This window comes from Nymphaea colorata, chromosome 6, assembly GCF_008831285.2.
Source record: "Nymphaea colorata isolate Beijing-Zhang1983 chromosome 6, ASM883128v2, whole genome shotgun sequence".
Lineage (NCBI taxonomy): Eukaryota > Viridiplantae > Streptophyta > Magnoliopsida > Nymphaeales > Nymphaeaceae > Nymphaea > Nymphaea colorata.
The window spans coordinates 4,733,234-4,857,450 of NC_045143.1; the positions used below are offsets into that span (position 1 = coordinate 4,733,234).

Below are 124,217 nucleotides of genomic sequence, written 5' to 3' on the forward strand. Positions count from 1 at the left end.
ATGTCGATACAACATAAGACTCCATAATCAATGGAAAGGAAACGAGAGAGCGTTCGAGGCTTTTTTTTTTTTTTAACGATAAGCTGCTACTATCCCGTTCACCTGAAATTGATTCACTTCTTTATCTTTATTCAACATATTCCACCAAGACAAATTAATCACTATATTATTTCTTTGCTACCAACTCGATGTGAAAGTTTTAGAATACGTGTCGACACTTTAGAGGGGATATTGATCACAACTTTAGCGCTACTGCTCGACTTAATTACCCACGGTTTTAGTTTGTGTGCACCGACAAGCGATAGAGGTTGGTGAAACGGTAAAAAATCACTAAGGCCCACGGTTTTTGTCCAAGTATTATGGGTAAAAAAGTAGTGCTTTATTAACTTAACTATGGGTTTACCCACGGTTTTATTAGCCAGGGAAGACAACCCAGATACCCGGCTTCTTTCTTGCTGCCATTGTTGGAGCAGCTTTGCTGGGGAGACTACTATTGCAGGAAGAAAGCAACCTTCCTTAGTCAATATTGATGGTTGGCTACTAATCCTTTCCAATATCACATGCAATGGTATTGTAAGGACAGATGAAGTAATATGAAAGCGAAATCGGCCACTGTCAACACTAGTACGTCTCCAGAATCTCGCAACAATTCACTCGTATGTTTATATAAGTTTTTAAACAATGCCAACTATTCTGTTGCTAACGCAGTCAATGGTGTCAACTAACTTTTAAGTCATTAGGTAAAAGGAAATATATCATCAGTATGCCTGCAGTTTTTAAAAAATATATGATCAAGCAAGAATAAAAGTTCTTCATTTTTTTGGGGGGGGTTGGAACATGTGTTTACCATTCACACTAACGTGTATAAGGCAATCAAAGTTTGATTAACAAAATTAGCATTAAAAATAAGTGTTCGCCAGGTGCTTTATCAGCATATCAGAATATATATGCAATGAAATGATGAACATTTTGAAATATAAGTAAGATAATTTAACATTGATTTGAGTGCAAATAGTTGTTGCACATGCAGTGATATTACATGTATCTTATAGTGACAAAATGATTCGATCAGACTAATATTTCAATCACGTAGCTGGTGCGGCCAAATTAACCAAGCATGGAAAAGGAAAACAGGAAACAAGGGGCGGACCCCTAGATTTCCTTTGGCCTCTCAGGCTTTTTCCTGCAACTTCGCCATTATAAATGTTTCCCTCCCCTTCTCGCGATCACATCATTGTCCATCCCTTCCTTGCTTCTAGCCGCAACATACAAGCTAGCTAGTTCCTGCCAACTCTCTCTCTCTCTGTCTCTCTCTCTCTCTCTTTCTCCTACATAATGGGTAGTAGTGATTCTTCATCATCTAAACCAGTAAACAGCAACGCAGTTTCTTCTCCATTGGAGATGAATCAAGATTCGGGGCAGTACTTGAACCAAAAGCTAGTCGACGCGAAGCGCTATGGTCATGGTACATTGCCCAATATTCTGGTTTACTTAATTTCAGTTGGACTTTTGGTCGATCGCTAGTTTCCTTAGATAATCAAATTAAGCTGTGCGCTCACTTCAAGATAAAAATGTCGTAAGGATGCAACCAACCTCAAAAACGTTACAGTAGAACAAAAGGAAAAAGAATCAGACAATCATATGCAAGAATATCTTTAATTATTGACAGGAATTCCGTTATAATTAGCCTGCTGACATATCCCTTCTTTTTTTGCTAACTAGTATAATGGTGTGATGCAGAGGGAGTGGTTGCAGGAGCTAAAGCAGCTCTCGTCGGAACGATTGCCAGTGCTGTTCCTACTGTAAGAAGATCTCTCTCTCTCTCTCTCTCTCTCTCTCTCTCTCTCTCTCTCTCAATCAATGAAACAGAACAGTGTAAGAGAGCTACGGATTAAGATTTTGGCACAGCTTCTTCTATCAGGGTATAGGTCTGAGATTTCTCGTTTCCCTCTGCAGTTTGTGAGCGTCAGAGTGTTCCCTTGGGCGAGATACAACCTCAACCCAGCAGCACAGGCCCTCATCGTATCTACAGGTAATTAGTTAATCAAGCTTAAGCTGTTGTTTTGCAGAGTATGTTCTACCTTGACGTATAACTCCTTCGAAATTTACATATCTACATATGTATAAGCTCATATATAAACGACTAAATTGGTAAATAGAAAGTGATCAGACTGACAAGTTTGCTAATCCAAAGAAAAACAAAATGAACAACCGGTATCCCTCAAATATAGATCACGATTTTTCCTTTCTTCAGTAGTTTTCAATTTGGTTGCAGTGGCAGGGGCGGCATACTTCATAGTAGCAGACAAGACAGTGCTGGCTTCGGCAAGGAAGAACTCCGTTAAGCGTGTCCAAGAATGAGTGTCTCACCATCATATATAAATGTTGTCTATCTATATGTACACTAGTGAGGGATACCTTTTTCAGATTCCAATCTAGTAAGTAAATCAGAATTAGAAGTTTCTGTGCTTCAGCTCATCTTTTGACGAAGTTCGGGCCCATGCTAAACGGAAAAGATTAATAAGTTCCTAGTGTATCAGTGATACGGCCAAAGTGGCTAAAGTCTTAAGAAGTATTCGCCCTGCGGATACCAATTTATTGTAATTCATTTCATTATAAGAAATTGCATGCATGTATTGAGTACAACTAACATTGACTGCTTGTGACTAGATTAATCTCATACATAGAGAATGCCGCGGATAGATCTAAGCTCTATTACTATTTTGTCTTTTGGTTCATAGCCTGAAAGGCGCTAAATTGAAGCATTTCACGTCCAGTGCACACACTTGTATCCCCGACCTACTTCTATGAGTACGTATCATGCACAAGAAACCTGTTCACAATGCAAAGGTATATACACATAACCAGGATCAGTTTCAAGTTGATGAACTCATAGAACTGAGCGGTTTGAGGAAGACTTGGAACCATGAGAGAACGAGCGCTCGAATCAATTTCAGGTTTGGTTTCTTTCAAATGGCAACGATAATACACTCTAAGGACAGAGTGGTTTGAGCCAGTGTTGTAAAATCGATTTTTGAACCAAATCCACGGGCATTGATTCAGTGAACTGGCCAATTCACAGATTCAGCTGAATCAGTTGTGAATGGCAAAAAGATTTTGAAAAATCATTTTCAGAAAGATACGAATGGAAAAAATCTACATAAATAATAAAGATACAAAGTAAAATATTTCAAGAAATAGTTAAACATGTCAATATTTCAAGAAATAGTTAAACATTGACATATGGCACTGTTGAATCGGCCCACCATGTATTGTGTATAAGGAGTAAGGTAGTCCGCTACTCGGTTCGGGGGATGTTGCCATGCTGCAGCATTGACATATCTGGAACTCGATCTTACCTCACAGTTTGGAAAACAAACGGAGGCTTGATCCTTTACATGACCTCGGGGACAAAGGGAAGGGGAAAGGGGCTTCAGTCTTCGGGTATGTCTTCACATGATTTCAAAAAGTGAGGCGCATCCCAGCGGGCTCAGGTTAGTGCAATTATTGCAATTTTACGGCTTACCCGTGGTTCCTGATCTAAACCAGAGTCCATGGTATCCAAGTAAGCTGTGCAACCATATCTATGACACTCAAATGTATGTTTTTTGCCATGGATGAAAGACAGGAAAAGAATTAACTGTTCAGCCAATTAAAGATTAAGCTCAATCGAATTAGAGACAAGAAGAAGCTAGAAGCCATTCATATACGACTCTGTTTGTCTTTGTAAAATCTATAGAGTACGATTGTTCTGTTCCCTTCTTAGACGTTGCTTGGCTTGACTTATGGGCGCTCTGGAAGCTGAAAGTTGGCTTTTTGGTTAAATATCTTCCACATTTGAGCGAGAATCTAACCCATCCTTACATTCCTACAGCTACAGTCATTCACTAGCACAAATGTGTCATCAATATCTATTCAATACTTTTATCTTCCTTTTCTCCATTTTTTCCCATCTTCTCTTTTCAATTACGTTTTTTTCGTAACATACTCCTTGGTTCCTCAATAAAAAATGGCTATTGAACCCCTTTTCAATTTCCTTGACACATGATCTGGAGCAAATCGCAGAGTGAGGTTCCGAACTGCTGACCTAGCTAGTCGTTGGCTTCTGCCTGCTCTCATGATAGTTTCAATTGGATATTAGGCAGTGATAGCCTTTCTAGACGTGTTAATCGCTATAAAACTCTAGCTGTCTGCGACCGATGTATCCTTCTCCGAGAGTTACCAATCTAGATAGTCTTCTTTTACATCAGCAATCTTGATTTTTCCGCTGTGAAATAATTGAACTTGGTTAGAAGAAGAAAAGATCTAGGCTGATTAACTTTGGGAAGTTATCACATCAAGCAGGCCTATACGCCGTCAAACACAAAAGAGCTCCGTGAAACCGTCTCGACAGCTTCTCTCGAAGAATGCTTCCTTCTGCATCTTTACCTTCAGTTTTATTTGCCTCCGGAAGAAACACTTTTTCTTTGTTTCTTACCCAGAAGTAGGCTGAGTGATCAAGCATAGCAAATAAAACATATGCTAAACTACCAGCAGGCTCCACGCATCAGTACCCGGATCACAGAATGTACATATTCCAGTTCACAAACATGAATTCAATCACCAATAATCATTGCATGAACACGATCCATCCTTGAAGTGGTGAAAGCGGTTCCGGTCTCTAGCAATGATCTCCCTATTGAAAATCTTAGATATTAGCTTAGTAGCAGAGTGGCAATTGCCACAAACTCTAAGGTTCTTGACTATCCTGATGGTGGCTTCTGGCTTTGTACTTATGAACCCAAAAGCAATTGCCAGCCTTTCACTGTGATAGCGCAACATGTCTGCTTTCCCTTCTTCATCCATGTCAAACACCACCTCCGATGTATCAGGCACATGACCTGCCATTTCCAAATGCCTGTCAATCTCATCAACCATATCATATATTTCGTCACATCTTGGATGCCTCTTGTCATATACAAGAAACTCATGAACCACACTGTCCACTTCTATCAGGCTGCAACCTGGTGTTTTCTTCATCCCCCTGTCTTTCAACTTGGTTCTGATTCGAGCTACATCATCCCACCAACCTGCGCGAGCATATGTGTTTGATAAGAGCATATACACACCTGGGTTATCTGGTTCCAACTCAAGAAGGTGCCGTGCAGCATCTTCTGCCAAACCTAGATTGCCATGAACACAACAAGAACCAAGTAATGATCCCCAGAGAGCTCCATCAGCCTTCACAGTCATGTTTTCTATAAGAGCCTTTGCATCATCAAATAGTGCAGCTCGACCGAGTAAATCAATCATGCACCCATAGTGTTGGATCTTTGGAGAAATTCCAAAACGATTACTCATCGAATTAAAATATCTCCAACCTTCATCTACCATGCCCGTATGACTGCATGCTGCTAAAATACCAATAAAGGTGATGTCATCCGGCTTGATCCCTTCATCCAACATCCTGGTAAATAACTCCTGTGCTTCACTAGCACGACCATGCATTGCCAGACCAGAGATCATGGCGTTCCAAGAAGCTAAGCTTCTTCTGGAGCCCAATTTATGAAAAATCTGAGCTGCAATTTCAACATTACCACATTTCGTGTACATGTCAATCAAGCTAGTAAAAAGAGATACGTTATCACAGTTCGACAAATTCTTATCAATGTAAGCATGAATCCATCTACCAAGATCAAGTGCACCCAAGTAGGCACAAGACGGAAGAATGCTTAAAAGAGTAACATCATTAGGCTGCACGTTTGATCTCTGCATCTCCCTGAAAAGTTCCAGAGCCTCCTTGTAACGCCCATTATGATTATAACCACCGATCATGATATTCCATGAAATACGGTCCCTGTGAGACAATTCATCAAACAGCTTTCGACCAGTCTCCAAATCACCACATTTTAAGTACATATCGATCAACGCATTGATCAGCCGAAGATTGGGTTCCAGCCCATGTTGATCAATCCATGAATGAACCCATCTGCCCAAATCCATGGACGATGAATTGGCACAAGCAGAAAGGACGCTGACCATGGTGCTTTCGTTTGGCTCCACTTCAGCATCGATCATATCGCTAAACAAAGCCAAAGCTTCATCAAACCGGCCGCCCTGGGCATAGCCGGCAATCATCGCATTCCAGGACACTACATCCCTCAGCGTGCTCTCGTCAAACAATCGGCGGGCATCATCCAAACGACCCGCACCTGCATAACCCCTTATCAAGGCCGTCCGAGAAACAGGCTCTCTCTCAGACCCTTTAACAAACACTTGGCTTGCATCATCGAGAAGCCCGCTTTGAGCATACATATTGACCAAGGTAGACCGAACGAACAGGTCGTCGACGAGACCCAACTTGAGAATGTGGGCGTGGAGTTGTTGCCCTTCGTGACTCGCACGAATTCGCGAACACGATTTCAAAAGGAAAGGAAATGTGAAGGAATTAGGAGGGACACCAGCGACGAGCATTGAGATGTAAAGGGCGAAGGCGTCGCTTGGTGAAGGGGAAAGGCAGAGGGATCGGATAACGGTGTTGAACATAAATACGTCCGGCTGGTGGAGGGACCGGAGGAGGAGGAGGGCGGCGTAGGCAGGGTCGCCGGTAGGAGAGAGGGAACAGAAACGGAGGAGCTTGGCAGCGGTGGGTTGGTCGTGGTGAAGGCCCAGTTTGATGGCGTGAGCATGCACTTGCTTGAACTGGTTGATGGTTGAGCATCTCTGCAGGAGAAGTGGAAGGGAAGGGGATGGCGACGGCGACGGAGAAGAAACACTCTGCCTGAAAAGTGGAGTCTGATGAAGCAACTGAGGACTCGAGTAATTTGACATTTTAGCTGTCCTTTCTATCTGTGCGCACCGGCCGGACGATGCGTTTCTTATCCTATCAGAATCTGAAATCGCAGAACTGACAATTTTTTTCTCTCAAATGTTAGAACACAAATCTTCCGAATTCGATCAGTATGTCTGATTGCTACCTTGATAAAAATCAGTTTGAGCCTTCCAATCATTAGCCTTTTGCTCTTATCATCTTATTGATAGCTTCAAGCCTTCAACAACATCAAATGCGATCCATATTACCGAATGACTCGATCACAAAGCAACCTGAACTCAGGTGACCACAAAACATTCTCTAGGTGGCATGAAAACTTGTGAACTCCTTCAAATATTTTACCGGTGGAACTTGAATTCATCTTTGAAATATATCAATGTCGTCGGGCTCGGCAGCTTGTGAGCCCACACACATCGTGAAGGCCAAAAAAAAAAAGCATTCTTTGTTCTCTATATATTTTCAAATATTTGCTGATTAACTTTTAAATAAATAATAAGAAATAGTGCACGGATGCTTAGGTAGCACTGAGCATCTGCAGGTTGTAACAAGTAATTAAATTTAAAAAATAATTTAAATATTTAAAATTGAATGTAAAGTAAAAACTTGTAAATATATAAACTTGTCTAACCTTGTATAGGTCAAACAAAATAAGTCTCATGCCCTTCAGGTTCAGGTTAATGTACATTAGCTCTTAGTCTTAGCACTGCCGATTAGTTCTCTCCCCATCTCTTTATTTTGTTTGACCAGCACTTAATATTTTGTCTATTAGTCATACTGACAGGCAGGTGAAAGTCCGGATCAGTGATCCGTGAGCATTACTTTCCTACCTACCAAATGATGGATATGCATCAATCTAGCTTCTTTATTTTGTTTGTTGGTCGGCCGGTGAAAATCGGACGGTCAATTCAATTACCGTGGGCACTACTTATCTAATCATAAAAATCACTTTAGTGAATGGATGTACTACTTCTTACCCAAATCTTGAAATAACCTTAAACTCTGGAAACTAAACTATATATATATATATTGTTATAACAAACTAAAACAATGGTTCAAAATGTACAGATTATGAAGTAAAAAATTAATGAGCAAATATATATATATATATATATATATATATATATATATATATATATATGCAAGTTTTTTAAAATGGTTGGTAATGGTACCCATACCTACACCTACCTAGTTCGTACCCATTGTCCCTTTTGTTTTAATTATTCACATTCAGTCGGCGCGCTCTCTCTCTCCCAATCAATGGAAAAGTTGAACGCGAGTTTTCATTTAAAATCTGACTCAAGTTTTGATATCAAGCTCTTTGAACGCTTCTCACCGCAATTGATGCAAAAAGTCTACCAGGAGCTGTTCATCGCCTTATGAGTTCACAGTATAATTGGGTCGTCGTGAGACAAATAAATAAACCGGGCAAAAGAATAATAATAATAACTTCTTATGTTCAATTAAGGTCCGCATGAACTGCTATGTCACAAATGAATTTCACCCCAATAACGTACTTGCTATTTTGTGACCGATTCTAAAGTAGTAAGAGACTGCACGATCAAGTCAAGTGCTGTTTTTTAATTAAACTATGACATAAATTAATTTGACTATTGTAAGTTAATGCCGCTAGCTACATGCTCGGAGCCAAGTTTTTAATTTATACCGCTGTTGATTAAATTCCATGGTAAAATGTCGGATATTACATCATCATGTTCCTGTCATAAGCCAGGCGATATATAGTCAAATCTTTTATACGTAAAAAAAAGAGTTACAATAAGTTGCCTAATATACGAGCCAATACATGCTTTCAACCGGAAATTGATTCATCTGGGTTTTACCTCACTAGTTGCGCCCGAAAACAAAGATAGACAACTAATACAGGGTACCTTCCTGAGGTACTTTGGATGGATGAGAGGAAGGGTGGAGGCTTTGGGTTTTAGCTTTGAGCCGAATGATAGGATAAAATACTCTTTTTACGCACTCAAAAGAACACAAACGTGTCACAAGATTTTGGTAGACAAATTGTTACAATTCTCAAATATCTGACATTCAACACATAAATAGACACGAAATTGAAACACATATAAAGAAAAAACCAAAAAAACAGGCAATTTAACTCGGATTTGATGAGGTATCAAAAGTGAGTGTTCCAACTGACAAACAATCCCTGAGAGTATATGTCTCTCATATCCAAGGATACAAAACCACCCTCAGCTTTTAAGTTTTTTTGCCTCTTGACATGGATAGTTGATTTCTTTTACGTATTTTAAATGCGGGATCTACAAAGGGTAGATTTATTGGATCTGAGATCAAAGGCTATCAAACATAACCAGAGTCCCGCGGCCATGCATACAAAGAAGAAGCAGGCATTAGCATGAGACTAAGTACTTATCTCCTCACTTCCCTGGTCAAGAACGCTTCGTACAAGTCGGTGAGGCCATACTTTGGATGTCAGCCACATCTCTAAGGCTATTCACTTTGATCATCAGCTTCTCTTCATCTCCTCATATCTTGATCCACATGATACTAGTGGCCGTCATATTCGACATGCTCTTTAATAATCTCCATTGTCGGAGGTCACTTCTTTCAGATGACAACTTGCTCATGAAAAAACTAAAGGGAAAAGGAATTTGAAAAATGCACGCATTAATCAGATGAAATGTGTATGTGAATTGAGATTGTGATAGAACGAGTGGAAAAATCATCTTTCTCGACCGCATGACATGAACTAAAGCTTTAAATGTCGCAATCCAGATGAAACCATTACGCCCTTAAGTGATGTCAACTAGTTAATGGAGTGAACCAACCTTTATGTATTAGATGAAAGAGATGTCGACTAGTGAGATGTCTTCAACAAAAAAGAAAGAATTGACTTGTCTTATCTTATCTATATATATATATATATATATATATATATATATATATATACTTGGATGGTATGAAGAGAAGCAATTAATACATACAAAAATATTGCAGGATAATTACTTCTTGTCAAGGCATTCATTTCACGCATGTCATATTTTACTTGTTGTATAAGCATGAACTTGGTGTGAATGAACATCTAACAATATATCCTGGTAATTATCGGGAAGTTTTACGGTGTGTAAAACTCAAAAACCAAGATTTTACAATCAAAGATTTTTGCATGGGAAAATTAATGTACCCATCTTCAAAGAAGAAAGATACTTCCAATATTTGTACCTGTTAGCCTCAGAGAGAAAGGCTGCAGCTCTGGCTTTCTTTTATAGCCAAGCAGAGGAGCTGTTCCAACCTAGGGTTGTAAGCGGGAGCAACCTTGAGTGAGAGTTTTATAGTTTCTCTCTCTTGATCCACACCAAATTCCAACATGAACTTGGTTGTATTTAGCTTAGCTTATCTTTTTTTATGCGATCCCCGTAGGGTACATATCCTCCATGCTGGCAATTCTAGCTTTTAATGAAAAGCCCGCTTTAAAGTTTCAATACGAATGGCCTGTTTGGCAAGAGTTACATGTTATTACTGTTCCATGGATCTATCTCCAAAAGAATTGGAACAGATTCATATAACTTTCTATCAGAGTGTTTTATAAATCTGCCTTAATATTTGAAACAAGTTCATAAAAAGTAATATTTTGCCGTTGCCAAACAGGCTCTAAGAGGTTGTTTGGCACCAATAACAACAAATCATTACCATCTAGTAAATTCATCCCAAAAATTGTACTAGATTGATGGAACTCTATAAAATAGTATTTCCTGAATCTGCCTCAATTTTTATCGGAGATTTGTTGAGTACAATAACAATATGTTATTAGTACCAAACGGCCCCTAAGATATACAGGTTAAGATCCTCTCTCTGAATCAAACAGTTGACTTAACCCTAATTATGGATGGATTTAATGAATCCACTTGTGATGGTAGTGGAACTCAACCTAGGGTTTTAAAGTAGTGAACAAATGCCATTAAACACTCCTTGGGCTTTCCCTTTCAACATCAAGGAAAATCAGAGGGAGTAACACCGCATGGATGTTACGTCACTATTGTGCTGCAACAGACAGCCTACCCTTAGGCCGCAAGCACAGTAAATCATGTTTCTCTGTCTCTACTGAGCTCCTAGATCTGCTTTTCAATGCCAATTTACCAACAAACATACTTCATATCAAACTATTTTAATAAAACTATTTCGAATTTGTCAACATTCAACTCATAAAGTAAGTTTTATTGTCTGGGTAACTCTCTGCTGTAAGAAAACACCAAGTTTGCGCAGTTATTCAAGAACTATTGCAATCTATTTAATACTAATTATTGTAGTGAGATCTTTTCAGATTATGTATTTGACATAAAGTGGAGAATGTCCATGAAGGAGAATATTGTGTTCTTGAAAGACATGAACACCCTGTTCTTGTTGGAGCAAGTTTATTGCATGTGACTGTGGATGTTATTTCTACATCTAACAAGCAAACCCTAGATATAACCACACAGTGTTTTCTGAAAACAGTAGTATGTTATTTTTGAAGCATGTATTTCAAGAACATAGGTTCCAATTATACAATGTTCTCCTCATTAAGCGCCCTTAAACAGATTTAAGTTGAATCAGCAGGCCTGTGGATTTGGAGTTGTTTTCCCAATTCAGCTAAATCAACTATATTGACAAAAAAAAAAGTTAAATTATTTATAAATACAAAAAATAAAGCATTTCTGCTGGTTTCTGACAACATTGCTCTAAATGTCAAGAACAAGTAATCTCTTATAATAAAATAGAACATATATAGTACGCTGTGCGTCGTTTTAGGTTGAACAAACAAGCTACTTGTTATTCATACAATTCCTGCTGGGGCCTATTTTGCCTAACACATGCACATATCCAGTTGTTGTCCATATTCGCCATAAGTGCATATTATCTATCTAAATAAAGCAAGAGATATGTGGTTCGAGAACTACAGATTCAAAAATATTTTTTACTTAACAAATTCAAAAAAAAAGAGGTAGTATTTTGATTAAAAAGGCAGACTATCAACTAGTATTTAACTTAAATTGGACAAATTAAGCGAGACTACGACTCATAGGCAGTGGTGGAAATTGCTAGCTAAGGGGCACTGTTACTTTAAATTTCAAATTTTAAGGGGCATTTACATATAAAAACTGAAAATTAACGAAGTATTTATACATAAATAAAACAAATTTTATGAGTTGGTTGACTCTTCCGGCGGCTAGTTTTTGTTTCAAATCTCAAAAGCAACTCTGTAATAGGATGGCGGCAAGTCTCTTACATTTTTATTTTAAAATAATTAGAGAATTTTCTATGTATTTTTTTTTTAAATACGTATCTATTGATGATGGATTAAGTGGTATAGTAGCGTTGGCATCATGGCCACTTCAGTTAATTTTCCAGATTTACTATTCTAAAGTTTACTGGCCGTCCTACCCTTTGAAAACTCTACAAATACCAACTAAATTAATCCATCGACACCGAAAAGAAAAGCCATAGTCAGGGCTAGAAAAGACCTTATGTGCAAAATGCCCAAAATACAATGTTGACACTACAAATTTCTTGTCTGCCACACGCTGACGCAGTCGTTTTTGTCCGTTGATCTCAGAGGCCCTTGCATGAGACAAAAGTCCCAAAGTATACATTAAAACAAAAGTAGTTTCAACTCTGCCATTGGTTTCTGTCCTCACAACAGTGGAACACCTGTTCTAGTTAAATATTCCAAGTTGCACATTCAAAACTACAAAAAACAAAAATAAAAAATTTTAAGTTACAAAAACCAAATTAAATAGTCGAAATTATTTAAGTTAAAAATTTTATTGATATTGAAGTAAATACACTTAACCAAAACAAAATTAAATGAAAATGGCAAATAACAATAGGAAAATGATCGTTTTCCCTTGCAAAGTGAGCATTGGCCACTTTAACTTGTCGAGAATAAAACGCAAGTCATAAAACGAAAGTGGCAAACAGAAATAATTCAACTCATCCAGGGCATACTTGAGAGATGAAAAAGTAAGAGCATATCATTGATTATTTTAAGGCCCCACACTACTCAAAAGGCGAGACGAAGTTTGCACCGCTCCCCTATAAATGCGATCCATATGACGGAGAGAGAAGCCATGGCCGGCGGTCAAACGGAGCGAGAGAGTTGGTAAGACGACTACGTCTCTCGGAAGAAGGCGTGTGGGATTTGGAGAAGAGATCGGCGGAGAGATTGTGAAATTCCGAGCCCTTCTTGGTAGGCGCGCCCCTGCATCCGGAGAGAAATGGCTAACGCGGCGGCGCTGCAGAGATCAGCGGTCTCCTTCCGGAGGCAGGGCTCCTCCGGCCTCGTCTGGGACGATCGCTTCCTCTCGGGAGAGCTCGCGCAGCCCAGAAAGTCCGACGCCGTCGGCCTCGACGGCATAGAAATCAAGGAGCCGCGCTCACGAGCGCAACAACCGCAACCAGAAGAAGAGGGCGCCTCGGCGGCGAAGAAGGAGCGGAGGAACAAGTGCACGGACAACTTGTGTCCGGCGACCAAACCGTTCCCCGTCACCAAGCGGCGAACCTCGCGGCCGCCGCGTCCGTCGGCGACGACCTGCGGCCTCTGTGGCATCTTGTGCGGCCATCCTCCCCCTTCTTCTTCCACTAAGGTGAGGAAGCGCTAGCGCCTAGCGGCCTTCTTCTTCGACCCTCTCCTCGTTGGTTTTGCTCCGTCTCTAGACTTTTGCTTCTCTCCTGTTGTGGTTGTAGTCCTGCATCAAGTTTGGGCTCCGTTTCAGCAGTTCTCCTTTGTTTTCCCTTGTAAATTGTTAGGAGTATACAAGTGTTTCTTGAATAATCGATGTATGGTGTGAGTAAATCTTAGATCAATGATATTATGGCACGGAAATTGTCATCTTCTTTTGAAAAATAAGTTTCAATTCTCGACGAACGACGCTGCCGCCATGGATGGCATGGGTAGATGTTTACAGAGGCAGGAATTCAATATCTGAGGTACGTGCTGGTTGACAGCGCGTCGGTGAAACTCGTCTGAAACAATCAAGTTTCATTTCGATGATTCATGATTCATCCCTGTTTTGAAGGCGGAAACTTTTCGCTCATGTAGGAGAATTCAGAATTGGGTGTTTTCATGAAGAAATCTCGCCGTGTTCGATCGCAGAAATAAATTATTTCCAAGCATGGATATGAGATTACATATTCTTTCGTCTTCTTTGATCGAAACGATCTTTTGCTAAGTCAGAAGGGCAGCAAAATACATAGCTCGAAGGTAAAAGATGATAACAACTAGGCAAACATATAAGGATGTGCATTCCGCTTTTATTAATCATTGATTGACGAAAACTTAATTGAAAAATGTTCTTTCTTCTTCTCGTCCTTTTCTTTCTCTATGTCAATATTTTTTTCTATCATTTATGTTCATTTTTCAGTTAAAAAAGAAAAAATCATGCCAACAAAAACTCCACGCATCTAGTCAACCATTTCGCATTAAGGCTTTCTTGTGGAACATATTAAAATTCAAATATGTGTTCTTAGCATCTTCAAGTAAAGTCGAGCCTAACCCTGGCTTTTCTATCATATACAATTAGCCCATAAATAGTTGTGTAGTTGGCTGTGCTGGTAGACTGGTAAAAAAAGTCATGCTCATGAATTAGTAAGGTGGGGTTGTATTGCTGCCCCTACTAGGGCCGGAGCCAATGTAGCGCTCGCAGTGGCTCTGGCCTCCACCTCAAAAAATTAAAATTTACATATAAAATTTTAAAAAATTTCACCTGTCCTATATAAAAATTTAAAAAAATGATATTTCACTCCATGTCAAAATTTAGAAACTTTAATTCGGCCTCTTCCTAAAAAATTTCTGTCTTCGCCCCTTATCCCCACCCCACTCCAATGCACTTATACACCCTGTGAAGTATGTTGTTCTGCCTTTTTCCGGGCAGTAGCATTGCCTCCCCTCTACAAATGCATGTTATAATTTATAAAAGAAATTATTTGTGTTTTGAAAAATATAATAAAAAGTTTAAAAATTATATTTCTACAACTTAAAAAAAAAATCTAGCGTTGCCTCCCCTCTACAAATGCATGTTATAATTTATAAAAAAAAAATTACTTGATCGTTCTAAGTGTTTTGAAAAATATAATAAAAAGTTTAAAAATTATATTTCTGCAACTTAAAAAAAAATCATAACTCCCCTCCTGCAACCAATGAAAAAAAAAATTAATCCACATCACCGTATTCTCAACATATAGACCCAAATTTGTGATAAGGCTGGCCTTGATTAACATTTTATCAGTTTCATAATATGTACACATGTGCATGGTACGTACCAAATTCAATAATATGATATTGGTAAGACCAAGCTTTGTAAGGAACGGGCTAAACGATTATTGAGGCACGTCATGGTCTCGTTATGTGAAAAATGAAAAAAAAAAAATTATAATATATTATTTTATATGAAAATGTTTGAATTATTCAATGGAGCCTCCTTGAAGTTTGAAGGCGATTACGGAATGCGGCCAACGTACAGCGAAGGGAGGTCGCCAACTTGTTACATGTATTTGTCCAAAGCCGCGTGGATGGGTAAGGAAGCTTTGAAAGTAAGGGAATTTTCAAAAACACACTCAAAAAGCCAATTATAACAAAGAACGCATTTAATTTTATTTATTGTTAAGATGACACTTGACTTTTACACTATTAACAAGAAAACAGTTTTTTTTTTTTTTTTGTTAATTAACCCTAAGGGGTGTTTGATGTCCTCATATTTGGGATCCTCCATAAATTCAAGATCAAACCCTCCCCTTTCAGATCTTAAATCTGACATTTTCTTAGTAAATAAGGTAAAATAATGATTTTAAGTGTAGATCATAAGCCAGATCTAAGATCTTTAGTTTGATGAGTCATAAATTTTATCATGAATCTTTTGCCACGTTAGAAAAAAGCATGACATCATAGATTTCAAGTCTAAAGTAATCAAACACCTACTAAGTTTGAAATAACCTCCTCAATAAACACAGAACTTGATTTGATCAGTTTAGATTAGTATCTTTAATTACATTACATTTGTTAATATCTAAAATAGTGATGTAAATGTTTTCTAATGCGAAAAACTAAAGGAAAAATAAAATTGTGTGGACAGAGTGAGACATACTCTATCTAATTAACAAGGGAAAAACTCAGGCGTCGCTTTAAAAATATGAAAAAAGATAGGCGTGCTTTTTATTATCGACAACGCTTTACATGGATCTGGAAAATTTCTCTATAAAATAGTGAGGAAGGTTTGGCGTGGTTGAGAAGAATGTGATGCTGATGTTTTGTAGCCTTCCACCGAAAAAAATGAATGAAACCATTCTTTTAAGTGGGGACACGAAAAGCAAATGTGTTTCTTGGATGGATGAAAAATGAAAGATATGCAAAGATCTTGTGATTCAATTCTTTTTGGATAAGTTAGAACGACGTTCATATTTTAGAAATGGTGTAGTTCTTGGCGTTTTTGCCTTGAAGTTGTCATTTATTTGCCTTTGCCCTTTTAGACGCAGCAAGCAAGACGGCTCCAACTAAATCTAGGTCATCTTTAGCTTTTCTTTTTCTTTTTTCTTCTTTCTTTAGTCATGTTAGGATGTTCCCATAATCTTAATGACTGATCTTAGAAGAAGAAATTGATCAACCAAATTCAGGAGTCTTCGTGCAACCATACTAGAAAATATGTATGCCTTAAACCGAACCCCGCCGGTCGGCAGGGGGGAGGGAGGGGGGGGTCGCCTGGGCCATGGCCCGGGTGAACGCTGGAAAAAAAATAAAATTTATATTGAAAAAATAATTTTTTTTTTAGTTTGGCCTTACTTGTCGCTCCTCTTAGCCCAGACCCATACAGAGTTTGGCCTGCCTCTAAAAAAATTCCTGGCTCTACCCCTACCGGTCGGTATCGGCTTGTACTGGTCTTATTCAGTGTTAGGACCCCAACTGCACAGTTATGAAGAACTGGAAAGTCTCGAAAATATAGGGATGTACATGGGTTGAATCCGTGACGAAACCAGAAAAATTTAATCTGAATGGTACCATTTTAAATTTTCTCAATCTTAAAGGGTGCACCAATATGTATAAATAAACATGATACTATTTGCAAAGTTTCCTGACTTAGGTGTGGTTTCCTCCCGTCATAGAAATAAATAGGACATCGTCCCCAAGCCACAGATGGTCTTCTTTCATTTACAACTATGTATGAGACCAGTAAATCTGGGCATCAGGCCGGCCCGACACCTGAAACCCAGGCTCGGACCCTCATATTAAATTAAAAAATATATATTTTTTTAATATAAAAATATATATATAATCATAATAAAATATTATAATCATGTATAAAAATCAATAAAATATACATTAAAATTTTTTATCAGATCAAACGGGACTTAGTCAGGCCAATCGTGAAGTGCGTTTTTTTTCAGGCATGAGCCTGAGCTCGAGGCCGGCCAAATACCCGACCGGACACCGAGCCTTAGAGGCCAGGATTGGCCAAATTGACCTTCTTACGCAAACAAAACATTTGTCATTTTTTCTGATTTTGTAATACATAAAACAAATAAAAGTAGCCGATACGGAAAGAGACGTGCCATTCTGTATCGGAAAAGGCCTTAATTTTCAAACATTGTTGGCCAATACAATTAGCTGCTTCTGTTCAAATTTGAAAGGAGCGCTTTTTTCTAGGTCCGTGTTTCGCATTCAAATGGGGAGTAGACAGGAAAGGAAAAATCAACCATCAAATGAAGGATTGAAGATGGAATTCCGGCATTCATATTGGCATTTATTTTTTGTGTCCTACAAACTCAGACCAAAGAAGACTTACATTCTCCCATCATCCCCATGTAATACACTGACAAAGGAAGGAATGAACGATTACATTGCCTTCTGTTTACATCTATGCACTATTTTTACTTGTTGAAAACACCAACCACTTAATCTACTCTAATTTTCACTCACAAACTACAGAACAGTCTTAATTGGAGGACATTGTTATCCAGTTAATATGTGTTCCCATGTTCTACTATAGGTGCATTTTTTGTGGTTTTAAGGGACAAAAGTTTTTCAGGTTTCACTTATGCTCGGACAGGGGGATGGAGGCAGGGGTGGAGCTAGGATTTTTTCTAGGGTCGGGCCAATACGATTTGCGGATCGGGCCAAAGGTCGGGCTAAGATGAGCGACGAAGAGCGACCGGTCGGGCCAAACTAAAAAAAAATTGATTTTTTCAATGTAAAAAAAAAATTCCCTGGGCCCATCCGGACCATGGCCAGGGCGCCCCCCCCCCCTCCCTCCGCCCCTGGATGGAGGAGTCGTCTTGCATTTAACTTGCAGGGGTATTTTAGTGGTCTTAATCGATAGGAACATTACGAATTAATTTGTTAAGATTAAGTGGTTTTCAAGATTGTTACAGGTTACTTTCCAGCCGCTCGGCTGAAGACCAAAGCCCCCATTCAATCCTTTATTATCTTTGGGGTCGTTTGATTAATTGGAAATATGGAGTTGAAAATAAGTTTCCAGAAACTTATTTTAGGAATGAAAGAAATGAAAACAAAATCCAGATTTTCAAAAACCTTTTTGTGTTTGCTCGACTTGGATTTATGTTACAGGAAATAAATTTCTTAATTTGATGAAAAAAGAGAACTCTTGGATTAAGGAATGCTTTGATAGTCCAACATTTACTTTTTTTTCATCCTAAAAATTTTTTTCCATCCTTTCGGGTGAAAAAAAGTTTCTGGAAGAAATTTGTGAAAACAAACCCAACGGTTGTTTTTTTCATCCGGCAATAAAAATTTTCATATATATGAATTTTATTTTCAGTGCTACAGAAAATATCCTACCCATCAAATGCCACTTCTACCGCTTCAGTAGCTGCCCTTTTACAGCAGAATGAGTTCACGTCCCAAAGATTTAAAACGAAACTAGCCACCTACCAATCACTTCACTGTTACAAAGCAGATTAAAACTTAAAAATTAAACAACCGCCATGAGTAGATTTCTCAATAATATAGTAACCGCGAGCAAGGAATGAAGATCAGTCTCTCCATAGGTCGGTCGGAGAGTCTCCTTTCCACAAAATATCCAGCTATGGTTGTAGAGAGAGAATCTAAGGCATCAAAGTGCACGGCTGATAAAGAGATTAAGCAATCCGGCACTAGTGGCTGGATTCCGTTCATCTCCTGGGCGAGAGGTTCCTATTGATCCTGATGCATTTGGCCTCGTCCTGCCCACATGATCGAGGCATCTTGGTTGGAGATGAGTTGGGTAGGGTCAGACAGATTCTTAACAAGTTATGCCAGTGGTTTGTGACCCTGCTTGGATATCGATTCTTTTGTCCTTCTTCAGATTCAGACCTTCATCTTCTTTAATTTGTAAATGTCATGACCGATCGCCTGTTCAAGGTAAACGGAGCTTGAAGAAACAAAAAATAATAATAGAAGGAGAGAAAATTTTTCCACGGTTGGTTACAGTCAATCAGTTATTTATCGACTTGTTGAGAGACATGCGGCTCAGCTGCAACCAATTTCATTTCACGTTCACCTGTTCATGGCAAGAAGAAGAGTATGATGAAACAAAAAAAAAAAAAAACTAAAAAACAAGGACAATTTTTCACCTTGTTTGTTGTCATACATCTAATTTTTCTTCACTAGAAGAGTAGTTGGTCACAATCAATCGGCTCTACGTTTTGGTTGAAATGTTTCTTTATTTTTACATTAATACCTTTAAATATTTACTTTGTTATATATATAAGTGCTCCTTGGATATTGAAATCTGTGAGTGAGTACCCACAAAAAAAATGGTTTGGCCAATCTCTCTCTCTCTTTCTCTCAGGCACACACACTCACACACACACCAAATGATAGGTAGTGCAACTGGTCGCGTTGGGTGGCATGGTGTAACCACGTCATCAGATTGGATGTGAAGGATGCTATCATGATGGTACTGATGAATATTGAACTTGAGATTGGTGGTACCATTTATAAAGCCAAGTAGACCCTACTCTCTCTCTCTCTCTCTCTCTCTTCAATAGCTAATGTTTTGAAGTAATGGCTGTGAGTTGATCGACAATCATTGATTTGATACAAATTAATAAACAATTGCCGTCCCGGCGATATGGAAGCAGGTTTGATCTAGCAAGAAGCCAAAATGAGTTGTTATGTTAGAGAACGCTGCGGTTTGTTATTTTTTATGGTCATGATTCCTATGATTCTCTTGAAATTCAGTCTCCCTGATGCAAGATAGAGCAACAGATGTATGACTTGAGGATGGTTAAGATTCTGGTTTCATATCGAGTGCGTTCAGAAAATAAAAAGTTATGTACACAAAGCGAGAAACCACAGTAGCATGAATTAAGCACAAGAATGAGGAGTGCACATCTTAAACTCCCTCCAATTTTGACAACTATTGCAATTTATCAATTCAATGAACATTAGGATCTCTCTGGGGGCTTTAAGTGCAAAATTTCATATAAGTGGAAAAGTGGGCCATCTATGGAGGTAAAAGTTAGCTATACAATCTACAATCAAATGCCAATGGGAAAAGTTTCACTTCTGAAATGAAAACAAGCGAGCAATTTTGACTCAGTTCCTTTCCAAGTTTAGCAATAACGCCTTCCATGTCAAAATCGTTCCACCAGACACCATTATTATTCAAATTAAGAATCTAACTCCTAAATCAACTGTGTAACTTATATGCATTAAATCTACGTTTTATATAACTGATAGTGGCTGCCCAACTCTAGATGTCTACCAAACAAGGAAAGAAAATAAAAAATCCCCACGCCAATTTTCATTTAAGGAGCCCTGCTATGGCAAAGGTTGGGTGCGTGTGACTGCAGAAAAGTAATGGCACTTTAAAAGGTCTAGTGTTGAAGTTTTTTCTCCAAATTTTGGCAATGTGACTCCATGCTTCGGAACTTGTAAATACTCGCTGGGATCTGTTTGTTCAAATGAACTGATGAGATTTTCAGCAACTTTAGACTGTCGAAACTTCACTCCTTATAAAATCATTGTGCATGCAATGCACCCTTCCACAAGTAGATTGATAGATTTATTATAAATCTGACATCCATATGATTAGGATTCTGAGACCCTGAAATTGATCTTTAAGATGCGACTGGAAACTTTTGTCCAGTTAGATTGCAGAAAAATATGCTTGCCTTGCAAGAGACCTATTGATATCGACAAAGACCTGGGCCTACAGATGGCTAAAGGCCAGGAGACGGTATACAAGGTTTCAGTTTTCATAGGCCACAGACACAAGCACGCGCGCGCACACACACACACACAGATTTGTGACGAAGTACTTCAATTTTATAGGATATTAAAGAGAAAAGATCAGCATTTGAATATCCTTGTTGAGATAGTGGTTTAGCATCGTCCTGCTTCAATAGAAGAGCATCAAATTAGAAGTTTAAAACCGCCATTTACCGTCGACACCATTATCCCAGAACGAAAGAAAGCAGAGGTCATGCAAACAATATCCACCATCATAGGACTTGATTATTCATATTTTACACAACGAACAAAAAGAACACCCCTCAAAATGTGATCCGCTGTAGAAATGTTACCTAATCCTAAATTCCGCATTTTCACCTTCTGCAGCGTATACCTTAGTAATGGTATGAAATAAGCAGATAGCAGCAATACCACTGGCCAACACATACTGCTCTCTCCCTACCAGTACAACATTTAACAGAGAAAGGAAAAGGTTTATGCTGATACTTAAGACATACTTGACAACACGCCCCTCCAATGCTGATCACACAAAGGGAAATACTTTTGGCTTCATTTCTCATTTCCCTTGCTCTTACAATAAGGAGTGAGTGATGGGAATGATGGTACTGATTGCAGAATGAATTTACGGCTACTACGAATGCCAGGTGAAGAGGTAGATCTTGCCAAGTCACTCAAGCAAACACGAGGAGATGAAACCCGTTTCTGGTTAGGAGAACCAGCCTTGGCCACCACGATGGGCGAACGTGTTTTGTTTAGTATATCAGGTGTCTCAACATCCATAAGGCCATGCATCCCAGCATCAGGGTCCAGCTCAAGCACCACTTTTTTATTGCCCATTTGATGCACTGGAGTAATGGGCGAGTCCTGCCAACCAGCTGAACGGGAAGAAATGAGTGCACTTTTATATTGAGATTCAGTACCTGGATTTGGATGGCGATCAGTAGAGCCAATAACAGTAACAGTTGACTGAGGGCATGACAATGGTGTCAAGGAGCACAGTTCTGCAAGCTGGTCCCATCCAGGAGAAACTTCATCTATTTTATTAGATTTCAAGCCTCTAGGTCTCCGTTTACAAGCAGCAGTATCTGCATCGCCATGTACCTCTTCAGAAAACATGCACCTGTCAGTGCTAGTGCTTCCAGGTGTTGCCGAGGGCCTGTGTGAGTCTGAGTGATGGTTCGAAAGTTCTGACTCTGGTGAACGGGGGTTTCTTGCTGAGAGCTGAAGCTCAGAAACTGTCTTTTCGTGGCTAACATGGGCATAATCACAAGATATGAAAACAAAAAAGGTCAGTTCATCAACCAGAATGCTGTGCTAGTTTGCCACTGAATGAAAACAGCCAAGTACCTTGAGCATTGCAACGACGGTGTAACAGGTGATGGGTTATTAGGATGGCGTCTCTCTGCATGCAAGACATTCTTATCAGTTTTGACAGCAGCTAAATCATCTTCAGCTTGGTCCTTCCATCTAACATCTTCAGCTGCTTTATAGTCCAGTTGAAGACATCCTGCAAGAAATCAATTGCATCACTGAAAATGAGAAACTAAATTACAATCCAGCAGCGAAGACTCATTTCAGTTGTTTTATAGAATGACAAAAGGATATTTGAAACAAATGCCGAAAATGAGGTCAATTGCTCAGATAACAAAGAAAACCAATTGGTAACCGTAAGTGATGTGGCCAAAGCCAATAACAGCATGTAACTGAAAGGAACATGTGGTCCATTAACTCATGACCAATAGAGGCCTTTACATCTCAAGGGGACTCTTCCAGTAACACGTCCATAAAAAATTGACAAATTTGTTACGGGTATCGCTTGCTCCCATGTACACTAAAGATAATGTTGAGGCAACCACCTTACCTTCTTTTTGTCCGTACATGTTTTTGCATCCTTCACACCTGCAGCTATCGGAACATCCCACACCAGCCTTGGAGATGGAGCAAACAAGGATGTTTCAATTCATAAAACAGAACTGTGCATATAATAGATGGTGAAAGTAACAGAAAAGAAAAACACTTGTGAGATCAAGACCTGGTAGCATTCGCAGTATTTCTTCAAACACCTTGACCTCTTGCAGTTACATCCCCGTTTATGTCTGGCTGATGGAGGTGTTTCCTTAACTTCTCCCTGTGGAAATTACAAGCTTCCTAATTTTCCTCCCAACATAAAGAATTACAGAGAAAGAAGGAGAAGGATCACTTACACCACTGCCATTTCCAGTAGTCTCAACAACCCAATGGACAACTCTTGGAGCAAATGCAAGAGGATTACGAGATTCTATTTGCTGCCGTGCACTAATAACCATATCCTTGCATTCAGGTTTATTCAAACACTCTTTGCATGTACACGAATCAATACAATATACTCCAGCAGCAAAACAATCACAATAGCTGAAACATTGATCATGAATATTAACCGCAGTCAAGAGAACTACATTTATTCAGGAAAAATAAAATAGTCATCATAGACTTACAGTTTCAAGCATTTTGACTTTTTGCATTTGCAACGTTTACAACCTTCTTTTTCTGCAGCATTTGCAGACTTCTTCCTGATAGCATAAATAAGATTCAAAGTTTCAAACAAATGTAAAATACAGAGGAAAATAGAAATCATTAAGGGAGAAATTATGCCTTTTCTTTTTAGAGCTCAGTTGGTCAATATCCTCCTGATAGATGCATGCATCGTCCAAGGCAATAATTTCCCGTTCAACTGGAGTTAAATCACCACCAAAGGCCTCAGAATTCATGCCCATATTCAGCGACAGGGAGTTGAAGGTAGGATCAGCACTCCCAAATTCAGGTTCCTCTTGATTCATATCTGCACCTGAAGCGATGCTCTGGGAAACAGGAGAACCATAATTTGACTTCTCAACTAAGTCCGAGTCCTGGAAGTGGCATTTCAGACCATCTGATGGATGCCGGCTGACTACAGAAGATATATCGTTTTCCTGTATAGGTGTGTGACCATTTCTACAAGGGATCTGGCAAGGAGAATGCTTTACGGCTGTACTTCCAATGCTATTTAGGTGTAAACCAATTCCAGACGGCTTTGGACATGCCATGGTAGAGCTTCCATTCTTCTGGGTGGAAGTGTCAATTATCCCAGAAAGGGACTGACCATACATAGAAGATGAGAGCTTGGAAGATGTATGATGTGAGGCACTGACAAGTTCATTAGGTGTAAAAGTTTTACACTTGTCACCACCCAATAAGGTCGCACAAGAAACAAGACCAGTTGCTTGCGCATCTTCCACTGCGTCAGCGTCAGCACTTAAAGAGGAGCATGAGGTGTAGCCGCTTTTCATGTTCTGTGAGCAAGCTTCTGCGGCCTCAAAATCAAGACACCGCCTAGATATGCCACACTGATTCTGCACACACCATACAAATTATTAGTTGCTCATTCCACTGTAACAACACAACCTACCAATACAAAATGTTGAAACTAGACAACTCAAGGTTCCAACTAATATCCAGTAAAGGTAAGAAATAACAAAAAAAAACAAACAAATTAATAGAAACATGTAGCAAGTTGCCAAAGTTGGAAAGATTAACAGCATTTATCTTTATCAATAAGAGGAGAATTTCAACATCTTATTTCCAATTGAGGCAAGGCTTAAGGTTAAGCCAAAAAATGGGTTCAGCCAAGTTGAATCAACAGTTATATGCATGTCACGCTTTTGTTGTTCCATTAAATAAATAGACGTAAGATAGGCACATATGAATTGTGTTAAAAAAAAAAAAAAAAAAAAGCAACTGATGACTGCCAAAACAGAGAACATCACCACATTGGCAAACACACTATGACCAACTTGCTTTACGTAATGTCAAAACCAAAAATTGAATAAGTGGCAAAGATCCACTCAGAATCTGATAACTAACACAAATCATGGAGACAGATACTGAGAATCTATTTTGAGATGAATTTGAAATCATCCTCAAGGCTCCATAAAATGAAAGTACAACCAAAAACCAACAAGTAAGAGGACAGTTTATTAGTAATAAGCTGGAAATCAAGGGATAGTATTCTTGAAACTTAGCCTTCAACTTAAGAGTTTCTAGGTATAATTGATTTTCTGTGAAAACAACACAAAAACGAAAAAGATATGGTAACAGCATGCCTCAGTTTATTTTGTAGAACTTATACCAGGACATGTAACCATAATGCTACAGTTAAAAATAGAAGTGAAATTATGATAAATCAAAATTAATATGTAAATGAATATTATGCCCACCTTGCCCATAAAAGCCACCCAATCCATGGTTGGGCCATTTTCTAAACTTCCCAATTTTCCATTAGGATTATCATTCTCAACAGACATTAAAGATTGTGGCACTAGCTGAGGAGTACAATCCCAACCATTTGGCTGCTCTCCATTGGCATTGTGGTTATGGCAGGCATTAGTCAAAGTAAAAGATTGTGACTTGTCAAGGGCAGCTGCATTTTCCTTGCCATCAGATGCACCACAAGAAAAAGCATTAGCCCCTTCATGATCCTGGTTTTCTGACTGCTGGCTTTCAGAGGGATGTGATTGAAGAGAGAGATTAGGATCAAAAAGAGCATCACTGTCCTGAACAAGTACATCAGTCCACTTCTCGTCCACCACATTTTCATTTTCTTCTTCCAGTCCACCAATCTCCTTTGTGCCAGTATCTTCTGCGGTTGCAACTTGAAGCAATACTTGTTCTCCTGCACTATCAGAATGAATATATGTGACATCATCTGACACCTTCAGCATGGTTTCCCTTAATCTCCTCACCTTTTTTATACTGACCGCATCATCATCATTGCTTAAAGAGGCACAGACACAGCTAGACTGTTGAATTTGTGATTGCTCAGTGGCTTGTTTGCAACATGTATCAGGTGAATCATCACTCTTACTACCATCGTCTACAGAATGAGCAAGAAAGTCACCAATACATGCAGATGGGCTACCAGTATCAAACTGCAATGAGTCCTGATCACTCAATTTCTTTTGGAAACATGGTATCATCTCAAATTGTTGAGCTAGTGAACCAACTTTGATCCGTCCAACACCATCAGAACATGATGGAATTGCAGCACCTTCCCTTTCATGTTTAGAAGAAAAACTTTCAGGACCAGATGATTCAGAACACATCGTCCTGAAAATTGGAAAAGAAAATTTACGTGACCAAGGAATGCTGCAATAATAAAAGTTAAATGACACAAACAAGTTTAAGTGTAGCAATCAACAGAAAGATATAATTAACAGATACCTTCTCAAAATTGTTTCTCTCTTCAAAACATCACGGGGTGATGTGAAAATAGTGGCTGGTGGTGGCAAATTGAACTCACCAAATGCTTGCACAACATGAGCAGATTTGATAGGCTTGATAGGTGAAAGATTGCTAAGGTAATTGAAAACAGGAGAATCCTACAAAAATGCGACAACCAACATCAACATTGTTACCAGACAGAGAAAAAAAGAGGAAGAGAACAAAAATAATGCACACTCATAATGAATAATTCGGTGAAAAGACTCTTCCCTTTTTCTTCCAAATCCAGCATTCTTCTTAAAGTAAACCCAAAGAAAGCACTTGATTTAATACACTGGGATTTCTTAGAACTATGATCATCCACATGCTTTGGACCATCAGGGACCATTGGATCACCAACACCTCCATGTGGACAAGTTGTTATTCGAGTTATTTCAAGAACCAGGACTCTTTTCACCCTTCCACTTAAACATGGAAACTGAAAGAGACAAATTTGTTAAACAATTCTGAAATTTTGAATTTCATTCTTTCTTTTCATGACTTACTGCATGGACATGCTGATAAAATACTACTTGATAATGGTTTCCTCAACTTTGACAAAGCTTTTAGTTGACAAATATGTGGAAATTACCATCCTATAAATCATATGCTAGCTGGCTTAAGGTAACAAGTTATTGATATTTTAGCCCTTACTGTGTATGCAAGAAATTCAAGACATTGCCAAGAAGTTTTTGGCTGTTAGGTGGAATCTCTTAGACTGTTACTCTTACAATATTTTGGCATACTTCGGCTCAAGAAAGAGAGAAGGCCATTAGCTGAAGACCTACAAAAGTACCCACTTGGTGCCAATCATGGAAAACTAGATGCTACGACAACCATTTTCTGGGTGGCTGAATATCATATATTAGCAAGCACTAACTCATAGTTCATATTTCTTATTTATATTTGAGAATCCCAATTAGCAGTAAAAAAGCTAATCAATATAATGATAAAACTTTCTTATGGAAGAGATTGAACAAAAGATAATTTAGTCTATCTACTAGGAACACAGTATTTTGCCCTTCTACAAGGGTAGAACCAGGGAGGAACGATGCCACTCAGAGAATTTCAAAGAAGAAAATGCTGTGCAATTTTTTGGAAAGAAAAAATAAGAAAGTTTCCCACCCTTCAAAATTTTTCCACAATATTATCCACTATATGTCCCCTCCCCACAACCCCCAAACTTTCTTCCCCATGTCAATTTCCTGGGTTGGTGGACTCCATGCTTAAGAAGTTGAATGTACAAAAAGCATCCTTAAGAAGATGGTGGCCAGTGCGAAATATAATAAACAGGATAGGAAAAACATTAATCAAACGTCAATAGAGGCTGCAAGGAGTCGGAGCCTCCTTCAAATGGCCCTTCGAGAATTAACAAATAGAAGAATTCATCAGGCTTATGATGAGAAATCTTTTAGGCAATCTATTGGCTGTGAGGAGATGCTAGGTCTCGGACAGACTGGTGATGGACAAGGGAAAAGTTCAACCTTTGATAAGTACTAGTCTGTTACCAGAATCACAATTATTGACAAGTTCACTCTCTCACGACGGACAAGCATTGTTTAGTGATTTGCAGCCATTTATGGACACCTACTACTTAGGCAGCGGCCCATTTCAGTGGTGCACTTGCTCTATCATTTTGTAAACAAAAGAAAAAGCCGAGCATCTCGGAACAAACACTAAATAGTGGAAAAACATACGTCGCTATAAGCTACTCTATAAGTACCAAACCAAATTTCCTCTCCTACGCGGACTGAGTTTAATATATTTTCAATACAAAGTGAAAAATAAAAGGCAGGTGAGGAAAAGATATAGAAGCATGGTTCATATTCAACGACCTGAACGTAGCGTTGTTCCACGGATGAGTTTCAATTAACAGTTAAACATCAAGACTTTATTATAAAAATTGGATAAGTGTTAGAACGCCTTTTTGCATTACAAAAACAAAAAAGGAAATTGGAAAATAAAAAGAAATTGGCAAAATATCAAGCGGAGTAACTAAAAATATTAGAAGTATTGAAGATCGGCGAAAGATAAGACTGGGTCATCCTGGAAAAGGCAAAGGTTCATGCATGAACCACAAGATCTAAGAAACTAGAGGAAGACACGATGGGTCATCCAATATGTTTTCAGTAAGCTAATCAAGAAACGTTAGAGTAGATGCACTGAAGGGATTGTCTTGATCCGCCAAAAGGGTGAAGGCAAGATGGAGGGCAAAGTGGGAGACTGTATTCTGAAGCAATAAGCCAGAACATATTTCCAAGAATGCGAACACAACAAAAACCCCTCAGAAACAATTACTCCCGATGATCACCGCAGATCATCCATAATATTTCAAGCACACCATCAAATTAGAAAACGAGGACAGATCGAGAAAGGAAGCGGCAAAAACATATTCCGACAGAGTCATCACTCAATCAAAACATCCACAAACAAAATGAACCCCGCAAAAATCGCGATAAAGATTCCAAGATCCGCCCCCACTCTAACTCCAACCTCAAGACAAAGACATCATCCTACCTCGACCCACGACGTCACAAACGAAAACCACTCACTCGCATTCGCACTCACTGGCACGCGACGCACACACAGGAAGGGAAGGCATACCTGTACTATAGGAGAACGCAGGGAGGGTGAAGATTCAACGGCAACATTGGCGGCAGAGGCGCCCTCTCCATCGCGATGATGAAGAGGGCGGAGGCCGACGATCAGATCCTTCTTCTGCGGAGACCCCTCCATCACGCAGCCCTCTCTATCTCTCTCCCTTTCTCCCCCCTTCTTAACTATTCAAGGATTTCCCGATGTCGGAGGCGGCGCCTGAAAAAGGGCATTGCCGGTGGTCAACAGCCGGAGCGACCACTGATCACTTTCACTATCCACTCTTCCCTCCCTCCCATTTTCCCCAAACCCTCTCTCTATCCTCTCTCAATTCGAGTTCGAGGAGCACGAGCGGGAACGCGGATTACGTTGTACGTACAAAAATGCTCGTAGACGTGAAGGTATATCTCTGCTCCGTAGATACAAACCCTTCCGCGCACACACGTGTCCCTCGGGAGCGAGCGTGCGTGCGTGCGTGCGTGCGTGTGTGTGTGAGGCGCGCGCCTCGCCAGCTTGAGCGGGTTTCGCGGGTCGGGTCAGACTGATCCATGTCGGATCCGTATGTGGCTTTTCATGAAAAAAGTCAGTATGACAGAACCAGGCTTTGGGTTTGAATTTATTTTCTTTTGACCACCTTTCCTGCGGCTAATTCAAGCAGTTAAATGAAAAAAATCAAAAACTCTGCCTTTTTTTTTTGGTACTCATAAACGAGTCAACAATTTTTTTTTTTTGGTTGGATTTGGGTTTGACCAGGTCTTTGGTGCGGATGCTTCGGATAAGAACGCACCTGAGTCAGGTGCGGTTCCGGATCTTTTTCAGACAATGTCGGTTTGGAAATTCTTGTTTGCGTAACCGAACCGATTGGGCGGGAAGCGGTCGGATATGATATCAATTATTGACCTGATTCGGACGTGGATCCAAGTTGTCACTCAACCTGTAATAATATGACTCCATGAAAGCGTTTGTTTCTATCAAGAAGCTGCAATTAATCAATTCAATCCTGTTTGAAGCTTCTCTATATTGAAAATATTTTCATACATGTGATGTTGGGTGATGTTGTCGAACGGCTTAAGCTTTAAAATATTTTCATATCTGATGTTGGCAATGGGTTTCGATCTCGTAACATCCCGATTGAAACCACTTGGTTTTCTATTCGTTGGCTCTCAAAATATGTAATTGGAAATTTGGTTCAAATGAATTTGATCTATGAATCTATACTACCGGTGGACGTAGCCATACGGGTCTTCCCAGTAGCTTCATATTTGGCAACCATTCTTGATCCAAACTTTTGGGGTTCGAGTCGGTCATGATATCGCCGATCTGAATCTCTTTGGGACAAAACTCAACATCGATCGGATTAATGTCATTAATGTTCACTGAGAAATTTGATCAAGCCATCTCGTTTTGGTAAGTGGTTCGTCTTTATCATTTTTTTTAATAGTTTACTTTATGATGTTTACTTTTAAAACATGGAGAATTTATAAGAGAAATAACGTTTCTTAAATGTGTAGATGAGTTTTTTGGCTTCTGGAATTCATCTTATATGTTGTCCACAAAACATGACTTTTATGTTTTTATGCATGCATATCACATGTGCCTTATTACTTTAAGAAAGAAACTTTGTAAATACAATACCCATTTCTCAATATTCATATTCGCGTCTTCCATATGAAAGATGTTACATCCAAATATATGAGATATCAAGCCATGACACAAGTGGAATCTGCTTAGTTCTTGGCATTGCTAATGTATGTATATTTCAACGCATATATATATATATATATATATATATATATATATATATTCTCATTTAAAAATAAAGAAATTTTCAAGAGACTCGTGTGGACAGTCCACTGTATCTGAACGTGCATAAGGAGGTCGGTGCATCGCAAGGGACGGGAACCGATAGTGGTAAGGGACCAGTCACTGTTTCAAACTCCAATTGTGTCAGTTTTCTATACTACGAAAAGAAAGCACCAATATGCAAGTTGAATTATAGGAAGGGTTATTAGAGGCTCTAATTGTAGTTTGTATCCTATAGAAATAGGAAAAAGAGAGGAGGTTTCGTCCTTCATTCGAGCTGTGAGATTTTCTATCAATCACCTGAAATGGATACGTTTAAACTTTTAAATCTCACAAAAATTAGAATCGATTTCGTCTTTCGTTTAGAAAGATTGAACACTATATATTTATACATTGACAACATATCAAAGTATGAAAAATGAAGAATGAATATTCAATCGAGAATTTTCTGCCTTGCTTTTCTCTCAACTGGGAGTTGATCCGGTGAAACAAGAGGAGTTATGAGGGTTAATTTTCTCTGCAATGAAATACCAATTTGATAGCGTCAGTATTGATGCCAACAGTATAATTCCCAAGACAGTAACACATATTGTAAACAAACAAATTACATTGAAATAAGTCTTCCCTAACTTGGCCAATTAGAATACTGACATAAATATTTGTCAGTAGTTCCTTCCTTGGATTTTGGAGAACTTAGGAGGGTGCTTGATAAATAATAAGAAGAAGATTGTATTCTTAGAATCATTCACATAAAATGCGTATTATTCGAAAAAAAACACTTATAATACTTGAAAAATAAGTCAGTTGTATAAAACGACAATTTAGAAGCATCTTTTTTTTTTAAAAAACACCATAAAATAAAAAAACATAAAAAAACACGCATTATATGCATTTTTTCATATTTTTATTAATTTTTATTTTTTATAATTTTCAAGATTTATTAAATGTTTTAAATTTAAAAAAATGACGAGATTTTCCCTAGATGTTCCCAAGATATACAACTTTACCTTATTATACTCGAGAAATTCATCATTGTATAATATTCATACATGGTATATGTGACAATGCTTAGAACACATGTTTTAAAACACGCATGATCTAAAAATATTAAGTTTTTGTTTTAGGAAACATGATCAGAATTATGGATTTTGTTTCGAGGATCAATAATTAGACACTAATCACACAATATCTCCTAAAATAAGAAGATGGCATATATTTTTTAAACAAGTGTCATCCAAAAGCACAATGTTCTAGTATGCCCTCTAAAATACTCTCCTATAAAGAAAGAGGGAGAGATGGAATTAAACAATTTTAATGCGCTTACAGTTTTTAGTTGGCCTTAAATTCTATATTTATTGCAGAAAAGTGTTCAATCTTTGATATAAAACTAATGAATTTCTTGTTTTGATTAGCCAAGTAATTCGTCAAACTCGAACAAGTGTTGAAACTATTTTCCGAGTTGCTATTTAACAGGTTGCCTTAGTCAGATCTCTATTAGGTTATGCAAAGGAGACATCCTGATGATGTCTTGAGTTAACTTGAAGTTTGAAAGTTCAATCAACTCTCTAGCCAGTCTCGAGTCCTGGGCTGCGAAGGGTCGCCTTCAGCTCGACGGAGCACCTCTTTACTTTTGTGGCCCAGGAGAGTAGCACCTACCCGGAATCAAAGCGGAGACGCACTATCTACGTATCCCCGGCCATGAGCCCCGACTTGCTATGTTACCTTCTTGAGGCATATCAAAAAGTTAATTCATTCTAGACCCCATACAAACACAATTTTTAATAAGTATTCAGACATAAGCTTCTGGGCATGCTTTAAGTCATTCACATTAATGACTTCTTGGTTCCCCAAGTGCTTGTTAATTAGTTTCTGTCACATAAAGCGCGTGCACACACACAGCACACATTACATATATATATATATATGAACAAGTGAACGATGACTTTCGTTAAATAGAGTCTCTCAATCATCTAACCAAGGCCGTCCGTCTAAAGTACAATAAGAAAAATGTGCAAAACGCATGTTGGATCGTGACGGCACCGATTAAATTGTTGTGTGACTATAAAAAGCTAAAGTCACCATCAGCTTTCCTCTCTCTCTCTCAACATATATATATATATATATATATATATATATATATATAGAGAGAGAGAGAGAGAGAAACCTCAAACGTCGTGTGTTATTAGTTGAGACACCGAGTCCCACAGCACACCTAACGTTCTTATTTTATGGGTATGAAATTGGGATCTGACCCATTGTTTTAACCGTATATTTGTTCAGCAGGTAGCTGGGAACAAGCTTCCTTCTATTGTTTTAAATTCTTGTTGTTGTCACAGATGTACCAAATTATTGGCATGCTTGCAGAGAATGAGTGTATTATAATTTGACATGCTTATTCAGTGCTTATATTTTAGAACTGGATTTAGCTGCAATCTTATAATTTTCGGTGTGCATGCAACAACTAAAAATTTCAATATTTAGTATTTTTCAAGTTTTATACAATGGCTACTTAAAATCCCGAAACAATGTCCTTATCGGCCTAGCCATCTCGGTCCAAACAGACATTCCTTAGTTTTGGGCCATGAAGATCAGATTTCTACTTAAAATTCCCCAACATTTGATGTTCTATTGGACAAATATTTATGAAAACCTTCTGTATGCATGAATGCAACACACAAATATGATCAGCGTTATTTATTTCTATATTAACATTATGCTACAAGCTAATGTCACACTTATATGCTCCAAAGATCCATAAAAGAGATAAGCAGCCACAAAGTGCCAATGCATACTACCAAGTGATTCTGCTTAAACCTAGGCATTGGGCTGGCCCGGCCTCATAACTAGTAGGGCCCGACATCCAAAAATTGGGTCTGGGCCCAGTCCGATTAAATTTAAAATATATTTTTAGTATAAATATAATTAATTATGATAAAATATTATATATGTATATATATATATATAGATTAATAAAAAATTCTAAAAAAATAAAATATCGGGCCCGAAATGGACTTATTGGACCCACTCGGGCCGGCCCGATAACGAGTCGGGCCGGGTACCTGGCGGCAGCCCGGCCCAGTGCCCAGCCTTAATCCTGCTAGCCAGTGGATGACTCAGATAAGCAATCTCTCCAAATTGGTTGACTCATCAATCGTATATTTCTCCACTCATTTGAATGTAAAAGATCCAATGATCGACCCAAAGCACACAAAGCAACCCAATTATTGAACAACAAGTGTCGGAAAAGGCGGCGACAACCACCACTTGATGGAACTCATCCATGGTGCTTGGCTTGTGTGGTGAAACACTAGTTAGATTAAAAAGGACAGATTGGATGCAGCATCAATTTGTTTTTTGCTGGTTTGGGCATTAGCTTATAGTGGCCAAGAAATTAAAAAAAGATGCAGTCTAGAAGATGCATCCAATCATCTAAGAAATAATGCATGTGTTCCATGGACTATTATTGGCACCAAAAGATTCCTTCTTAGTAGCTATGGGGAAGAAGGAACCTCAGTAGCAAATGAGAAAGAAGAGAACAGCACAAAAGTCAGGGTCCAAGAAAAGAAAGGAAACTTCGAGTGATGGTTCTCCTCTTTGTAAGCATGCATGTTTTCTTATAATGTAGCATTATTGTCTGTCAGCATTTTGCAGGCTTTTCTTAATTATATATTAGAAACAACAACGCAAGTAATCCTAATATTTAAGCACTTAATTAACATTTTCATGACAATGAATTTTCTAAAATGCTAAAAGCAGAAAACTAAAGATTTCCATAATTTGAAAATACTGAACACTAAAAATTAATTTTTCAAGACTACCATTTCATATAGACAATTTTGACCAAGAGAACCAAAATAGATTGGGATGTTGATGGGTTGCCTCTAGATAAGCTTAAATATTCATGTAGGCAAAGTTTTTAAGGTTCAAGTTGCCAGGATCATTCTTTTTCAGATGGTAAGATTCTTTCTTATTCCAAGACTAGGAATCAAGACACCTTTCAATGTGGTATTTATTTAAACATGGTTTTGCAATAATAAAGTTAGAACATGGAAAAAGGCAATTAACCAAGAATTGGGTAGTCATTAAAAGTTTCAGGGCAGTGGTAGATTGAACCGAGTTCTCTGAAAGTTCACTCAAGAGCCCATGGACCTAAAAATGGTTCAGTCAGGTAGGCCCGGCCAACTTCCCTCCTTATTCTATTGGCAATTTGGTTCTCTCTCTCTCTCAATCGCTCTTTGATCCTTCCCTATTTATACCATCTTCTCCCATTAGACGTGCACTAATCCCAAACCTCACGCACCCACCTGCACCAAGTCCAAAGCTTGGCTAAGTCCATGGCGGGTGTGTTCGTGATGGAACCCGAGGAGGTGCAGTCGCTGAGGAAGAGGTCGGGGCTCACGACCCTTCAGCTGCTGGCCTCGCTCGTCCCCCAAGCCAAGTCCAAGGCCCGACCCCCCGTCTCCGACTACTGCGTGGGCGCGGCCGGCCTCGGCGCCAGCGGCCGCATCTTCTTCGGCGTCAACCTCGAATTCCTCGGCCTCCCCCTCAGCCAGTCCGTCCACGCCGAGCAGTTCCTTGTCGCCAACGCCGCCCTCCACGGCGAGTCCTCCATCACCCACATCGCCGTCTCCACCACCCCGTGCGGCCACTGCCGCCAGTTCTTCCAGGAGATCCGCTCCGCCCCGGAGATCAGCATCCTAGTCACAGGGGACGGGTACGACGCTGCCCGCGCCGAGCCCGACCCTGACGCTTTCCGCCGCATCGCCCTCTTCCTCCCCCACCGGTTTGCTCCCTGCGACCTCCTCCAAGAGAGTGTCCCTCTCCTCCTAGAAAACCGGAACAACCGACTCGTCCTCGTCTCCGGCGACGACGACTCCTCGGCCGATCGCGACCTCATCGACTCTGCCCTCCGGGCTGCTAATCGCTCCCATGCCCCTTACAGCGACTGCCCTTCGGGGCTGGCGCTGAGGGCGAAGGACGGGAAGGTTTTCGCGGGTTCGTACATCGAATCGGCGGCGCACAACCCGAGCCTCCACGCGGCTCAGGCGGCGCTGGTGGCGTTCGTGGCGGGAGGCGGGGGAGGGTACGAGGAGATAGAGAGGGCGGTGCTTGTGGAGAGGGAGGGAGGGATGGTGGCGCAGGAGGGCGTCGTCCGGCTGGTTCTTGGCAGCGTGGCGCCGGGCTGCTCCTTCTCCGTGGTTCACTGCCGGCCCCAAATCAGCGTGGACGGTGACGGCGACGCCCTCAACCACAACTGAACAAGTGGTGCCTCTGAAACTCTTTCTTTTCTCTGGTTTGATTCCCCCTTCCTCCTCTATCCTTTGGCCTTTTCCCCTCTTGCTTTTCTGCTCTGTGTTTGTACACCATCTGTCGTCTCTTATGTATTATTATAATAACTCTTTCCTTCTGTGATTCTGCAAAGCTTTCAGTCAGGCCATGGCCTGTTGGAACTTGAAACTCTTTGCCTTTTCCCTTGATCTTTGGCTTTATGTCAGACCAGGAAGAAATTGTACTTTTAAAAGAAGATGAGAACAAACACATGATTGTTTCTCCAAAACAAAATGAATGGGGCTGATTAAATATGAAGACACCATGAAACTTGAGCACTTATGGAGCTCTCATCATTCAGCCTCTCTCCCAACAAAGAAGAACAGCTGACAAGATTCTGCCAACGGTACTACAAGTCTACAACCCAGGGCTGAATTCTCCGGTAGTGTAAAAATTGAATCTGCAAATGATATTTAAAATTATTAAAAAAAGTTAAAAAATGTAAAAATTAATTAAACATGAGAAAACATTTTAAATTATTAAAAAAATGAAAACATGGCATTTGTCAGTGTGCCACCTAATCTATTCAACTTTGAAGGTCTATTTTGGATGATTAGGATGCTGTTATGCTGTTCTCACTGAGCTTCAATTGACATATGGGTAACTTTTCTTTTGCATCACAAAAAGTTGACACTCTAGAATTCGACTGAAGACTAGCCCCCCCACCAAATGCCATGTTTGAACCGTTTGCAGCAAGGGCTTCGCCGCATCTTCAAGTGAAATTAATTGCAGTCACTTTTACTTAGATCGCTCATGTTCTCCCTATTACAGTATCAATTTTAGAACAGTGCCATCTATATCTGCCGTTTTTTTGAGTTTTATAATCTTGTTATTTACATGTGCTGTTCTTTGAGTCTCCTTCTTTATTCTGATTTTCTCTTCTATTTTGTCTTCGAATCCTTTTTTTTAATACAAATATAGATATACACAAGACTTTTATACTTTGGTGTGAAAAATTTTAAAAATATTACTTAAAACAACGTGCCATAAACAGTAGTGATGATTTATTATCCAGCAATAGTATATGGAGTTTTTAATAACGATTCATGATACTCTTAGCAGTAGATTTTTAATCATCGAGTAACATCCAACGCACCTCAGTATAGAATTCTCCTATATAAACACAACAACCCCGTTTTCTCACAAGTAGCACATAGAATTGTCTCTGGCAGTTTTCCAAACAAATTTCTAATGGGAGGTGTCCGAGTTCTCCACGTTTTCTCTTTTAAGTGGAACAGGACAAGATAGTGTGATTCACAAGGAGCTTTCTTTTCTGATCTCAAATTCATCCCCGCCTTTTATTTTGAGTATATATTCCGAGACAGCGTCCGATGCTTTGAGATGTCACAGTTTAGGCTGACACATAAATAGGATTTGCCAATAATAAGAGAAACATATCCTACTACTCCAGCCAAGCCGGTAACCAAACCACATAAATGATTGTTGTAGAGTTGGAAACAAAAGGAAATCAATTCTTAAATAATGGATACTCCATATGAGATATTTTAACAAGGAGTGTTAGGTAAAAGAAAAACAGAAACAGAAACAATTACTTAATAAAATTATTCGCTGACAAGGTCATAGCCCAAATTAAACTAACATACGTTAATGAAGCTTGCTGAATAAAATCAAACTCCTACTTGTTTTGGTGGTTTTGCATGGATATTTAAGGGTCTTTCATCAAACAATTTGTAATTGTTTTATGAATCTGCTTCAAAATGTTATACAGATTTATAAAACACCTTTTTGAAGTGTTTTATAAATCTATTCCAATGAATCAGTTTCATCACATGATTCCACCAACTGCAGATCAATCAAGATGAACAGAAGGTCAGCTAAAGATTGTTTTTAGTAATTATAAGGAAGAAGGAAGACAAAGAGTGAAATCAAGCCTCGAGGAAAGGGGCCAAAAGTTTCATCGTAGGTCTGTCTTTTCAAAATCATGCTTGTCCTTTAGCAATTTTTCTAATTGCTTTTTCCATTTGTGGACGTCTAGACACATCTATCTATCCCGGAAAGAAGACCCGGAACTTTGATGGTACAAAGGAATGCGTCTTTTAGTTTGAATTTCTTTCCTTTAGATTTTTCCAGACAACTTAAGTGTTTAAGTGCAATGAATTAAAACTTAAGCCTGGTTCTGGCACCCACCAAATGTTTAGGATACTTTTTTGCAATTTATATTACTTATGATAATCAGCTGATACAAATTTATATATTTAAAATTTTTAAGTTTGCAATTAAAAATTTATGTCGACAACATTTGTCTTCATGTCTTGATAAAACAAAACGGCACAGTGAGTCGTGTTAGGAAAGGACCACGGAATCAGCTGACACAGGGCACTCTACCTTCCCTATTTTTCTTTATAATGCCGTAGATGGCGTTCCAGTCGTAGTAAAGAACTTGATTCAAGCACCTAGAAGGATGGATCATCACATTTGAAGAAGAATGAAAGAAACAGGAAAAATTTTCCCCACCAAAATTTTGCCACAAAAGACGACGAAGAAGAAAGTCTCGAGCGTTTTTGCACCAGGTAACAGGTCAAAATTTGAGGGAACTGACTGAGCGATAAAAAGTTTCAGAGATCAGAAGACGACGAGGGAAGCCCCGTGGGACCAATCGGGATAAAGGAGGGAGAGAGAGAGACGCCATTAATGGAGACGCCATCGATCTCTATCCGGAGTTTGCGTATAGAATACCGAAGGAAGTTGGGGAGGGTGGCCTCCTTGCTCCTCGTGATGCGGAGGAGCAACCCGTCGTGGGTTCTCTCTCCATTTCTCTGCTTCTCCAGCTAAATTGGCATTTGCTTCTCTCCTATTTATACCTTTCTCCCAAACTGCATGCGCCCACCACGCGCCGAGCCCAAGGTTTGCAGAGATTAGGGGCTGAAGCTCACATGGCGAGCGTGTTCGTGATCGAGCGCGAGGAAGTGGAGTCGCTGGGGAAGAAGACGAGGCTCACGACCCTACAGCTGCTGGCCTCCCTCGTCCCCCAAGCCAAGTCCAAGGCCCGACCCCCCGTCTCCAACTACCGGGTCGGCGCGGTGGGCCTCGGAGCCAGCGGCCGCATCTTCTTCGGCGTCAACCTCGAGTTCCCTGGCCTCCCTCTCAGCCAATCCGTCCACGCCGAGCAGTTCCTCGTCGCCAACGCCGCCCTCCACGGCGAGTCCGCCCTCACCCACATCGCCGTCTCCACCACCCCCTGCGGCCACTGCCGCCAGTTCCTCCAGGAGATCCGCTCCGCCCCGGAGATCAGCGTCCTCGTCACCGGAGACGGCGACACCGACGGTTCCGCTCACCCGGATCCCGGCCCCGACGATTTCCGCCGCATCGCCTTTTTCCTCCCCCACCGGTTCGGCCCCCGCGACCTCCTCCACGGAGACGTCCCGCTCCTCCTCGAGAACCGGAACAACCGGCTCGCAATCGCCTCCTCCGCCGCCGACTCCCTGCCGGTTGAGGATCGCGACCTCCTGCACTCCGCCCTCCGGGCAGCGAACCGCTCCCACGCGCCGTACAGCGGCTGCCCCTCAGCAGTGGCGCTGAGGGCGAAGGGCGGGAGGGTGTTCGCGGGGTCGTACATCGAGTCCGCGGCCCACAACCCGGGCCTCCACCCGATTCAGGCAGCGCTGGTGGCGTTCGTGGCCGGCGGCGGCGGAGGGTACGAGGAGATAGAGAGGGCGGTGCTGGTGGAGAGGAAGGGGGCGGTGGTGGCGCAGGAGGGCGTCGTCCGTCTGGTACTGGCCAGCGTGGCGCCGACCTGCTCCTTCTCCGTCGTTCACTGCCAGCCGCAAATCAGCGTCGATGGTGACGGCGACGCTCTCAACCACAACTGAACAAGTGGTGCCTCTTTGTCATTGATTTGATTGATTGTCCCTTCCCTCCTCCCTTCTTCTTCCTCCCCATCCTCTCTACTTTTCAACATATCTTATGACTATCATAAAAAATGTCACTTGTCATATATTATAATAGCAAGCCATGTACCAAGACTAGGCCAATTTGTTGGAACTTTTCCTTTTTTTTTTCCATTTCTTCTTACTCACCCTCTTTTTCTTTTCATCAAATATAACAAGGGCATGATCACTGAAATTTAATTGAGCAGCTAACTGGCCCAATTGGTATAGAGTAGCTGGTACTCATTTAATTCTTGATGATATAATGATTTTATACTATATGGGATGAATGGCGACACGAAGATAAAAGAGATACTATCTTGGCCAAGCGAAACACTTTGCACTAGCTTCGACTTTCAATTGGGTGGTGTACAATTCTCTTTTTACTCATCGGACTAGAGTGATAGCATCTTTTTTTTAAAAAAAAAACCATGTAAAATAACATTGCTGAACCATAAGAACTAATAAAATTCATTTTTTTTGTGACCAATTGTTCCATTAAATGAAATCAAATGACTGGAGTCTTTATCTTGTCTCTGAAAGGTACTTTTGGCATAGTCATATATGATAAGAGCCTTCGAGGATCTTGAATCAAAGCCCCACTCTTACCATTTTTCTCTGTTGTTGTCCTCATCATGCTTGTTGTTGTTGCTTATATTGAAGATTTTATAATGCTCTAAACTTTTCATACTTGATCGGTTGAGTTTGTGCAAACATATAAAAGTTGATTAGATGGATGTGTGTGTGAAAAGCCAAAAAAGTAATTTAACAGGATCACTACACTGCAATATGAAAACTTATAGAGAGCATTTTCCTCAGTCCTTGTGGGGAGCTTCATGAGCAAGTGGAGCTTGGCAATGTGCTGGGCTGTGATGCAAAGCTTCCTGAAGAAAAGTAAAAAATGACTTTTCCTTGTGAAAATTATGAGTAGTGACAACAATGTGTATGGCAAAAGAAGGACACTGTAATGGTCCCATGGTTCAATAATTTGTTGCAGATCTCCTTTTTTTGTCAGCACTTCACCAAAGATGGAACTCTTTCTTGTTTTCCTTCGCGAGAGAGTTACTTGTAAGTGGAGTCCAAGCAATCACCTATCATGTAGATTCTGCTGTCACGCTTTCTTGCAGAAGTGTGGCAAGAAGTGATGGTTATCTCTTTAGCCGCAAACCTTTTCAATTTGGCACCATGTATTTAATCAGTTGCAATTTTTTTCTCTCCAAATTTATACATTAGAAGTGAAGCACTTGGCAACTTAAATGTGTAGAACTGTATAAGACCTGGACGGTTCAATTTGTCTCCTGATACAAAACTATTTGGGTAACTTTCCCCATTGCCCAGCTGTATGATTAAAGAAGAAATGAGAAAATTTTAGTCTGAGCATCAAGACTGAAAGAACCATAGAGAGCCTAGTGTGAGAAGGTCAGTTACAGGATTGGAATCTGTGTTAAAGAGTTCAGTTTGTGAATTTGAATTGGTGGGGCTGCCTATTTAGCTGACACTGATCCGAAGAGTACTGACTTTACTGACAGAACTGGCTTCCTTACTGCAACACAGAAATGGGTAGGTGGACTCTAGAGTAGTTTGTTAAATTCCTATAATTTGGTAGAGATATGCGGGAGCTCTGCATTATAATTAAATCCAGAGGGGTCTGGCCACCCTGGTTCATCCTCGACCCCCCATCTTTTCAATTAATGTGGTTGTTGGTTTAACTTGAAGCGGGAAATGCCCATCTTTTGATCTCATCTTCTCCTGTCAACTTGGTGAATTTCGAGAGTCGCACTACCACATGACTAAAACTTGTATTTATTTTTCCCTTCTCCTTTCTTCTGTACAAGAACAAGAGATGTGTAAGTTGAAAATTCTGGTGCTGCATAAAGATTATCAGAGATGGCAGTCTTTACCACATTTTGGAAAATAATCTATCTAGTTGGAACACGCCCATCCTGTGAAGCACCTCACTCCATAAATTCTCATTCAATAAGCAGTCTCAAGTCGCTGCTGAATCACATTCCTCAGCAACTTGTAGTTGTGGGGAGAGTTGTACATGTTGATCAGTCACTGGTTCAAGTTGGGACAATTATTGAAGTGTTCTCTCCAAATGTTATTTATTTTGGCATCAGGGTGGCACCCTGAGGGGTAATAGGGCTGCTGGATGGGCTGCTGGACCAGTGAAAGTCCCGTCATCAGTTCGATTCCTCTCATTATCTTCTTGACATTACTTTTCTGGACCGCTAACAATGAATGTGTGTCACTATAATTGATTGGTGTCCTACTTCTCACCCGAGCTCCAAAGCAGTCCTAGACCCGGGGGTGTGTGAGCAACCTCTGCATCACCTGGGCCATCTTGGTTTATTCAACGATACGACATATCAGCCTGTTTTATTTGTCCAAAGTTATTGGGGAACCTGTTAAAAAGACATTAAACACTTTTTCTCATTTCTGGTAATTTTTCCAAAACACTCCTAATTTTTTTTTTCCAAACGTCTGGCTTGTTCTAATTTCCGTTAACTCAGAGAGTCCATGAGTTTCCTTTTCAATGCAGCTCTTAGATTATTAACAATTTTTTTCTTTGCCTTGAAAAGGATATAAGGGGCACCAAACCTTTAGAATAATTCCATAAAGCAATTCTTAGGGAAAAAAGGAATGAACAGCAAAGCACGCCCATATTCATGTAGATGTGCCTAATTAATTTAAACATACTGTGCAAAAAATCCAGTAAAAGTGTTGAACCCAAGTGAGTGACAAATCTGGGGTAGTCATGACTTTGATAATGGACATGAAAACTTTTTAGGGTACTTTATTATTCAATATATTACTTAACTCGAGTTACTGACAAACAAATCAGTCGATTATACCAAAAACCAGATCTGGAATAGCTGCTTTAAAAATTTTCAGGTGCTTCTTTCTTAGAAACCAAACAAACTCAAGTTAATGAAGTGCTTGTTGCTCTTAGGTATTTTGCCCGGCTCGTGGAATCAGACGGAGGACTCGCAAGCTGTATCCAGATCAAGACCTCTAGCGTAGAGGATTGGAGCTTCTGTCGCCGACCTTTGGCTCCTTATATATACTGAAACTGAGATGCTTAATCCTGCTCTGGAAAATTTTGATTTTGTTGACTGCAAATCCATTTTGATTGCATGTAGTAAACGAAAGATGGTTATTGTGGCTAAACCATCTTCATGTGAAGGGTTAAGTTTGCTCTTTCTTTCCATGAGCTATATGAGAAACTCTGATATTGACACATCATCTCTGCTACCGCAATGAGGATCAGCAGCTTTTGATTTCTGTTGCTGCAATTTTTTATACTTGTGCATACTGTATTTCTGTCTCGGTTTAAAAACTGAGAGGAATCCTCCGGCAGGTTTGATGAGAAACTGGCTGAACGTGAGCTCCACAAATTTCAAGAAACAAATAGACTTTCCATCAAACAAAAAAACGAAACGAAAAGATTAAATTGCAATATCTTAAACACATTTTCTTGAAGCACGCCATTTGTGAACACTATCTGCAAAACATGATATGATTGCAGATGTTGTTCTTATATATAACCATCAAATGGTAGATATCATTTCCCTCCAAACGTTTACATGATATTCGATGTGATGTTCAAACTCCTTGTTAGTGTATAACATATCCCCATTTCATGGTAGAAACACCATAGCGACCTGCTTCTGTAGGCTTGTCAGGCGATTCTGTTTGTGACCCATCTCGACCCTCCAGTTTGCTGACCAGTTTCCTGATCATCATGACCAGAAGAGCAATGAAAACTGCACCCAGCATGCCCACACAGAGCCCATAGACGACCTCCAAAGTCAGCCTGTTGCCTTTCTTAGTAGACCAAGTAATCCATGAGCCAGTTGTGTAGGCCACCACCATGAACGACACAGCAACCCACATGGCCTTATCAGTCACAGCCAGCAGCCTGGTTAGGGCTTTGTGCCTTATGGGGATGACGCTGACCAGCACTATGACAATGCTCAGTGATGTGAAGAGCGCCATGTCGTTGCTCACCATGAACACCTTGAAGAGCCTCGTGTCGCCCATTATCGGCCTTCCCGCCGAGTCGCCGTCCTGATACATGCCGCCGGGCGGCGCAAGCCCGGCCGAAAATGTCACCGTGGCAATCAGAACGGCAACAACAGTGATCGTGTTCTGAGCATTCTGCAGGCGCTCTCGGTGGATCTGGTGGTACTTTCCGTGGCCATTGCCGTGCTCAGATTGGGGGGTGGAGTTCTCCCCTTCCGCAGCATTATTTGCTAGATTGTTTGGAGCTACATCCAGGTGTGACTCCAACGAGGAGGTCTCCACTTTAACCTTTGTGCTTCTTCGAGCTCCTGCACTTGTCAACGTCGAAATCACCTGCGACCTGGGGCTGTGATTGCCCTTTTCATACTCCACAATGTCCAGAGCTGTCAATCCGTCCTTGTTGAGCGCATTCACCTTGATTGTCGTGTTGTTGATTATGTACGATACCATCTGAAAGAAATACACAAATGTAGCCACCATGAATCATCGGTACAGAGAAGAGCAAGAATAAAGATTCTTACGGAGAGGGACAAATAGAGAAGGGGAGTAGTACTTCATGCCATTTTTCATAGGCTGCAAGATGCAGAACCGTGTTGCCCATTTGATCTCCTGAGTTGATGAGAGTTGCCATGCTGAATTTCTCAACCAAGAACTTAAATGCCTCAAACTGCCTGTTCATCACACATAAATGAAGAACGCTCTCTCTGTCGTGTGTGAAAGCAGAGGCGCAATTCGGTTTAACTGAAAGAATTTCATGCAAAATCTCCACAGATCCCCCATTGCTGCCAAATGCAGTGGAGTCCTTCCTTCTTTATCCCGCAGCAAACAGGCATTGTGATTGTAGCTAATCTTCAGGAGTTCTTTTGCGAGATGCACATGACCATTGCTTGCAGCCAGATGCAGAGCAGTAGACCCTTGCTCGTCCCCTTCTATCCGAGCACGAGGTTCTACCATTAATATCTCTCGAACAATATCTGCTCCAACAACTCAGACAAACTATTCTTGAGCAATCAAATACCACCATAACATCTGACCAGATCCAACGGTTCACCCATTTTGAGACCAGTTCTAACAAATCCGACTAAGATTATGAAAAGAAAAGACATCCATAAATACATTCTAAAAGAAAAAAAAATCATCAAAAGCTGGAACATAGAATGGAATTCACAAGGACTTGTGTGATTAACGATCTTGCTCAAAAAATCAAATAATAACTAAACCACATATCCAATTTACTTGATCTTTTTCATTCTCATTTTTGGACCATATGATTGGTTGAACATCACAAGATCTAATCCAAAATGGACGTATATATACTGAGGATATTCATGGCCAGGGTTCCTATTAATTTGATCAAGCACAATTTCAATGATGAAAATTAGGTTGCACATCTGTAGGAGGTTGATATATTGTCAAAAGCATTTGCAGCTAATTGCAAATATATATATTAGAAGAGAAATCAACGGTATTAGCAACTTATCACATTTTATGAAAGCGAATCTGTCACATTAATGAATGGATTCATGTTCTTTATGAATTTTTCTATCCGAATCCCAGTTCAATATACCGACCCAATACCATACCAGTCGGACCTGTCAGCTTCTACACTAACTCTCTTGGAGCTAACGAGCTAGCTTCCAAATAAAAGGCAAACCACACAAAAGTTTGAGTCAACCCAACTGGTGCATTGACTAGGCCTACCCCATCATGGCAAGGATAATTTTGTTCTTTTTTTTTGTGTTTCCTGACCAAACATCCTTTCACTAACCTTTAATGGATCGTTTGACAATAGAGACACTTCATGAATTTCTCATAAATCTCTTGAAAGATTAGGATAGATTCATAAAACAAACAAACTAATAAAACAGACAAACTAATGTTTCATAAACTTGACCCAATCTTATAAACTTGACCCAATCTTCAAGAGAGGCTCGTTATAGAAAATTTTAAACACTCTTGACAACGACAAAAACATAACAGGGAAAAAGAGAAAAGAATCAACCATTTTGTGAGTCTAAGTAGGTTCGTTAAGGGTGTCATCCAAACGCTAGAGGTCAGAGACATTGACATGGCGGCTCTGGAATGAGTTGAAAACACCTAAAGTGGTCTGACATGGCGGCTCTGGAATGAGATGAAAACACCAATAGTGTGCTTCACCTAGAAGGACGGGAAAAGTAATGGACATTGTTCAAATTTCTTGTTTTCCTTTAAATCATGGTTCGATCGATGCCCCTGTTTTCCTACTTTACACTGGCAAATCTAAATTCATGGATTTCAAATTGGGATCAGATTTATTAATGCAATTAATAAAAGCATCTTTTGAAAGCATTACTATGCGTGGAGCCTATAAATACATAAAAGAACAAAAGACTATGGAGCTCAAAAACCAAGAAACGAGTTTTATACGTGGAGAGAAGACAAAAAGCTTTTATTTATACGGAAGATGTCGGCATATTTAATTGACTGGCGATGGGCGAGAAAGAAAAGGGTAATGGAAAAGAGAAGGGACCTCTGGTTACCTGAATGGCCTCTGGAGGCAGCCTCAAGCAGTGAAGGAACCAGGGAGCCCTCCACCCTGAAGAGGGGCAACCAACGATCAGACAAGAGCAGCTTCAACACCTCTACGTGACCGTGGCGCGCCGCCAGCATCATGGCGTTGGCGCCCTTCTCATCGCCGGCGGCAACGAGAGCGGAGCAGGCAAGGGAAGGGTTTGACTCCAGTAGAAGCCGCGCGGTCTGGGCCTTGCCTTCCCGGCAGGCGATGTGAAGAGGCGTCTCTGTCTGCTTGTTTCTGACCGACGCCAACTTGGGCCGAAGGCGGAGTACTTCGGCGGCGAAGTGGGTGTGGCCATAACTGGCGCAGATGTGAAGGCAGGTATTGCAGAGGCCAGGAGTCACTTGGCCCAGAAGTGCTCGCCCTTCTTCTTCCTTCATCAGCTCCGCCAAGCCTGCAACGTTCCCATTAATGCTCGCATTCTGAAGCCTCTCGTCCATTAGTTCTGCACACACACACAGGTGCAGAGAGGGATCTACTGAGAATAAGAGAAAAAGATGAATACGGGTGAGGTTACCCAATTAGAATTTATAAGAAATTTCTTCTGACTTTTCTTCTTGTTTCCAGGAAGGCTCCGAGAATGAGATGTGACATTGCTGCCATTGATTTTCTTCATTTTTTATTTTGAACTTGGAAGGATCGACGGTGAACAGGTCAACTGGGAAAGATGGTACGTGTTGAATTTTTATATAAGCGCAGTTAGCTCTTGAAAAATATAAAAGACATTGCTCATAGTCATGTTGAAATGGTTTATATCTAATCGCTTCAAGTAATGTCGATAAAAAAAAACATTGAGAACTCTTCAAAGGACCAGGACAAAGCCAAAAAAATGAATAAACTTTAGCGGACATAAAACTTCCACAGAAAACTTCAAGTCCAGGAAGCAAGAGAGTTGATGTCAAGTCTACGAAGAAACACATGGCACAGAAAAGCCTATTTAGGAGTCATTGTAGTCTTTGGACTTGAGAATCGACTGTACCAAATTGAAGTTCCTGGCAACAGCTTCGGAATTAATTACATGATTTTCATACTTAGAGCTCAAGGTCTAGATCTACTATACGATAGTTGCTTGACCTGGAAATTTTGTACTAGAGAGAACGGGATCACAATGGATGCACGGAGCTAGCGGTTTCACGAAATCATGGTCACATTTGAATGTTGAATCGTCTTGATCCAAGGTTTAACTTCCCCAGTGGATTTAGGAAGTCTGGTTCTTATTAGAGTTCGAAACTTGGAGGGTATGATTGAGGCTAGTACATTTATTGGTCAATTTCTATTATGCGTTACTTGTTTAAGTTTCTCTCAGACTTCACTTTATTAATCATAGTTATTGATTCTAAAACCATGGATTTACATATCAGCAAGATCAACTGAGTTCACTAAAATAAGGAGTTGGACTTGAAATCTGGAGGTTGAATGAGCTCAGGGGTTCTAATGGTACAGGCTTTGTTCTAGCATCCAATCATTCAGATCATAAAGGCAGTCAACTCACAAACAAGTTATAGGACAAAAAACCAAATCAGATGGAACTTCACATTAAGATCATTTGGTGGGCCGACATATGTTTATAAGGAATTTCAGGCATTATGGTTGTCTTAAAGTAAATATCCGCTTGAGTGATTGCATTTTGGGATATTACGTTATTTTAGATAGTATGAGGTAATTTTGAAATGTATAGATACCAGTACGCAATTACGGACTCTTTGATGGGTGGAATCTGTAATTACCCTTAATATAAAATGGTAGTGGTTCCTAGGGTCGTGCGAATAGTTGCCTGAAACGTTGGTTTCTAAAGTTTTCCTCTTCCCCATCTGAGAGAGACCTCAAGCGCGCTGCAAAGACCCTGGAAGACCCTGCTGTGATCTTCTCGTGCACCCGTTCAGATGGATTCAGGTATGCTTCCACTTCAGTTTAAGGTTTTGTTTAATTCAATGATTTAGCATGAGCATGATCCTGTTTTAGGACATATCGTTTGTGTATGCATGAAGGGGAGAAATCCCAACAATTAGTATTAGAGCCCTAGTTCATTAATAAAATCGTTGAATTTTTTGGTTAATTGTTGTTGCATCTACACAAATTGTTTGATGAATTTGTGTGTTTGCTTGTGGTCGGTCACGCCCTTTCCCATTTTCCATCTCCCTCTATCCCTCGTACAGTTTTCGAGGGTTGCTGTTGGTTTGGGCGACTATTGATTCCACCATTATCGCGGGGGATGGCTGGCCTTTTGGGCGACGGCCGGCCATCGTTAGGCGACCCGCCGGCACCCACCATGAGGCGAGGAGGGAAAACGGCGATTACTATGGAGACCATCGGGTTTCCATGCGCTGTGGGCGATGGAAGCCCTTGGGCTTCCGTTGCAACCACAGGCAGATGAACATGGAGGGGCGACGGCCGGCGGTTTCGCCGGCGCGCACCCACCATGGCCTGGAGGCCGTCGGGCTTTCGTTGAAGGCAATGGAAGGCGTTGGCCTTCCGTTGCAATTGCAGAAAGGGTAAAAGGGACAAGGGACGGCAGGGAGGGGCGACGGCCAACGACTTAGCTGTTGCCGGACGGGGCGTGCGACCCTCCAGCACCCACCCTCATATGCTTCTCATACTTTGAAGACAATGCATGATAGCTTTATCAAATGTGTACTTCTCAATATTAAGCAACCAAATCATCATCCGAGCATTCATCTATTTTTTGTCACGAACTCATGTTTTAATAACATTTATACCTGAAAATGCTTTCTCACTTGCTGTCGAAACAGTAAACTTGTTGTCGCTACAAGTAAAGTTATTGCCAGTTTAATAAACCAGCACACTAGATAAAATATTATGTGTTTCAATTGTGGCCATCATTTCAGAACATTCAATCAAAGATTTTAAATTTGAAAATTAGTAATTTTTATATTCTTCAATATACTTTTAATTGACTGTAAAGCCTATGCAAGTCTACTTTATGGAAATCTATTGAGCAGAGGTCAATAAGATGGATCAATTTATCATGATCAAACTCTTTAAAAAAAATCTTTAGGCTTAAATATGCCGTTTTAAGGAGAAAATCTATATTTGGCTCAGGAAAATGACTGTTCAGCTCTTGAAGTTCAATATTAATAGCAACGTTAAAAGCTTCAACATGATAATGATGCAATTATGTCGTCTTGGTTGTTGTTGAACAACAACCAGACCTTCGGAATATCAAAGGTGTTGTAAAATATGGAGGTTTTACTCATAAAATAGTCTCCATCATTATCTTTCAAATCTTAAAACCCTTTTTTTTATAAACAACTAAATCCATACCATTCAAATAGCTTGATTTTTTCACTAGAGTGCATGCGAAAGTGTATCAGGATCGTCAAAGTTTTTTATATATCAAATGAAAGATGAACACAAATTCAATTTTTGCAATGTTTGTGCAAATTCAAACTTGTCTCATTTTTCTTTGTTGACTTTTTATACAATAAAATCTAATCCCTTCATTGCAAAAGAATTCTTGTCAATCAAATTGATGGAGCATCATAATGAGAACCTCCAAAGTGTGTCGCCAAGTTGTGTTAAACTCATCTTTTGATATAATTTTTGTCCTGTTTGAAGTTTGAAGTTCACCTGACTCAAGTGCTTCAATAATTTTCATACATTCAGCTTCATAAATGAGTTTTGGCCTTTTGAGTGAAGTATAAAAAAATGAACAAGTTAGATAATATTCCAAAATAAAGTATTGGATAATGTTTAGCAAAGGCAACTAGTGTCTAGTGAAGCCGATGTGCAAAACAATGAGTACATATAATATGTAGATTCATTTTCATTTAGTATAAAAACTTTTACTGTATTAAATACTTTTTTCATATTGTTTTTTTCAATCATTACCATGTATATACAAATTTGATATACTCAATCCAAACCTACAAAAGGTCTCCTTTACTACTATCTTAAGTGACTTGACACTTATCTAAGAACATATACAAAGGTAAGTAATTAATTTGAGTTTTAGACCATTTTTATGTACAAAGTATGACACAATAGTCATTTGTTCTTTAATTGATATATTTCATGAATCATCAAGCAATAAAAAAAAACACCTTCAAGAACTTACATAGTAGCATATGTAGTTTCTATAACACATACTTTCACAAATGTCTTTTAGTATATATTAAGGTGTCAATTTATTAATCTTTGGAACATTCTTCAATGAACCTGATCAAGTTGATTAAAAATCTTTTGAAAATACTTAAATATCTCAATATTAAGAAAGCCTTTAATTTCACCATGCTGTCAAAATGAAATCCACGCCTCAATAGAATTTTTATTACATTAACTTGCCAAAAAGAGTATGATAGTGACAACAAAAAGAGGGCAAACAACAACCTAACAACTAAGGTTGGGCATTGGTTCAGGTACACGATGGGTACTCGGCCAAACTCGGGTCCGAAAAAAAGGACATCAGGTAGACCTGAATGGGCCCGATTAAATCCAGTTCGATCCGATAATTTTTTTAATATATTATTTATTGAGATATATATATATATATATATATCATTATAATATTTTATTACTATTAATTATATATAATATTATTTTATATTAAAAATATATATTTTTAATTTAGCCCAATCGGTAATAAAAAAGTGCCCATATAAAACTCAAATCAAAAGTCAAAAGAGGCAAATTTAAAATTAGAACACTTAAGATGAGCAACCAAAATGGGCATATGAGGAAGCTCAAATCAAAGGAGGACGAGGAAGAAAAGGGAGGAAGAAGAAGAGAGAAATAAAGAACGGTCTCCGGTCGGCACCCTTGTCAGCTTGATTCATTCCACTGGTAGGGGAGAACGAACATGAAAAAGGCAGGCGTTGGTGAAAGGAGACTAGAAGAGAATAATTTTTACAAGCTATAACTGGTTGGAGGAAGAATCCTAGATTTGGGCTCCAATGGATCAGTTGCGTCTCTCTCTCTCTCCCTCTCTCTCTCTCTCTCTCTGTGTGTAAATCCCAATCTTGTTCTAATGTTCTCCCTCTCTCAACCTCTTGTGCCAGGGCTATGAAGCCCTCTTTTCGGCCGGCATAAGGGGGCTTTGAGCCATTCTATTTTTCCAGCGACAGAGGACTTCAAGCCTTCATGTCTTTCCGTCTCCCTCGGTTTTCTAGCAGCCGAATCCATAAAACTGAAAAATATGATGTGATTGCAAATGTTATTCTTATATATAAGCAAAAGCAAGCAACTGCTAGACATCATCACATCATTTCTCTCCAAACAATAACATGACGTTCGATGTGATCTTTTTACGAAAACGCAGCATTAGTGCACAACATATCCCCTTTTCATGGTAGAATCATTATAGTGAACTGCTTCTGTAGGCTTCTCAGGCGATTCTATTTGTGAACTATCTCCCTCCAGTTTGCCGACTCGTTCCCTGATCATCATCACCAGAAGAGCAAGGAAAAGTGCACCCAGCAAGCCCAGACACAGCCCGTAGAGAGCCTCCAAAGTCAGCCTGTTGCCCTTCTTAGTAGACCAAGTAATCCATGAGCCAGTCGTGTAGGCCACCACCATGAACGACACAGAGACCCACATCACCTTGTCAGTCACAGCCAGAAGCCAGGTCAGGGCTCGCTGCCTGATGGGGATGACGCTCACCAGCACTATGACAATGCCCAGTGATGTGAAGAGCGCCATGTCGTTGCTCACCATGAACACCTTGAAGAGCCTCGTGTCGCCCATTATCGGCCTTCCCGCCAAGTCGCCCTCCTGGTACATCCCGCCGGGCGGCGCAAGCCCGGCCGAAAATGTCACCGTGGCAATCAGAACGGCAACAACAGTGATCGTGTTCTGAGCATTCTGTAGGCGCTCCCGGTGGATCTGGTGGTACTTTCCGTGGCCATTGCCGAGCTGAGATTGGGGGATGGAGTTATCCCCTTCCGCAGCATTGTTTGCTAGATTGTTTGGAGCTACATCCAGGTGTGACTCCCACGAGGAGGTCTCCACTTTAACCTTTGTGCTTCTTCGAGTTCCTGCAGTTCTCAATGTCGAAATCACTTGCGACCTGAGACTGTGATTGCCCATTTCATACTCCACAATGTCCAGAGCTGTCAATCCGTCCTTGTTGAGCGCATTCACCTTGATTCTCGTGTTGTTGATTATGTACGATACCATCTGAAAGAAATGCACAAATGTAGCCACCATGAATCCTCTGTTACAGAGAAGAGCAAGAATAAAGATGCTTACGGAGAGGGACAAATCGAGAAGGGAAGTACTTCAGGCCATTTTTCATAGGCTGCAAGATGCAGAACCGTGTTGCCCATCTGATCTTCCGAGTTGATGAGCGTTGCCACGGTGTGATTCTCAACCAAGAACTGGAAGGCCTCCAACTGCCTATTCGTCACACATATATGAAGAACGCTTTCTCTGTCCCGAGTCAAAGCCGAGACGCAGTTCGGTTGAACAGAAAGAATTTCATGCATAATCTCCACAGATCCCCTCGTCGCTGCCAAATGCAATGGAGTCCTTCCTTCTTTATCCCGCAGCAAACAGGCATTATAGCTAATCTTCAGGAGTTCTTTTGCGAGCTGCACATGACCATTGCTTGCAGCAAGATGCAGAGCAGTAGACCCTTGCTCGTCCCCTTCTATCCGAGCACGAGGTTCCACCATTAATATCTCTCGAACAACATCTGCTCCAACAACTCAGACAAACTAATCTTCAGCAATTTTCACACTAGTCGAACCTGTACTAGGCGTGCCGTCTTAACTCTGAACTAAAAATTCATTAGGTGAAATTTAGTTAAGGTGGTTCAAAGCATAGCCTTGTGATTCCAGCTATTGACATAACTATATGCTAGTCAGGAATATGTAATTTGACTTCTTCTAGAGCCTCTGCTATGTGCTTGTAAGGAGGTGTATATATATATACACATACAAATCCCCACAACTTCCATTCCTGAAGAACTGACTACACATGTCTCTGTGCATATATAATTCTGAATTAATAAAGAAATCATGGATTCAGTCACGATTAGGTTCGCATGCTTGTACAGCTTTGCATTTGAATCTGAATTTAATGCAAAAAAAAGAAAAAGGAGTCTTAAAAGGAAGAAAATGACTTCTTGGTAGTAAGAGATGTCCAATGTATCTGATGTGGATCGAGGGTATCTAACTGAACTGTTGCGAAAGACTATAAAGCTTAAACTAGTTTTACAAGAGGAGAAAAAGATAGTCTCCATAAAACGTTGATACGGAAGCTGACGATATCTGCTTAACTGGCTATGGGTGAAAAAGGGGAAATGGGAAAAGGTACCTCTGGTTACCTGAATGGCCTCGAGAGGCTGCCTCTAAAGCTGAAGGAACCAGGGAGCCCTCCACCCTGAAGAGGGGTAGCCAACGATCAGACAAGAGCAGCTTCACCACCTCTACGTGGCCGTGCCGCGCCGCCAGCGTCATGGCATCGGCGCCTTTCTCATCGCCGCCGGCAACAAGAGCGCAGCAGGCAAGAGAAGGGTTGGACTCCAGGAGAAGCCAAGCGGTCTCGGCGTTGCCTTCCCGACAAGCGATGTGCAGCGGCGTCTCTGTCATCCTGTTTCTGGCCGACGCCAAATCCGGACGAAGGCGGAGCACCTCAGCGGCGAAGTGGGTGTGGCCGTAACTGGCGCAGATGTGGAGGCAGGTGTTGGAGAGGCCAGGAGCCACTTGACCTAGAAGGGCTCGCCCTTCTTCATCCTTCATCAGCTCCGCCAAACCTGCAACGTCCCCATTAATGCTCGCATTCTGAAGCTTCGCATCCATTAGTCCTGCACACACACACGGGTGCAGACTGCAGAGAGAGATCTAGTGAGACTGAGAGAGAAAGATGAATGCAAGTAAGGTTACCCAAATGGAATCAAATAAGAAATTTCTTCCGACTTTTTCTTCTTGTTTCCTGCAAGACTCCAAGAATTGAGATGTGCCATGCCGCCATCGATTTTCTTCATTTTTTGTTTCGATCTTCGAATCGTTGACGGTAAAAAGCAGGTCTGCTGGGGAAGACGTACGGTACTTGTTGAATTTTTTATATAAGCGCAGTTTGCTCCTGAAAAACACAAAAAAACGTGTCTCATCATGTGAGACATGTTGAAATGTTTTATATCTAATCGCTTGAAGTAATGCCGATAAAAAAAAGAACACAAACTAAGTTGTTAATTGAGAACTCTGCAAACATGAGCACGGATTTGTTATTCACTAATTCTAGGCATTCATGTGTAAATATTCAAATGCCACTATCCAATGAACAATTGCTTTCACGGACAAAATTTCCAAGTCAAGCAACCACCGTATACTTGACGTAACTCTCTTTCTTCCAGGACTTGATGTTTATTGTGGAAGTTTTATGTTCTCTCAACCTTTTTCCTTTTGGCTTCGTCCGTGAAAGCCATTGTTCATTGAACAGTTTGAACGTTTAGCGAGTTCACGACATCATGGTCACGTTTGAATGTTTAGTTTTGATCCAAGATTTGATTTCCACAATAGATTTATGAAATATGTTTTTTTTTTTTCTAAGAGTTGGATACTTGGAGGGTATAAATTGAAGGCAGTGGCGAAGCCACATGCACTCAATGTGGATCTTAAGTAATAATTAGATCCAAATCCATACGTTAAATGGATAATGAAATTCAAAATATGGATCCAAAATATAACTATGTCAAAAAACAAGGCCAATATGGATATTAAGGGATCCAAAAATGCTAGTCCTCCTAAGTCATTGCCCGTTTATATGATGGGCATTAATTTTAAGAGCCGCAGGCTTTAATGTGGAGCTTATGAAACGCAAACATAAAACTTTGAGCATTCCTTTTGAAATGACGAATAATAAATGTGTAACAGTGAGTCGTGGCCGTTTCCGGAGAGCTCTGGCAACCTTTTCTTCCTAGTGTTCTAGCGGAGTTGAACTCCGGTTTCTCCGAGAAGCTGAGCAGAGGCAGTCATCTTTGGCTCTACGATCTCCTTTTTTTGGCTATTATTTTTAATTCTTTTGACTCACTCTGCTACAGATGATGGACAGCGTGCCACAGATGTACACAACGGTGGACAGGATTACAACAATGCATAAAAGAAGGAAAAATGCTGTCCAACAGAAAAGCGAACTCCAGTCTTTGATTTCTCGACTGTTCCTTTTTGCTTGTTGTCTCCCCTTTTTTTTCTGTGGTTGTAGTAGCAGCCATGGCCGATCGAGCATCCTCCTTCGGTGCTGTAACATCCTTGATTTTTTTTTTTTTATTTCACTTTCTGCTATTCCTGTCATTGAAGTTTTCTCTTTTCAAATTAATCATAAAGTCTCTCTGCCGGTAGCTCGAGACCAGCGCCTTCCATCATCTTGAGTCCTCCCCCCTTCCTGTTGACTGTACAGGAAGGTGTTGTATTTGTGTTGTATAGGACATGTATGGTTACGAAGGATGCATCTTGCATCATAGTCATAATATATAACAAATTTGCATATCATCAGTTAATTTTGAAAATTTGACTTGCTCCTGATACAAGTCAGAAGCTTATCATCAAGCTCTTTAAAAAACCACTCTTTTAGCAGCTGAAAAAGGAAAGGAACCGCCCATATTGCAGTCATTTAAGGTTTGCTGATTAGAGTTGTAATATCTTCTCACAGCTTTCCACAAATGGTCTCAGATGTCACATTATCTTCCTTATGAGTAGCAGCATTTCCTGTTTTGCAAATCTGCCAGAATAACAATGGGAACAAGAGTTCCAACCTTTCCTTATGAAGACCCTTTCCTTATGAAGACTTTTAAATTTCACACTCCACCACCATTGGAAAGACGGATCTCAATCTGCTCCCTAGCAATTTCGGCTCTAGCTCTCGAAAATACTAGAAACTAAGACAATCATCTCATTAATGGCCCCCTTTGTAAACCTTGAAGATTCCTCACAACTATAACAACCCGACCCACTCCCAAGCTCGAGTCCCTGGTATGACGGATCCCAACCTACCCTCTAGCAATTTCGGCTTCAGCCCTCGAAAAGGCTAAGAACTAAGACAATCATTTCATTAATGACTCCCTTTGTAAACCCTTGAAGATTTCTCACAATATTTGATACAGGACTAAACATTTGGAGCATTAAAATAAGCATCAAAGAACTTTTTTGTAAGAAGTTTCCAAATAATAATAGTCCATTCACAATGAAGAAATAAGTGAGAACAGGTGTCCTCACTCGCTGAGCAAAGACAGGATCGGTCAACAAGATTAACACCAAAATGTTGTAGTCTGTTAGTCTGTAGGTATAGCACCATTTTCTAGGACCATCCATTTCCAAGTTTCAATCTCCTTGTTGTTTCTAATACCACGATAAACATCTGTTCTCATCAAATTGAGTGCAGGAACACCTCTCCAGGTTATTATATCCTCATCATTAGTCAATTCAATCCTTCTGGAGATAAAATTAAACCATATCAAACTACACAGTGCGGAACTCTTTGACATTTGGAGAATGCAATCAAAGAGGAGCATCAAACAAGCACAAAGACAAAGTCATCACTTAGCAACAAGAGCTTTTCAACACTTGGTTTAAGAAGTTTTCCATCATTGTTTATTTCCAATGTTGAAGGCTTGAAGCGCTGGTGCTGACTTTTTTCTGTATCGTGTACACATTGAAGCCCCTGAAGTCGAAAGGAAAGAAAAGAAGTCATCGTGTCATATTCTCGAATTTAGCTGATGATGCTAAGTGGATGGACCGTGTGGAACTTACCAATTTAATAGTAGTTTTGCAGCAGGAAGCCCCGCCGTGCATAGTTTTTTTTTTCGTATTGATAGTTTCATTCAACAATTGCCTTCACGCATTAGTGTCCTTTGCTTTGAAGGAGCAGTTTTGAAAGAGAAGGCATCCGCGAATGCTGGAGTTTGTATAGGCGATTCCTTCAATTTGACCTGCAATTCTTTGCCATCATCTCTCTCTCTCTCTCTCTCTCTCTCTCTCTCTCTCTCTCTCTCTCTCTCTCCTGTGTGCACATACGCACACCCCCACCCACCCGCACATGATTCTAGTGAATATTGCCTGCTCTGCCTTTCCGGCTTCAAGCATTTGACACAAAACCTTTATTTATATACAGCTATCAAATATGTCTTCAAATTCATGCGAATAAGCATCTACTTATCATATTGCTTCTCATTTTATTTTGTCAAGCTGTGGATAGGACAAACAAGACATCCCGAATGGACTACATAGGAACAAACACTGAACGAAACGAATAAAATAGTAAGAAAGAAAAACGAGCGTCCGACAAAACAGACATAACTAGATACAAACAGTAGACAGAACAAGCATACCAAAAAATAAATGTCACACAAGATGGATAAATGGATAAAAAATAAAATAAACAGCAAACATAATAGGCATCGTGTTTTGTTTTTGAAACCATCAAACTAATGACAGAAAACGCTAATAACCGGACAATTAGGACAAAAGTGTGGAGGGCAGAACGTCATGTCCTTTGCATCCAGTGGATAGTCATCAAACGGCGTTATATATTGAATGCCTTCTTACTGCACCACAAATCCCCTTGTTATGTCAAAGATTGCGAGTGGAGTTGGGTTGAGACACCGAGTTGGGTCGGGATATCGGTCCTGTGACCAAGTAATCTATGAGCCGGTCGTGTAAGCCACCACCATGAACGACACAGAGACCCACATCACCCTACCAGTCACAGCCAGAAGCCAGGTCAGGGCTCGCTGCCTGATGGGGATGACGCTGACCAGCACTATGACGATGCCCAGCGATGTGAAGAGCGCCATGTCATTGCTCACCTTGAACACCTTGAAGAGCCTCGTGTCGCCCATTATCGGCCTTCCCGCCGAGTCGCCGTCCTGATGCATCCCGCCGGGCGGCGCAAGCCCGGCTGAAAATGTCACCGTGGCAATCAGAACGGCAACAACAGTGATTGTGTTCTGAGCATTCTGCAGGCGCTCTCGGTGGATCTGGTGGTACTCTTGGAGGGGCGATGCAGGGTTCATTTGTACAACAACGTCTGGTTGATTCTTTGGAGCTAAGTCCGGGTGCGTTGCACTTCGGGCTCCTGCGTTTCTCAAGGAGGAGATCATTTGCAAGCTGTGATTGGTCTTTTCAAACTCCATAATGTCCAGAGCTGTCAATCCCTTCTTATTGAGAGCATTCACCTCTATGCTTGTATTGTTGATCATGTACGATACCATCTGAAAGAAATAATACACAAATGCAGCCACCATGAATCATCATTAGTTACTGAGAACAAGAAGATGCTTACGGAGAAAGACGAATAGAGAGGGGGAGTACTTCAGGCCATTTTTTATAGGCTGCAAGATGCAGAACCGTGTTGCCCATCGCATCAACCGAGTTGATCAGTGCATCCATGTCGCAATTCTGAACCAAGAACTGGAAGGCCTCAAACTGCCTCTTCATCACACATAAATGAAGAACGCTCTCTCCGTAGCGTGTGAAAGCGGAGACGCAATTCGGTTTAACAGAAAGAATTTCCTGCATAATCTCCACTTGTCCCCACATTGCTGCCAAATGCAGTGGAGTCCTTCCTTCTTTGTCCCGCAGCAAACAGGCATTATAGCTAATCTTCAGGAGTTCTTTTGCGAGCTGCACATGACCATAGCTTGCAGCTAGATGCAGAGCAGTAGACCCTTGCTCGTCCCCTTCCATCAGAGCACTAGGTTCTACCACTAATATCTCTCGAACAACATCTGCTCCAACAACTCAGACACACTATTCTTCAGCAATCAAATGCCACCATAAGACCAGATGCAATGGTTCACCCATTTTCTGAGCAGTTCTAACCAATCCGACAAAATGAATGGATGCAAAATATCTATAAGTACATGTTTAAAAAGTGATGTCGTCAAAAGCTGATAAATAGACTGAATTTCACAAGGATTTATGATCAACGATCTTGCTCATAAGTTTCGGATTTCATGTCAATGGCAATAAGTTCGATTTCCTAAAGCATAAAAATCTCCCCATACAGGAAGGCGCGCCGCTTCATTAATTAACTTGCGCTACCCACGTACGTCGGGGCTTGAGTTGGGGGGTTACCAGTCTATAAGCATGCAAAGCTTAGTCTGGTCTTGAAAAGATGAAAAATGCATTGTTAAACAGAAGAGTAAAGTCCCAATGAACGCTTAACTTTTCTCAAATTGGCATGTGTTCAAAAGTGTGGGTCCGATGCAACCCTGTTGGGAGATGTGGCTGCTGTCCTTTATTATATATAAAGGATTAATGAATCAAATGAACGTGTGAACAACAAGGAAAACAGAAATAGAGAGAACAAAAAACTAGACATGAAACAAGCTAATGTCCAGATATGTACAAATGCTTCTTGAAGGAGTTCAGACTACAGTCAAAGAAAACGAGTTTTTTTCGAAAAAAACACAATAAATTAACTAGCCATCTAAAACTTAAAAAAAGTTAAAAACGAAAAAAATGCATTTTAACCCGCTTTTAATGCATTTTTCATGTTTTTTCAGTTTTTTAATGTCAAACATTTTTTTTTTTCATTTTCTATTTTTTATTTGTTACAAATCTACTTATATTTTGATGTTTGTATTATTAGTTTCTCACTTTTTTTATTTTTCTCTCATTTTTAATTTTTTAAAATTTACTCTTTTTTTTTTTTTTTCAAACTGACCGTATTATAACCGAGAAAAACTTCGCCATTTAAAACTTTGAGACATTATTTGTCATTACGGTTGAGAGAGAGTTGAGCAGTGAATCCTAATGATAGTGAATCCTAATGATCACCTCCTTGCAAGGCTTCCCACTGTATAAAGTGAAGCAGACACTCTGTTATCTTTGAAGCTCTCAATATTACGCGGTCTAACATTGTAGTCGCAACCATATGATTGCAAGAAATCAAACCGTCTTGGTCAATAGAGAGAGAAGTTACTCTTAGCAGGTTATCTGTTCAAGCCCCAAAGATAGTGAAAGGGGCCATTTGTCATTAGATACAACTTGATCTGTCTTAAAATTAAGGCAGATGCATAAAATATTTGATAATTAGTTCCATGTAGATACTTTAATTTTAGGGCAAATTCATGGAATGCCCAACAGCTGCTGAAGTGAATAAAGTGTGCTTGATTAGAAAAATGTTAACTAAGGTATAAGCATTCTTTTGTAGGGGAATAAATATAACAGGCGAAAAGGATAACCATTTTAGGGGTCCATGTTCATTGAGGGTGTCCAAACGCTACCTGAAGTGCCCTAACTCGACGACATGCGGCTGTTGAAGGGTTGGAAACATTAACAGTGTGTTTCACTCGAACACCCAACACATTAAGTTATACTAATCAAACCAAGTATTCTCGATCTCCTCTTCGGGAGAATGATGTTCAATGCGTTCAATCAAGTTCACATTTCTTGATGTTCTTTTCTCACAGAACATAAAGGCTGTTTTCCAGAGTCGAGATTCACAAATTCAAGAATCTCATGTGCTAAGAAGAAACAACACGACTGAAGAAAATAGGATCCCAACTCAAAGGAGAAACAAAGCATTTGAAGGAAATAGAATTGAAGAAGAAAACGGCAAGATGATTCAACGCACATCCTACTCACGAAAAGAAATAAATGTAGGAGCTGATGGCAACGTCTCTTTAGTAATGGCTATTCCATGTAATGGTGTGTGAATTGATGATGAGAGGAAGACAGTGAAAGTGAAAAAAACTTCATGGACGTAAGGCACACTCTCCGACAACGTAAAGATCTTTGTTCCTTTTTCTCTTCCATCTCTTTTCAATTTTATTAGGTTCATCAAACTAAAAACTTTAGATCAGACTAAGTTTTATGTCTCTAGTTTGCAGTTTTGCACTGGCAAATCTAAATCCATGGATTTCAAATCGGAATCAGAATGATGGTGGACGGTCATTTTCTTTCTGGATGGTAGTTGTGAAGATCTCGAATTTCAAGTTTTCCCGTTTGTATATATAAGCATCTTTTGAAAACATTATTAAGCATGAAAGCTATAAATACATAAAGAACAAAAGAGAATAGAAAGCTTAAAAACCAATAAACTAGTTTTGTTCGAGGAGAAACGAAAAAGAGTTCCTTCTAAAGTTGAAGTTAGTCTCCAGAAAACATTTATGCGGAAGTCTACGACATACTGAAAATATCTGCTTAGCTGGCAATGGGCGAAAAAAGGGAATTGGAAAAGAGAAGGGACCTCTGATTACCTGAATGGCCTCTGGAGGTAGCCTCAAGCAGTGAAGGAACCAAGGAGCCCTCCACCCTGAAGAGGGGTAGCCAACGATCAGACAAGAGCAGCTTCACCACCTTTACGTGACCGTGGCGCGCCGCCAGAATCATGGCGTTGGCGCCCTTCTCATCGCCGGCGGCATCGAGAGCGGAGCAGGCAATGGAAGGGTTTGACTCCAGTAGAAGCCGCGCGGTCTCGGCCTTGCCTTCCCGGCAAGCGATGTGAAGAGGCGTCTTTGCCATCCTGTTTCTGGCCGACGCCAAATCCGGACGAAGGCAGAGCACCTTAGCGGCGAAGTGGGTATGGCCATAAGTGGCGCAGATGTGGAGGCAGGTGTTGGAGAGGCCCGGAGTCACTTGGCCCAGAAGGTCTCGTCCTTCTTCTTCATTCATCAGTTCCGCCAAGGCTGCAATATCCCCATTAACGCTCGCATTATGAAGCCTCCCATCCATCAGGTGTGGTGCAGAGAGAGATCTATTGGGAATGAGAGAGAAAGATGAATACGCAAGGTTGCCCAATTAGAATCAAATATATATGAAATTTCTTCTGTCTTTTCTCCTTGTTTCCAGGAAGGCACCGGGAATGAGATGTGCCATGCCGCCAGTGATTGTCTTGAGGTTTCCATACCAGCAAGAGCAATAAAATATGGAGTTGGACTTGGAATCTTGAGGTTTGATCAGCTCAAGGGTTCTAATAATAAGAGCATTGCTGTACCATCCAATCATTCGCATCATAAAGTCAGTCAACTCAATATAAGAATCAATTGGTAGTATTAACTTCTCTCGTGCATTAAAGAGAAATTGAACAGTAGAAGCGACATTATTTCTCAATTCCTTATTTGTACCTTGTTGATGTATGAGGTGGACGAATCTGGCTTCCATGAAATCCACCTTATGCTTGTCGACATACGTTCTGCCGATGCAATTTCTGCCTAATGCAATGCATGAGACAATGTATTGTAAGAGGCTAGTTGATTTCTCCATCTATGTCTGGGACCAAACCAAACCCCTCAAAATTTTTTGCTTAATCATTTTTTTTGTGCCATACAACCCAGTGCTTGTGGCCTGTTTGGATGATGTTGAAAGCCGAATTTTGTAAAACCATGTTTTTAGAAAACTATGCTTTCTTTAATGTACCGTACTTTGCAGTTTGAATATGATACGAGCTCAACCTCAAACGTGGTATTAGATAATGAAAATATTCATCACGTCCATCATAGTAGATTGAGTGGTCTTGATTAGATGGTAGATGACTTTGAAAAGCTAGAGTCAATATTCAATATATATATATATATATATATATATATCGCTTCATTTTCTTATGAAGTATAAAATTTTATTTCATAAAACTTGTGTTTGAGACAGCAGGCTTCCTGTCTGTAATTGCACTCTCGGGATGGTAACATTTTTTTTGCGTTTCTCCAATGCAAGAGTTCATGCCATTCTTGTTTTTTCTCTTTTTATTTTTCCAAATGTGCCTCTCCAACACAAGAGTGAATTCCGTTCTTGTTTTTTCTCTCTTTCTTTTTCCTTTCTCCTCATGTGGCACGCCAAGCTCACAGAACCCTCGCTTGTTAACGATTCATTCACGTTTCTTCACTCAGCTGAAGATAAAAAAGCAACCCTAGTGCAACCCAAAGCAAAGGAAAAGCGAAGCAGACAGTGCACCTAAGATTAAGTTGTAATTGGCCAAGGATTTAAAATAAACTCCACTAACTAGCGTTTATAGTATATGAATTTGATTTTAGATGATGTAGGTTTCTAAACACTGGCCAATGCGAGGGTGACTTGTGTGCTATGAGGATGCATGAAAGGAGCCCTTCCAGATGGCATGTAAGCACACACAATGCGCGTGGAGCCGATTTAATAACTGAATGAATTTATTTTTTTTAGCCTCAAGGTGCATGGTATAGCCAGTTGGGCGATGAGTGTGTGAGAAGACACGACATTAATTTAATTTGATTACTAAAAGCATCATACCTTTGTGTCTTAAATGATAAGACAAAAGGGTGTAATGTTGACGCTGCTTAAGATTCCAAAGTTAAGGGAATAAGAGGCTTTCAACCTCTTTTCCAAACAGTGGGTCGTACGTAATTTTATTGCTCCACCAAAAAGTTTAAATCTATTCAAACAGTAGCTACAAGACGTGCCTACCATTTCGCAACGTATTCAACTTGAATAAAATTATATTTGATATTGATGGTATGATTTGAGAACCGGAAATATTGCTTACGTGAAATGAGATATGGGGTTCGACACGAAGATTTTGAGGTGAGGAGAAGCTTCTTTCTCGGTAACCGTGGGCTCTGACAGTAAAAAGATTGGTTGAGACTCGAACATTATTTAGAAATTCAAAAGCAAAACGCAACCACTTGAGATTGAAGAAACCAACAGCTCAAATAAAAATATGTTAAATCCTGATCAATTCTCAGAACTCAACGGCCATGGATGGTCGGACCTTGCCCACCACTCAATAAGCGTGCGTATGCAACATTAGAGAGCAGGAAGCACGAAAGAAAGAGATTATTGCAAGTATATACATATCCCCTTCACATTGGAGAGCATCTGTGGTGGAGTCCGCATGCTGTGCTGGCCTTTCTTTGAAGAGCAACCGACTGACTGCAGGTATGTCTGTACCAAGTGGGGAGTGGGGATGGAGATGGAAGATGAGGTGAATAGGGGAGAGGTGGAACGCCTGGTGAGGGAGACCATGGAGGGGGAGAAGGGGAGGGAGATGAGAGAGAGGGTGAGGATGTGGAAGCAACAAGCGGAGTTGGCGGTCCAGCCAGGGGTTTCTTCCTACCAGAACTTCCACAGACTGGTCGACGAGGTTCTCCTCAAGAACTGGCCCAAGTAAAACTCTAAACAGGATCATTTGATTATAAGCGCGAGCGCGATATAAATTATTGCAAGGTAGATCGGTTAGCGCTCTTTTCATGCAAGTATGTATGACGGAACCTTGCTGTAAGTACAGTACTGTTATTACTTTTGCGCGTGGAAATGGAAATGATGAGTTTGAAACATGAATTACAGGTCCCAGGCAGGGCTGGCCGATGATCAGGCAAAGGAATCAATTCTTGCTCACTATGGACAATAGATGCTGGACGGCCAGAGCTACACCGATCGGGATGGCCGTTTAAAAGTTTCCTCGCCGTACGCCAACAGTCTCGTTAACTAGCCGCCAGTGGTCTCCTTGAAAGTATTAAATGGGAAAATGAGAAAAAAAAACTTATTATTAAAAAAAGTGTATCCACGGCCCGTTTGTCATGATGCGTTTGGTGTAGAAATTACTCTCGCTGTTGCAATTTGATCTCATTTTGGTGGCGTCGTAACATTCCCTTTGGTCATGCATTTTCTGTTTAACAGTTTCATAAGAATGGAAGGCTTGTAATTTGACACTTTGCGAAATACTATCGAATCTGTTATTTGTAAGACCGAAGCTATGATTTTTTGCACTTTTTGTAGCAGGAATTATTGTCTCTTTTTTATTTTTATAAATTGTCAATAACCATATTTATTGTTGTGTTTGCACTGACACATAAGTGTCATGCAATATCAGTTAAACTTATTTTTTTTACAACCACCTTCAAAAACTAGGTTTTTGTCATCCTTCCTTAAAGAAGTTTAAATTGAAAACATGGTTTTGGTCTTGGTCTTGTTATCCAATTTGACAAACATGTTTCTCAAAACTCATTAGAAAACCCAGTTTCCACAAAACTTGGTTTTGTAGAAACCAAACTTTTGAAGGGTGCCATTCAAACTCCTCTTTAGTTTTTTCTTGTATAATTGGGTTAGACAAGAGTGTCATCCCAACGCTCCTTAATTTTTTTTTAATATAAGCTAAACTTTCTAAGAAAGAATTTATAAGGTTGTGAGACCTAAGTCCAAGCATTGAACTTAACTATGAGAAATAGCTATATATATATATATAATGAGGAACAATCTCAGCCCTTAATCCTTTTCATATCAATGGTTGAAAGGAAAACAAGAAAAAAAAATCAAGCAATTTGGTCATATAATATTAATTCATATATTTTTCTCCTTGTTTTTCTAACATATTAGTTTTCTTTAACTATCACATTAGTGGTTCTTTTGTGCGGGTGGTTAAGCAGTGCACTTGAGTTTCTATATGAGTTTTGGATCCTGCCTATCATGAGTCGATCTAGATGGAAAAGATTCAACAATCCTTCCCAACTCCCTTATGTCTTTTTATCATTGAGGTAATGATCATATAGTTCACAAGGGGAATGGTGCAACTAATTGGGCTGTAGTTAGTAGGCTGTCTTTGGATCCATGACATCACTGCAAGTTGAAGTGCTTTCTTCTTGGTGGTAGGACAAAATATAATTTTTCAAACATAGTCGCATCATTTTTGTTTCATAAAACAATTATGTATTGAGAAAAAAAAAGATGTGATTTTTGTTACAACACCTTCTTACTGTATAACCTATCCCCTTCTCATGGCAGAATCATCAAAGGAAGCTTCTTCTGTAAACTTGTCAGGCCGTTGTGTCTGCTCTAGTTTGCTAACCCGTTTCCTGATCATCATGACAAGAAGAGAAATCAAAACTGCACCCAACATGCCCAGACCCAGCCCATAGACAACCTCCAAAGTCAGCCTGCTGCCTTTCTTATTTGACCAAGTAATCCATGAGCCGGACATGTAAGCCACCACCATGAACGACACAGAGACCCACATCACCTTATCAGTCACCGTCTGCAGCCAGGTCAGGGCTCGGTGCCTGATGGGGATGACGCTGACGAGCACTATGACGATGCCTAGCGATGTGAAGAGCGCCATGTCATTGCTCACCTTGAATAGACTCGTGTCGCCCATTATCGGCCTTCCCTTCGAATCTCCGTCCTGATACATCCCGCCGGGCGGCGCAAGCCCGGCTGAAAATGTGACCGTGGCAATCAGAACAGCAACAACAGTTATTGTGGTCTGAGCATTCTGCAGGCCTTCCCGGTGGATCCGGTGGTACTTTCCGTTGCGATCGCGGAGCCCATTTTGGGCTAAGGGGTTCTCCATGTCTACATAAATGTTAGGTAGATCATTTGAAGCTAGGTTCGGGTGCTTTGAGCTTCGGGCTCCTGCGTTTCTCAATGAGGAGATCATTTGCAACCTGTGATTGCTCTTCTCAAACTCCACAATGTCTAGAGCTGTCAATCCCTTCTTGTTGACAGTATTCAACACGATTCTTGTATTGTTGATTATGTAGGTCACCATCTGAAAGAAATAATACACAAATGCAGCCACCATGAATCATCAGTTACTGAGAAGAAGAAGAAAGATGCTTACGGAGAGAGACGTAGAGAGGACGAGAGTACATGATGCGATTTTTCATAGGCTGCAAGATGCAGAACCGTGTTGCCCATCTGATCTCTCGAGTTGATTATCGTTTCCGTGTTGTAGTTCTCAACCAAGTACTGCAAGGCCTCAAACCGCCGGTTCATCACGCACAGATGAAGAATGCTTTCTTCCTGCTGCGTTAAAACAGAAGCTAGATTCGAGTCGACTGAAAGAATTTTATCCATAATCTCCTTTAATCCCCTCATTGCTGCTAAATGCAATGGAGTCCTTCCTTCTTTGTTCCACAGCAAACAGGCATCATAGCTACCATCGAGGAGTTCCTGCGCGAGCTGGACATGACCATTGCTTATAGCTAGATGCAGAGCAGTACACCATTGCTCGTCCACTTCTATCGAGGCGCGAGGTTCCACCATCAATATCTCTCGAACAACATCTGCCCCAGCAGTTCAGACCAAATATTCGTCAACCATCGAATGCCACTAAAACATCTCACCAGATCATTAAGTGAAAATGTTTAGCCTTCACCAAGTTTGAGATTAGTTCTAACAAATCCGACAATTAATTTGAGTGGATGCAAACTATGGACGAATACATGGTCAAAATATAAGCTGATATATAGAATGAATTTTTTGTGGAGTTATGATTAACCATCTTGCTCATAAAATCAAAATTCCAGACTGGGCATCACATTGACATGATTCTTTTCTTCTCATATTTTTCCAGCGCTACCTGAAGATAGCCATGAACGTGGTCCAAAGTGAACATATAAGAAGGTGTTATGAGAACTCGGAAGTCCCTAGGATCTCTTGCCCATTCTAGTTTTTGACCAAGCAAAAATTCCGTGACATAGATTAATTAGGCTGGACATGTAGCTGTTTAAAATATATTTCCAATTCACAGCAAATATTTGAAGAGGAAAAGTAACGCCGACGGTTGGATTAGACTAACTTTTCTGAGAAACTTAAATACCACAATATATGATGAAACTAACTTTTCTGAGAAATAGTAACGCCGACGGTTGGATTAGACTTTATCAAAGTTATGAAAATAGGATCAGATTTATTATCTAATTCATGTTCTTTATGATTTATCTGTATCCAGATCCAACTCCAACAATGTAAAATAGTGATCCCATGTGAAAGTTGACCTAATTATCCGAGTCAAATGATCCTTGTTTCACATCTCGTCTCTGAACCAAAACGTGATTAGGTGAAAATTAATGAAGTTGGACTTGGTAATGCCTGGAAAACCGGGCTATGCCTCTCATTTCATCCAAACATTAAAGACGCAATCGCTTTTAAATGTCATGTAATTCCAGCTTGAATTCAATCATCTCTGCGTGCCAATGACGGAAACATGTAATTTGACTTGTTCTCGACACTCTGCTATGTCCTTATAGTGAGGGTATGTATAAAACTATCATTCCTATCAAACTTGTCTATGCAATAGTCATGAAATTTTTCGTGAGGCCGATGAATTAAAGTTTCTAAGTTTCAATTGAGTCAAAATATCATTTTTAAAATTTTTATATAAAACAAATCAAATTTTCTAAAATTTACATGTCATTTTTTTTCTTTTTAAAAGCAATTTTTAAAAGGGAGTCATCGCCCTTTGCGGGCCCCACTGTGTTTATGTCTCTACCAAACTATGAGCAAACAAGTCAAACATCTCATATATATATATATATATATATATATACTTCAAAAGGAAAAACCAGGTCCATAAGAATAAAAAACACTTTCATTCTACAGTTAATGTTGCCAGTTCTCGCTCAGAAAATATCTTGCAAGATGACGATGTGTTGAAACCATGTGCTTTGCTTGGGAAAAAAAAAAAGGAAAAGAGAAGGGACCTCCGGGATACCTGCATGACCTCTGGAGGCAGCCTCAAGCAGTGAAGAAACCAGGGAGCCCTCCACCCTGAAGAGGGGCAGCCAACGATCAGACAGCAGCGTCTTCACCACCTCCACGCGCCCATAGCGCGCCGCCAGCGTCATGGCGTCGGCGCCCTTTTGATCGCCGGCGGAAACGAAAGCACAGCAGGCAAGGGAAGGGTTGGACTCCAGCAGAAGCCGCGCGGTCTCGGCTTTGCCTTCCCGGCAAGCAACGTGGAGCGGCGTCTCCGACCTCCTGTTTCTGGCGGACGCCAACTCCGGCCGAAGGCGGAGCACCTCGGCAGCGAACTCGGCATGGCCATAATTGGCGCATATGTGGAGGCAGGTGTTGGCGGAGCCGGGCGTCACTTGGTCCAGAAGGACTCGCCCCTCTTCTTCCTTCATCAGCTCCGCCAAGGCTGCGGTGTTCCCATTAATGCTTGCATTCTGTAGCCTCTCATCCATTAGTATTGCAGACACACAGAGAGCTGCAGAGAAAGATCTTGTGAGAATGAATGCAAGCAAGGGCACCGAATTTCTTCCGACTTTTTGTACTTAAGGCTCTAAGACACGCCATTTGGACAACATTCATTTCCTCCATTTTTTTTGTTTTTTTCCCAAGAGTTGACGGAAGAAAACCAAGTCACCTGCCAAGCAATTTCCATGTCTTTCCGTCAGCTGGAGAAGAAGGTGCTTTTCTAAAAGTGCACCTAATAATGTCTGAAAAATATCAAAACGGAGGTGTGCTCATGTTGGAATATTTTATATCTAATTGCTTGAACTACTGACGGGCTATCAAAAAACTTTTGAAACTAGACTATGATTTTGTTATTTCACTAATTGTAGGCACCCATGTGTAAATAACTCACTCAGATCTTACTATTACTTTAAGTGCATAATTTGTTCCACCGATGAAGCCATAATGAACAAACTTGAGTGGAACGTAAATCTTCAAGTGTTTGGTAGAGTCCAATTTTTTGCCGTCACTATGGACGGTGCCAGATTCCGGTCACGAACTCGAGAATTTGGATGATTCGGAACACAGGACACGGTTTCACTGCTTGACTTGGAAATTTCCTCATAGAATAAACCATAAACTCATTCTTTTTGAGAAAAAAAAAAATTGAAAAAAACGCCATACATTAAACGGCCATTTAAAACATTTAAAAAAGTACTTTTTAAAAAAACGTTAAAAACGAAAAAAAATGCGTTTTTAACGTGTTTTTAACACATTTTTGATACATTTTTTCGTGTTTTTTTCACTTTTTTCATTTTTTTAGTTTTTTAATGACAAACAGTTTTTTTTGTTGCAAATCTACTTGTTTTTTCATGTTTATTTTATTAGTTTCTCACTTATTTTATTTTTTCTTTATTTTTAGTTTTTCAAAAATTTTAAAAATTTACTGTATTTTTCTCTTCTTTTTTTCAAACTCACCGTATTATACCTAAGAAAAACCTCGCCGTTTAAAACTCAGAAAAGTTATTTCTGACTATACTATGGAATAAACTTTATTCGTTGTCGACAGGTTGTTGCAATAGCTTTGGATGGAGGTTGGTAGACACTTAGTCAATTTTTATTTTAAATTTTAAGAGCATCAACCATCACTACTATACTGCAAAAAGAAAATCATTGATCACAACAAAGTTGACACCTTAAAAGTATAAACTATGTACCCTAGAAAAAAAAGTTATTGAATGAAAGCTTCAAACTCTTGACCCAAAACCACAGCGATGGCAAAACTCCTACAATGGATTGAGATACGAGCAAGAACAAGTAATTAAGTTCACTAAAATAAGGAGTTGGACTTAAAATCTTGAGGTAGAAGGAGATATTGAGTTGGAGTTAAAAGCAAACTCTTACTCGTAGTACGTGAAACTATATTTGTTTAAAATTTGGAACCTTGGACAAGATTTCTTACCAGACCAGCCTATTAAGTCTTCTTGGCCTTTAGTTTTGGATCACAAGAAGAAAAAGGAAAACCCAGTACGCCCTGTATCGGCATCAAACTTCGTTGATTCAAAAGCGTCGTTAAACAAATTAACTTTCTAGGTCATCCCTGGGGTTTCAATTTTAAGATTGAACACTAACGAACAACTTTCAATATTTATCCATATATATATATATATATATATATATATATATATATATATATATATATATATATATATATAGAGAGAGAGAGAGAGAGAGAAGCAACCATCTAATCAGCATCGTTTAGATGGCAGAGAGAAACACAAGAAAAAAAAATGTAACTAATATGAGATGATGAAAATATCTTTTTTTTTTCTTTTAACCATTGATCATATTAAGTTTGATGGTCATAATTACAAAGTCACCATTTAATTTTCTTATATATATATATATATATATATATATATATATATATATATAATCGAGTGGTCAAAGGCATTTAATTTGATCAATTTTAGAAACGGAAATCAGTAAAGGGTCAGTCAGATATGAACACTAACAAATTCAACGAAATTAAATATGCTTTAAATTTGGCTGAAGTAAGAATGAGGGTTCGATCATATGGAAAGGTCAGTCGTACTGAATCAGATTAATTAGTTACAAGAGCTGAAATTGGATAGGAATTTCAACAGTAATCTGAGTGTTCCTCGAACCTCTTGGAGCTTAAGTGGGCGTTTGATTATTGGATTTTAAATCCTGGATTTCTAACAAGGATCTAAAATCGTATGTTCGAAAGGTGTTGCATCTTAAAAGCCATGGTTCTCCAGTCAAATCATTTTCCTCTCTAACTTGGAGATATCTATGAATTTAACAGTTAGATCTTTTGTTCTCAACTTCAGTCTGTCAAGACCGTGGATTAAGGAATCCTAAGTCTGAAGGTAATCAAACATTCCCCGAGGATTTTGTTGATTGAAGTATGCCGACACATAGAATCGGAGAAGAAATTCACACTGGAAGAGAAAAAAACAATCTCAACCAACACTTGCCTTATTCTAAATAAAAATTTTGCTCGCAGCTTTTTTGTAAATCAAAAACATATTGAGTCTCATGGTCACACTTGTGATTAACAATTCACTAATTTAAAAAGTGTACATGCCAGTCTCTTAAAAAAAAATTAATGAGCATCTTTAAACATTTATTATATATATATATATATGAGTATTGATCTATACATTGTATGAAATCAAAGCAAGTTCCAAAGGAAAGGTCCCTTGAGTCATTCTACTCGCAAAACCTGTAAGAACTTGTTGCCATTAATTACATGTGGAGAAATCAGAGTGGCGAGATTTTAGGCCACGCACAAAATAAAACAAGCCACAAGCTTACACTTGGAAATCACGATCTTAGATCCCGAAAAGGAAAGATCCAGAACTAGTTCGCCATGCCCACGTACCCACATTGCCGAAGATCCCAAAATCCCAGATTGAAACGGGAACAGCCAAACGGGCACTCCGAAAAGATCCTCAAAACTTCCGCAACAACCTTGACCGAACCCTCAACTCCCAACTTCCGACTTGAAGCCCATCGACTGTCCACGACTGAAGTTAATAAGGGCATTTCGGTCATTAGACGCCACTGACGACTCCCGGCCACAACCTGCCTCTCGTCGCTTTCTCTTTCCCGCGTTAACCGCCATCTCTTGGCCTTCGTTTTTTTCGTAGCTTCTTGCACCGTTTCGCTTCTAACGGCTCTCTCCTTCTCTGGCCGCTAACCTCCTCCTTCTTCTCCCCTCTTCTTCCTCCTTCTTCTCCCCTCCCTCTTCTACTTATTGTTCTCCTCCCCTTCTCTCTCCTCTTCTCTCAAGAACACTCTTCTGCCTAGCGAACATGGCCGCCACCAACACCACCTCCACTGTTTCAGTGCAACCTGCACAGCCATTTCCGCCGGCCTCCCTCTACGTCGGAGATCTCGACTCCACCGTCTCAGAGAGCCAGCTGTATGAGAAGTTCTCCGCCACTGCCCCTGTTATCTCTGTTCGAATCTGCAAGGATAATGCCACCGGGAGATCGCTCTGCTACGGCTACGTTAATTTCCCTTCACGTTCTGACGGTAAATTATTCGAAGCTCTGGATTGTATTTCATCTTTCTTGTGTGTAATGGGAATCTTTCTGGCTTTTACTATGTAATTGTTACGGATCTTTTGGGGAGGATTTTTTATTATCGTTGTTGCCGTCATCTTGGCAGCCGAGAAGGCAATTCAGATGCTGAATGGCAGCCTTTTGAGTGGGAAAGCTATAAGGATTAATTGGTCTCGCAGAGACCCACAAACACGAAAGAACTCCGCGGCCAATCTGTTCGTCAAGGTGCGGCGCATTCTTTTTTTCCTCTTCTGAAAAATGAATGGTATTAGTTCAGCTTCTGGCTTCTCTTTCTTAACCACTTTCCGTTTCTTGGTCAGCCAGATGTTTTGGATTTTCTTTTCAGATCATTGGTCCGTTAAATTGGAATTCTTCGAAATTTTTTTATACTCTTAATGGCCTGAAACTTGTAATCTTGAATCTTTACTTGCTTGATTCTTTTTTTCTTTCTTTGTCTTGTCCTGTGGTGCGATATTAATGCCATTTGCTCCCCTGATACAAGGAATGTTTTATGCAGAATCTTAGTGACAAGATTGATCACAATGGGCTCAACGAGATGTTTGCGAAATACGGGAATATCCTGTCATGCAAGGTCGCCATGGGCGATGATGGGAAAAGCAGGGGATTTGGTTTTGTTCAGTTTGAAAAAATGGAAGATGCCGACAAAGCTGTTACTAATATGAATGGCACCGTGGTGGGAGGAAAGCCATTGTAAGTGGTACACTCTTTGGCATTCTGTTTGCAAAACTCTTCTTTGTTTCCATGGTAATAAATGCACATTTCAGTTTCTTCAAAGTGGACCTGCCCCCTTTCTGGCCTAATTACTCTTCTTTGCGTTCATTTTTTACCTGACATCCTGCCTCCTAAGTTGGTTGCTCACAGATCTCCTGATATCCCGCCTCCTAAGTTGGTTGCCCACAGATCTCTTTCCCTATGTTCTTATCTTTAACTTTTATGCAGTTATTTGGAATCCGTGTCAACCCCTAAACTTCTTGATTCTTTGAGTTCTTAATTGTCTTCTACTTTATATTCCCCTGCGTCATGAAACTATTGGCTTTATGCTAGACAATGGCGCCACATACTATCGTCTTACATATGCATACCTATGATAAATCGTCGCGTCAAGGAACTTTCGGTGGTTTACCTTCTTGATTGATTGGAGCTGTTTTGTTTTTTGTGCTGTTCATCATTGAACGATTTTCAGGTATGTCGGAAGGTTTGTCAAGAAGAACGAACGGGTGGTACCAAACGCAGAAAATAACTTTACGAACCTCTATGTGAAGAACTTGGACCAGGACGTGGTGAATGAAGATGTGCTCAAGGAAAAATTTTCTGAACTTGGTGATGTTTCTTCATGTGTCGTTATGAGGGACGACCAAGGAAAGCCGAGAGGATTTGGGTTCATTTGCTACCGTTGTCCAACTGATGCCAAGAAGGCTGTGGATGTCATGAATGGACAAGTACTTGGTCAGTGTGTATACTTACTTTTTTGTTCACTTTCAACTTCAGTTGTGTGGGCTCTTTGCTTAGCTTTCTTGACACCCATAGCTTGCTCGAAGTTTTCAGCGACTGCAAAATAGTGATTATATTCTCCTCCAGTTATACTTCTCCTGATGTGAAAAAATTCCTGGGACAGGTTCAAAGACCATATATGTTGGAAGGGCCCAGAAAAAGGAAGAGCGTAAGAAGATCCTGCAACACCTATTTGAGGAAAGGCGAAAGGAGAAGATTCTGAAGACTCAGGTGGCGCATGAGAGCAGAAAGCTTTCATTCTATTATCATTTACCATCGAGACTAATCTAAGAAAAATTATCAATTTTTTGCACTCTTCAGGGCTCAAATGTGTATGTGAAGAACATTGTTGATTCTGTTGATGATGATCAGTTAAAAGATCATTTCAGTAGTTGTGGAAAGATTACTTCAGTGAAAGTGATGCGTGATGATAAGGGGATGAGCAAAGGATTTGGCTTTGTCTGCTTCTCCTCTCCGGAAGAAGCGAGTAAGGCAGTGAGCACATTCCACTGTGAGTATTGCTTCTGCTTATTACAGTCTTCAATTCCTTGTTGTGTCTTTTTTTTTTTCTTAAGAAAATGACGCCTAAGACTCTTCTTACATGCAGCAACAATATTTCATGGAAAACCCTTGTACGTAGCTATAGCAGAGCTTAAGAAGGTCAGGGATGCCAGACTGCAGATTTTACACTCTCAACGTGTACCTGGATTAACCACAGCGAGTCCTCCTGCCGCACAAGCTACTAATTACTCTCCAATATACCTTTCACATTCACAAGATGTTATGGTTCCCCACTTCAGCAGCTCACCTCATCAAGCTATTCTGTACCCAAGATTGGGCTGGAAGTTAGGTGGAATACTGCCAAAGCAAGGATTGCATGATACCATGCCTTTGCCCATGGTAAGCGAAGAAGCTTCATCTGTTGAGAATACCTTTGTATCTATAGCTTCTTCTTTTCCTTTGTGTTTTAACTGTATATTGTTAGTTTAACTATTAAGATTTTTAATTTCTGAACAAGCAGAGGCAGCAAAAGCAATTCAAGGGGCATATTAATGGATTCGCACCTTCACCTGTCCTGCAGCATGCTCCATTCGTCGCACATTGGCAGCTACCCGTTGAGCAGCAGGTACAATCACCATCCACTTTTTTATATGAGATTTCAAACTTCTTCTCATTTAGACCCCTGCAGCTTTTCTTTGTCCTTATGACCCACGACCTGCAAATCTTGCTATGGCTCTTGGCATTGTATTCGCAAAAGCTGCAGTCCATCTAAATCTTCTGTTTCGTAGAACACATCGAGACATGAAATGCTTCATGGTTGACCTTATTCGACAGGCATGCTTATTCATTTCCCTGGTTCACAGATGCAGCTATGCTTTGGAAAATAATTTGCTGAAATGTTTATCCCTCGATTGCCATCAAACTTTGATTCCCAATTGGGAACAAATGCTTGGTATATCAGTCGTTTAAAAGCATATATAATGGTTAATTCAATTTCTCAAATATCCCTGCCCCATTTGAGTCATCAGGCTACTGGGACAACACAAATATAATTTGGTAACGGGCCTACACACCTGCTCCAGTTGGTGCAGGCTGGAGCATCGATGCACTAAAGTTTCTATTTGAAAGAAAATTGTTTTATACATTTGTAAGCATATGTATCAACCGACCATGGCATAACTGAATATATCTAGAGGGATGTGTGTCCGATAACAGCAACTACGCTCAAAAATGGGATGCAGAAGGCCCCAGATTTGTAAGGACTTGAAAGAGGACCCTATGTAACATCATGTACGAGAGCTTTAGTGCACAAAAGTTTCTATGTGAAAGAAAATTTTGTTTTGAACATTTAACAAGCATATGCAGAAGGTTGCCTGAATACGTAGCACCGATTAACAGCAACGAGATTGGAACATGGAATGCAGAAGGACCCAGACTTTTGGGGACTTGAAGAGGGTCCTATGTAAAATCAAGCACAATTAAACTGAATGCAAGGTACGTTTGATGCTGGTGCAGGTGCACAGACAAGTATATGTATGCCGGATTTTATTACCTGGGATACTGCCTGAGTTTGGGTCAGTTTGCTTTTGATTTGGGCAATCTGTTTGGTATACGTGGTTAAATTGCATATTTTCACCTTAGGTAATTTTTCACACTGCCACTCCACTTATCATGCTACACAACATTGGCAGCACAGTTGATTGCTGCATACCAGCACATGCACTTGCATAAGTCTGTACTGAATTGATTGAATACGGCCTCGCCGAGTCAGTGTATAATCTGTTTGACTGTAGCCAATTGGATGAAAACGAATGCATTTTTTTGTCATCTGGAGTCCAAGATGCGGCCATCATTTCTAGATTCTAACAGAACCATGTATCAGTTGCATGACTAACTGCCGGTATTGATGATAAATTATGTGCTTCAGTTTTCTAAGCATGCCACCAACTATCAAAAACATGAGAAGAACAATGGACAAGTTTTTCCCAAAGCAACCATGGCTAACGGTGGATTAGGCAAGCCTGCAATCTTTCCCTTCAGCCCTCAAAGCAGCATGAACGTATTGAGTGGACAGCTCGCCCTAGCTTCTCCTGAGAAGCAGAAACAGATGCTTGGGGAACATCTTTTCCCTCATGTTCAGAGATTGCAGGTGCATATTCTTTTGATTTTGCTTTGTGTAGAACTGCCTTCTTATAGACCATGCCTTGTACTCATGGTTACATGCCAACCCAGAAATTAGTTCGAACTTTTTTCATTCATATTTTTCAAGGTAATTTATCGCTTAATTTTTTTTCCCTTTCTATTATGCAGCATGATATGGCTGGGAAAATAACAGGTATGCTTCTAGAGATGGAGAACCCAGATTTGCTGTTGTTACTTGAGTCACCCGATGCACTAGCTGCAAAAGTGGAGGAAGCAATGCAGGTCTTGAAGCTGTCAAAGACGAAGTTGGATTCTAAGGAAGCGACAAACGGGAATCAACAGCCTGTTGAAGTTACTGCTAACTGACTTCTACCTGCCTATTTGACATTTGTTCCCATTCAAACAGAGAAATATTCAGCCTCTTCCTATTTTCTGATTTTCCTCCTCAGACTATTCCCATTCATGATTTGGTCATTCTCATGTAATTTTTGGCTGTGGTTTTAGGATGCCTAGATTGAACTCTCTGCATGTAGTTGATGGTCATAATGATGCAGCTGTGTTCAAAATTTTGATTGTTATAACATGTCACAGTTTTTTTGCCAGAAATCTTTTCCTGTGATCTAAATATTGCATGTTCAGGCTCTAGCCAAAGGTTGAATTTTCATATATGGTATGCAGAACTGTGCCAGAGCTAAAACAGTTCATCATAATTGTTATATCTCATGTTAATCCCAATATCATATGAGATATGTCACATGTTTGTCTAGAGAATTGGGAGGTCATTGAGACTTCTGTAGGACTTGAAGAAGACAAACCAATTCGGTAAAATGAAGAAGCAGATTTTCATAATACAGCAAGTGTGAACATAAAAGAAACAATGATGGAAAACTCGGAAGTCGGATCGTTGGTTTCTGCCCAGCAAGCTCGTTTGGTTTTCCCCCCAAAATCATTGGTTAAAGCTTCCTATAACAACATAAGCGCCCTTGAAAATGAAGCGATAAATGAGTTCATGCTATGGTATATATACCTCAAACACCTTTCAACTAAGCATATTTTAAGTGCCTGACAATTGTAAGCCTGTATTCATGGTTAAAGAAACAAAGCCATTGAGTTGTGTTAAAAAAAGAAATTCTTTTTTTCCAGATCTTCTGAAAGTTTGATAACACCTAGTCGGAAGCACACACGTATGTAACTAGGGTTCCAAACTGTCAAATCTTTGGCAGCTAAATGACTAAAGGTTGGGTAAAATAGAAAACGACAACCCTCAGGACAGATCAACCCTACATATAACACGTGAGATGTGCAGATATCACCTACCCAAGGAACTCTAATCTTTATTTTGTAGAACATCTAAATAGACTCAAGAATCTTGTTTTTCCAATGCAGTGAAGAACTCGAGATCCACTCAATAGTAGGCGGGATTGCACTGAGACTGGCAAATATGGAACATGAGAAACAAGTTAATCAAGAAGAAAGTTGTGTAAATGACACGTACCTTGTCCTCCCATGCTGTAGGGTAAATAACAGGGGATTACGAGATCTCGCTTTGGGGAACTAACCATCACGGCCTGGCACTTCAACTCGAGAATTTTACTCCGTGGCGGGAGAAGTTCTTCCCAGCAGACCGTCCGCCCACCAAGTTGCTGTCACCATCAAAAAGTCCACAGAGTTCCCCAACCAAGAGGGGAGCTGTTGACTCGGAATCCAATCAAAAACTGCTGACCAAAGCCTTGAACTGCCGCTCGACAGTCTCTCATCATGCTCTGTGTATGTTGCTCAATCGCGTGGACACAGAACTACTAAACTCAAATTACCAATCTCGAACCAATGGCACAACTATCTTCCTCACATATATGGGTGATAATTCTACTCCTCAAAGGAAACCTTTTCACCCTCGACTCTGAAGCTGCTTTGTAGTGTTTCGAGATAACCATCTTCTTTGTCTTTCAAAAGCATTTTGAAGATCAGCACAAACTTCTCTAGGAAGTTTCTTTGTCTTTTAAAAGCATTTTGAAGATCAGCACAAACTTCTCTGGGAAGCACTAGTGAAGCCAGGATTTTTCATCTATATGCTTGTTGACACAAATTTGGTCTCAAGATTGTGTTATGTGATGTTAACACTTTATAATGGGATTTTTGATTGGGTGCAGGGGCAGAGCCAAGATTTTGTTTCGAGACGGGCCAAATAGTTCAACCTTTTTTTATCTTGGTAAGACCAAATTGAACCCAAATAAAAAAAAATACATTGCACAAGTAACAATTTTTTATTTTTCTAATGTAATTTTTTTTTTTTAAGTTAGTTAGAGTGAGAAGTGGCCCATCCCGGACCAACAAATAGCTCTGCTATTGCCGAGAAGGAGCCTGAAAGAAGCTTTAAAAGAATGGCTCAAGTCCAATTCTTGGGTGCTTCAAGGGGTACAGCTATCTGGTTTGGTCAGGTTAGTGTTTCAGGAATGAAAGCACTGTGGGTTATGATTCCCATGAACAATATGCTTATATATCAAATAAAGTCATGAAAGTGACAACAAAACATTTCATTTTTGTGGGTTAAAAGGCCAATATACTGCCTTGAATTGAAGGAGTATATTCAAAATTAAGAAGAAAAATTATAACATAATATGAGGCAATCAGCTCCTTGGCTTACTCACGATCACTTTGAGAAGAACTTGTATAAAAAAGTCTAATGCTATATTTGACTAAACAGCAGCTTTTTCTTCTTCAAAGAAAAGCCCTTCTGCTCTTATATATGCAACCACTTGTCTTCCAAGGGAAAGTACAAATAAGGCAGCAAGAGGAGGAGGTTGGGAGACTTTGTCGTTGCCCCTATGCTTTCTTTTTTTTAAAATGCGTGAATCGGATTAATATTCCTCTTTGTATTTAAGAAATAAATACGCGTTTTTGTCCCTTTCGGGCTTCACCTTCTATAGGCTTAAAAATTGGAAGATTTGGTTTCTCATTTATAAGATCTAACGAAAAAAATCTCAACGCAATTAGTCATGAGGGGATATATGTCAAATTCAAGAAGACGTTGGGTGACGTAAAATCCATGTAGGATATGTCGCACTCAAGAGAGAGAATATATATATATATATATATATATATATATATATATAAGAAAAAGAGAAAGAGAAACTAAATCTGTCAAGGATTTGTTATCTTTAAATGCCTTTAAAAACCATTATAAATGACAAAAATTATCTAATCAGTAGCATTTGATCAATCATAATAGACAGTTAAGAGAAAAATAAAACGAAAAATGCTTTTTCCAAGTTTCAACTGGCTTCAGATGCACTAAAACTTGGTTATCACAGAGATAAAAACATTCAAATGTTGCCCAATTTCGAATATGTGGACTATTTAGTTGGAAGAATTTAAATGGTAGGACGACTCTACCTCACCATTAAATTCCAATAAAATTCAATTTTTTTTACTTAATGAGATTCAGATGCCTGACGATCACCATTAAATTCGATGAGCAAATCGTTCGTTTTTTGTATTTTTATTAATCAAATGTAACTACTTAAGCTCGGATTTAAATGTAATACAAATTATATCCAAACCATTTACACCTTTCTCGGTCCTCTCCACAAGATGTGTTATAAACCTCAGTAGAAGTTTGTGGATAAGCAGGTCAGAAAAATCTCAACGAGCCATTTTTAGATATTTTTTGGTAAAACTGTTTCTCTTGAATGAATCTTGGGAAAATCTTGACAATTTTTAACAAATTTCAAAATCATAAAAAAACTTAAAATTTAAAAAATTATTAAAGTCTCCTTAAAAATCGTGATAAAATAGCGAGATTTTAATTTTTGTTGAGATTTTTAAAAGTCACGATTTTTTCCCCTTTTCATTCTATTTGATTTTCTCATAAATATCGTGAGATTTTTAAAAATGTCGTGATATATGTGGCAAGAAATTATTTTTCAAGTAATTGAAAAAAAAAAAGAATTGAAAGCAAATGGGTATTGTTGGTTTTATATATCTTCACTCAAAGAGGGTGGTGCTTGGATTAATTTTAGGGAAATAGGGACGCCATGTCGAACGAAACGCCCCCAAAAAGATCATGATACTCTCTCATGCCTTTTTCTAATATTCATATAAAAAATGTTGTTATAAGAACAAGTTGGACCAGAGGAAGAACTCAGCCACAACCTGTTTGGACCGAACATGTAATTTTCTTTTTATGAAAGAAAACGTACTAAATACAATGTGGTAGACTCTAGCTTGTGTTGATATAAGCATCAGATTCTCAGTTCAATCATGTGGTTGCCTGTAAGTAATATGGCTATGCTGTTGGTGTTTGATATCAGGACAGATCAAAGTGGTCAAAAGGAAAATGAAATTTGTTGTTACGTTCATCCTTCATACATTGAACTAACAACTAGAACATACCAAATAAGTTTTCGCTTTCAATGTCTCATTTGTGAAAAGGAGTGTAGGAATTTGCGGGGCTTTAAGCAGACTGCTTGAAGGTAGATCTGTATAAAGTCAAACAGGAGAAGGAAAGAAAGAAGAGCCTGGCTTTTTCTTTTATTGAAGAAGAGAATCCAACTTTGCTAATCAATTACATGTACTAGAAGATCAACCAGATTTAGACAATTATGATCACATTAACTATACATATTAGAAAGAGCCGAAACCTGGCTTTCTCTGTGCCTTTGAAAACCTACGTGAGTTTTTGAGAACCTCTGCAAACTTCAATAGTTCTAACTTTTCTGAGCCAGCTTCACCCTCATGAAGTTGACTACTTTCTTCTTGTAGAGATCGCAGGGATCCCATGTCACTGTCTAACATGTAATCAGTAGCATGGTAGTCGTCCAGAACATCACAGCTCCATTCTGTGGTAATGAAATTCTCCTGCTGAGCAGCCTTATGATCCTTGGTACCTCTTGTTCTTAGATGTCTTGTTCTTGAAATATCTGATAGAGATCTTGACACACTCCGTGAATCCATCGATTGACTCAGTTGCCTACTCTTCTTAGTGATTCTGTCCGTCGTCAAACTGTCAACCCGGCAGGATTTCGAGCGGGCCTCTGAAAAATTAGCCACAGAGCTGAGTTGAGCAGTTGCAGACGGCGAGAAGCTTTCCTGCGAGTGTGTGCTCGTAAGATCATCAAGAAGACTTTTTGAGACACGCAGCCTCTCAGACTTACTGAAAGTGCCAGAGTTTCTGTATACTGAAGTTTTTCTTTCTGGGCTGTGTTTGCCCAGTACCAACCTCTTTAGCTTGTTGAAGAGTTTTCTTTTGCTTGAACTGCTATATGTAGCAGATTGGACTTCAAGAGATGAAGCATCAAATTCATCTGTATCAGTAAGAGTCGATGCTTGCGATGATGAACAAAATTCCAAGTCAAAGTCAGGCGGACAATTTGGAACACCACCGGATCCAGCATACTCAAGTATGAGCTTCTTTGCTTTCTCTTCCGATTTGGGGCTCAAGCTCCTGCTAAGATCCCGAGCAACAGTCTTCCCCGGTGATGTCTGAAAGTTTCTCAGTTCATACCTCAGGCATGCATTTATCCATCTTAGATAAACCAACTCCTCAACATCAGCATATCGATTTGTTTTAAGCCTCTCCAACTCCTCCATCAGGTTCTCGTTTGATTCCTTCAATGTGTCGACATCTTCCAAAGCCTTGCCCACTACCTCGGCCTGCAAAAAAAACAGAGAATGTTAACAAAAGATTAGAGAAATATGAGATCTAGAGATGACAGATTTGGAAGCAAAGTGGCAACCTCATGAACTTTCGAATTTGAAGCAGAAGCTGCCCTTCCTCTAGAATCAAGTTTCGTTGCTAGTTCCAAGTTTTCCTGCCGTAGTTTCTCATTCATCTCTCTCAAAATTGCAGTTTCATTCCCCAAATCTTGCAAATTCTGCAGTTTCGTCTGAATCTCTTCATCTCTTTTGCAGGATTCTTTTTCCAGGGCTTGTAATGTTGAAACCCGTTCTTGAACAGCAACTAGTTGTGCCTTCGCTGACTCGTTTTCAGCCTTCATCTGCTTTCTCAGCAACCTGATCTTTGCTCTAGCAGTTTCCAGTTCTTCTACTGTTCTCGAGTAATTTTGGGCCTGTTCACGGAGCCTCTGATTTTCCGCTTGCAGAGAATCCATCTTCAACTTAAGAAGCTTCAACTCCATTGACTGAGCTTTAAGGTGGTTCTCAAGTTCCCTGACCGCTTTTTCCTGCTCTTTCAGTCCGTAGTACTCCAGCAGCTGCATCTCCAAACTCTTCACCCTCTCTTGAAGAACAAAAGTCTGATTCCTTAGCCCCTTGATCTCAGACTCCATTGCGGTCGCATCATCTCCTGTTTCCTTAACATCGGAGACCACCTCAGTGCTTCCCTCTTTGAGATATGGAATTCCGGAACCTTCGAACTCTTGCAATACCAACTCATTAAATTCAGGCAACAAAAAGTCATCTTCGTTGATATCGCTGCCTTTCGGAGAAGGCTCCAACACAGGATCAACTTTCTGCATGGTCCCAACCTAACGAGAAAGCACAGAAATGAATCAGATTCATGACCAACTTAATGAAATTTATCATAAAGATATGAACAATTTTGATGCCATTAATTCTAAGCAACTAACAGGTACCAAATTAATTATCAGATAGACAACTAATGAGTAAACAGATAATCCAAAAACTGAAACTATGCCCAACAGCAAACACATAGTAACATTTCCAGTGACTTCGTAGATCAAGGCATCAGGAAAGATGATTAAAGAAAGCATACAGGTTCCAAAACCATGGCCTCTGTCTCTGATGGTTTACAATCTCCGCTGGATCCCTCACTACTGTATTTACCTAAATTAGAGGCATGAACAGTTTGAAACAGGCTCAGCACGGCAGAAGAATCTGAAAAACAATGAGACAATATGAATCATAGGCAAAGCAAACGAACCTGAGGACTGAGGGGGACGCCAAGGACGGATCCTGAATCTGAAATGGGTGTACAGAAAACCCGCAACCGACACAGCTAAGGCGACACCCAACTTGAACAGAAGAGGCTTGACCTCATTCGTTTTCTTTAAAACCCCCATCCAACTCTTATTCTGGCTCGCTACCTAACCCCACCAATCCCATCATCTTCGCTGCCAGTGATTACAAAGAAGCAAATCACCAGTAATCAAGTCACCCAACAAGCAAGAACTCGGCGAAATAAATACTGTTGCATCAACCATCGCTGAGCAGGGAGCAGAAATTAAAACTGGCGTCTCAACAAACCAGTATTCGAAAAGGACAGATCATTGTGCACCTCAAAATCTGCAGAACCAATTAATGCAGCTGACACATGGAAGAAACCCTCACTAAGTTGGGCATCTGGACAATTCTTCATGGCGAGACGGCCTTCAAACAGAGCAGAACCATAACAGAGAGAGAGAGAGAGTCAATGAGACAGTGCAAGTGATGATGTAAGTGATGATGGAATCTCTGTTTCAGAGAAGCTGACGAAGTTGGTAGGAAGAAATTGGACGGTTCGCACTGGGAAAAGAGAAAATTAGAGTACCGTGTGTTTCCAAAACAGAGATTTTGGTCGTTGGCCTTGTCTTCACGGAGGAAATAGTAGTGGGGACAATTCTAGGAGTTGGGATTAGTTACGTGCGCCATTAACAAGAGTGATGCTTCAGTGAGGCGTGTCCTGTTTGCATCGGTTCCTCTGGTTGTGGCCCGCCGCCGTGCACGATGTACAGGCCTTGCCTAGGAAGACTTACGGTCACGTCCCCATCGCAGTCACGTTGCCTTTCTCATTTATGATGACGATCCGCGTGAGGAGGTTTCAAAGATGTCACCTAACGGTCTGTTGGGGAAGAGAGATCAGGTTCCATGTACGTTTCTGCAATCTCTTCAGACCTTCTTCTTTGCAAAACTTCAGTCTTAGAATTTGAACTTCGTGTCCGAAACGTAGAAATGCATTTCTGGTAAGTTTATTTAGATGAACAGATGAGATCAACCTACCAAATATCTGAAACTTTAATTTATCAAGCTCTCAATTCTTATTAAATCTTATTTGCACTTAAAACATAATCTGATTCAAGAATCGTTGCATTTACCGATTTTCCTCTTTCAAGGTGGCAAGATCCAAGCAATGAATTGCATATCAACCATGAAAGCTGTAGGAGTAGTGCTGCACACACGCTGAGTCTAACTCAAATTGAGCCAGCTCAAGCTCCACTCGACTCAGACAACTCGAGCTTGAACTCGGCTTGAAGTTGAGTCGAGCTCCATAGAAAACGCTTGAGTAACACTGGACGACACAACATGAGCTCGATTCATTCAACTTGTTCAACTCATTTCTATTAAGCATATCTCACATTTTTAACTCATTTAACTGGTTAAATCATTCAAATTACTTAGTTGCTATTGGTTTATCAATCTGAGTCACACTTAAACGAGTCGAGTTCATACAACTTGAATTTGACTCCTTTAACATTTCTAACATACATTTGAACTCGACTTCAACACTCGAGTCGAGTTTTGATGAGTGAGTTCGGGTCGAGTTCGAGCCGAGCTCTTGTGCAGCCCTCTAAAAAGTTCCAAGTGGCAAAATTCATACCACGAATTAGAGGTGTAGGTGTCCCGTCACATTAATTTTCCCAACGCCATTTACTTGTCCACCAAGAAAGTTTTCAGACATTATTAAGTTTCCATCTTTAGAGGCTACAAGCTAGCAGGCATAGCCAAGGTGCACGTAACTATTATCAAAGGTGAATAGCAGTGTAAATACTCATGCCAGCAAATTTTCGTTTGTATGAGGCTTTCTAAAACAACCCGTACATTTTGTTCCCTTTAAAGTGATACTTCCTTAATGGTTAAGGAGTAAGTTTGGGCATCCGGCCGAGGCAGCCCGACATCTAAAACTTTGGTTTGGGTCCGGCCGAACTCAAAAAACCGGGCCTAGCCGGATTGCATTCAAAACTATTTTAACATAAAATAATACATAAAAATAATTAATAGTAATAATATATAATAATAATAATAATAATAATAAATTAAAAAATCATTATCTGACCCGATCCAGGTTTATTGGGCCCACCAAGGCCGACCCGATAACAAGTTGGGGTGACCCGAATCACATTTTTCCAGGCTTAAGCCTAAGTCGGGCCAAGTACCGGGTACCCAGCGGTGGTCCGGCCTGATGCCAAGGCTTATTAAAGAGTTGTTTCTTTTCTTGAGGCCTAAGGAGAACGTAGAGTTAGTCACGTCAACTCTAACTCAACTCGATTTTACTTGTGAAGCTTGACTCGAGTTCGAGTTACACGAGTTCAACTTGTTTAAACTCGACTCAAACTGGTGCCTTTCCTGTTTCTTAATCTTCAATGGTAATTTTTAATGAATTTTAGTACCTTTCATTTTCACTTTAAAAAAATGTATGAATCATAGACTTTTGTTATGTATTTGGTTGTCTTGAGATAACTTTTGCATGAAGTAAAAATCATCCAATTAATATGAAGTTACCTAGAAAAGGATGGGCAAAGTGAATGAACTAGAAAAAAGTGACTTCAGGTTCCACTTTTCTCTTTTTCCCCGTGTTCTTGATAACTCGTGTTGGCAGTGCGCATTCATGCATCAAACAACATGCTGAAAGTTAACCTGGTGCTACTTGCCGTGTCAAACTCGACCTGTTTTTTTTTTTTTAACTTGGAGGTAATTTTTTGTTTTTACCATGTGCAACTATCTATCAAACACAACCACAAATGGCAGTAAATGAGGATGTACTTGAAGACTTCAAGTTTGAAAAAAATCCAGAATTTAACACTGGATCTTCGCAAGAACTGGCAAAGATTTTTCTATATAAATGAGAGAATTTAACAGCTCTGTGCGAAGTAGGAAGTAAATTAAGATCGAACCACAAAATCTTCCAACCGGTTATGCAAGATAATTAAAAGAAATAATTTTTTTTTTTAATTTCACCTTATCTTTGAGGAGTAATTGTCCTTCATTAAGCACCTCATAAATTTTGGTCCAAAAAGTACGTTTCATTAAAAGGTTGTTTGGCATAAAAGAACAGTGTGAGTGTTTTATGAAGCTATTCTAAATACTGAACTTTTAACACGTCATGTATGAATCTGCTTTAATATTTGAAGTAGATTCATGAAACAATCACAGAGTGTTTTTCATGCCAAACAGCTTCTCAGGAGACTGATTCTCCACTTTCATATGTTCATCTAAGATGAAGTAGGGAAAATTTCGAATCAAAGAACAATTATTTTCACTCAAAGCAGCAACAATTTATCCAAAGAAAACTTGTATTTGACAAAAATTGCCTGCAGCTAAACAAGTAGAAACATGTCTGCGGTCAAGATGGTAGGTCTCTGCGTAGCCTTTGCTCATTCATGTCTCTTAACTTAAGAAGCTGCCTCAGCTGTGACCGTGACTCAGTCATGAAGATGCAGTTAAATATTGCTTTCTTTGGATCTCAATTATCAGCATACATAATTTCAATGCAAAGCTGCTGGAAGGTGGGCACCCCACTTTATTAGTGCAAAAGAATAATATGTACATAAAAAGGGAGAGAAAGTAAAGAATCAAACCAAGACCAGATCAATACACATAGTTCATTTTGTAACAAATGGATAGTAAATGAATTTCAAAATAAGGAAAGCAAATTGTGCCCTTTTTAAATTGCGTCTACCATATTTACCGCATTTTATACCAGAAAAATAGATTGTGAATTTCAAAGGCGGTTGGAAGTAAAAGAATTGCTTACTGTCATAGAGATTCGTGTTGCATAATGGGTCAGACCATGACCATGAGCACTAACGTTGAAGGTTCGAAACACAGTGCCCACCCTCTACATAAGCAAAAGTAGGTCCTTATCTTGAGGATGAAGGAAAGGGGTCACATGGTTGATCAATTATATATCTCTCTCTCTCAACTCAACTATACTTTCATATGTAAAGTTGAAACGAAGGAAATAAAATGCATAATATATCTAAGTCAACACCAAAGACATATATATATATATATATATATATGAATGATACTCGTGAACCAATGAAGCAAACTAGACCGTTGGGTCAGCTAAAGGAAAGATTCTGGCTCTAATTAAGAAAGCTTATTTAAAACTTAAGTTGGTTGATCAAAGTTAGACTTTCTACCCTTGCAACTAAAAATTCATTGCTCGTTTGCATATTTCTTAAAATATGCATGTGTTTCAGAGTTTCAGTTTTTTTTAATCCATCCTCTCTTAGAGTACACTCATCCTTTCCAGCTAATTAACGCTGTCCAACAACTCAAGTTGCCCATAAACTTAAATAAACTTGCAGCACCAGAATGCCGTTCTTACCCTTGCGTACTCGCCCTGATGCCCATCTCCAGTCCATATTTTAGCCATGCATTTAGTGGAAAGATACTACTCAAGCTCTCAGTTACCTCATATATTTGCTTTGTTTGGATGCCTACTTTGGACTTTAGGTATTAAGAATACTATATGAGTGTTTTATGAATCTATCTTAAAATTAGAGTAAATTTATAAAACATGTGAGTAAATGTTATATAAACCTACCTCAATTTTGAGATAGATTCAAGAAACACTATCACGATATAACTAATGTCAAATGGTCACGTAGTATTTTATTTGGTTTTCATTAAAGCCTTATATAGGCAACATTCTCTTTAGCGGTGACGGCAGTCACCGCTAATGTTTGTGGCATAATATTTTACCACCCCTGTCGATTGTACCAGTGAATTCACCGGTATAGTTTTTTGTGAAAACCCTAAACATAAACCAGAAATCTGGAATAACAAAACATTTAAAGAAAATTGGAGACATGATGCACATTGCATATAGATTCAACCAGATTTTGATTTCGCCGGAACATCCATCAACCAATTTATGAAAGTAAAATATAGCTGAGGTATTTATCTTTCGTCTCAAATATTTTTTTTGAAAATTGTCAATGAACGCAGTATTAGTATTGCATGAATCTATTCAAATGTTAGGGCAAATTAATGAAACAATAGATTTCAATATTTCATGAATCTATCACAACTCAATTTTTTAAACAGGTTCATGAAACACCCGCACACAATTACCCCCTTCGATTTTTCCCTCCTACTTTGTATGTTCGAGGTGCAACTTACTAGTTATTCATGGTACCCAACACCTCCTTTAAATCATCACTTTAAAATGAATCCCCCTCTGTTGCAAACAAAATTTAGACACTTATCTGCTTTGTTTAAATATTTATGTAATATTGAGTTTGCAGGATTCTTTGTCGTGAAGAGGGCGCGGCTAAGAGATCAGATCTAGTTTGCAACTTATAAACTTTCATAGATTTCAAACAATAGAGTCGCTTCAATTCAGAAGGTCTCATGCATTAAAAAAGGTCATGTTCTAGTTATCTTGGGTCATAAAGATCAGATCCAATATGGTTGGAACTTTTAGAAAGGACAAAAACATAAATAGTTTTATATATGTAGCGCGGCCACGTTGCACCAGACTGTTCAAGGCCTGCCGGGGTGCGTGTCCATAACATGGCGCGAGGGGTCACGCCCTCCTATCTTCTGCCATAATATACATAAAAAATTGCTCTCACGTGTAAAGGTGGAGACTAAAATATAGTTTGTAACTTTTTTATTTAACTTATATAAAAAATATTGAAAATTTATATTTTTGTTCTTATCAAAATTTTGAAAATATAGTCTCTTCTTGAATTACAGAGAAAAGGTTGTATCATGAGAGGGAAGAGGAGAGCGGATCTTATCCTTCCTTTAGCTTTGCTCAATTTCCTTTTTGTTTCAGGAGTTCACTTTCACAGAGGTCCCTACCTTCTTAGTTGTCTTTTATACATGAGAAGACGTTAGAGGTATTAGGAACACCAAGTAAGTGTTTTATGTATTTATCTCAAAATTGAAGTAGATTTATGAAACGCCTGAACAAATGTTGTATAAACTTATCTCAATTTTAATATAGATTCATCAAACACTAACATGTTTGGTCGTATAGTATTTTATTTGGTTTTCATTAAAGCTCCCATTGTTATATAGGCAACATCCTCTTTAGCGGTGACGCCACCGCCGCTAAAAGTTTACGATGTTTGTGGTATAGCATTTTGTCACCGCCTATCGATTGTACCAGTGAATTCACCGGTATAGTTTTTTGTGAAAACCCTAAACATAGACCAGAATATGGAATAACAATATATTCAACTAAAATTTGAGACATGAGTGGGCATTGCAAATAGATTCAACCAGATTTTGATTCGGCCAGAACATCCATCAACCAATGTATGAAAACAAAATATAGCTGGGGTATTTATCTTTTTTCTCAATTTTTTTTTTGAAAATTGTCAATAAACAGGGTATTAGTATTGCATAAATCTATTTGAAATGTTTGAAACACTAGATTCCAGCACTTCATAAATCCATCATAACTCAATTTTTAAAACAAATTCATGAAACACCCAAACTTTTATATGTTCTTTATATGTTCAAGGTGCATCTTGGTAGACTTATTCATAGCACCCAACTCCCCCTTTAAATCATCACTTTAGAATGAATCCCCCTCTCTTGCAATGAAGGGGAGCATATATCCTACAAAATTTAGATACTTATCTGCTTTGTTTAAATATTCATGTTTGCAGGATTCTTTTGTCGTGAAGAGGACGCGGCTAAGAGATAAGATCTAGTTTGCAACTTATAAACTTTGTTAGATTTTAAATAAATAGAATCGCTTCAATTCAGAAGGTCTCATGCATTAAAGAAAGGTCATGTTCTAGTTATTTTGGGTCATAAAGATCAGGTACAATATGGTTGGAATTTTTAGAAAGGACAAAAAACATAAATAGTTTTATATATGTACCACGGCCACGTTGCACCTGACCGTCAAGGCCTGCCGGGATGGGTGTCCATAACGTGACGCGAGGGGGCACGGCCTCCTATCTTCTGACCTGATATACATAAAAAATTGCCCTTGCGTGTAAAGGCGGAGACTAAAATATCGTTTGTAAATTTTTTATTCAACTTATATATAAAAAAAAATTGATTGTTCTTATCAAAAATTTGAAAATATAGTCTCTTCTTGAATTACAGATAAAAGTTTGTATCTTGAGAGGGAAGAGGAGACTGGATCTTATCCTTCCTTTAGTTTTGTTCGATTTCATTTTTGTTTCAGTAGTTCTTTGGCAGAGGTCTCTACCTTCTTAGTTGTGAACTTTATTTTTCAAGTTTTTCTTTACATGATTCTCACCTTTCTCAAGGTTGGGACACATTAATTTTTATGTGACTTTTAAGTCTATTTCAAAACAAATTCATAGAATAGTAACAAATTATTATTATTGTTAAGCATTTTTATACTTACCAGTGTAGATTTCAAAGCTGTCTCGGAGTATGAAAAATGACTTACTTTTGCCAAACGCCCCCCTTAATTTTAGTTTGAGCATTTTATACTTGTTAGGGTAGGATTCAAATCTAGCTTGGTGTTTGAACAATGGGCTATTAGGCTGCCTTTAAGAAGTCCTATCTTCAATTCTCATGCTTATAACTTTAAGAATGAACAAATTCTAAAAGTAAATACTATTTACTTATTTGCAGTTTAGTTTCTGAAGTCATTCTTGCTTTTACAAATAGGATGGGAGTACAGAATATGTCGAAGCGTAAGGAAAACGCTAATATACTGCAAAATAGAAAAGGAGCGATGGGGACATGGTTTTCCATGACACATTCTCCTCCCCCTCTCTTTGTAACTTTTAGTGATTCTTTTCTTATCATGGCCAATGTCTTTGTCTCCTGGATGAAGGAGATAGTCTCATAAAGCAAGTGTTTTCTTTTTCTATCGGCACTTTTTTTAGTGATCTATGGTACTGTTTTCATTGCTTGCACTTCATCAGATGTTCATGTGGCTATAGTTTGTGGCTGAAGATGGTAGACATGATATATCTATGTGATGCAATATAGTTGTGGCTGAAGATACGTAGACTGAGCGGTATGATATAGTCATGGACTTAACTACATAGTTGTGGCTGAAGATGTTCTTCCCCTCCATTGTTGATCTTGCTCTTCAAACTTCGCAGTCATAATTACCACTAACTTTCAGTTCCTTTTTTTAAAAGTAGCTACTAAGTTAATTCACCTCCATTGTTGATTCCTTTATTTCGTTCCAATTCATGTCTTTAGCATCAGCTGAATTTTTTTTGTTCTCAATTCGTTTGAAAGTAGCTGCTAAGTTAATACTCCTCCGTTGTTGATTCCTTTCTTTCGTTCGAATTCATGTTTTTAGCATCTGCTGGATTATTTTTGTCCTCATGTAATGGCATGCAAGATTATTTTCCAATTTGTTTGCATTTTTTGTTGTTATATTTGATCTGCTCCTGGACTTAAACCTTTGCTTTCATGGTTGCAACTGTTGGTTATTTATATTTATAACTGTTTGTTTCTTTTTCATCCTGTGGGTGTTGATCTTTTGCTGTTGTCACCACAGAAGCAGTCCAGTTTTAGTTTTGACAACGCGCCCCCCACCCAACTTCATCGTCAGACCAAAAGAAAGAACAGAGAAGATGATGAGAAGCAGCGAGCCATGGCCATACGTCGAGTCTTCGCCGCCCGTATCAGACGAGAGATTAGAGTTCGATGCGCACGTGAGCTTCAGGAGAAAGAAGTCGAGCAAGCGGCAGCAGAGGTTCACCAACCTCCTATACGCTGCCTTTGCAAGAGAATGCATCAAGACTTCCCGAGAACATGGAGAGGATGAAGAAGAAGGAGGGGATCAGGAGGTGGGGAAGGTGGTGGCTGCAGTGGAGAGATCGGAGGTCTTCGTGCCCATCTTCTCCAGGTCCTTCGCTGAGTCGTCGCGCTGTTTGATGGAGGTCGAAAAGATGGTGGAGTGCAAGCGGCGGATCCTCCCAATATTTTTCGATGTCGACCCTTCGGACGTCCGACGACAGAGGGGACCCTTCGAGCAGCCTTTCGCCGACCATGAGAAGAGATTTAGCAAGGAGAAGGTGAAGGCATGGAGGGACGCTCTGGGGGAGACCGGGGAGATCTCCGGCCATGATCTCAGGAATGCACCTCAAGGGTAGGTGTTTATGACTTGTTAACTTTTAAAAGTTTTAGATTGTAAAATTTTATATCCTTATAAATTTTTATTTCCAATCCAAATTTATAAAATTTTCTCATTCTTTTGGTATTTAGTGAGCCTTGGTCCTTGTCCATGTCCCATCCTTATAGCTTTTGGTTAAATTTGTTCATATGGATATCACCAGGTATGAAGAAAAGGTCATTCAATTGATTGTTAAGATCATTCTGATTAAAGTGAACAAGACTCCAATAGACGTGGCTAAACACCCGCTCGGAATCAACCCTCGAGTGGATGACCTGATGAAGCTGGTCAACATTTGGGCCAACGATGTCAGGGTAGTAGCAATACAGGGGATGGGAGGAATCGGCAAGACAACTCTTGCCAGGGCCCTATACAACAGAATCTTTTCCAAGTTCGAAGGTAGCAGCTTTGTTTCAAACATCAAGGAGGTATCAAGGCAACCAAATGGTCTCGTTTCTCTGCAAAATCAACTGCTACATGAAGCCCTCAAAGGTAAAGTGCAACCAGTAAGCAACTCAAGCCAGGGGACAAGTGTGATCAAGCAGAGAATTCACAGCAAGAGAGTTCTGGTTGTTCTTGACGATGTTGACCATATAGAACAGCTAAACGCATTGGTACGACCTACTTGGTTGTCTGCAGGAAGCAGAATCATTTTAACAACAAGATATGAGCACGTACTGAACGTGTATGGGCTAAAAGAACATGAGATCTACCGGCCCTCGGAATTGAACCGTGAAGAGTCAATTCAGCTATTTAGTTTTCATGCTTTCGGGAAGGACCAGCCAATTGAAGGTTTTGTAGGTCTGACTGAGAAGGTTGTCTCAGCTACCGGTGGGGTGCCATTGGCTCTAGAAGTGGTTGGTTCCTCATTGTTTGGTAAAAGAAGTGGTCAAGAATGGAATGATACGTTGGAGAAGTTGAAGAAGGTCCCTCCTCTTGATGTTCAGCAGACCTTGAGAATTAGCTATGATGGCCTTGACAACCTTGAGAAAAGTATATTTCTAGACACTGCTTGTTTCCTATCAGGAACGGACAGAGATACTGCAATTCAGATGTGGAAAGGTTGTGGTTTCTTTCCAACCATAGCTATTAAAGTTCTCATGCATAAGTCCCTTTTAAAGATCAGTGAAGACGATAAGCTGGAAATGCATGATCTACTTCGTGATATGGGAAGGCAGATAGTTCAGGAGGAATGCCCTCCAAACCCTGGGAAACGTAGCAGGTTGTGGTTTCAGAAAGATGCCTTGCATGTTTTAAAAGGCCTTAAAGTGAGTGACGATGCTCAGACTTTATTCATGCCAATTTGGTACGTGGCTGATACTTTTCTGTCATCTGATTGATTTTTCATTTGTGATATCACAGGGGACGAGAAATATCGAAGGAATCGCTGTGAATTTCATGGAGGCCAGTGATCAAGATGACCACCACCTGACCACCAAATCTTTTGCAGGTTTATCTAATCTGAGATTGCTTTGTGCTAACTATGCAAACATCATGGGGAAATACTCACATTTGCCTAAGAAACTGAAATGGTTGCAATGGCATGGCTGTCCTTTGGGATCATTTCCATATGACTTCAATCTCATTGACTTGGAAGTGTTAGACTTGTCTCGAAGCAATATCAACGAATTACAGAGCAAGAAGCCGGCAACAAATGTTAGAAGCTTGATTGGGTACTACATAGAGTGTTCCATTTTGAGTGCATATCGACTTCTTACAGGAAAACATAACCATGGTATGCATACTTTTGAAACCTTGAAGGTTCTCAATCTCAGTGGCTGCAATCACTTTGTTACCAGCCCAGACTTATCCAATCTGCTATCCTTGATAAAATTGACATTTGATGACTCTCTTAACTTGATGGAAGTGCATGACTCGATCGGGAATCTTAGGAGCTTGGTCTACTTCAGTATAAGAGGCTGCAAGTCGCTAGAGGCCCTTCCAAACAGTTTTGTTCAACTAAATAGTCTTAAAGTCCTAATCCTCTCTGGCTGCTCCAAGCTCTCCACTTTGCCGGAACAGTTAGGCTGCATGCAATCTCTAATAGAAGTTGCACTCGATGAGACTGCAATCAGAATGATACCTGATTCAATTGGACACCTGACAAGGCTTTCTCGGCTATCTCTAGCTTATTGTGATTCTTTGGTATCCTTGCCTGATTCCACAGGAGAATTGTGCTCTTTGACGGAGTTGATGTTGGATAACAGTGCAGTTCATGGAATACCAGGCTCAGTAGGATCACTGAAGAAGCTCAAAAGGTTAGGTGCAAGCAATTGTTCTAACCTTGCCAGCATACCTGATTCCTTTGGATCAGTAGAAAACCTCGAGATGCTAAGGATCACTGGTTCTGGAAAATTCAACATCTTGCCTCTCTCTTTTGCACAATTGAGGAACCTTTTCTATTTGAACTTGTCCTATTTGGGCATCAGTGAATTGCCTGAGAATTTTGGAAGCCTTAACAAACTAAAGCTTCTCTATCTAAACGGTAATAATAAGCTCGTGATGCTACCATCTACCTTTTGTCAGTTAACCTCCTTGGAAAGAATAGATCTCAAGGAATGTAGCTTGTCAGATGGTGGAATTTCTCTAGATTTCTCAATGTTTTTATCCCTGAAAATACTGAACTTAGATGGAAACAAGTTCTCCTGCCTGCCAACAACACTGAGTTCCCTTCCTCAACTTGAGGAGCTATCCCTACTCACCTGTGCAAAGCTTCAGTCTCTCCCTCCGCTTCCCTCGTCCATAACCAAGCTTGACGCCTATCGTTGCAGTTCCTTGGAAAGAATCCCAAATATCTCAAACTTGAAGAGCTTAAGAGTTCTAGATTTTACAGACTGCAAGAGTCTGGAAGATGTCCCTGGCCTTGAAACATTGACATCTTTAATGTGCTTACAGTTGGTTGGCTGCACCAATCTCAGCAGTAATTTCAAGAAGAGGATTGTTAAGGTACGTTTCCTGAAGAGACCATTTTTCTGAATTGTATATGGAGGGTTTTCTTATTTTTTTTTCGTCCGCTTCAGGAAACGTTTGAACGCTTGGAGAGTTTAAGCATTCCTGGAACTAAATGCCCAAGTTGGTTCAAGCATCAACAATTATGCTGTGAGGTCCAAAAACCTTCTGTGGGTAAGCATGAGATTAAAGGACTTCTTCTGTGGGTTGTTTTCTCCATGATTAAAAGGCCATTCCGTTGTACATTCCACTTGTATTCGAACTTCAGTCTTGTGGTTAATGGTGAAGATGGCTCCTCAACCAACTTCGAAGTAGAAGTTCCAGTGTCCTATTACAGAGACAGCAATATGCTCTTTTACCATTACAGAGACGGCCACCCTTTAATTCGGCTTCTGAAGGAAGGAGGTTCAATCAATATACTGATAACTGAACAATTCTCATTAAACGATTTTCAGATAGTGAAGGGAGGAATACATCCGATTTATAGGCCAACAGAAGGGCAGAAAGATATTGCCAGTGAAGAAGAAGCACTGGTTCCTGAAAAATTGGCTCAGTTTTTCATGTCTCCCTAGAGAGGCGTGTCTCTCTTCTCTCTCTCTCTCTCTCTCCATCAAACTAAACTTTCAAGTGTCGAATAAATCATTTTTTCTTTGTATTATTGTCAATATTTATGGAGATTGTTAGTCCAATCCAATTTTTGATGGTATGAACAATAAATGTTGGTAATTCTTTGTCTTTCATGTCTTTTCATCCCAATGCTTGGAGAAACTGATTGACCTGAGGACAGTTTTGATTTAGATAACATTTATTATACATTGGAAAATTGAGATGTAGTTCAGTAGAACGAAAAGGAAAACTGAAATCTCACCAACAGGTGGTGGGCTGGAAGTGTGTCGAGCTGAACACCCTGAATTAAATCTCACTTTTGTTGAACGAAAAATGAAAAAGAGAAACAAAATCTCAAAATGCATGTGTTCACTATTTAGATCTCTGGAAGTTAATCACCATCACGTAATGTCACTAATGGTTGGATATAATCCGACAATTCTATTGAGATATGGATCCAAAGAGTCAGATTCAAGTGAGAAATTGATATCCACTTAGCAATCAGAGGCAGATATGCTGTAGGATTTTCCTTACTGGTGGGATTATCTGATTTTCATGGGCATTCAAATCCAAGTACCATGTGCGCAAAATTTGATATGGCCTTGTATCTTTTAAATCCATATAACATATCAGTTAAATTCAACAATTTATTACTCGGATAGATAATAGGTACATTAGTTTGGATATCAGAATCATAGTCAAGATCAAAATCTAACCAACCAGATATGTTTATGTCTGATCTAAGTCTGACCCACTTCCACCTCTTGAAATTTAAATGCAAAAAGCCAAAGACTAAGCACAGGGACACTTTTCAACAGGCATTTTTGGGCAAGTTCTGCCTTGTCTTGGCCCATTTACCTTTCTTTTGGTGCTGTGAAAAGCCACTAAATCTCATGTGTCTTCCACTTACCCCGCCTTTATCATTCATGTTCTTGGCACTTTCACCAGGAGAATTTGATGTACCTCTTCTTGTAAGCATGATAATTGATAAGGCGGGTCCAGTCTGAAAACCATGAAAAAGAGTCAGTGGATCAATCTGAGCCTCTGTGCTCGTTTGGATCTATCTGCTTGTTGCGGAACTGAAATGTGTTGGATTTGGATCAGCCAAATACATGGAACATTGGAATACGAATCTCTCATCGAACAGCAACCAAAGTTTAACTTGAATCCGATCGCTTTGCAATTCGCAATTCTACGCTAGTTTTGAAGGTTGCATTTGATAGTCTCGGATCTAAAATTCGAAGTCATTTCAAAGTGTTTTGGAGGCAAAACAGGGCAACAAAATGGAACACTCTTCACATCTTCTTCCATTTTACATGTGATCGTCCTTACTTGAATAGTGATGTAAAAGTTAAAGCTGATTTTTTTTTTCTAAGAAAACCGAGTGGTCACTCTCAAAGTAGGGCACCTGGCTGCAGTAGAACAATCTCTTTAGTCTGTAGTTCCTTCCTTAATGGTGTAAAACTTTGAGGTGAAGAAAGTCTCCTGATTTTTCTTTTTCTCCTCGCTACTTTTACACGTGCTCGGAATCTTTGCTGTTCTTTTCTTGGAAGCCTTACCAGTCCACCGGTTAGTGAAGATTTTTTTTAGGGGCGGGTCAAATGGTTCAATGAACTTATTTGAGTAGGGCTGAATTAAAGCTGAATCCAAAAAATACACTACGCAACTAAAATTTTTTAATTTTTTTAATGTATTTTTTTTTTTTGCAATTACCCTGGGTGGGGCCACGGCCTAGGCGGGCTCCCCCTCCCTCCGCCCCTGACTGGCACAATGGTTGAGTGAGTGTTGATAGGCAGTCAGTTTCCAGTTTCAAACTCTTGTAACGTCAACTCATTATACTGTTAAAAAAAATTATACCAATATACAAGTTAAAACATGATCGAAAAACCAAAACTAGTGATTGAGATAAGAATGAAGACTTCAACCATGACTCAAACAATCTCACTCACCTGAAATTAGAATAAAATATAGAAAAGAATTTATTGTCCGAGTTAAAGTTTGGTGCAGTTCGGCCCAAAGCACGACATCATTTTTATAAAGCAAGAGAATTCCCATGTGCCAACGCTGGCGGTCCGACCTTACCCCTTTAATTAACTTAATTAATCAAAATCAAGGGAAGTGGTGGTCTGGTTCGTGCCCAAGTTGGTTGGGTCATGACAACGAGGTGGCTAGGAGCCAATGTGGCTTATACACGTGAGGGAAGACTTTGGCGACAGACAACATGCAAGTGCCGCCAATGTTTGTTGTTTTACTTTACTCCCATCCATGAGCTCTCTCTTTCAATGAACCTTCCACGTGAACATAAAATATGCCCAACAACAACCCACCACTATATTATATATATATATATAGTGCCTCCTCTATGTGTCATGTATATGCGTCTTTTCTTGTTTAAGCTAATTGTACTGATACATGTAAAATATATAAAAATCCAAAAATGAAAAAAAATGCTGAAAATTTGGTATGTATATTGAATTTTACGAAATAATTAAAACTTAAACATGTAAAGTATGTTTCTTGGAATATTAATTTATTAGAGGTTTATCTAATAGTGGGTGTTTATATATATATATATATATATATATATATATATATATATAATGGTGACTCGAACTGTTCAGAGTCACCTAGCCATGTAATGAAGATCATTCGAGAGAAAAACGCAAAGAAAAAAAGATAAAACTAATATTATACGACAAAAATACTATCATTTTTTTCTCTTTATTTTTCTCTTAACCGTCTATCATTAGACAAATTAGAGTCACTATATATATAAAAGCTACCAAATGTTGTCGGATGACAAAATATTTAACAACTTTTGCTAAAATCAATATGCCACGGGAGCATTTGACAATAGTTTATTATTTAGCAGCGGTCGTACTTTTGACGATGCTTTATAATGTTTTTAACAACGAAATATAAATATTTAGCCATCCGGCAATCCAACAGGCTCAACTTGTAAACTTTAATATGATTTTTCCTCAAAGAAAGAAGGAGGGCAGAAGCCAGAAAGAAGTTAGAACTTCAAAAAACTATTTCTGTGTATAATGCCTAACGAATTTTGTACTGTCGAAAACTACATATATGTGGGCGTTTGCGGTTCCAATTGGCAGCAGATCAACGTTGAAAGTTTGTTGGTGTCTTAATAAAATCAAGGAAGAAAATCAAAGAGAAGCACGAGAAAATGGTGGGGAGAAAATTAGAGAGAAACTGGGCCCGAGGTGCCTTTCATCGAGCCGATTAATTCAGTCCGTACGATCAAACTAGGCTCGCTTTTACGCTGAGTCGAGTCGAGCTCGAGCTTACAACAAATAAACAAAGCTCAATGATCAATCTAAGATTCGGTTTATCAAATGAATCGGTCAGCTGAATCGGTTGTGGACTGGCTAAAAATAATTACAAAAATTATTATCTAAATATCACACTCTTAAAAAATAGTTAAAAGTGAATGCATGGTACTCTTAGAAGTTGATATTTAAGGCTGATTAGGGCTGACTTTAAGAACATTGGTACCAACCACTTTTTGCCACTTACCAACCCAAAAAATTAGTTTAGAATCTTAGTTGCTTAAACAGCTTTGAAAAAAGCGGTTACCGTATTAGGTGGGAATCACGAGAACCCGCGTTCTACCGTTTCACCATAGAGGTAAGCTTGGGCATCAGGTCAGGCCGGCTGAACACCCAAAACTCGGGTCCAGGCCTAGCATGATTAAATTTAAAAAAAATATTTTTAATATAAAATAATATATAAATATAATTAATTGTAATAAAATATTATATATATATATATTAATTAATAAACATAAAAAAAATTATCACCCGAGCTTATCAAGCCCAACCGGGCCGGCCCCTTACCCCTTTTCTCAGGTTCGGGCGGGTACCTAAAGGTAGCTGGCCCGGTGCCCAGCCTTATAGAGATGTATTTTCGTCTTATAAAAGGCAAGAGTATTTTTGTCATTTTCAGTCGCTAACACATAATCTTTTGTTTGGGAGGCCTAATATGAAAAGGAAAAATAGACAAAATATGGCTGACGCAAATAGGTTGGAAAAAAAGACAGACATGTCATGATCGATCAACTCTTAGTTTTAAATAAAGAAACTTTCTCATGTAAACAGTCTTTCTACAAATCCATTTTTTTTCACATTCTTTCTATAGAGAAATATAGATTTGTTGTACAACGAACCACAACTTTCTGTTTTTCTGTTTTCCTTTTAATTAAATTAGTTGTTCTTTGGGTACCAAAGATGGGGAGTTAGACCAACTTCTATGAGATCATGCCAAGAATAGCACATTTTAAATATTGAACTCTTAACCTTCTTCAACCTGAAAACATCAAATAAAACCTATAATGAATCCCCACAAATATGCCTACATAATAAATTATATATATATATATTCAGGGGTGCGCTCCAAAAATTAATATAAAAACATTTCATGAACTAGCATGGAAAACATTGTCCAAAGTATAAAATCAACATTCAGCGAATAGATGATGACGGCAGGCAAACAAGAGCGTTGACACATTTGATTTTCAATGGGAATAACTACTTAAAACAGTTTCACTAACATCATCCATAACGTAACAATGGTGTAAAAACTTTGAATGCAGCCCTAGTTCTTCACTCATTCGGGAAAAGTCGCTCTCACATTAAGGAACCAAAGCAGCCTTGAATCCCAGGGGCACAATCAAAGACCGAAAAGCTTCGGCCTCTTCGAGGTATCTTTCCTTCCCTCCATGTATAAAACAGGGTTCTTCAAAATATGGTCTGGTTTTGTGGACCATATTGTAAAATAATTCTTGACTTACGCGCGTTTACCATATGCTAAACTTTTTGGCAACTTGTTTGCAGAATAATAATTCATTCGTTAAGAAGTTTACTTTCATGAAAACAATAACAAATATTAACTATATTTACTTAATGGTGCAGAAAAATACAAAAATTGCTGAAATACACACTTTGAAGGCTTTTTTTGCAGTATGGTCCATTAGGCAGGATTTTTCTTTATTACTGAATAAGGCACAAGAAAACAGAGCAAAAAAAGAAAGCAGGTCCCAACAAGAGAAGATTTGTGTTGTATGCTGAGCATGTCAAAAGACACAAGTACTTTCTTTCCATTAGCGGATTTTTGTTACCTTTTACTTTTCCAATCAAACACCCAAGTTAGTGTTGTGTGCCGACTGCTCACATTCACTCAATTTCTCGCCGTAACTTTCAGAAGTTGGCACGGTCTGCTATTTTTGGACAATTTATCTTTTGGATTAAATGTAACAAGGAATGAACCGACAGGATGAAGTGTCCCCGCGACATAAAATCTAAGTTTCTGTTTTCTCCCCCCCCTCTTTGGCTGTTCTTTCGTGGATCCCCGTGACGTGCAAAATTGGTTCCTTGAAAAGCGGCAGATTCAGCAACAAAACCAACTCCACTATTCAGAAAAGATCACCACTTGTCGAGCAGAACTCGGTGTGAGACAAGCTCCTTCTTCCACGTCTTCAACTACTTATCAAACAATGGAAAGACAGATGTTAGAGAGAGAGAATTTTAGATACAAGAAAACTTGAAAAGATTATGTGGGCATCCCAACTAAGCTTTCTTTCTCGCCAATCAAACACAATAATACTAGTTTAGCACTTTAACTTACTAATGAGACGTGTATGATCATGCATCCCGTCTCAAAACCTCCTACTTTTTTCATTCCTTCTCTTTTCTTCTTCTCGCTTCTCATAATTGATCAAACATGGTGTTGCTTTTCTCTTTACACGCGGCGAGATGGCTGCTGCTTGGCTTGATTCTTGAATGCTTCCGAGAGAATGAATCGTTTCTCTAAAAGGCCGCGAAGGAAATGGGAATTTAATACATCCCACAACATATTCTAGTATTCTATCGTGAAAGGATCCGGTTGAACAAAAGGAAAGAGAAAGGCGACGCCTCCCTCTCTCTCTCTCTCTCTCGTTGTTTAGTTCTTCTCTCGAGTCATCTTTCTCTCTCACCATTCGGAGAAGGCTGCCACCGTTTCAATATAAATTTCTCAAAGGAGGACACCTTGCATTCTTCTCCTCTCCGTTCGATTCCTTCTCTTTATTGCTTCTGTTCGTAAGGGGATCGATGGATAGGTAGAAACGGAAATGGGATAGATTTTGATTCTGGGGATGGGATATTGACGAGCGTCGGAGACGGTTAATGGCAGCGTTCAGCAATCAATCGGTCGTCCCCCTCGCCCTTCTGTTCATCGCTTTCTCCGTTCTCCAAAACCCTAGAATCTCGGCCTCCTCCTCCGCGTCGTTCTCTTATTCCATCATCGAGGGAGCTTCCTGCGAGGAAGATTTGAACGGGACTGGGTCGTTTGACAGTCTTTGCGTTCTGAACACCAGCGTAGGCCTAGAGAACGATCTTTACATCAGGGGGAAGGGGGACCTGCGGGTCGAGCCGGGGGTTTCTTTGAGTTGCCCGATCGCCGGGTGCGTCATCGATGTGAATATCTCCGGGAGTTTGGAACTGGGGAAGAGTTCGTCGATCGTTGCGGGGACGGTCGTCGTCGGAGCGGCGAACGCGAGCTTAGATGAGGGGGCGCTGATCAATTGCACCGGTTTGGGAGGGAAGCCGCCTGATCAGACGAGCGGGACGCCGCTTGGGGTCGACGGCGCGGGAGGTGGGCATGGCGGGAGGGGTGCATGCTGCATCAAGGATGACAGGAAGCTTCCTGAGGATGTATGGGGTGGGGATGCGTATTCTTGGTCGACGCTAGCAGAGCCATGGAGCTATGGCAGCAAGGGCGGCACGATGAGTAAGGAGGTGGATACGGGGGGTGGAGGAGGAGGAAGGATCAAGATTATTGTTGAGGATATCTTGGATGTGAACGGGAATATATGTGCTGATGGCGGAGATGCAAGTCTCACAGGTGGCGGGGGCTCTGGTGGGAGCATCATTCTTAAAGCATATAAAATGTACTTTTTTCTCAACTCAATTTATTCCGATTATTTTTCCGCTCTTGTAGTATTTTTGTGTTCTAATTTTCCTGTCATGGATTCGTTTTCTTAAAGATAGATCAGCTATAAATGTTCTGTAGTGCTGATGCTTATCTGAGTTCTGCATTATCAGTCTTGTGTAAGAGACCGTTTTTTTAGAGATAGCGAAACCAAGATTGCCACGGGCTCCGTTCTTAGGTAGATGAATCAACATAGGCTGATTATAATTGTGGTGGTCGCTGAGAAGTTATTTTTAAACCAGTGCAGTGGGTTTTCATGATTTATTTGGTGGTTACCTAGGAATTATTTTGTATATAGCTACTTGATGTATTCGCGCGTCTTGTGAAACTTATTAGGAAGTAAGAGCTGCTGCACTCTTTTCTTTTTTCTTATTTTTAACGGTACTTTGACTGCATCTTGACAATAGAAGTGAAAAAAGCCTGGCGTACTATCATTGAAGTGGGAAGCGATAACCTAAAGTTAGTTGCTTAAAGTCAATAGATGTTGAATGGCCAGTAGAATGTTCTTCAGTAAGTTAATTAGTCTCTTTACTTCAGGAAGAAATAAATAATATTTATTCTATCTGTTTTGTGGACTGAAACAGAGGAAAGAATATAAATGCTCAATAACTTTCATTGAGAAGCATTTTTAACATGGCATTAGGTGTAGTTTTCCAGACTGATGGACCTTGTTTTTTGTTAAACGAGAAGGAAGGGAAATGGAAAAATAAGTGCCTCTGGAGGAAATGGTTGGGCTGGAGGTGGAGGTGGAAGGATTGCCATTGACATCTTTAGCCGTCATGAAGATCCAGAAATTTTGGTTCATGGTAAACTTCATTAATTGCTTCAAACTTTTTTCCTATTGGTTGGCTATTTCTTTGCACTTCTCATTGTTTTTGGGTAGAATTTTGTAGATTTATACTTTCTTTTGAAATTGCCCTGGTCGAGATATATATACGTTTTAGGTTTTTATTTTCATGGAATTTGATGCAAGTATATCCATTGACTTAACAACTATGTAATTTTTTATAACGACTACCGACCATACTATTTTGGTTGAATCTCTTGAATCTCTGTTGACTTGTTTGTCATTTTGTCTATATATTTATTTTATTCTTTCTTGTTTTCAGTGCTTATTGAGCCTTGTTGGACTTTCCACACACATCAAGGTTCACAAAATAAGTGCATTTACATAAACTGATGGTACTACAAGTACTCTAGCATGTTCTTCTATAGTTATACTTTTGTGGTTATATGCACTTTTGCTTCCTTGGCGGAATGATCATTGGAAGGTTGGCTTTGTATTTCTTTGTCATGATAGAAGATCATGTTCATTCACTTCGGTTATTTCTTGAGGGAATGAACTGTAATTTGATGCTGATTAAAATTGGAAATATGCGTTTCTGGTTTTTGAGTCATAAGTGATATTTCCAATCATTCTTATCTTTTAGTCTTTAATGGGTTCATCAAGGATCCAGCAAAAAACCTTGTGAATCTTTGGTGAAGGAAATATTGAGCTTGTCTGTCATTGTTCTCTCATCTTTTCAGTTTTCACCTTGCTTATCATGCATTGCTTGTTTAAATATGATTTCTGTAATGAGGCATTGCCATATTGATTGGACGCTAATGTGCTCTAGCAGATCTCACTTCTGTTTTTGCTTTGAGTGTCCTGCCTTCTTCCTTGCCCTGGTGCTCTTCATGGGGCATGTGATAAAGAGTATTCTGTTTGTTCTCCAAAATGTAACAGTGAGTAGCTTAGGAATGGAGGTTTAGCTTTGTGTATCTCCCTATGTTGGCTATGCCTTTGGTTGATGGTGTGTCAAACTCACTGAAGTTGATGTATCATGTATGTTAAGCATCAATGTATTTTTCTAGGTATCTCTGAGTTACCTTTCCAATCAAAGAACACATTTTTTAGCATAAAAGTTGTTTATTAATTCCTTAAATCGGACATGAGAAATATTGATGGCTTTATAGTGACTGGATTCATTATTTCTTTGGTACTCCTCTTGTTTATTCTGCAGGTGGAATAAGCCATGGTTGTCCTGAAAATTGTGGTGCGGCTGGAACACTTTTTGACTCTGTTCCTCGAAGTCTCATAATGAGCAATCACAACTTGACGACTGAGACTGATACGCTTCTTCTAGAGTTGCCTAATCAGCCTCTTTGGACAAATGTTTTCATTAGAAACCATGCACGAGTTGTTGTTCCTCTATTGTGGAGCCGTGTGCAGGTGGTGTGTCATAGACCTTTTGAAATTCTCTTTTCTCCATGTTTGTGCTTGTGCCATTACTGTTGTTATGCGGTTTTTCATATTTAGATGCAGAGTGGTGTTCCTTATTCATTAACTTTTTCTTCGTAATCTTGTTATGCTAGTCTTTTGATTTTGCTGGCTTCCAATTTTTTTTATGTCTAAAGGATCATTAAATATTGGTGCTTGTGGCTAATGTGTGATACGAAATGTTGTAGTATGGTTGGATCGGTGGCAATTGGCTGCAGTTGGTCAACTAAATGAGCTTTTGGATTTATACACTATGTCACTGTCTATGTTATTAAAAACTTAAAAGCATTAGGTGGAGCCTAGGGGTTTAGTAGTGCCTAGAGCTTAGGCAACTAGGCCAGACTTTTTTATGTGGTACAAAAAGAATTAGAAACTAACAAATTTGTGACACTAAATGTTACATAGAAAATTGAACTGTCTCCCTCTAAAACAATCGATCAGTCAATTTATAAAAAGTAACAATAACTCAAAAGAGAGAGCCCTTAAGATTAATGTTTAGTTTGTTCATAGAGCTCGAGCATGCAAAATATGCTAATGTTCTAAAAAACCCATTGTCAATTGTAAGAGAAGGAGCATAATTCTTCAACTGAATCACACAGACACACAAAGTATTAAAATGCAGTCATAGGCCCTGATATTTAATTATTTATATGTATGCCATAAGAAGAAGTGCAAGGGAAAAAAAGTATTGAAATAGACAGAAAACAGTTCAAAGTTTCAAACTTCAAATAAAAAGCAGGACGACAGAAGAAGAAAAATATGAAAACAAAAAAGAAAATAAACCATGTTTAAAATAAAAAAGGGGATGATGGAAGAAAAATGAGAAAAATTAAACAAGGAAAAAGAAAGGAAAAAACAATTAAAATTAAAAAAGCAGGACAATGGAAGAAGAAGAAGAAGCGGAGTTAAGGAAGAAGGAAAAGCCAATTAAAATAAGCAAACAGCACAAGAAGATGAAGAAGGAGAAAAAGAAAGAAGGAAGAAGAAGAAAGAAAGAAGGAAAAAGATGAACAAACAAAACATGAGAAGAATATGATGAGAGAAGAAGAAGAAAGGGAAGAAAAGAAGTTTGAACTTTTATTGCTTTACCTGCTTGCAGTCTGAAAGCATGTGTCTCTTCCCCCTCCTCTCTCTCACGTTTGCAGTTCTGTCATGCAATTTGGGATCAGGACAGCCAGCAGCACATTTTCTCTTCCTATTCTCTTTGGTTTTTTATTCTTTCAAATGATTACATCAGCTTTTCACAATTTTTTCTTATTTACAATTTTATCATTTATGTTCTCTGTTTTTTCTCCTAAAACAGTTTTCTCATGTAAAAGACCTAGGCAACTCTAGCTGTTGCAAAATGCCTCATCACCTGCATGACTGGGCAGCCTAGGTGTACCTTCAAGTACATAGTTCTCCTTTCAATTTATGTTTAGTGCTTTAAAGCTTGTCGATCGTTCTTCAGTTGAAGGATAAAATAAAATTCTTGGTTCCCGATATGTTGGATATGTGGGGATCTTATGTTATGGTATATCTCTTGAGTGCAATGACTACTGAGCTATTGAGAGCTTCTGCAAGATCCTTTTGGGAGTTTGGTTTTGGCATTTGATTCATGAAGAGCTAGCTTAGGCATTAAATAAAATTCACGTCATCTTGTGAAGACATGATAGGTAATATGTAAAAATAGGTGGCTGTGTGGCAGTGTTCATGCTAAACTTTCAGAGGGAGATATTTGGCTGCTTATTTTCAGGAAGCATCCAATGTGACATGCGAGTTTGGTCAATGCTGTGCTGTTTATTATTTGTGGTTTATTACCCCCAATGACAGGTTCGAGGACAACTTAGCTTATTGTGTCGTGGAATTCTCACATTTGGCCTCAGTCACTATCCTTTTTCCGAGTTTGAGCTCATGTCTGAGGAGCTTCTCATGAGTGATTCAGTAATAAAGGTATATGGATCAGCTTTTCTTTTTTTTTTTCTTTTTTTTGCTTTGACAAGTTTTCTTAACTGACACATGCATGGCTTGCTTTTGACGTGTGCACCCAGCTGCGACCTGCCTAGTTAACTATCTTTGTCATGAGCATGTTTTACAAAACCAACTGCATGGATGTGGTTTGCATGTTATAAGCCATCAGAATGTTAAAAATAGGTTTTCTTGACTTATAGATAAGATTTTGTAAGCCAAGGAAGTTCTAACTGTTAATTTGTGAATCATTGTAAATAATATATGGACATTGGAAAAACATGATTTTTTTTGTTTCCTGGGTTATCACATGCATGCAGTTAGCTTTATGAATAATGCACTTAGAAATGAAATATTGAGCTAGAGCCTCTTTCACGAGTCTACACTATATTTATAATTATGTAGTCTCTAGATTGTGTCAACGATTTAATGGTGGCAAGCAACCCCAAGCCATTGGATAGAGGGAAAATTTGTCGCTAGGGTGTTCTTATATAAAATGGAAAAGCAAAGGTAATGGATTAGGTACTTTCAAGTTTCATAAAAAGAAAATTGCCCTGCAAAAGAAGCGATTCTTCTTTTTATGTTAAGGACATCTCAAGTGGACATTTCCAAGAAATTGAAAACTAAAATAATGAGATTTTATAAAATCTTTTAAGACATTAATTTCTAGATGGTATTGGAGTTGGTTGAACACATTTACTAAAATAACCCAAGCCACTTTGAGTAAGGCCTGCGTAGAAATATGTTGCTGCTTGGGTAAAGAAATCAGCAATAGTATTTATGTAATTTGTAGGTGCAAGTAACTCCTCTTGAGGTGACTCTCCCACGTAAAAAATCACCTAATCAGTTAGAGACAAGGATTAATGGGAAGACATTTACATTATTATTCTCAAACTGTGTTTGTGACATGTATAATATGCATATCTGTTTATGTGTATCTCTATCTGTATTGTGTCTTTTTAGACATCTGCTATGGTGATCGTTTGAATCCTAGAGATGTAGTTTCTATATGTCCTGCCGTAAAATTTATCAATTTCCTGCTTATTTTTTGTTTAATCCAGGTGTATGGGGCTTTGCGCATGTCTGTCAAGATGCTCCTAATGTGGAACTCAAAGATGTTTATTGACGGTGGAGGTGATTCCATTGTTGCAACATCCTTGCTTGAAGCCAGCAATTTGGTGGTTTTAAAGGTTTTTGTCATTGTGCTAGTCTGCTTTGTGGGCATGTCTAGCACATTCTTGTGACTTACCTTCTTCTGATGTCAATCCAGGAGTCTTCTGTCATTCGTTCAAATTCAAACCTAGGAGTACATGGGCAAGGCTTACTTAATCTGTCAGGTCCAGGAGACCGAATAGAGGCTCAGCGTCTGATTCTTTCACTATTTTACCGCATCAATGTAAGGCAATCATATGTTTTTTCCTCTTCCTATGCATGTTATAATGTATGTAATATGTATCCATATATTAAATGAATATAATTGTAGTGTGCATATAAACAGAGATGTAAATATACATTTGTATGTAATCTGTAGGCCTATGTTCATATTAATGCTTATTCATTGTACTCCACAAAGATATACTTCATATGTATATGTATTTTTTTACAAAAGAGAATCATTGAAAATCATCATTCTAATTAATACGTCTACTTTTTTGCAGTCAGTTCTATAATATAGACTTGCCAGTGTAATAAAATGTGGTCTTTGGCTTTACTTTTCCTTAACAAACCATCTGCAGCATGTGGTCTTGTTGACTTGCTACAGTTTTTTGCTTTGTACTTGAGACTTTCTTCACTCTCCCTTTGGTATTTTGAGTTTAAATTTTACATGAGTTTATGATTCTTTGATGTATAAAAATCCCTTAATTAGCATTAATATGATTAGATCTGGTTTTGTAGCTCCTGAAAATGTAGCCTGTGCTTGTTAAGTTTTTTTGGGGCATCTGCTGTATTAGAAGATTACCTGTCTACTCAACATCTTGTGCCATCCACAGGAAATTTCTTTTTTTGTTTTCTAGGTTCCAGTAGCTCTCTGTATGTTGATCAGATGAAGGTTATCCTATACTGTTTGCCAATCAACTAGTCTAGTGTCAAGAAAAGGAATTTAGTTGCTGCTTAGTTGGAAATTGAAATTTAGTTCATTCTTCTGATCTGAATTCAAAGCGAGCTTCCATGGTTTAACTTCAGCTCTAGGTGACTCGACCTGTAACCTTATTTGAGTGGTTCAGCTACTCAGCAGTATCAGAAAAGGAGCATCGCCTGGTGGTAGGTAACCTTTGTGATAATAGAGCCAGCTACTGAAAGTAGTAAACAGCTTGGTGTGTAGCACTCGTGAAAATATGCATGCTACCTGGGAGTAAGTGCATTCTAGATGGTAAAAACTTCTTTGTGAACAAAAGAATACTGGCTGCAAAGAAAAGTGCACAAACACTGAACTGAGTAATGTATGGCTAAATTGCTGTCCTTGAAGAAATGCCAAAATCCAATTCATGTCTGTCATGCTATGTCACACAGACGCGGCTAAAGAGGCGTACCCGTGTCAACTCACCGACACGGGACTCTGCTAGGACACGGCAAAAAATAAAAAATAAAAATTTAATGTTTTTTTTTTTCATTTTATCAATTTTTGTGATGCATCTAATTATTTCCATGAACTTTGCCTTATTATACCCGAAAAATTTCTCACCGTATAATACCTGCACACGATATATTTGACAATGGTTTTGACCAAACATGGTTCTATAAAAGCTAGAATCCTTTCAGCCCATAAACTCAGCGTATCTGGTTTTGACCAAACATGGTTCCAGACTTCTCCTTGTATACCTCTGCATTCTGCTGTAGTTAGCTGTTTGTTGCATTGTAATGCCTTAATGGTCCTTAAACTGTTGACACTGATTTACATATTTCATATTTGATGGTTATTTTTGAACGGAAAATTTTCTGTTGTATTTTCTAGGTTGGGCCAGGATCTGTCTTGCGAGGTCCTTTGGAAAATGCAACATCAGATGATTTGTATGTAGATAATTTTCCTTTTCCTATGTAATGTATACAGTTCGTATATTCATGTTCTTTATACAATGTAAAACTACAATGTAGGACTCCTAGACTATATTGTGAAAGCAGGGACTGTCCTGTTGAACTTCTTCATCCTCCTGAAGATTGCAATGTCAACTCCTCACTTTCTTTCACTCTTCAGGTAATTTGTGTTGTTTTGACTTCCAACTTCATTCATTTGCCTGTGTTTTTTTTTTAATTTTAAACCCTTTTGATCAGATCTGCCGGGTTGAGGATATTCATGTTGAAGGAAGCATACAAGGGGCAGTTATTCATTTTCATAGGGCAAGGTCTATAATAGTTTATTCAACTGGAAGCATAAGCACATCAGGGCTAGGTATTGCATCTCTGTTTAAAATTATCATCATTTTCTATATGCCATTTTTTCTCTTGCAGTCTAATTGTGAGCCAACAAATGCGTCAAATTTTTATAGGTTGCAGAGGAGGCATGGGAAGGGGGAGAATTTCAAGCAATGGTGTCAGTAGTGGTGCTGGACATGGTGGCAAAGGTGGTGGAGGGTACTATGATGGAAGCTTTGTTGAGGGAGGTGATGCATATGGAGATGCCCAATTGCCTTGTGAACTGGGAAGTGGAAGTGGAAATGAGACCTTTGGTCTAACCACTGCAGGTGGGGGTATTATAGGTAAGCTTATGGACGAACTTGCAAAATGAATAGAACATTATCATATATCATATGTTTTCCTTTATGGACATATGCTATCCATTTTCTGTTCAAGATATGGTCAATTATGCATGATGTTGGCAGAAGCTTGCCAGTTTAATGATGATTAATATATTGTATTTGTAATTTAATAGTTATGGGTTCTTTGGAACATTCTTTATCAAGCTTGTTGGTGGATGGCTCTGTTAAAGCAGACGGAGAAAGCTCTCATCTTATTGTGAGGCACCAAGACTATGGTACAATTGGTGATGGGAATGTAGGCACTGGTGGAGGTTCTGGTGGAACAATACTTTTGTTTCTGCGGATGTTGACCCTTGGAGAGATGTCAACACTTTCAAGTACTGGTGGGCATGGTAGTCACATTGGAGGAGGAGGTGGTGGTGGTGGGAGGATCCATTTTCACTGGACTGACATTCCCATTGGTGATGAATATCTTCCAATTGCGAGTATTGGTGGAGAAATAACTGCAAGGTTTTGATCTCTTTCTACAATCCTTTCGCTCCTAAGTAACTATATTATCTCCTGCCTTTGAATTTGTGTACAATGGCTCGTCAAATTATCCTGTCAGTAAGGAAGATAAAATTTGTCAACGAGAAGCATTCTGGCCATTACTTTATTTTTAGGATAACTATTTTGAATCTTGTAGGATATGTAATGAGTTTCAATAAATTGAAAATGTTGAAACTTTCACTATGCTTTACGAGAAAGATACTAGTTACACTAAATGACCCTCGCTGCGGACAAAATTATGTGGAAATAAATATTAAAATGTTTTTTCTTGTTTTCATATTTTTATCAAAAGTAATGTGTCGAATATTTCTAGTTTAGTCTTCTGTATATAACTTTGTATCTACTTTTCAAAATTGTTTTTTCTATCTATTTAAGTCTGAAATCAATTTGAATCTCTATTAAAATAGAACAGTTGTCAATCTATTTTTCCAGCGGGTTCCAACCATAAAATGGAGTGGATCGAATGAAGTAAAGGATCACCATTTGCCACTTGATGACAAGATGTATGCATTCACAACCTATGAGAGAACTAACAATCACATGATTCTTTTGGTTATTAATAAATGAAAGAGACATTTGTATAATAGTTTCAATAGCACAAGTCCTCATTCTTATTTTTTTCTTGGTTCCGTATTCCTGTTAGCTTCTCTTTTGAATTTTGTGCTGCTATTTCGTGAGGTTCTGTCATATACAGTGTGAGTATTTTGATAGCTATGATTGTTTCTTGGTGGTGGCCCTTGTCATGAATCATTTTGTCTTTCATCTTTTAAAATTTCAGGGGAGGATTGGGAAAAGATGAGGGTGTAGCAGGAGAAAATGGAACTATAACAGGAAAAGAGTGTCCCAAAGGACTCTTTGGGTTGTTTTGTGTGGTAATATTGTGCTTCATTTAATTGTTTTACAATGTTTGCCATTTAAATTGCAGTCGACATGTCAAAAGGATTGTTTATCCATTATTGCTGTAGAATGTAGCTTTTTAAATTAATTTAGACTTGCAGAGATCATCTTCTCTGCATAAATTCGTTTGTAAAAAAATTACCTTACATTTTATTCAGTACTGTCTGTGGGAAAGTTTGTCCACTAGTGACTACTTAAATTGTCATGTTTGTGCTTGTCTTATATTACTCATTGTCTTTCCTGAATATTATCTTTTGAATTGATTTTTATTACTTATTTTCTTTGCCTGAATACTAGCTCTTGTCTAATGCAGTTTTTTCTCCTAGTTATATGTTTTCCTGATACGACCATTATTATTCTTTTGAAGCATGCATTCACAATTTCTATGACTACTGCTTGCAGATGATCTTGTTGCTAAGATTGCTTTCTTTTTTATTCTTTGGTAAGTTAGATTTGATGTCCATGTTGTATGGGACTCCCTATTTCTTCCCTTATTCCGTCCTTTCTTAATGTAGCGATTGCTTGATATGCGGTGTGGAAAACCATGTGTGATGGATGGGAACTTGTCCGGTGCTGGTGTCGGTTAAGAAACTGGATTTTAAAAGTGCTGGCTTCTGAATTTTTTTGTGAAGCATCGTTTGGAGCAGTCCTGGCTCAAATCAACAAAAGGGTACCCTTCAGCTAAGAGGGACCTATCTGCACAACCAGATATGACAGCAAACCTGGATATTCAATGAATAAAATCCACCAAATCTTCCAATTTTCATGGATTGTTTTATACTTGTGCGGATTTATGTTCAAGGTTCTTGTTGGGTGCTTATATTGAAATTTTACCCAATGACATCACATGGCACAAAATATAATATTTCTCAACATATTTGATGTTAATAGTTTTCTGATTTTAGTATAAGTATCACCAATTAGAACAAAAGTTTTCTTTTTTACTTCCTATTTTCTCTTTAGAAGTTGATCTACTTGTCTCGTGATCCAATGAGTTGCATCATATATGGTTTATATGGGATGTGTTTACTACTCGTCATATATCCGTCTAACATTATTTGTCCCTTGACTTCATGCCTAAATCCATCCTTTTAGAAATCCTGTTCTTAACATTCTGCCTGTGTAACTCCTTATCCAAACTGATCCTCTTCCCATATAATATGGAGTAAAACCTCGTCATACCTGCTTCATCCTCCCAATGGTTTGCCTGTGTTGCATGCCCCACTTGAAGGTCACCTTATATATCATTCTAATCATCATTATTAAGTAACCAATATAGTCGTTTCTATTTCATTCATTGCTTCTTACTTCTATCAGCTTGATTTTTCTGTATCTATTAATGATATGTTTATTCAGTTGATCTTGGGTGTGTAAATTCAATTTTCTGTTTTTATTTTTACTTCTAATTTGAATAGCCCTCTTGTTTTGTAGGAATGCCCATCAGGGACCTACAAGAATGTCACTGGTTCTGATCCAGAGCTTTGCTATCCATGTCCAGCATATGAGCTCCCACATAGGGCAATGTATATTAATGTTCGAGGTACATTAACCTGTTCATTCTTATGGAATGTATGTTATTATGGTTAGGAACTCTCTAGGCTACGTTGGGCAATCAGATAGCTTTATTATATTACTGTGTGTACGTGCATGCTTTAAGCATCTCGTTATTCTTCTTAGTTCCTGCTTTTTTGACCATTCACTGCATCAGATGCAAGATTGCTTTTAGTTTTCATTTAGTTAACTAACAATTTTTTGGATCAAGTCAAAGTTCAATGGATGAATTTCTGTATATTGTTTGTTCTATATAAGTGGAGTGTGAAAATCAATAAAAATAGTTTCTTTGCAACAGGTGGTGTAGCTGGAACTCCTTGTCCCTACAAATGCATGTCTGATAGATATCACATGCCAAACTGTTATACTCCCCTGGAAGAGTTAATATACACTTTTGGTGGGCCTTGGCTGTTTGGCCTCCTTTTATCTGGTCTGCTTGTTTTATTGGCCCTTGTGTTGAGTGTAGCACGCATGAAGTTTGTCGGTGCTGATGAATTGCCTGGTCCTGCTCCAACTCAACATGGATCTCAAATTGATCACTCATTTCCTTTCCTTGAATCACTGAATGAGGTTAATGTTATTTTTCTTATGTTTCTGTTGGCTAGAATAGTTTTGATCCTTTTCTGCCCTTATAGTTCCTATTTCTTTTTTTTTTTTCCTATGCAGGTTCTGGAAACAAATAGAGCTGAAGAATCCCAGAGTCATGTGCACAGAATGTATTTCATGGGTCCAAATACTTTTAGTGAACCTTGGCACTTGCCCCACTCGCCTCCAGATCAAGTTATGGAGATTGTGTATGCCACTTCCCTTATTCTAGTTGTTTCTTGAGTCCGTCTTCATGAGAAAATGCCAAAAAAGGGGAAAGTAAAGGAAAACAAGAAAAAGGGAGAAATTTTTTATATTTTGAAAGAAAGCACCAAAATGAGAAAAAATGAATGTTAATATATTTTAAATTATTTAAGGTTTTCTTTTTTTTTTTCTCATTTTTTTTCAGAAAAAATGAATGTTAATATATTTTACACACAAAAGAATTGGTTTTGTGAAACTTTGTTTTTTAAAAAACTGGTTTAATCCCTTTTTTAAAAACTGGGTTGTGTGTTTGGGTAATAGTACCAACTACCAACGCATATTTTTTTGTGAATAACTTGGGGGGTGCGAGGTTATTCTCCCTTTTTTGGAAAACAGTTTTTGCCAAAAATGAGTTTTGGAAAAACCCATTTTTTGTGTCATCCAAACGCGCCTGAAATGGCATTTTGAAATGAAAACAACTTTTCACCTCCAAAATTTGGTTTTAGGGTGTCGTTCAAACGTCCCCTTAAGGTTTTCTTTAACATATTATTACATATTTTGAATTTGAGCAATGTTTTGGACCTTTTGGTAAACAATGTTAATTTTTTTTATATTTTTTCTATTATTTTTATGTTTTTTTACTATTTGAAGTCCCAAGATTTTTCCCAAAAAAACTTTGTGCTAGAAACCCGAGAACAATATTTGCACAGTGTTTTTGGTTCCTTGGTCCATAACTCAGTACCATGTCCTTCAGGTATGAAGATGCATTCAATAGATTTGTCGATGAGATCAATGCTCTGGCTGCATATCAATGGTGGGAGGGTGCTATCTACAGCATTCTTTCTGTTCTTGTTTATCCCTTTGCTTGGTCATGGCTGCAATGGCGTAGGAAGAAGAAACTGCAAAGGCTTCGTGAGTTTGTTCGGTCAGAGTATGATCATTCATGCTTGCGCTCATGTCGATCCCGTGCTCTCTACGAGGGGCTTAAGGTCAGCTAGTAAACCAGTAACCTTTTGGGTTCATTCTATGCACTTCTCAACAATGTTTTATTTGGGGTTCACTTCACTTCTCTTGTGCTTCTCTGGCTTCTCTTCTATGGCATAGGCATAGCAACAGACTTGATCAGGACAAGATTGACTTAGCAGGCTTAATAAAGCCTGGATGTTCAATCAGGATTGGGTTGAGATTGGCTGAGGTAGGGTGGGTCTGATTAGCTAGCCAATGGCTTCATTTTTATGTTTACCGACTTAAAGTGAGCTGAGTCGGGCTGGCGAAATATATGATCAGTGAGTTGGCCCAGCCCAAATAGACTGGGTTGGGTGGCACAGCCTGTTGTCCAGCTTTTCTGGTGGAAAGGTTCCAATCTGATATTTCTGCTTCTAACGTCCAGATGCTTTTTAACACCCTCATTTCGAATAACAATATTATTTTGCTTCAGAACTTTCAGTGCCATGATTCCGGATCTGTGTGAAGTTATTAGAATGGTTTCACATTATGATACATGTAGAGTAGGAGGTGGCCAAATGTGGTCACCTTATTTGGTGAACAGCTGACCCAGTTGCTTTGGTTAATGCATTTGTAAGATATGTCAGACATCTTTGAGGATGGGATTAGGTAGGTAGTGGGCTGTGCCTTTTTGTCACTTCCTATGATAGGTACTTCATTCCAGGCTGTGTGCATTCGTGGATGAGATTTTTTGTTGCCTTATGCAAGAAAAAGTGCTTTTGATTGTATTGTCGATAGTTGCTTCAAACAATTCATTTTAATCCCTTTTCTGTTCAATTACTCTCTTGGCAAACGTGTTAAGGTTTTTATTTTTTCCTTTCTTGGGCCTTTGTTCTTGCGTAACTAAGAGGTCCTTCTGTTGAAACTCCAGCACATGGCTTGGATAAGTCTTATGGATCCACTCATGTTTTCTAGTTTGAATATTCTTTGCTTTATCAAACTTCTCAATGTGCTCATCATTCTCAAGGTAAATTTTGACTTTTCTAATTGTTTATATAGGTGGCTGCTACTCCAGATTTGATGCTAGGTTATATCGATTTTTTCCTTGGAGGAGATGAGAAGAGACCCGATCTTCCCCCTCGCCTTCATCAACGGTTTCCCATGTGTTTAATCTTTGGTGGCGATGGGAGCTATATGGCACCATTCTCTCTTCACAGCGACAATGTTCTGACCAGCCTTATGAGTCAGGTTTGTTGACCGTGTGGAACAATTTGCCTGGTATTTCAATTTTACAATGTGAAACTAATATTTGATCCATGTTGGGACTAATGCTTTTTGAATAAGGTTCATTTGCTTGTTTCTCTTGTTATCTATGGCTTCTGATTGTTGTGTACTCTGTTTTCCAGTCTGTACCACCAACCATATGGTACAGACTTGTAGCTGGATTGAATGCTCAATTGCGATTAGTTCGTCGAGGCCGCCTACGTGTAACATTGCTGCCAGTTCTTAGTTGGCTTGAGACTCATGCTAATCCTGCTTTGAACATGCATGGTGTATGGATTGATCTGGCTTGGTTTCAGGCTACAGGCTTTGGTTACTGTCAGTTTGGACTTGTAGCTTATGCCTTTGAAGAAGAAGCTTTCACTTCTTGTGAAGTCTCTGGTGGCTTACCGAGGGATGAATTGCCACGGTATGCTATACTAATTGCACCGATTTTTTGTTTTGTTGTCCTTTTGCTGTTAACTAATGTTGTCCCACCTGTGGTTTCTTGGTGATCAATTGTAGCAAACTACTTCGAATCTGTATACGATTTTCTTCATCTCATTCACAGTTGACCTTGTCCTGCAGTACGTACAGCTTACAAGGGGATGATCAAGTGAATCACAATGTGAGGAGCAATGAAAACATTTTGTTGCGTAAAAGAATTTGTGGTGCTATTTTAGACACAAATAGTTTGCGCATGCTTGAGGAGAGAAGGGACATATTCTTCCCCCTCTCCCTTATTGTTCATAACACCAGACCTGTTGGTCACCAGGTATTCCTGTTTGTTTATTTTGCCCAACGTTTCTGCTCCAGGTCTTTTCCCTTTACCCTTACAGGACTTCATTGGTGAATAATGTCTTATGCTATTTACTTCTGCAGGATCTTGTTGGATTGGTCCTATCTGTTCTGCTATTAGGAGATTTTAGCCTAGTGTTGCTTACGTTACTGCAGCTATACTCAATCTCACTGGGAGACTTCTTTTTAGTTCTCTTCATTCTTCCTCTAGGCATACTTTCACCATTTCCTGCTGGAATCAATGCGCTATTTAGCCATGGTCCAAGACGGTCTGCAGGTCTTGCTCGTGTGTATGCATTGTGGAACGTTACTTCCTTGTTTAACATTGTGAGTTGCTTTTAGTTGCTTGTGCTCTTTTTCCTTCTATTTCTGTGTGTTACTTTTTTAAACTGTTGCTGGAAAAAATATTACTGCCGGAAATTGTTGCTTGTTTTCTGCAGTGTTTAGAAACAATAGAAGAGAGAGTGGAGCGTACCATCGGGCCCCTTTTTCATTTTTACCCCGTATCGTACGATACGGGAGATACGCGTGTGATACGCACGCGTATCGTGCGTATGACATTTATCTAATCGTTTTTGTTGATACGGACGATACATATCGTACGATACGGATAACATTGCCTGTGAGTTCTTAATGCAAATTCTTAGAAGCAAGTTATATGCTGGGTATGGTTTTGTTTAAAATAATGACGTAAAATTGTGTTTTTTATTTAATTTGAGACGTATTATTGTTATGGCTATGTAACATGAAGCCCATCTCTGTGTTATAGTTGCTGTTCATTAGTTTTGCGGCTTGTACTTTTGCCTGATGCAATTCATCTTCTTGAAACTTGACCATGTGCTTATCAAACCATAAAAGTTTTCTTTCCCCTTCTATTTTTCTATAATCAGGGTGGGGAACTATGACGCTGGGATGCTGGCTTCTTTGTTTTGCTGTGTAGCTTCTTCATGATTATGCCATTTATTTCTGTAGTTGTTTTTGCTGATTGGTTTCAGATTGATTCCAATTATTTGATTCCTGTCTTCATCTCCGGTCAAATTAACCATTTTCATGGCCTCTTCTCTTTTCCAGGGATTACTATTTTGTATTAGGCATTTCTCTTGTAGGACTGATTTTCATGCACATAATTTCGGCAGGTTGTAGCGTTCATATGTGGATTCCTTCACTACAGATCCCAGTCTTCAAGTAAAAAACACCCAAATTTTCAGCCTTGGAATTTTAGCATGTAAGTATACGTTGGATTTTGAATTGTTGGTGAAGCAGCACCAAGTTTTCTCAAGTTTTATTGTTCAACAGGGAAGAAAACGGATGGTGGATGTTGCCTACCTGTCTCGTGCTGTGTAAATGCGTCCAGGCACGACTGATTGACTGGCATGTTGCTAATCTAGAGATTCAAGACCGATCTTTGTATAGTAAAGACCCAAACAGGTTCTGGCAGTCCTGATATTCGTTAACCATTGATCGTGGTGAGTATTACACGTATTTTTGGCCCTTTTGTTCTCCCTCTTTTTTTTTGGCAGAGTGAGAAGAAGTTGCTAAGAAGTTGATTGTCACACGGAAAAGGGGTAGCTTTCCTTTTTGGGTGCTATTCAATTTGTAACTATGAAGAGCATGCTGATTGGTCCGTTCGAGTGTAGTCAAAAGTTAAAGAGTTAATGTCCCTGTGCAGCTACAATGATTCTTTTGCCAATGTAAATATCAGATGCGTATTCTTTGCTAAACGGCCTCTTATGGGGAAATGGTTATTTTTGGTCTCTCGAGCTTCTTTTACCTCAAAGCCATCTTGTTCTTCGTAGCGCTTTTTCCTGTCGGACGATTTAAGTTCCTTTTTACTTTGGGTTTTCCTAGGGAACATAACATGCGTGGCAGCGAGGCATCTGCCACGATTTTCGTTAATCTCTCAGTATTCGAGGTCGTAATCCTTCCGTTTAAGATATTTTATCCAGATATTTTTGTAATTCATTTACGTCTTTGCACCTTCACCATGTTGCCAGGAAACCTTACTTCCATATTTTAAAATTCATTTGTCGCTTCTGTTTTGCTTCTGTTTGACGCTGCTTCCCCTAATCCCACTCCCATTGATTATGTTAATAATATAATTTTTCAAAATGTTTGCTTCGTGACTTTTACTTCAATTTATTGCATCTCCCATTGGTTATGCTGCTGTTATATTTTTCAAAATGTTTGCTTCGTGACTTTTACTTCAATTTATTGCATCTCCCATTGGTTATGCTGCTGTTATATTTTTCAAAATGTTTGCTTCATGACCTTTTCTTCTAACTTATTGCATCCCACTTTTCTCGCTGGACTACTCACTGTTGTCCAAACAACAGAGTCCTTACTCTTTTTTCTGTTTATTTTGTGACATATTCGTGTTATTTCACCGAGGAAGGGTCCATGGTCGGCGGTTCATTGTTGGAGCCGCTACTCCGCTGGCCAACTTATTCAACGAACTGCTGAGAGTCCTGGAAAAAAGAATTAATGTGACCCTACGGCGGCAGTCATTGGAAGAGCTTTAACGATTCTTCGTGATTGGTAGAGGTCTCCGGATTCTAGCTCCATTGACATTCACTCTGTTAAAGCTAGATACGACAGACACAATTCACAACCAGCATGAGCATGAGCGGGCCAGGGAAATTCTATTACGGTTACAAAAATCGTTTTATGAATCGAATCAGTGATGCTGGAGATCCGACCAACCGGCACTAATCTATTCAGCTAAATCAGCTGTGAATGGTCAAATAAATTGCACACTTTAAATTAGCCACCTGATCTGGTATTCAAGCTGATTCTTATAATATTGCTACAAAAGCATCCACGGGTTTCTCACTAGAATGGGCCATGGCCTTCCTAGACACACCTAGACAGTGTGTGTGTGTGTGAGAGAGAGAGAGAGAGAGAGAGAGAGTCAGGGATCATTGGAGGAACGAGGCAGATTGAATGATCTACTGGTCCAAATTTGGACACAGAGATGTGATCTACACGTTTGAACTTCACAGAAGCTAGCTCTCAAGTTCACAGGCACTTGTGGGAACATGCTTGAACAAGTTTCCAAATCAAAGAAGTCAAGGGATTGTTCCTGTGAATTCAAAGCGTATGGATCACATCTGTGTGTTGAGAATATTTTAGTGGTATAAATCCGAAGGTGGCATTCATGAAGAAGTTTGTACCTAACTTGTCTGCAGCTATGCTCTTATCATTGCGAATATATACACAAATATCCTCCCATGGACAGCGCATAAGAGGGAGAGAGAGAGAGAGAGAGAGAGATTGTACCAAGTAAATAAATAAGTAGGTAACCAAATTGTATATGCTAACACCGAATCAGGTCCCACCGACTATGACAGGGCCATCCAACGCCATGTTTTTATAGCGTGGAAGAATACGCTACGAGCAAGGTCCGACCCTCATGCCACATGGGGACAACAGCATGAAAAATTACTCTCCGGATTCTGCAGACTAGCTGAGGACCCACTGAGTTGTTCAATCTTCTATTTTATGTTAAAAGAAAGAATGAAGAAGAATGATTCAGCAACAGAGCAGGCCGTGGAGGTGTTGAAGGGCATCATGCGCCCAACCAATCACCGGCCAGGGGCGTAATCTTTTTAAGTACATTGGCAATAATTTATTAGGTAAGGGTGGATAACGGGTCGGGTACACGATGGGCAGTTGGATACTCTGCTTGTGACGGACCCAACTTGAATTGTTCATTTGACACCTCAGTTGGCCAGATTAAAAAAATTTGCACAGCCGGACTGGCCCGAATTGGGTATTGAGGACCCTATATATATATATATATATATATATATATATATATATATATATATATATATATATATATATATCATTGGCTCACTTAAAAACTCTGAGGTCCATCGTCAATGACTCTCTTATAAAGTGTTCATGTGCTGATGATGACGCCCTTAAAAATTGTCACTAAAGGCTTCTAAGATATTAAAATCTAAAATATGACCGGCTTCAAATAAGGATGGACATTGAATCGAGTACTCGACACACATAAAGTTGGCAACTCGTAACTAAGAGGAACAACTTCAAATAAGGGTGGACATTGAATTGGGTACTCTACACACATAAAGTCGATAACTACGCAGGTTACGCTTGTGCCATCAGTTAGGGCTTCGAGTCAGCCAGACTTGGATCAGGCGAACCCGATGCCCACCCTTATATAAAAAAATATATATAAAAATGATGCCCACCCTTATATATAAAAATATATATAAAAATAAAAGAAGGTGCAACGCTTGAACCAATGAAGATCATGTGAATCTAACACCAACCATTTGTTTAATTGTTTGCCCCACTCGTAACCAAACTTGACGGCCACTTATGGCACAGGCTATACATTGTCTCCCGCCCGTCTCTTGAGTCCGTCTGTCCCATGAAAATCCTTTCTCTTGAAAGCGACGTTTTTTTGGGTTCAACCAGATTTTTCAGCTGTCTGGCACTATCAGCGTTGAATAATGTAGACCAGTTCTCTACTTTGTCCTGTTCTTTTTGGTCTGTAAGAAATCTTAACTTTTTCCTCCTCTCAAGAAAGATACACCCATCTAAGAAGCCTCTTCCATCCATATCTTTAAGCTCATAGCCGAGTGAAAGAAATCAACAATGATAAGAAGGATCTCATTCATACAGATCCTTAAATGGCATGAATTGCTCATCTCTCTCCCTCGTTGTGTACCTCCTTCTCACTTTTCCAGTTTGCATAAAAGCAATAATATTTTACCGCATGAAGAAAAAATGATACAATCGAGAGTGCTCTCCTCCGCCTCTCACCATTAAATTAGTCGTGAAGAGACAGACAAGAAAGCTTACAATTCAAACCTTGCATCTGCTTGCCCTCCACATCTTTTTCTCCGTTCGCCGTCTCTGCACTCACTTCCTCCACCTCCCACTTGATTTGCTTTTTTCTTTTTTCCGGCTTATCAATAACTTGGTAGTTTATATAATTAAGTGCTACGATTTTCGAAACTGTTTAATAAATCAATGCAACTTAGGCATCAAGTAGCAGTACCGAAACTTTTTTCCACAAAAAAATTGTACTTGAGCAGTAAGACTTAATGGCGTTCCCAACAGCGTGAAACTACAAAACTAATACTCTAAGATGAGCTACATAACATGCGGGCTTGTGTGGGTAGTTCCCATATTGTTATAGCATTTTACTATGGTTTAAGATCTTATGAAGGGTATACAATTAAGTAGGGTATAAAATTAAGTTAGTTTCTAGCTCCGCTGCGTGGGATATACAGTATCTTCACTCTTAACGCCTATGCATTTAAACTTAATTTCAGCTTGTAATGTCAGCCGTGGGTTTTGAACGGCAGCTGCTCCATTAATGGCAGCCATCCATCCCCATCCACTGCAGCACTTATAATCGAAACAGGTCATGTGCATAAAAAATTATGCATGTAATGTTTAACGACCAAAATGTTCTTAAAAGAAAAAAACGAAGGTTTTTAAAAGGACAACATGGAAGTTACCAAAATATTAAGTCTAAAATATATAATTTGTATTAAACAATGTAACATGCTCAAATCCACTTTTTTTGTGTTTCTTTAAGTGTATATTTGTTGCGTGCACACCCTTGTGCACGCAATTCGCATACAGTCGGCCGCAGCTGGCTTTTCTGAGGGAAATTAGGTTGGATTTGCTCTGAAGCTGCTCTAAATAAACAGGCAGGTCAACTCTTGCCCTTGTATCTTAGCTGCCTCCTTGGCCTGAATTATATTATCTCTTTCCACACCTCCACATAATAATTGCAACCAAGAATTGTATTTCTTCACTTTAATAATTCAAACAGGTTAAAGGAATAATTTGAGTGATCTTAATCGTTCATACTATTTGATTTCATCTTCCCGTTGTTGGATTAAATAATTCAATC

The 124,217-nt window shown here is 39.4% G+C and overlaps 13 protein-coding genes across 23 annotated transcripts; 7 read left to right on the forward strand and 6 right to left on the reverse strand.

Moving 5' to 3' along the window:
• The first annotated feature begins 1,335 nt into the window (after positions 1-1,335).
• LOC116255919 (early nodulin-93-like) lies at positions 1,336-2,430 on the forward strand. Its single transcript, XM_031632004.1, has 4 exons — positions 1,336-1,465; positions 1,741-1,802; positions 1,957-2,032; positions 2,276-2,430. Exons 1-4 carry the CDS (start codon positions 1,336-1,338, stop codon positions 2,359-2,361), a joined length of 354 nt encoding a protein of 117 aa, XP_031487864.1. The 3' UTR covers positions 2,362-2,430.
• Positions 2,431-3,638: 1,208 nt separating this feature from the next.
• LOC116255390 (pentatricopeptide repeat-containing protein At1g08070, chloroplastic) lies at positions 3,639-7,210 on the reverse strand. Its single transcript, XM_031631189.2, has one exon. The coding sequence runs from the start codon at positions 6,808-6,810 to the stop codon at positions 4,600-4,602; it is 2,211 nt and encodes a 736-aa protein (XP_031487049.1). The 5' UTR covers positions 6,811-7,210; the 3' UTR covers positions 3,639-4,599.
• Positions 7,211-12,880: 5,670 nt separating this feature from the next.
• LOC116256267 (uncharacterized protein At1g15400-like) lies at positions 12,881-13,652 on the forward strand. Its single transcript, XM_031632577.2, has one exon. The coding sequence runs from the start codon at positions 13,045-13,047 to the stop codon at positions 13,426-13,428; it is 384 nt and encodes a 127-aa protein (XP_031488437.1). The 5' UTR covers positions 12,881-13,044; the 3' UTR covers positions 13,429-13,652.
• Positions 13,653-21,244: 7,592 nt separating this feature from the next.
• On the reverse strand, positions 21,245-29,231 carry LOC116256871 (uncharacterized). The gene is made up of 10 exons (XM_031633403.2): positions 28,890-29,231; positions 26,247-26,404; positions 25,244-26,132; positions 23,643-24,379; positions 23,486-23,560; positions 23,216-23,402; positions 23,044-23,139; positions 22,873-22,939; positions 22,359-22,518; positions 21,245-22,260 (listed from the first exon to the last, which is right to left on the reverse strand). The coding sequence occupies exons 1-10, from the start codon at positions 29,019-29,021 to the stop codon at positions 21,561-21,563; spliced, it is 3,201 nt and encodes a 1,066-aa protein (XP_031489263.1). The 5' UTR covers positions 29,022-29,231; the 3' UTR covers positions 21,245-21,560.
• Positions 29,232-34,867: 5,636 nt separating this feature from the next.
• Positions 34,868-36,086, forward strand: LOC116255621 (cytidine deaminase 1-like). Its single transcript, XM_031631491.2, has one exon. The coding sequence runs from the start codon at positions 35,018-35,020 to the stop codon at positions 35,939-35,941; it is 924 nt and encodes a 307-aa protein (XP_031487351.1). The 5' UTR covers positions 34,868-35,017; the 3' UTR covers positions 35,942-36,086.
• A 2,247-nt stretch (positions 36,087-38,333) lies between these two features.
• LOC116255444 (cytidine deaminase 1-like) lies at positions 38,334-40,033 on the forward strand. Its single transcript, XM_031631265.2, has one exon. The coding sequence runs from the start codon at positions 38,906-38,908 to the stop codon at positions 39,839-39,841; it is 936 nt and encodes a 311-aa protein (XP_031487125.1). The 5' UTR covers positions 38,334-38,905; the 3' UTR covers positions 39,842-40,033.
• A 3,319-nt stretch (positions 40,034-43,352) lies between these two features.
• Positions 43,353-62,112, reverse strand: LOC116255921 (uncharacterized). Its single transcript, XM_050078302.1, has 11 exons — positions 61,636-62,112; positions 58,742-59,157; positions 58,080-58,641; positions 54,353-54,518; positions 53,761-54,263; positions 52,712-53,127; positions 51,758-52,610; positions 46,444-46,956; positions 44,752-44,898; positions 44,478-44,665; positions 43,353-44,374 (listed from the first exon to the last, which is right to left on the reverse strand). The coding sequence occupies exons 1-11, from the start codon at positions 62,108-62,110 to the stop codon at positions 43,517-43,519; spliced, it is 5,097 nt and encodes a 1,698-aa protein (XP_049934259.1). The 5' UTR covers positions 62,111-62,112; the 3' UTR covers positions 43,353-43,516.
• LOC116256773 (uncharacterized) lies at positions 44,236-46,979 on the reverse strand. 2 transcript variants are annotated; one of them, XM_050078496.1, is made up of 3 exons: positions 46,444-46,979; positions 44,478-44,898; positions 44,236-44,374 (listed from the first exon to the last, which is right to left on the reverse strand). In XM_050078496.1, the coding sequence occupies exons 1-2, from the start codon at positions 46,916-46,918 to the stop codon at positions 44,603-44,605; spliced, it is 771 nt and encodes a 256-aa protein (XP_049934453.1). In that variant the 5' UTR covers positions 46,919-46,979; the 3' UTR covers positions 44,236-44,374; positions 44,478-44,602. The 2 variants fall into 2 exon arrangements, with proteins under 2 accessions (XP_049934453.1, XP_031489112.1); XM_031633252.2 differs by lacking the exon at positions 44,236-44,374 and having other exon boundaries at positions 44,624-44,920.
• Positions 62,113-66,103: 3,991 nt separating the features above from the next.
• Positions 66,104-69,584, reverse strand: LOC116255922 (ankyrin repeat-containing protein At5g02620-like). The gene is made up of 3 exons (XM_031632006.2): positions 68,835-69,584; positions 66,989-67,404; positions 66,104-66,887 (listed from the first exon to the last, which is right to left on the reverse strand). The coding sequence occupies exons 1-3, from the start codon at positions 69,307-69,309 to the stop codon at positions 66,105-66,107; spliced, it is 1,674 nt and encodes a 557-aa protein (XP_031487866.1). The 5' UTR covers positions 69,310-69,584; the 3' UTR covers position 66,104.
• A 2,983-nt stretch (positions 69,585-72,567) lies between these two features.
• LOC116256340 (uncharacterized) lies at positions 72,568-77,658 on the forward strand. Its single transcript, XM_031632691.2, has 10 exons — positions 72,568-72,865; positions 73,001-73,119; positions 73,412-73,605; positions 74,099-74,361; positions 74,531-74,637; positions 74,728-74,917; positions 75,014-75,306; positions 75,428-75,532; positions 76,835-77,056; positions 77,218-77,658. The coding sequence occupies exons 1-10, from the start codon at positions 72,643-72,645 to the stop codon at positions 77,413-77,415; spliced, it is 1,914 nt and encodes a 637-aa protein (XP_031488551.1). The 5' UTR covers positions 72,568-72,642; the 3' UTR covers positions 77,416-77,658.
• A 3,893-nt stretch (positions 77,659-81,551) lies between these two features.
• LOC116256816 (protein CHUP1, chloroplastic-like) lies at positions 81,552-84,867 on the reverse strand. Of its 5 annotated transcripts, XM_031633311.2 has the most exons (6): positions 84,557-84,867; positions 84,305-84,396; positions 83,951-84,140; positions 83,783-83,853; positions 82,785-83,534; positions 81,552-82,701 (listed from the first exon to the last, which is right to left on the reverse strand). In XM_031633311.2, exons 3-6 carry the CDS (start codon positions 84,087-84,089, stop codon positions 81,673-81,675), a joined length of 1,989 nt encoding a protein of 662 aa, XP_031489171.1. In that variant the 5' UTR covers positions 84,090-84,140; positions 84,305-84,396; positions 84,557-84,867; the 3' UTR covers positions 81,552-81,672. The 5 variants fall into 5 exon arrangements, with proteins under 5 accessions (XP_031489171.1, XP_031489170.1, XP_031489169.1 ...); XM_031633310.2 differs by having other exon boundaries at positions 84,305-84,867; XM_031633309.2 differs by having other exon boundaries at positions 83,951-84,396; positions 84,557-84,866.
• Positions 84,868-91,756: 6,889 nt separating this feature from the next.
• Positions 91,757-96,743, forward strand: LOC116256852 (disease resistance protein RPV1-like). 5 transcript variants are annotated; one of them, XM_031633370.2, is made up of 5 exons: positions 91,757-91,850; positions 92,471-93,064; positions 93,252-94,356; positions 94,451-96,034; positions 96,109-96,743. In XM_031633370.2, exons 2-5 carry the CDS (start codon positions 92,547-92,549, stop codon positions 96,607-96,609), a joined length of 3,708 nt encoding a protein of 1,235 aa, XP_031489230.1. In that variant the 5' UTR covers positions 91,757-91,850; positions 92,471-92,546; the 3' UTR covers positions 96,610-96,743. The 5 variants fall into 5 exon arrangements, with proteins under 5 accessions (XP_031489230.1, XP_031489228.1, XP_031489227.1 ...); XM_031633368.2 differs by lacking the exon at positions 91,757-91,850 and adding an exon at positions 91,868-91,975; XM_031633367.2 differs by lacking the exon at positions 91,757-91,850 and adding an exon at positions 91,982-92,215.
• Positions 96,744-102,506: 5,763 nt separating this feature from the next.
• On the forward strand, positions 102,507-120,072 carry LOC116256390 (uncharacterized). 2 transcript variants are annotated; one of them, XM_031632748.2, is made up of 22 exons: positions 102,507-103,586; positions 104,318-104,433; positions 105,631-105,839; positions 107,700-107,819; positions 108,896-109,024; positions 109,105-109,230; positions 110,788-110,843; positions 110,928-111,027; positions 111,105-111,222; positions 111,320-111,529; positions 111,703-112,039; positions 112,857-112,950; positions 114,407-114,515; positions 114,825-115,096; positions 115,193-115,320; positions 116,070-116,304; positions 117,320-117,508; positions 117,667-117,950; positions 118,109-118,295; positions 118,403-118,645; positions 119,455-119,543; positions 119,615-120,072. In XM_031632748.2, the coding sequence occupies exons 1-22, from the start codon at positions 102,823-102,825 to the stop codon at positions 119,760-119,762; spliced, it is 4,263 nt and encodes a 1,420-aa protein (XP_031488608.1). In that variant the 5' UTR covers positions 102,507-102,822; the 3' UTR covers positions 119,763-120,072. The 2 variants fall into 2 exon arrangements, with proteins under 2 accessions (XP_031488608.1, XP_031488609.1); XM_031632749.2 differs by lacking the exon at positions 104,318-104,433 and having other exon boundaries at positions 103,385-103,586.
• Positions 120,073-124,217: the final 4,145 nt, after the last annotated feature.

Coding starts and splice junctions, on each gene's coding strand:
- LOC116255390 (XM_031631189.2), bottom strand. CDS start 6,810: ATGTCAAATTACTCGAGTCCTCAGTTGCTTCATCAGACTCCACTTTTC.
- LOC116256773 (XM_050078496.1), bottom strand. CDS start 46,918: ATGGACGAGAGGCTTCAGAATGCGAGCATTAATGGGAACGTTGCAGGC. Junction 44,899..46,443: donor TGCCTCCAGAGGCCATTCAG/GTAACCAGAGGT, acceptor TTGTTGGAGCAG/ATATTGTTCGAGAGATATTA.
- LOC116256852 (XM_031633367.2), top strand. CDS start 92,157: ATGTCTTTAGCATCAGCTGAATTTTTTTTGTTCTCAATTCGTTTGAAA. Junction 94,357..94,450: donor ATGTTTTAAAAGGCCTTAAA/GTGAGTGACGAT, acceptor GTGATATCACAG/GGGACGAGAAATATCGAAGG. Junction 96,035..96,108: donor TCAAGAAGAGGATTGTTAAG/GTACGTTTCCTG, acceptor CGTCCGCTTCAG/GAAACGTTTGAACGCTTGGA.
- LOC116256871 (XM_031633403.2), bottom strand. CDS start 29,021: ATGGAGGGGTCTCCGCAGAAGAAGGATCTGATCGTCGGCCTCCGCCCT. Junction 24,380..25,243: donor GGGTGGCTTTTATGGGCAAG/GTGGGCATAATA, acceptor TGGTGTGTGCAG/AATCAGTGTGGCATATCTAG. Junction 23,403..23,485: donor AAGTCAAAATGCTTGAAACT/GTAAGTCTATGA, acceptor TCAATGTTTCAG/CTATTGTGATTGTTTTGCTG.
- LOC116255922 (XM_031632006.2), bottom strand. CDS start 69,309: ATGGATGAGAGGCTACAGAATGCAAGCATTAATGGGAACACCGCAGCC. Junction 67,405..68,834: donor TGCCTCCAGAGGTCATGCAG/GTATCCCGGAGG, acceptor CTGCTGGGGCAG/ATGTTGTTCGAGAGATATTG. Junction 66,888..66,988: donor CCTATGAAAAATCGCATCAT/GTACTCTCGTCC, acceptor TATTTCTTTCAG/ATGGTGACCTACATAATCAA.
- LOC116255919 (XM_031632004.1), top strand. CDS start 1,336: ATGGGTAGTAGTGATTCTTCATCATCTAAACCAGTAAACAGCAACGCA. Junction 1,803..1,956: donor TTGCCAGTGCTGTTCCTACT/GTAAGAAGATCT, acceptor TTCCCTCTGCAG/TTTGTGAGCGTCAGAGTGTT. Junction 2,033..2,275: donor GGCCCTCATCGTATCTACAG/GTAATTAGTTAA, acceptor ATTTGGTTGCAG/TGGCAGGGGCGGCATACTTC.
- LOC116256816 (XM_031633311.2), bottom strand. CDS start 84,089: ATGGGGGTTTTAAAGAAAACGAATGAGGTCAAGCCTCTTCTGTTCAAG. Junction 83,854..83,950: donor GCGTCCCCCTCAGTCCTCAG/GTTCGTTTGCTT, acceptor CCTCTAATTTAG/GTAAATACAGTAGTGAGGGA. Junction 83,535..83,782: donor AGGCCATGGTTTTGGAACCT/GTATGCTTTCTT, acceptor CTTTCTCGTTAG/GTTGGGACCATGCAGAAAGT.
- LOC116256267 (XM_031632577.2), top strand. CDS start 13,045: ATGGCTAACGCGGCGGCGCTGCAGAGATCAGCGGTCTCCTTCCGGAGG.
- LOC116256390 (XM_031632748.2), top strand. CDS start 102,823: ATGGCAGCGTTCAGCAATCAATCGGTCGTCCCCCTCGCCCTTCTGTTC. Junction 110,844..110,927: donor AATGCAACATCAGATGATTT/GTATGTAGATAA, acceptor ACTACAATGTAG/GACTCCTAGACTATATTGTG. Junction 111,223..111,319: donor CATAAGCACATCAGGGCTAG/GTATTGCATCTC, acceptor AAATTTTTATAG/GTTGCAGAGGAGGCATGGGA.
- LOC116255444 (XM_031631265.2), top strand. CDS start 38,906: ATGGCGAGCGTGTTCGTGATCGAGCGCGAGGAAGTGGAGTCGCTGGGG.
- LOC116255621 (XM_031631491.2), top strand. CDS start 35,018: ATGGCGGGTGTGTTCGTGATGGAACCCGAGGAGGTGCAGTCGCTGAGG.
- LOC116256340 (XM_031632691.2), top strand. CDS start 72,643: ATGGCCGCCACCAACACCACCTCCACTGTTTCAGTGCAACCTGCACAG. Junction 72,866..73,000: donor TTTCCCTTCACGTTCTGACG/GTAAATTATTCG, acceptor TCATCTTGGCAG/CCGAGAAGGCAATTCAGATG. Junction 74,638..74,727: donor AGAAGATTCTGAAGACTCAG/GTGGCGCATGAG, acceptor TGCACTCTTCAG/GGCTCAAATGTGTATGTGAA.
- LOC116255921 (XM_050078302.1), bottom strand. CDS start 62,110: ATGGATGGGAGGCTTCATAATGCGAGCGTTAATGGGGATATTGCAGCC. Junction 58,642..58,741: donor CCTATAAAAAATGGCCTGAA/GTACTCCCCCTC, acceptor TATTTCTTTCAG/ATGGTATCGTACATGATCAA. Junction 53,128..53,760: donor AGCCTCTCGAGGCCATTCAG/GTAACCAGAGGT, acceptor TTGTTGGAGCAG/ATGTTGTTCGAGAGATATTA.